The sequence below is a fragment of the Balaenoptera borealis genome (assembly GCF_965194805.1).
Source record: "Balaenoptera borealis genome assembly, chromosome: X".
NCBI lineage: Eukaryota > Metazoa > Chordata > Mammalia > Artiodactyla > Balaenopteridae > Balaenoptera > Balaenoptera borealis.
The window spans coordinates 47,115,894-47,258,867 of NC_138881.1; the positions used below are offsets into that span (position 1 = coordinate 47,115,894).

General features: G+C 44.0%; 3 protein-coding genes and 1 long non-coding RNA gene across 20 annotated transcripts; 2 read left to right on the top strand and 2 right to left on the bottom strand.

The window, feature by feature from the left end:
* The first annotated feature begins 2,061 nt into the window (after nucleotides 1-2,061).
* TSR2 (TSR2 ribosome maturation factor) lies at nucleotides 2,062-6,860 on the top strand. 2 transcript variants are annotated; one of them, XM_082376737.1, is made up of 5 exons: nucleotides 2,062-2,195; nucleotides 2,359-2,449; nucleotides 4,992-5,083; nucleotides 5,640-5,813; nucleotides 6,056-6,860. In XM_082376737.1, the coding sequence occupies exons 1-5, from the start codon at nucleotides 2,112-2,114 to the stop codon at nucleotides 6,173-6,175; spliced, it is 561 nt and encodes a 186-aa protein (XP_082232863.1). In that variant the 5' UTR covers nucleotides 2,062-2,111; the 3' UTR covers nucleotides 6,176-6,860. The 2 variants fall into 2 exon arrangements, with proteins under 2 accessions (XP_082232863.1, XP_082232862.1); XM_082376736.1 differs by having other exon boundaries at nucleotides 5,640-6,860.
* A 154-nt stretch (nucleotides 6,861-7,014) lies between these two features.
* FGD1 (FYVE, RhoGEF and PH domain containing 1) lies at nucleotides 7,015-43,867 on the bottom strand. Of its 2 annotated transcripts, XM_082376574.1 has the most exons (19): nucleotides 42,746-43,867; nucleotides 26,720-26,824; nucleotides 26,467-26,640; nucleotides 25,985-26,162; nucleotides 25,421-25,859; nucleotides 24,046-24,135; nucleotides 23,211-23,359; nucleotides 21,676-21,832; nucleotides 21,432-21,570; nucleotides 16,137-16,195; nucleotides 15,845-15,991; nucleotides 15,354-15,446; nucleotides 15,112-15,191; nucleotides 11,130-11,160; nucleotides 10,513-10,614; nucleotides 10,013-10,138; nucleotides 9,676-9,837; nucleotides 8,480-8,623; nucleotides 7,015-7,943 (listed from the first exon to the last, which is right to left on the bottom strand). In XM_082376574.1, the coding sequence occupies exons 1-19, from the start codon at nucleotides 43,050-43,052 to the stop codon at nucleotides 7,638-7,640; spliced, it is 2,988 nt and encodes a 995-aa protein (XP_082232700.1). In that variant the 5' UTR covers nucleotides 43,053-43,867; the 3' UTR covers nucleotides 7,015-7,637. The 2 variants fall into 2 exon arrangements, with proteins under 2 accessions (XP_082232700.1, XP_082232701.1); XM_082376575.1 differs by lacking the exon at nucleotides 26,720-26,824 and having other exon boundaries at nucleotides 42,746-43,866.
* A 3,988-nt stretch (nucleotides 43,868-47,855) lies between these two features.
* Nucleotides 47,856-69,109, bottom strand: LOC309620415. Of its 9 annotated transcripts, XR_014239538.1 has the most exons (8): nucleotides 68,889-69,109; nucleotides 68,064-68,167; nucleotides 66,879-66,957; nucleotides 64,900-64,940; nucleotides 60,591-60,658; nucleotides 54,021-54,066; nucleotides 50,151-50,265; nucleotides 47,856-49,654 (listed from the first exon to the last, which is right to left on the bottom strand). It is a non-coding gene; the product is annotated as an uncharacterized lncRNA (long non-coding RNA). The 9 variants fall into 9 exon arrangements; XR_014239536.1 differs by lacking the exon at nucleotides 64,900-64,940; XR_014239537.1 differs by lacking the exon at nucleotides 54,021-54,066.
* Nucleotides 69,110-69,356: 247 nt separating this feature from the next.
* GNL3L (G protein nucleolar 3 like) lies at nucleotides 69,357-96,991 on the top strand. 7 transcript variants are annotated; one of them, XM_082376623.1, is made up of 17 exons: nucleotides 69,380-69,480; nucleotides 71,723-71,791; nucleotides 73,774-73,830; nucleotides 78,746-78,807; nucleotides 79,621-79,728; nucleotides 80,470-80,586; nucleotides 81,329-81,412; nucleotides 81,968-82,103; nucleotides 83,029-83,132; nucleotides 85,174-85,318; nucleotides 87,319-87,406; nucleotides 87,893-88,067; nucleotides 88,154-88,296; nucleotides 88,605-88,741; nucleotides 90,866-90,993; nucleotides 94,841-95,060; nucleotides 96,675-96,991. In XM_082376623.1, the coding sequence occupies exons 3-17, from the start codon at nucleotides 73,821-73,823 to the stop codon at nucleotides 96,755-96,757; spliced, it is 1,740 nt and encodes a 579-aa protein (XP_082232749.1). In that variant the 5' UTR covers nucleotides 69,380-69,480; nucleotides 71,723-71,791; nucleotides 73,774-73,820; the 3' UTR covers nucleotides 96,758-96,991. The 7 variants fall into 7 exon arrangements, with proteins under 7 accessions (XP_082232745.1, XP_082232748.1, XP_082232749.1 ...); XM_082376621.1 differs by having other exon boundaries at nucleotides 69,423-69,480; nucleotides 78,746-78,879; XM_082376619.1 differs by lacking the exon at nucleotides 73,774-73,830 and having other exon boundaries at nucleotides 69,357-69,480; nucleotides 78,746-78,879.
* The last annotated feature ends 45,983 nt before the right edge of the window (nucleotides 96,992-142,974 follow it).

Sequence of the window (142,974 nt, forward strand, 5' to 3'; positions counted from 1 at the left end):
CATTCCTATTTGTACTGTTTTTCTTAAAAACAGCTTGCAAAATTCTAGCTGCCTCAGGGCTTTCAAAAATCTGCACTCACCCTGAGCACTGATCATATTCTATGGTCCTTGGAAAATCTTGCATGCCAGACTGTAAGCTCCTTGAGCATCTGACCAAACCCCATGACCCAGCAGCACTAAGCACAGGGCCAGACACAGAAGTATCAGTACTGTTTGTTAACATGGACTTGTCCAAAGTTTGCAACCTTTGCTGTGAGAGGGAATCACCTATAATACTTTTCTAAAAACAGCTTTATTGAGATATTATTTATATACCATAAACTTCACCCATTTAAAATGAACAATTAAATGGTTTTTAGTATATTTTCAGAGTTGTGCAACTATATTAGTTTGCTAGGGCTGTCATAACAAAATACTACAGACTGGTGCCTTTAACAACAGAACTTTATTTTCTCAAAGCTCTAGAAGCTAGAAGTTTGAGATCAAGGTGTTGGCAGGTTTGGTTTCTTCTGAGGCCTTTTTCCTCGTCTTGCAGATGTGTGTTCACATGGTCATCTCTCTGTGGATGCGTCTGGTTTCTCTGTCCTACTCTCCTCTTTTTTTTTGGCCATGCCATGCATCTTGTGGGATCTTAGTTCCCTGACCAGGGATTGAACCCCCTGTGTCCTCTGCAGTGGAAGCACGGAGTCCTAACCACTGGGCCGTAATCTCCTCTTCTTATAGGGACACCAATCATATTGGACTAGGGTGCACCCACATGGCCTCATTTTACCTTAATTACCTCTTTAAAGGCTCTGCCTCCAAATACAACCACATTCTGGGGGTTAGGGTTTCAACGTATGAATGGGGGTTGGGGGCAGGACACAACTCAGGCCCTAACAGCAGATGTCACCACATCTAATTTTAGAACATTTTCATTGCCCCTAAAAGAAACCCTATACTCATTAGGAGTCAGGCCACATTTTCCCCCTTCCTCTATCCTTAGGCAACCATTAACCTATTTTCTGTCTCCATAGATTTACTTGTTCTGTACATTTCATATAAATGATACCATGCAATATATGGGCTTTTTTGACTAGTTGGTAGTGATGTCACCTCTTTCATTCCTGATTTCAGTAATTTGAATCTTCTCTATTTTTTACTTAGTTAATCTAGCAAAAAGTTTGTCAATTTTGTTGATCTTTCTTAAAAAGACTGATTTTTGGTTTTACTGATTTTCTCTGTTGTTTTTCTATTTTCTGTTACATTTATTTCCTCTCCAATTTTTATTATTTCCTTCCTTCTGCTTGCTTTGGGATTACTCTGTTCTTCTTTTTCTAGTTTCCTAAGGTGGAAGGTCAGGTTATTCATTTGAGATCTTTCTTCTTTTTTAATAGGGACGTTTACAGCTATAAAATTCCATTTAAGCATTGCTTTGGCTGCAACTCATAAATTTTGGTGTTCTGTGCTTTAGCTTTCAAGTCATTTCAAGATGTTTTCTTATTTCTCTTGTGATTTTTTTCTTTGACCCATTTGTTATTTAGAAGTGTGTTAATATCCACATATTTGTGAATTTCACAAATGTCTTTCCGTTATTGACTTCTAATTTCATTCCATTGTGGTCAGAGAACGTACTTTGTATGATTTCAATCCTTTTAAATCTATTGAGGCCTGCTTTAGACTTAACATATGGTCTGTCCTGGAAAATGCTCCACGTGCACTTCAGAAAAATGTGTATTCTGCTGTTATTGGGTGGAGTGTTCTATAGATGTTAGGATGCATTATTAAATGCAGATTTTTAGGCAATGCTACGTGAGGTTGCTTCTTCTGTCCTAGGGCCTGAAATGTGCATCTTTAATAAGTTCCTCACATCTTTTCCGCGCAGTACCCATGGGTCCGGAACTCATGGCCTCAGCCGCCCTCCCCTCCTGGCTTCCTTAGATTTAATTATTACATGTGAGTGACGGCGGTGGTGTCATCGATTGCTCGACAGACTTTTCTATTGCTCTAGTCTTGCTGCCAGGTCTGCGGAAAGGCGAATCTGCGTTCTCAGGCTCGGCTTCCGACTCCTTCTGCCTGGGCGGTGCTGCACAGGTATTGGCCCGCCTTGATGTCACGTGCTCCGCGGCCGGATGATGGCGGGCGCTGCTGAAGATTCGCGAGCGCTCTTCGGGGTTGCTGTCCGCGCCGCGCTGGAGGCCTGGCCCGCCTTGCAGGTGAGCGGGGCCGCGGCTGGGACAAAGGTTAAAGACCGGGGCAGAACAGGAGTTGGCCCGGCGAGCCGCCCGAGGCTTGGTTGGGCGGTGTAAGCAGCGGCCTCCTGCGCCCCTGTAGGCCGGTTCCCGGGCTGACGTGGTGGGCTTGGGCCTGTGTTCGCAGATCGCTGTGGAGAACGGCTTCGGGGGTGTGCACAGCCAGGAGAAGGCTGAGTGGCTGGGGGGTGCAGTGGAGGAGTACTTCTTCCGCAATGGTGAGTGAATGTGAGGCGCTAGGATGTGTCTCTGTGGGGGCATGGGAAGGAAGAGGCCGATCCTAGTGAGTCCGCACTTCCTCTTGCGCAATTGTCGGTTGGTACCTGAGGGCGAGGTGGAATGAATGCAGGCTTTGGAGTCAGAATCCTGAGTTCGAATGCCTTACGGGCCGTGCCATTGACTCAGGATATCAGGCTGGACAAGTCGGTTTACTCCCCTGAGACTCAGTTTCATAATTTGTAAAATGGATATAAAAGTATCCACCAGCGCAGTCCAATAGAAATACAATGCTAGTCGCATCACGTAATTTAAAATTTTTCAGCAGCCACTTTAATAAAGTAAAAAGCAGATGAAATTAATATTATTCAACTCAACATATCCAAAATACTTCAACATGTAGTCAGTATAAAACACTATTAATGAGATGTTTTACATTTTTTTTTAGCATTACGTTTTCAAAATCTGGTGGGTGTTTTTCAGTTTTAGCACATCTCATTTTTTTGGCCTAGCCACACTTTAAGTGCTCAGTAACCACATTTGACTATTTGGACAGCAGAGATCTACATCTTTGGTGTGTCTTGAGGGTCGTATAAGAATAAGGGGCCCTGCAGGGAGTCTTTTGCGAAATATGATTTTTACAAAATTTTTCATATAGTTTTTTAGTCTTGGAGATGACATTAGGCAGTGTCTTTTCTCTCAAGGAAGTTTACCATCTAGTGAGGGATCGAGATAAGTAAATAGGCGTTTACACATAGGGTGATAGGTGTTCTAATAAAGAGGAGCTCGGTGCTTGGGTAATGTGAGACTGGGAAGGAGGCGTCTTTTGGAGATCGTTAGGGGGTGGTGGTGATTGGGCTGAATCTTAAGGGATGAGAAGGAGTTAACTAGCTGGAGGAGGCAGAGAGCAGCACTCAAAAATAAGTCCTGTGGTATGAGGAGATTATGCGTTATATTTGGAAAGTGGCGGGGAGCTCAGTGTTAGAGTAACGGTGTGTGTGTGCTTGTGGGTGTGTGGAAGGGAGGAGTGGTGGAGATTGGGGGTTGGAGGGGACCCTGGAAAGGGGTGAGACATGGAAGGCCTTTGATTTTTGTCCTTTAAGCTAGTGTTTGCCAAAATGCATGCTTTGGAAGACTAGTTCTGTTAGATGTTCAGCGAAGAAAAAGCTGCTCCAGTCAAATTATATAAGAAAAGCTCTTTTTTTCAGTTCTTACTTAAGAGTCACAGTAATCATTAACATATTAAAGGCTTGGATAAGGTTAATCACCAAAAAGAAACCTGTTTACCTTTGGTTCCCATTAGTTTTCTATGAACAGCTTCCCTTAAAACCCAGCAGGACAGTTATTTCTCAGAAGCAGAACATGAAACACTGCAGTAGGTGATTAAAAATTCATGAGCAGGATCTAAAACGATGGGGTTTTCTGGCTAGAAAGTAGTCAGTGTGGAGCATGGACTGGAGAGGGAAAGACTGATGAGAAAGCTGTTTCTGTCTAGAAAATGATGAGGCCTGAACTAGGGCAGTGGCAATAGTCATGGGAAAGAAGGGGTGGTCCTAAGGAAATTGTTTGGCTGTAGAGGGGGAGGGGAAGGGAGACAGGTTTCAGGTTTGAGTCGCTGGGTGGCTTAGGTGCCTTTCATGGAATAGAAGAACGCTGGGGAATGAGAAGTAGGTTTGCACGGTAAGGTGATGAATCTGGCTTTGGATATGGAGGGTCTGAGGCACCTGTGAAACAGGTGGAGAGTAGTCTGGGTTGGAGACAGATTTGGGGGATATTAGAGTGTTAGGGAAAGCCAAGGGGGTGAATGAGCTCTCCCAGAGGGAAGAGAGCAAGGAGCTTTGTGGAAGACTTTCTTGAGTTATTCTCTAACTCAGAAAAAGTAGAGCATGGGCCTATAAGGTAAGTGGAGCCAAGAGTCTTAGCCAAAGTAACACAATAGGATGTTAGGTCAAGGCTGTGATGATTTCATCGTGGCAAGTACTTATATCCATTTCTTCTTCCCTATGCCATTGGTCTGTGGCCTCCTGTGTCGGTGGAACCACAGTTGGAAAGAGTCTACATTTCAAAAACTTCAGCCCTTGAGTGATGGAAGTGAACATGGATTATGGGTCTCCCCTGTGCTAGGCATTGTTTGGGTGACTTCTCATAACAGACCTTCAAGGAGGTTACTATTAACATCACTTTGCAGATGAGAAAACTGAGGCTTGGAGATGAGTAAGTCACATGCTCAAGGTCACACAGAGAGGAGGCCGGTTAAAATAGGCCAGATGAAAGAGGTCGAGTGTGGATGGAATGCTGCAGGAATAGAGGGCTTAGTAGAATGCAGGAGATTGGAAATTAGGTATTTTATTTAGTGTTTGGTTTTTTTCTTTTTAAAAATCATGTTAAAACCTGGAAAGTAGAGCACTTTAGCAAATAAAAGGCTCACTGAACCTTTACCCACCAACCAGATGTGGATCCACTAAGTAGGTATTGAAGAGTAGTGGGCAGGGGTGATGAAGTTGGCTGGTCTTTGATGAGAGGACCCTATCCTTTCCTACTCAGCTGACTTGGAGCTAGATGAGGTGGAGGACTTCCTCGGGGAGCTAATGACAAACGAGTTTGATACGGTTGTGGAGGATGGGAGTCTGCCCCAGGTGAGCATATCGTGGATACAACTGCTGTCTCCCTGCCTGCAGCCTTTCTTCTCCCTAGCTGTCTGTTTTAGACCAATACTTTTGGCTGTAACCATTCTTTTCTTGAGTCCTGTGCAAGAACTTTCTATGACTCCCTATTGCCTGAGTCTAGTCTTCCCAGGCTTTTCAAATCTTGCCTCTTTTATTTCTTTCTATACGTCATTCTCAGCTAGGTCTGTTCGTCACCCCCATCTCAAGGGCACATCAGGCCAGGTACATTTCCACCCCTGCTCTGGTTAACATTACTGCCCCCGCTGGGATTGCCTTCCCTTTTTACATCTTCCATCTTTCAAACCCAGTTCTAGTGCCTTCCCTGCTAGGAGGCCCTCCTTCAATGCTTCAGACCCTTACTGAGCCCTTCATATGTGATTGCTTCATTAGTGAACTCCTTGGGGAGGAAAGAGCCCCATTCTCTTCTGGAAAATTCCAGACCCCTTCCCACTCTTGCTGCAAACACGGGCTGGTTGTATTGTAGGTTCTCTAGAAAATCCAAGCTGGTTGAATGTTTTCTTGGTAGGTGAGCCAGCAGCTACAGACCATGTTCCACCACTTCGAGAGGGGTGATAGGGCTGCTCTGAAGGAGATGGCCTCTCTCATCACCCAAAGAAAGTGCAAGGTCAGAGCCACCGCACTGACGACAGCCAGAGAGACTGATGAGGATGATGATGCAAACAGCGTGGAGGAGATGGAGGTGAAGGGGGTGCCTCTTGGGTGTGGAGATGCAGATATTTTCAATCTTCTGGAAGATCACCTAGTTTCACAGGGAAGTGATGGGGGTGGTGGTGATGGTGGTGGTGGTTGTATTATCCAGAGAGGGCAGGAAACTTTCCTAAGGTCACACAGCCAGTCCTGGCAAAGCTGGGAGAGCCTGGGTCTCCACTGGCCACAGTTGGGAGGTGTTGTATTTAGCTCTCTCTTGTATTTCTCCTCCAGGTCGCAGCTGATGGGGCAGCTACAGATGGGGTCTGCCCCCAGCCTGGTCCAGACTCCCAGACTATTAAGGAAGAGGATATAGTGGAGGATGGCTGGACCGTTGTCCGGAGAAAGAAATGAGTGGGGCTGGAAATAGTCTGGGTCCTTGTTTGCTAGTTGTTTGGGGCTTATTTGTAGGGGTTTTTTGGAGGGTCATGGACCTCTGGACTGGTTACCCCATCTCCACCCTCTCCCATTCCCCTGTCCAGCTCCTTCCAGGGGAAGAAGAGCCCAAGGGTCTTTGGTCTTGGGGTGGTCTGAGTGATGAGGCCTGGTTTCCCAGCAAAGTGCCACTTGGGTGCAGTCAGCGTGAAGAGGGAGGGATGAGTGGGTATGGGAGTGACTAGAGGAAAAGCTAAACGCTGGCTGGTAGTAGGCAGGTGGATGTGTGAAGGGAGAGGACCAACAGGAGAACCAGTATTCCCGCTGGGTAAGGAATGTTGAGATGAGCTTGCTCATGGAAGAGAGGTTAGTTGATGATGTGAATGGAAGTAGCTGTGGTACCTCTCCCTCGCTTCCCCCCGCCCCCACACAGAGCAGCTCTATGCCCCTGCCCAGAAATTGGAACCTCCCAGGAACGCTTCCTTCCTGCAGCCCAGTTTCTAGCCCTGGGTTCCTTCAGGATGTCTAAGACCTTGTCTAGGCAGTGAGCTCGGGGGACCTGGGCTTTGTTTTCTGTCTCCTTCAACCTCTTTTCAAACTCCTCATCCCATTGAAGTCCAGGGATGAGGCTTAAGACCTCAATAAATAATACCTTATTGTTTAATTTGTGGCTTGACCTGTGAGTAGTCTTGGAATCAGCCTTCTGGGAGCTGAGCTTCAGAGCTCAGCAAGGGAGCAGTTTCTGGGCCCACCCCAGCAGCCTGGTACTTTGGACAAACAAACAGATGGACGAATGGAGCACAGCAGCGCTCTGAATGTTTCCGTAAGCCTGAAATAAACTGTATTTTTCTTTAAAAAACAAAACAAAGAGTATTCATTGTCCTCCCCCCCTGTTCCCCTGTCCTGCCCGGTGGCCCTGCCATGGGTCTGGACGATAAAATACTGGGTAGCCTGGGGCCAGGTAGAAGCTGTAAGCCGTGGGAGAGGCAGGAGGTCACCACCCCATGTAGCATCATACATGTGAAGACACTGGTTGAGGGGGCAGGGGTGGGCCAGGACCATGGGGTCAGTGGCAGAGCTGGCACTTGAATCCAGATCTCCTGCCTCTGGTGCTTTGTGGGGAATTGGGTGGAGGCAGGATCTGTAGGGTATTGAGGGGTTGGGGGAAATGGCCTAATTCAGGCAGGTCTAGCAACAGCTCCCACCCTCCCTGGAGGACAGGGTTTAAAAAAAATTAACATCACTGTAGGAATATTTTTTTTAAAAGCCCAGGTTTTGTGAAAAGATGAATTAAAAAACCCAAGACCCAGCATTCAGGATTGAAAGTGCCCATGATGGGAGTTCAAGTATTGACTGAGCTGGGAGAGAGCGGGCTGGGGCCCTCAATTGGACATGGGCAGCTAGAGTGTGGGGCAGGGGGCCCCAGTTACCCACAAACCCTCTAGGTCTTGTCTCGGGTCTGGGGGGCTTCGGAGGGTTCCGCCGTGGCTCCTGAAGCTGCCACTGGTGCCTCCTCCATCTCTCTGTCCTCAGACAGTGTGGGCCCTGGGCAGAACGTGTCCCCACGGCCTGCCCGGCCGAGCACAGCCATCCAGCGCCGCTGCAGCTCCTCTGTCTCAGGGCTGAAGTACCAGCTCAGGTGGCTCTGGGTGATCTTGAAGACATGCCGTCTGTCAGGCCGTTCCCCAGCCTCAGGAGGCCCCACCTCAAAGCCAATGAGGGGCAGGCTGCGCTGGGCTTTCACATCCTGGGGAACAGGGACAAAGCCAGGGGTCACCTAGGGGTTGGGCTTCTCACTGGTTTTGTATCTGCTAAACCCCTCTTTTTCTTCCCCTGCTCAAGAACCTTACGTGACTTCACTGAGCAACAGGAAAATGTCTGAACTGGGGCTAGAATGCAGGCTGGTTCAAATACCTCTTTCCTTCCACACCCCAAACCAGGTGGGCTAGTCTCTTTAGCATATAATGTTTTCCGGCCTTTGGGCTGTTGCCCCCCATCTGCATCTTCCCCACTCCAAATTGGATTAAGCAGTGCCTTGTCTCCACTACAGCTTCCTCCAAGAAGCTAGCCCCCCCACAAGTCACCGACTTTTCTCTACATAAGTTGACCCACAGTCACTCCTTGTCTCTAGCAAGTCTTTGTCTCACAAGGGTGGGGGCTTCTGATTTCTCCTTAGGTTCACCCTATCCTCCAAGGTCAAGGAGAGGTGAAGGACTCAGGTGAAAGGAGGGCAGCCTGGTTTTGCCAGGTGGCTGAAAGGACCCAAAGGAGTAGGATGCACACCTGAGGGGCTCCGTAGATGTACAGCACCAAGGGTTCGTTCTCAGGGACCACAAACCATGCCTTGTGCCAGCCTTTCCCGCCCTTCTCCATGTAGTGCAGGAAGCTGCAGATGACGCTGTTCTCCGCGGCCACTGAGGCCTGTTTCTGTGGCCAGAGACATGGGGGGCATCAATGTTGATAGGAGGTCTAGCCTGGCTCCTCTTGGCTTCAACACCCCCTCAGTATAGGGATTGCTATTTCCATGTCTCAGAGGAGGATGCTGAAGCTCAGGTGGCGGGAGTGATTTGCCCGTTGTCACTCAGTGAGTCAGAGTTGAGATTCAAAGCCAGGCTTGTCTGCCGGATTTGGGCCATGGCTGCTGCCTCTAAGAGTTGGTGGGAGGGGTGTGTAGCTCTCAGTGGGGGCACCTAAATGCCAGTCAGGCATTCTTCCATCAGTCCATTTATTCCTCAAGTCATTTATGCATTTACACTTCATCTTTTTTTTCATCTTTCATCACATGCATTCCCTGCACTCAGCGAGAAGCAACCTAGCGTTGTGGTTAAGGGGTTGGGTGGGTGGGTAAGGCAGTCAGTCCCAGAATCCCAGCCCTAGATGGAAATATATTGACTTGGAAGGAGAGCATATAGGGCTGTTGTAAGGATTAAATGAATTAATACATGCAAAGCGCTTAGAAGAGTGCCTGGCACAGATTAGCTTTCTTTAAGCGTTAAATAAAATAAATACCTCAATTTAAAAAACAAAAGCAAAAGTGTGTGTATGTGCATGCATCTAGAAAGATAGGAAGCATAAGCGTTAATGGTGGTAATCTCTGGGTCAAAGGAGTACGTTGTTTTTGTTTTTGTTTATATTGTCTAACTTTCTTCAGTGCATATATCCTACTTTGTAATAAGAAAGCTGTCACTCACTGTGTAACATGGGCAAATAACCTCCCAGGGCCTCAGTTTCCTCATTTGTAAAACAGGAATAGGAATAGCATTGATAGGTAAGTTACTGTGAAGAATAAAGCACTTAAATAAAAATTACTCTTTCATTCACTCATACTCATTTGACTCACTCCAAGCCTGGGTCACTTGTTCAGTGGATACACACGGTACTACGATTTCAGAGGTGCCCAGGCCTCAGCCACCACTGCGTGGGTGGCTGGGGTCCATGTGGTCAGTGTGGGTGGGTTAGTTGGGGGGCTTGGCTCTTACCTCCAGGATGGACCTCCGGCGCTGGGGTGTATGCTGGCTGCAGGCTGGGCTGCTCCCGGGCACCCCATGCAAGGCCACATAGCAGTCAGTGCACACACGGTTGGAGCGGTTGTTGTCATAGACAAGGCGGGCCCGGAACTCGGAGCACTTCCCACAAACCACCTGGGTGGCAAGTGGGTAAGAACAGCCTGATTCCAGCAGGCCTTCCCCTTCAATGTACCAACTCCCACAGCAGACTCACAGCCTCCCCCCACTTAGAGAGTGCCCATTTAGAAGTGGGCCTTTGGGCTGCCAGCCTGTCCCCTCCCTAGCTCTGCCCCTGCCTCCCAACACTCACATGCCCGCAGGCCTTGCAGTGGTGCCTGCGTTTGGTGATGGAATTGAAGGGCTCCTGGCAGCGCATGCACATGGTGACTTCCTTTTCCCGGATGGGCGTAGGTGCCCGCTTCCCAAGATCCACATTCTGGAGAGAGGGCCAGGTCTCAGGTCAGCGACAGCTACTCCCCAGTCCAGTCCATCCAGCCCTTGCCCCTGCCCCTGCCCCAAGGCTTGGATCATCACTGGGAGGCAGCAGATACATTCAGAAGACCTGCCTTTGAGTCCTGGCTCTGCTCTACCTCACTGTGCAACTGACGACCAGTCACATCTACTTTCTGAGCATTGTTTGCCCAATGATTTCTCTGTGGCCCTACCAAAAGAAGACTGTGCTTCTGAGGTCATGCACTGCCTCTCTGGTCTTTACCCTCTGGGAAGGGGAGAGGAGCATCACAAGGTAAGGTGGGCACCTGGAGGCCCGGAGGGGGTCCCGGTGCAGGAGGAGGGGGTGGGGACTCTTACTGGAGAGTTGGGGGGTGTGTCTTCATCTTCCCTGTTTGTGGAGTTCAACAGTTTGAAGGTCTCCAGCGTCTGTTCATGCTTCAGGAGGGTAGAGTTGATGGCCTGGGAGGAGGTGTAAGAAATAAGAGGTCAGAACACCTCAAAACCCACCCATTTCCACCCTTACCTCACCTTCCTATAACCTAGCTTGGAGTCAGAAAAGTTGGGTTCTAGGCCCAGCTCTACCCCTTGCTAGGTGTATGACCTTGGGCAAGCCCCTTCCCGAATCCAGGTCTCAGTTCTTATACTTGTGAAGTGGGGGAGGGGGATCAGGGGCTGAAAAACCACAGAAGGCCTTCCTGGCTATTACTATCTGGGATTAAGGTTTTACAGGGCTTAACTCACTGGGGTTACACCCTCAGAGGAGCCAGCTTTCTAAAGGAAGAATTGGTTAGTTTCTGCTTAACCTCTGGGCCTCAGTTTGCTTATCTGTAAAATGGGGATGGTAAAGTTTATTGGAAGGCAGGTGTCCAGGCCCATTCTGGTCAGATGTGAATTTTAGGGGAGAGCCCACCACCCCCTTGAAGACCTGTTAATACTCTTCCAGCCCCCTACCACAAAGCCTTCTTGGATGTTACCTGGACCCAGTCTTTCTTCTCCTCCTCAGTCCTTGGGTAGGGAAGGTGGTGGGGGCAGGGGGAAAGAAAGATGTTGGGTTAGGCAGGCCAACCAAAAGCAATTGTAGTGGTAAAGAGCAGGTGTTTTGGAGTTGGAAAGACCTGAGTTTGACCCTCTGCTCCTTCACTTATCACTTATGTGACCTTAGGCAAGTCATATAACCTATCTGAGTTTATTTATTCAACAGTTATTAATACTCTCCAGACCCTGTGCTAGGAACTTGGGCCTCAGAGAGGACCCTACCATCAAGGAAGGAGCTCACGGTCTAGAGGGGGAGACAGGGACAAAACAGGGGGATCAGTGCTGTGACAGAAGGAAAATGGGGCTGAGGAGCCCAGGAGACCTGTCCCATCCTAGAGTTTGGGTGGGGGCTGCTAAAGAAGGTTTCCTCAAAGAGGTGCTAGCCCTCAAGTACAGGGGTAAGAGTGAAGTGTGTGAGTGAGAGTATGGAACATACGGGAAACCATAAATAATTCCCTATTTTTGCTGGAATGTCAAGTTTGAGAAAGGAGGGCAGTTTGTTTTTCTTCACCTGTAAAATGGATATGATAATTATCAGTCTGGGTTGTTCTAGGCAGTAACTGAGGTGATCTGTAAAGTGCCCAGCACAATCCTTGATACACTAGGTGCTCAATCAGTGTGAGTTGCTTTTTGTTTAAGCTTTAAATAGTATGTTATTATCCATCAAAGTTTATATGGCTGCTTCATATTGTTCCATAGAGATATCTAATTTCTCTACATAATTTCCCTCATGAACTGTATTTACTGCTTTTGTCTTAAAGTGCCCATATATGTATGCATCTATTTTTGGACTCTATTCTGTTCAGTCTGTCTAGTTTATATCCTTCTGCCATAAAACACTTTTTAGTAGTTTTTTGCTAAGTCTTGAAATCTGGTAATGTAAATCTTCAGACTTTGTCATCAAGATTGGTCTGGCTGTGCTAGGTTCGTTGCATTTCCATATATATTTAGAATCAGTATGTCAACTTTTACACAAAAAAAATCTACTGAGATTTTGATTGGAACTGAATCTGTAGACCAATTTGAGATCATCGTAGTCCTATCAATATTGAATATTTCAGTACATGAAATGATAAATCTCTCATTTATTTAGTTCCTCTTAAATATCTCTCAGCAAAATTTTATGGCTTTCAGGGTAGAGGTCTTGAAACTATTTCATTAAATTTGTTTCTAGGTATTTGATCCTTTTGATATGATTGTAAAGAACATTATTTTTCTAATTTTATTTTCTAATTGGTCCTAGTATGTAGAAATACAATTAATTTTTATATCAACCATATATCTGGTGATCTTGGTAAAGTCATTAGATATGGTACTTATTAAATTTGTTTGGATTTAAAAAAAGAAGGCAGGCTCCCACATGCCACGGAGCAACTAAAAATTAGAAGAGGCCAGGCAGGAGTCAGCCAAGAAGCTGGTCCTACTCCTAGTGAGCAGTTGATGGGCCTGCACCAGGGTGGAGGCCTTGGAGACTGCAGGGCAGACCAGAGAGTTGGGGACGGAAGGCAAAAATATATACTGATTCCTAAGTCAGTGGTTCTAAACCTTGGTGCACACATTAAAATCATCTGGGGAGCTTTTAAAACTCCCCATGTTCAGGCTATACCCCAGACAAATTAAACCAAAGTCTCCAGGGGGTGGGTCCCAGACATCAGTATTTTTTAAAAGCTCCTCAGCTGATTCCTATGTCACCAAAGTTGAGAATCAGTTGTCTAAATGGTGGGCATATGGGTATTTGTTGTATTTCTACTTTTCTGGATATTTGAAATTTTTCATTAAAAACAACTTTTGAAAGGGCAGTAAAAGCAACTGCAAAGCAAATGCTCCATGCCTTCCCTCTGCCACTAGGAGGAAACCCTACACTGTTCGGTGCACCCTTCTGGGCCCAGCATCCCTCTGCAGCCCCCTCCTTCCCAGCCTCCCAGCAGACGACTCATCCCAGTCACGTGGCTTATCACTTAGGCTCTGCTGAGGCCTGACTGGGCCCCACACCTGCTCTCCCCTGGAAGTGCCTGTTGTCGCCTTTGTTCTCACTTTCCTGGCCACAGGCCTCTGAGATGCTCTCTCAGTCTCTCAGCATCAAACCTAACTCCCTTCTCTCATCTTCCAGGAGGACACCCTCTAGCCCACATTCATCTCTCTCTCCTACCTCCACACAGTTCCAGCAATGAGGGTTCTGACTCATTTCTTAATTCCTTGCAGCCTGTCAGAAGCAGATCATCTACCCATGTGCATCCACTCACTGGCCCTGACCATGGCCTCGATACCCTATCACCTGGGCCCTCAGAAGGCAGCATGAGCTCCAATTCCTGCTCTGCTGCTTTTTAGCTGTGGGATCTTGGGCAAGGTGCGTAACTCTTCTGTGCCTCAGTTTCCTCATCTGTAAAGTGAGGTTGATGGTAACAGTGGCTACTTCAAGGGTTGTTTTAAGAATTTGACTAGTCAATTTAAACTTAAATTGTTTAAGTTAAAATTAACTTAAAACTGTGCCTGGCAGGGACTTCCCTGGTGGCGCAGTGGTTAAGAATCCGCCAGCCAATGCAGAGGACACGGGTTCGAGCCCTGGTCCGGGAAGATCCCATATGCCGTGGAGCAACTAAGCCCGTGCGCCACAACTACTGAGCCTGCTCTCTAGAGCCTGTGTGCCACAACTACTGAAGCCCGTGCACCTAGAGCCCATGCTCTGCAACAAGAGAAGCCACAGCAATGAGAAGCCCGTGCACTGCAACGAAGACCCAACACAGACATAAATAAATAAATAAAAAAAATTAAAACAAAACAAAAACTGTGCCTGGCATAAGAGCAAGTCTTCATTAAATGTGAACTATTATTATAATCATTCAAGTAGAGAATGGATATGAAGGCCCCTTTGTTAAATAGCTAGGCATTATTTTAAAATTTGTTATTATGTAAAATTTTTTTATTATGAAAAGTTTCAAGCATACAGAAAAGTAGATAGGATAACACAAGTACATTAAATATATACCCACTATCTAGATACAAATTTTAAAAATATTTTGCTATATTTATTTCATATATGTATATATTAATATATATTTATATATGTAGATATAATATGTGTGTATATGTATATATTTTTTGGTTGATAAATCATTTAAAAATAAGTTACAGGTATCATGATACTAAATCATCAGCACGCATCACCAAAAAACAAGGCCATGGGCTTCCCTGGTGGCGCAGTGGTTGAGAATCTGCCTGCCAATGCAGGGGACATGGGTTCGAGCCCTGGTCTGGGAAGATCCCACGTGTCGCGGAGCAACTGGGCCCGTGAGCCACAGTTACTGAGCCTGCGCGTCTGGAGCCTGTGCTCCGCAACAAGAGAGGCCGCGATAGTGAGAGGCCCGCGCACCGCAATGAGGAGTGGCCCCCGTTTGCCACAACTAGAGGAAGCCCTAGCACAGAAGCGAAGACCCAACACAGCCAATAAATAAATAAATAATTTAAAAAAAAACAAAAAAAAACAAGGCCATTCTCCTATATCCTCCTATACCATTATCACACCTGAGAAAGTTAGCAATAATGCCCTGATAGCTGATGCCCAGTTCACAGTTAGGATTTTCCCTATTGCCTTGCAAATGTCTTTTAGGGCTGTTTTTCTCAAACCAGACTCCTATCATGGACCAAGCATTGCATTTGGTTGTTATTTCTCTTAAATCTCTGAATCTACAATAAACTATTTGTGCTGTTGTTATTTATGTTTGGTTTACTATCTCATTCTTCCCTCTCCTCTAATAAAACCCATCAGAAGAGCAAGCATCTTTGGGGAAAGGTACCCACCCTTTCTCTGGAACAATCTCTCCTCTAGGGAGGTAGCCTCTGCCCTGGCACTAGGCCTAGAGTGCCTCAGCATATCTGAAGGGAAGAGGGGGCTGGAGGGAAGATACAGGCAAGGGCAAGTACCTGGCCTGGAGCTCCAGGGAGCGCTGCTTTCCTGACACCAGGAAGGTCCGAGGCAGATTGAGGTTGGAGCTTTCCTTTAGCTGAATGGAGAGAGAAAGGGGCTTGGTGAGGCCTACTGAGCCCTACAGGGCCCTCGCCCTCTGCACATATGCACACACTTGGGGTCAAAGTCAGAACGTCTTTGTTCCTCCCAGCACCAAGGCCCCACTCCAGGTCCCCATTTCCCACCTCCTGGTGCTCACCTCCATGCCATCTACATCGATGCGTGCCCGCACGCTAAACTTCTGGCCAAGGAGCCGCAGCCTGGGCACACAGTAAAGGAGGCGGTCGTTGAACTAGGAAGGAAAAGGTTTCAGATGTATGTGTGGAGGACCCACAAGGGGTGTGGCCCAGCTCCCTTCCGTTATTACTCCCGAAGCTTTACTGCTAGGGACTCAAGGTGGAGTCCTTGAGGTGGAGAAAACACAGTCCGGACTGGGCACAAAGGTTGCAAGGAAAGAGCCTAGGCATGGGAGTCCCTTCCTAGTTGGGAGGGCTTGGGCAAGTCACTTCTCTCTAAGTCTTAGTTACATTATCTGTAAAGTAGAGAGAAAAAAACTCCCAGTAAAGGTACTGAAAATACAATGAGTTAGTAGAGGAAAGAATGGAGAGCAGGAAGTATAGCCTTGAGTGGGTACCAGGTCAATGTGGCGGGCGGGGGTGGGGGGCATGCATCCCTACCCGTGGCACTTACTAGTATGAGGTATCGGTCTTGAGTGGTCCCGTTCTTTGCTGACAGCTTAAGGATGTGGCCTTCTTTTATGAGCTCTTTAGTGGGGCTGACAATGTCTTCCTCACCCCCTAGCAGCTCATATACCTTCAGCAGCTTGTGCATTCGCTCCTGGCAGGAGATAGTGAATAAAAGGCAGGGTTTGGGGTGCTGGCCTCCCCTCATATGTCCACAAGTCGCAAGCCCCCCACCCCAGAACGGACATCGAGATAGGTGGCTTGGCCAAGGAAGGGCAGGGGTTAGAAGGACCACTCACCATTTTGCGGATGGCAGCATTAGAGTGCTCTGCTGCTGTGGCTATCAGCTCCAGAGACTCTGTGGGCAGAGTGGGAGGTCAGATGGGGGGACTAGCAGAGAAAAGGCTCTTGGGAGCGTCTCTGCTCCCTGAATACCTCCTCCTGGCCTGACCACACCCTTCCCATTCCAGAAAGTGCCAGCCTCAAAGATGTCCATAGCAACATCACTTAAAATCAGAAACTGACTCAATTAATGCCACAATAGCAGAATCATAGGACATGAAATAGCTGGCAGCCAATAAAACGCAAGCTTAAGATTATTATTACCATTTAAAAAACAACAATAATAGTTACACATGTAACTGGAAGGAAATATACCCATGTTTAACAAGTTGTCTCTGGATGATGGGACTATGGGTGATTTTTATTGTCTTCTTATTCCATATTTTTGACAGAGAACACATATTACTTTTATAATCAGAAAAAAGTCAGATAAAGAAGCAAAGAGATGCTCCTATTCTTTGTCTCAATAATTCTGATTATAGGAATCTATACTAAGAAAATACACGTTTGTACAAATATACTTTCATTGCAGTGGTGTTTACAACAGTGTCAAACCAGAAACAACCCAGTTAAATAAATGTGCATTCATATAATGCAATACTAAACAACCTTTGCAAATGATGCTTTTGTAGGGTTTTTCATAATCTGTGAAATGCTCAGGATATTTTAAGAAAAGGAAAGGATACAAACTTCTATATACCGAATGATCTCAATTTCACAAATATACGTGTATAAAAAACACCAGGAAGAAAATATGTCAAAATGTTCCTCACGCTTATTCTCTGGAGTCTCGTATCATAGGTGATTTTCTTCCCTGCCTCTTTCAGCTTTCCTGTATTTCCATATTTCCTATTGTGACCAGGTATCAGAAAAAAAACGAAATAAGTCCCTATGCATCTCCACACACTAACAAATCTTGCCCATGCTTGAGGCCCAGCTGCACTGCACCCCTCTCTTGTCTGCACGGTGCTGTATTTTCCCACTCAGAAAATATGCCTGTAATGGAGGAGCACAGGTGCTTCTGAAGAGGGTCCACATGGTTGGCAAACCAAGTGTTATTTTCCTAGGGGAAAATGACCAAGGAAAATGACCATGGAAAATGACCTCCATGACCAAGTCTTGGTGCTCAAGATCTGTGGCCCCTAACCCAGTTCAGGCCTTTCAGGTGCCAGTCTCCAAGCTCCCAGCCCTTTTCCATCCTAGCTGCCAGAGGGAGCATTCTCACACACAGCTTGCTGTCACTCCTCTGTTCAAATCTGTCAGTGGTTTCCCTCTGCCTGCAGGGTAAAGACCCAGTCCTTTAGCCTGGCATTCAAGGCCCTTGGTGATCTGGCTTCTGTTGACCTCTCCAGCTTTCTCCACTTGTACCTCTCTAAACATGTCCTGTCTTCCTTCACCTGGCCAACTCAGTCTTCTGAATTCAGCTCACTTCCTCCGATAAGCCTGCCCTGAGTTCCCAGGCTGGATTAGGATACTGTCTGGGTTTCCACCTTCCCCTTTGCTCCCCTCTGTCCCACCAGTCATACTACGTATTCATTGTGTATTTATATATCTGCATCCCTCAGCAGACTAGGAGCTCCCTAGGATGGGGCCAAGGTCCCACCATCCTCTCCTGGGCTCCTGAACAGATGCTTTGCATGCCATCATTCAATTGTCACAACAACCCTATGTGCCCTGTTTGTCCAATGAGGAAATTGAGACTCAGAGAGAAGAGGTGCCGGCCCTAGGCTATCTGCCTGGGAGGCAGCAGAGCTGACATCAGAGCTGCCCTTTCTCCCACACATTCTGCATCTCCCCCACCCCAGGGCAAGGGGCATGCTGGGTCGTGGAGGCAGGCAGTGCCCAGGGAAGGGGACAGGAAGAAGACTCTGGCAAGCTGTGGGCATATAAGTTCAGGCCTGTGGAGGCCGCTGGGCTCAGACCGCTTTGCTATCAAAGTGTATTGTGTGAGGTACAGACTGGCATTTCCAGGGGTCCAGTGTGTGTAGGCTCTGTCTGGGGATTCAGTGTGGGGATTTCAGTCCAGGATTTCATTTGGGGGTTCAGGCTAGGGAGTGCGCTTTGGGGAGCTTTGTGTAGGAGCTTGGTCTGGAAGCTCTGGTGGGCCTGGTCTGGGCTTGGCAGTCTGGGATCTTGGTTTGAGTTCAGTCTTGGGCTCAGGGTAGGCTGCTCAGGCCAGGAGTTCCAGCTGGCCTGGTTTGGGGAGTCTAGGGTCCAGGCTCCAGAGTTCAGTCTGGGAAGTAGAAAGTGGGGGAGTCAGTCTGGGGAACCAGGATTCAGTGGGGGCTCAGACCTGGAGGTACTTTCTGGGGCTCTACCTGGGGATTTTAGTCTTGAGCGGTAAAAAAAAATAGGGAGGTCAGCTTAAGATCTTGGGCTGGGGAGCTTAGTGAGCACATCTCAGGCTGGCTCTCATTCAGAGATTTTCATTCTGAGCAGCTCAGAAAACTGTACTGGGAGGTTCTTTCTGGGGGGTTCAGCTTTGGGCTCAGTGTGGGGAGCTCAGCTGGCCAAGCTCAAGCTCTGAAGTTCATTCTAGGGACTCAGATAGGGCTGAGATTGGTATAAAAGAGGAACCTAAGTTAGGTGAACTCAATCTGGGGGCTGATTTTAGGGGCATTCAGTATGGAGGGCATCAGTCAGGGTATTCAGTAATAAAAACAACTAACATTTATTGAGTCTTTACCATGTGCCAGGTACTGTGCTAATAGCTTCACCTGGATCATCTCATTTATCCTCAAAACAATTCTATGAGGTAGGTATCATCATCATCTGGAGAGTCATTCTTTTGGGGTCAAGCTAGAAGTCTCAGTCTGAGCGACAGTAAATGGGGGGGCGGGTAATCTAGGGTGCTCAGTTTGGCAATACCTGTCTATAAAATGGTGGCTAAGGAGATGAGACTGGGAAGCTCTTTTGGGGGAATCTCCCTCTGGGACCTCAGGCCGAGGGCTGTGACTGGGAACCCACTCTCAGCGCCCCGGGTGGGGAGAGCATTTTGGAAACTCAGTCTGGGGATGTTAGTTTGGGAAAACCAGTGTGGGGGATCTATAACTGGGACCTCAAACTGGGTTCAGCCTAAGGGCTCAGGTTGGAGATGTCAGTCTATGGGGCTCATCCCAGGTAGTCAGTCTGGAAGGCTTTTTCTAGAGGTTTAGGTTTTATAGTTCATCCTGATACCTCAGTGGGGATTCTCATTCGGGGAAAGGACTAAGGCACTTAGTCTGCGGAGGTCTGTTTGTAGAGTTCAGCTATCAAATTTTCTAGTGTTCTAGCTCTTTCTAGAAGTCCAGGCTTGGTAGCAAAGTGCCCCATCTGGTGGGGTGGAAGGGGCTCAGTTTAGGAAGCGGACACAGCAGTGGACACAACTGTCTGCTCCCGACCCTTGTGGCTTCCAGGACCCCACATTTTCTTGGTTTTCCTCCTACCTTTAGGGCTATTCCTTCTAAGTCTCCTTTGCTGATTCCACCTCCCTCAACTTTGTCCTTGGCCCCCTTTTCTTCTCCATTTACACTCAGTCCCTTGGTGACTATGGCCAGCCTCATGGCTTTGCATACTATCCCTGTGCTAGTGACATCCAAATCTCTCTCTCTGGGATTCCAGGCTCATCTAACTCCAAATCAAAGTCCTAAACTCATCTCAGGAACCATCACCACCAGCCAAAAATATGCATGCAAGTCATTCTTGACTCTTTCTCCCAAGCCCCACACCCATTCACCCTAGTTCTTTCAGTGCTACTTTCAAATATAATATATTCTGAATCCAACCATTTCTCACTACTTCCACTGCTACCATTCTCATCAAGCCAACCTTTCCCACTTAGATTATTGCAAAAGGCTTCTAACTGGTCTCTCGGCTCCCTTTCTAGCTCCTCAAGTGATCCTAATCAAAACCTTGCCATGGCTACCCACTGCACTCAGAATAAAATCCATCTCCTCATCTTGGCCTTCAAAGTCTTGCTCCTGTCTCCAGCCCTGTTTCTTCCACCATTCTACCATCACTGGTCATGCTCAGGTCACACTGGTCCTCTTGTTGGTCCAGAGATATGCAAGCTGCCACCCCCTCCCCACCCCCCCCCCTTAGGAACTCTGCACCTGCTGTTGCCTCTGCCTGGAACGTGCTCCTCCCTACTCAGCATGTGGCTCCCTTCTTATTCAGATTTGACTCAAATATCCTCTATTCTGAGAGGCCACCCAATCTAAAGTTGACCCCCCAGTCACTGTCACATTACCCTCTTATTCTCTGAATCACACATAGCACCTATCTAATGTTCTCCAGTGTATTTATGACTTTTGTCTACTGTCTATCTCCCTGAGTAGAATACACACTCCCTGAGATCAAGGACCTTGTCTGTCTTGTTCACCTCCATGTCCCCTGTGCCTAGGACAATGCACAGAACACCAAGGTGCTCAGTAAATAGCTGTTATATTAATGAAGGAATGAATGGAAGTAACAGTCTGGGGAGAGAAAGTTGGGGAGACTCTGGGCAGCACTCTTTGGGGTGTGACCCTGAGGAGTGGGTCTCATACTGAAGGAATCAGAATGAAACACTTTTCTAGTGGTTCAATGTGTGAGTACTTGTCTAAGGAGGTGGTATCTCAGCCTAGAGATCCAAATTTGGGAGGCAGAAAATATGGAGTCCAGTCTGAGGTGCTCAGTTCTGGAGAGGTGATTCTGTGGGGTTCTGATCAGACATGGGGGTTCTTTTGGGAGGGTCATTCTGGGTAGTGGCTGGTGGATACGGAGTGAAGCTCTAATGTGGAGGATGAAAAGTCAGGGGCTTGATGAGACAAGCCTCTTTCTGGGGAGCTCAGCTGTGGAGATTCAGTAAAGAGGACTTGGCCTGAGAGGGTCAGTCTGGGCTCTTAGCCTGGTGGCTCAGTCCCTGGGGGTTTAGACTCAGTTTCATTTTGGACTTGGGACAACTTCGTTTGAGGACAAGTCAAGGGGTCAGCCTTGGGGTCTCAACCTAGGAAACAGATGGCTCCCTTTAGGGGATCTTTCTGGGTATGCCCCTCAAACTCTGGAGTTCCAGTTGGGAACTTCAGACTGGGGGGACTCCTAAATGTTCTGTCTGGGTGCTCAGGTAGAGATCTCAACCTGGAGGGTCATCCTGGGGTCTCATTCAAGACCCTCAAGGTGGGCCTTTCAGTTTGGAGGTCCTATTCTGAGATCTCAATTACGTGGCAATGGAAGGCTGACCCTGTGAGTTAAGTCTTGGGGTGGGGGGGCAGGGTCCGGTTGTGTGCACTCACTTTGGGCATCCTTGCTGTCCGGGGAGCCATGGGGCAGCTTTAACAGATAGTCCTTGAGAAGCAGCTCATAACGGGGGATGCGCTGCACGGGCTCCAGCATGTGGTGCTGCAAGGTCAGGTTGCCACAGGCTTCCTCCTTCTGTGACAGGCAGAAGCAGGAGGGTTCAGGTCTGGCCAAAGACCCCTGACTGGGTCCCTGCAGACCTGTCCACCCCAGTCGGCCCCATCCAGCTTCACTGCTTACCTGCACCTCATGGATGATCACTTTAAACTGGGTAGAGCGCTCTGTCCAGGTGTTGACCAGCTCCACGGCCCGGTCAAAGTTCTTCACATACTCGCCGTACATCTTGAGGAAGGGTGCCAGCTTCTGCAGGATGTCTCCAATGCGTGGGTAGCGGTCCCTAGGGGGAACCAGGGGCTGATGTGGTCCTGCTGATTCTTGTCCCCCACAATGCCCCCACCCTGTAGGCCGGTCTTATCTCAGTCCTGGAAATCTACCTCTCAGCCAGTCTGCTCCTTTGGAAATGCTGCTTATATACTATACACAAAGTAGGCCAAAAGGCTCAGTTTGACCTGAGACCACGGCCTGGGCTGCCACCCACCCCAACTCTGCCCTGCCTTGAGCACAAGGGATGACACATCCTGGAATACCCGCTCTGACCTTACTGCAAGGGCCACTTCATACACTGCTTTTTGATTCTGTGCCCAGCCTTGTGCTGGGTGATTCTGGGGACACAAATGAGTCACACTTAGCTGAGCCCTGAGAGGGTCACTGTCAGGTAGGGGAGGGCAAAGTAACCAGGCCTGGTTGCACTTCTCAGGAGTCACAGTCTACTGGAGGACACAGAGGACCAAACCTGGTCCCAGCCTTCATTGGTCACAGTCTGCTGGGGGAGACACAAGAACCAGCCCTGGTTCAGCCCTCAGGGGTCATAGTAGTTGGGGAGATGTAGGAAGTGACTTCATGCCAGCCGTCTGTGGTCACACAGACACGCTTTATCCTGTGGGTGTGGGGAGCATGGAGATGATTTAATCAGGAAGTGACATGGTCTGACTGTTGTTCAGAAAAACCATTATGGCAGGTGGTATAGACGCTAAAGGATGAATTGGAAGAGGAGAGCTTGGAAGCCAGGAGACTGCCTATGAACCTTGCCCTTCTACCTCAGGACTCAGCTCAGATCTCACCTCCTCCCTGAATCCTTCTTTAACCCCCAGGCTAGTTTTGGTCCCTTTATCTGGATTCCCACAGCCTCCCATTCTCAGCTCTATCATAGCACTGATAAAAACAAACAAAAACAAACAAACAAAACAACAAAAAAAACAATAGCTCACATTCATTTAGCACTTATTACATACCAGGTACTGTTTTAAGCTCTCTACATGTATCAACTCATTTAATCCTTAAAATAACCCTACAAGGTAGGCTATTACTATTACCCTCATTTCACAGCTGAGGAAACTGAAGCAGAGTAATTTAAGAAACTCACTTAACATCATAAAGCTAGCAAGAGGCAGAACTGGAATTTGACCCCAGCCAATTTGGCTCTTAACCTCATACTCTTTAGAGCTTTGCTATAATTCTGTTGTAATTTTCTGAGTCCTGATCTGTCTTTCATTATAGATTGGGAGGGCCTAGAAAGCAGAGCTTAGGCCTGATTCTTTCTGTGAAAGGTGGTGAGGGGAGAGGGCAGGCAGGAACGAACTCTCGTGCACACATCTGGCCTGGGCTCGGCAGGCAAGTGGACAGGAAGGCGGCAGCTTAGGTCTGGGGCCCCTCACCATTCCTCCATGCGCTTCTCTAGCTCAGGCAGCAGGAACTGCTGGTGGAAGCAATAGATGGAGCAGATGTTAGAGAAGATGCCATGGACGACGTCAGCCGGGAAGGAACTGCGGTTCCGAGCTTCTTCCAGCAGCCGGGCGCAGAACACCTATGGGGCAGGGCAGGAGAGATCAGCCCAGTGGGGCCTGGGGCTTGGCTGGGGAAGGGGCAACTGGCAGGTGAGGGCAGTGTTTGTGGGCAGCTCTGTGGAGTTTTGGGATCAGCACTGATCTTGAGACTGAGGAGTGAAGGAATGGAGTTAAGCTTATAATGTGGGGTTGGATTTCAGGTTGTCAAGGTTAGGATCTGAAGGTAGGCAATGGAACAATGAGAACTCAGGATCAGGGTCAGGGTCAGAGAGAAGTTTGGAATTAGATCCATTCATTTAACAAATATTTTTGAGTGTCTACTGTGTGCCAGGCAGTGAACAAAGCAGACAAAAATTCCTACCCTTAGGGATTCTAGTGGGTTTGGGGGTCAGGAATAGGTCCAGGGTTAGAATGAGGTTCAGAGTGTGGTTCACAGCCAGGGGTTAATTCAGGATCTGGGTCAGAGTTGCAGTCAGGGCTGGTATACCTACCCAGGTTTAGGAATGAGGGTTGATACAAAGATCAAGCTTGGGGTCATGAATCAGAGTTGGCTTCAGGGATAGGATGGGGGTCAAGGTCAGAGGGGAGCCTTACCAAACTCTAGATTCTGGCCTCAATGGTAGGGTTGGGCTCAGGTCCTATCACTTCCTCCTTGGCACCCACCTACCAGGTCCTGGTGCCCGGGCACCCCTGAGGGACCATTCACCTGATCCAGGAGGTGGAGCCTGGAAACATAGGCTTTCTCGGTTTGCAGGAGCTCATTGGCAATGTGGAACACCTTCTGCTGCACAGTCAACTGGAGAGAGAAGAGGCAACTGGTGGTCCATCATCCTGTACCCTAATCTTCACCAAACCCCCAGAATTCTCAGATAGTGTAAATGCTACTCTAAGCCTAATGCCACCCCGAGATAACCCTACCTCCCACCCCTGAACCCATAAGCCCCACAGCTTCACCCCTAACTCCCCCGTGTTTCGTAAAGGTCACCCCTCAATTCTGAGGCCGTGCACTCCTCATTCGGTCACTCATTCACCCAGCCATCTGCTCCCTCTATTCACTCAGCATAGTGTAGTGGTTAAGGTGTGGGCTGGAAAGTCAGACTTCCTGGGTTCAAATCCTAGCTCTGACATTTACTAGCCTGCGTAAGTTGTATAAATGCTCTGTATTTAAGTCTCTTCATCTACATATACAGATAATAATAGGACCTAAGTCCATTTGTAATTGAGACAACAAAATGATTTAATATATATAAGACATATTAGACTACAGATTAAGTAGACTATAAATGTTATTTATTCACCCACTCAGTTCACTGTCAGCAAAGGCTTGCTGAGTACCTGGGGTGTAAGGAAAACCCAAAAGTATAAAAATGTATAAAACTCATTGCCTGTTGGCCCACTTGCCTGTTCACTGGACAGATATTTGCTGAGTCCCAGACCTCGGCCCCCACATTTGAGCCGGGTTCTGGCGGAGCAGGTATTCTGGCTGCGACCTAATTAAGTGCAAGGATGCCTTTGGAAGCAGTGTTAGGCTGCTGGGGCACAGAAAGGGATTCCTGCTGCCGAGAGCCTTTGTCCCACAGCCTCAGGTTCCTAGGGGGCTCTAAGCTCTTGTGGCCCTCCGGAGGCCAGCTGTCTGGAATTCTCTCTGGATGTGAGACTTTCCATTTTACAAATAAGGAAACTGAGGCTGTGGTGGGGCAGCAGAGACTTGCCCAATGTCACATAGCTACTGAATCTGGGGATTTTCCAGTTGGAACAGGACTTTAAAGATCCCCAACCATGATGCCCATCTTCAAGATGGAAAAACTGAGGTCCAGCTAGTGGTTCTTGGATGAGGGTAGAACAATTTTCCTAGTGGGCATTTGGAATTGTGCATGGTCATTTTGTATTTACAGTGATGGGGGGACAGCGTACAGGTCTGCTACTGATATTTAGTACCAGGAGACCAGGGAAGCCAAACATTCCAAGTGGAAACAATGCCCTGTTTCAAGAAATACTGAGCTGGGGGAAGAATCAAGTGGAAAAGCCAGGCTCCTGATTTCTCCACACAGTCCTGCCTCTCGGTGAACCTGGGTCAGTACCTCCACAGACTCTTGTCTCTCCATCGGGGGCACTGGGATTTCTCTGTCCTTCTCATCCTCCTCCTCGTCATCCTCCTCCTCCAGGTCACTATCAACCTCCTGGGAGCTGGGTCGGTGGGGGTCAGCCAAAGCAACAGGGACACTGGCCAGGGCAGGGAGCCCGGGGCAGAGGCTGTGGCTGGGGGGCCCATCATCACTGATGAAGCAGGTCTCCTCGCTGTTGGATGGTGAGCTGATGCTGTCAATACCGCTGTCCCGATTGGGCACCTTCTCGCCGTCCCGGGGCCCGGGAGCCAGCAGGAACAGGCAGCGGGAGGCCTCGCCCTCGGGGAGCTGGGGCACTGGTGGCTGCAGGGGTGGCTGTGGCAACATGGCTGGCTCTGCGGGACCTGGGCTGGGGCCAGGGGCTGGCCTATCCGAGGCGACAATCACAGGCTCTCTGAGGTGGGTGGTGGACACACATGAAGGCAGGGTATGAGCTTGACTGAGAGGCCTGTCTTACAACTGTCCTTTCTATCCCAGGCCCACCCTACCCCCACAGGGTCCCCCGGGGACCAGACTCACCTTTCAAATTTCTCAATCAGTGAGGATACTGCTGCAGAACTGAGGCTGGCCTCTGCCCTGGAGGCCAGGCCCTTGGCTACTCGGGGGTCTGCAGGCAGTGGGCGTGATGGTGGGGGTGGGATGGGCTCAGGTGGTGGGGGCATCCGGGGCATCTGCAGGTAGCTGGGCTTTGGGGGGACTAGAGAGATGGATGGGAAAAAGAGGGGAGATCCCAATGGGCTGAGTTTGGAGTTGGCTGTCATAGCCAGACCACAGGCCCCTCCACAAACCCCCAGTCTGTACCTTTGCCTGAGGTAGGCACAGAGCAGGCCTGAGGTGAGATGCCAGTATGCACATGTTAGCCCCAGGTCACAGCCCTTTGCCCCTAGACCACAGTGCTTCCTGTCCTTCTAACAAGCCCTCTCCTCTCCCACTGGCCAACCTTTCCCCTCCTCTGTCCCCTCTCATGGGCCATTCCTCTGCCCCGCTCTGGACCCACTTACCCTGAGGCTTTGGGCCCGGTGCCCGCTTCAGTGGTGAAGGACGCTGGCTGGGGGTTTCAGTGGGGGGACCTGGGTCTGAGCGAAGTCGCTGGGGACCTTCTGGATGAGGCTCAAGGCTCTGGCCAGGGTCAAGGGACAAACTTTTAACCAGGATACGGTTTCCCTGGTGCAGCCCTGCAGAAAGGGAGAAACTGGGTGTGAAGCAACTGATTACCCCAAAGGAGACTGGGAAGTTGTATGTCTTAGCAGGTACCTGTGGTATCGGGTTTTCCTGAGCCCCTTTCCTGGCCACACTGCCTTTCTGGGAAGCCTTCACCCCAGCCGTCAGACGGGGAGCCAGGCCCAGGGTTGTGGCTGGCTGTTTTCAGTAACAGACAAGAGTTCTTTGTGATTAGTACATTGATTTCTTGTATGTCAGCAGGCATTATTATTAGGCAGTTTAACCAGGCTGGGGGTGAGCACGAGCAGCCTATGGTTTGTGTACATGCTTGCACTCTTGTTTATTTAGCCACAGTGAGATGCTGAGCCTAAACCATTCTTCACCTTTTTTCTTAAGGTCCTGAGGATATCTGGACTTCCTTTTCTACGGTTCTATATAGCTGAAAATGATGAAATTATATTTCATGAACAAAAGTTTTGCTTCTTAAAATGCCAGCTTCTCACTAATCTGTACTATCCTCTATTTCCACACCTACACACACAAACACACAGCCAGCAGCCAGAGTTCAGGTCACAGGAACAGCTTTAAACAGGCAAAAAAATTCAGAAAAGGGAGGCCTTTTTGCACTGTCCCTCTTCTTTCACTGTGGACTCCTTACCTACCTTTGTCTTTGGGCCTGGGGGAGATGATGGTCACACTGGGGAGAGAAGATTCAGTCTGGGAGGTATGAGGGACACCCCCCCACCAAGGGATGGCATGTCCTAAGGGAAGGAGTGTGGCCTCGATGGGCAGGGAGCTGTGGTGGGTCTCAGATGATAGAGAAGAAGGGGAGGGGGAAGAGTAGAGTAGAGAGGGCAAGCCCTGGATGGCAGTCTGAGGAGCTGGGTGACCATCCTGTGGGCAGAAGGGAGCCATGAAAAGCTGTTGTAGGGAAGGATGCAGGCAAACAGGTGTGAGGACGAGAGGGTGAGTGGCAGCCAAGAGCCCCCAGAGCTCCCACCCACATATGGTGCCAGTTTTGCTGTGCCACAGACTCTCACGTGGCCTCTCACAGCCACAGAGAGTCTGTTAATCTGTGTCACACAGTCTCATACATGACCAGTCACAAGTGGGCCCACTCAGTCACAGAGACACATGGGGTTATTTACACTGTTTCACTTAACTTTGGGGCCGCACAAATTCAAACATCCAATCACGTGCCACCACGCTTCTGAAAGCCTGGTCACACATGGTCACAAAGACCCACAGTCACAACTTCACATGTTATCACACAGCCTCACGGTATCACATGCACCGGCAAACGTGGCCATGCACAGTCACAAAGATGCAAGTCACACGGTGGCAAATATACAATTTCACACACAGCCCCATACAACAATCACCCAACCACTTACCATCATATACCCACTTATATACTCTTCAAATATGGTTCCACTGAGTCACAAAGATATACAGTGCCATTTATGCTGTACCTCACAACTGCAGGGCCACAGGGTGTCATACACACCAGGATATGGTGTTGCAGGTTCACACACCTGCGAACGGTTCACACAGTGACAAGACTATAGCCACACAGGGTCATTATACCATGTCAGACACAACCTTGCACAGTGGCAAAACAGCACAAAGTCACATGCCACCGTGTACCCAGAAACACAGACACACAATCACAGACACATGGCATAATTTACTATGTCATACTCATGAAACAAACATGTCCATGGAGTCCCTGGGTCTTAGGGGCTCAGGTATACACACCCACATGACACTTGCCTCCTGGTCTAAATAGTCATGGTTTCACATGCGGCCTCTGTTGCAAAAACATACAGCTACAACACAAAGATACCCTACCGGGTCACAGGCAGAAAGAGCAGCAGGGAATTTTAGCTCTCCCAGTCCAGGAGGGAAGGGAGCAGCCCAACCCACAGGGTTCCAGCAGCTTCCCAGGGTCTCTGACTCCATCCAGGCCACAATCCAGTCGCAAAGGCCCCAGGGGCCTCAGGCCATGGTCCCCTCCCAGCCCTGAAGGAACAAGGTGCCCCAGGCCACAGGCTGAGGCCCCCACCCCCACTCTGTACCTGGCTTTGGGTGCAGTTTCCTTACTTCCTTTCCCACTTGAGCAGGCAGGGCCCTGGCTGGGAGGGAGAAGGTGCTCCTCTCAGCTCAGCTGGGCTGCTTACCCTGCCCTGCTCAGCACATCCTGGCCTGCTCCTGCCCTGCCCTCCCCCTGGGCGTGGGGTTGAGGGGGATGAATCACCTGGAGGGCGGCACATGCAGAGACATAGTTCGAGAGACAATATGGCTAGAGAAAGTGAGAGACACAGAGAGCAGCTGAAAGGACCAGAGATCCAGAGAGCAAAGCGAGGCACCCCACCATGCAGAGACCCCTCTCAGGGTTACACACATAGGTGCCAGGGTCCCAGGTGCCCCTTGTCTGCCTCCTTGGGTCTGGAGGCGCCCACCTGGCCCTGTCTCCACACCTCAAAGCAGGCAGGCCTCCCTGGGCAAGCCCTCCCACCCAGTCGGTACAGGGCAGTGGGGCCCCTAGTTGGGGCCTCTCCCTCTCTCCACTGCTTGTCCCAGGGATAGGGTGACCATGCCACCCTCTGTGGCCTTGCTCTGGCCCACTCTCTGCTCCCTCCTCACCCACCTCACCTGGGAGTGCACAGATGGGCCTGCCCCTCCTTTCTCTCTGCCTCCTTGCAGGCAGCCATGCAGAACGGGATTCAAATATTCGGGGACACCCTGGATTCCCAGTTGAGAGGGGCAGGGACTGTCAGCCCAGTTTCTAATGAAGAGATGAAGGCAGCGAGAGGGGCAGTGACTTGCCCGAGGTCACACAGCAAGTCAGTGACAGACTTGTAGCAGACTGATCTGAGACTGGACTTCTTAACCCTGCTCTCCAAGAGGAAGCTCAGAAAGAGGGGAATCTAGAGGGGCAGAGGTGCGTGTCAGTGCTTCCGAAAGTCATGAGCTAGTGCGGCTAGTAAGAGCAACACCCCCAAGCCTGCCCACAGATTATGACAACAGGGCTTCAGTTCAGGAGCCTAGGCCTGGCCAAGAACCAGGCAGGGCTCCACTGAGGGAAGAAGATTCAAGATCCATCTCTCTCCTATTGCAGTGCTCCCCCTCCCTGTCCCTCTGCCTACACTTCCCTGTTTCCTCCTACGTTTCCCCTTAGTGGCCCCCTTGGCCCCAGGTCTTGCTCCCTTCGGGTGGCTAGATGGACCTCCAGCTCAGGTCATGCCACTTATCTGCGCAAGAACGTTCCATGACTCCCCACTGCCCATCGGGAAAATAGAAGCTTCCCAGCTAGTTCTCTATGGCCCCTCAAGACCCTGCTGAACTCCCTGGCTTCCCTCAGCTTAGTTTAGTCACCCCAATACTTCTGAGCTCTGCTCTGAGCCTGGTAGATTCTGTGCTGGGGTAGTTGAAAATCCTATCTCTGCCCTCAGGGAGCTCCGAAGGGAGGTCCTTCCCCTCCCCTAGATATCACAGCCCTTCCCACTTCCCCATTCCATCCCCACCCCCCTTAAGTCCTGCATTGATTTTCTCCAGTCCATTTTTTTTACATTTAATTTAATTTTTTTGGCCAAGCTGCTCCGCATGTGGGATCTTAGTTCCCCGACCAGGGATGGAACCTGCGCCCCCGGCAGTGGAAGTGTGGAGTCTTAACCACTGGACCACCAGGGAAGTCCTCCAGCCCATTTTTTATGGTTGATAATCCACAACATTCTCTCTTACACATGCACGCACATCCACACTCACACCCACACACCTGACAAGGTCTTCCACCAGCACTGCCCCCTTGACCACTGGCATTAGAACAGAGGCCACAAAGGGCATCCCCCTCCCCCACCACGAAAGTCACACCACCAAATGCTTCCAATGCAGGGGGCACGGGTTTGATCCCTGGTCGGGTGGGGGGGGTAGAGAAAACCGCAAAGACCTGGTGAGAACCACAAAGCTGCTCACACGTCCACATGCAACACGCTTGGCACAGGGTGTGCACACACAGCCATACTCAGGCGTCTCTTGTCACTGATGGGAAACACGCCCTGGGCACCCCAGGATGCCTGGGTGTGGCCCTGGCTCTGCTGTGGGTGTGGGGTGCGCCCTCTGACAGGCCCCTCAGCAGGCCGAAGGGCAATCTTGATCCTGACCCTGAGGGAGCTCCCAATCTCAAAGACAAGAAGCTCTCATTCAGGAAAAGCTAAGTGTGGCTCAGGAAGTGCAAGGGGGTCAGCCTGTCGGGACTGGGGAAGCTCAGGGGAGGGAGAGGCCAGGGACAGGATGGCCAGATAAAATACAGGATGCTCAGTTATGTCTGACTTTCAGATAAGCAATGAATAATTTCTTAGTATAAGCATGCCTCATGCATACTAAAAATGTATTATGCTATACTAAAATTTTTTTGTTGTACATCTGAAATTCAAATCTAACTGTACTTTTTTGGGGGTGAACTCCAGAAGCCCTAGTCAAGAAGGGATTCTAGTGAATGAGGTGGAGCCAGGCCTCCGAGGTGGCACCAGGCAAGCTGTGGGCTCTACCCAATTTCCCTGCAATGGGCACCTGAATGCTTATGACAGTGACATTATCTCAGGGATCACCTTGAATCTGGTCTTATTTATTAAAAAAACAAAGTCAATAATTAAAAACCTGTGGTACTTGACCATTCCAAAGAAGGGTGGCATGATCACACTCGATGACCAGACTGCATGGGTTAAGGTGTTGTGAAGCCTTCACTAGGAACATCTGGCTCAGGAGTAACACAGACCTCAGTTAAATCCCAACACCCTCACTTACTAGCTGTGTGGCCCTGGGCAAGCCTCTCCATCTATCCGAGCCTCAGTTTCCTTGTGTGGAAAATAGGATAATAATCACAGCTCCCTGGTTTTGAGGAGTCCATGACACAAAGAAGGGAAAGAGCATAGTGCTCCCCCACCCGCAGAGCAATGTGGCTTGAACTTGAAAGCCAACAGAACCGCACATCCACAAAGATACAAAACTACGCACACAGATACATAAACCCACAGGCCACAGGCTGCAACCCAACACAAAGCTATCAACACACTGAGAAACGTGTGCAAACCCAGCCAGAGATGGACACAGAATCCAGCGCCACTCTCCTTGGCAGCTTCTCAGATCAGGGCGGGATTCCTACTAGAGGCGGAATGGCAGAGAAAAGACAATGGTACCCCATCCCCCATTCAAATTCAGTTCAAATATAGAAAGCAAACAAAACCATAAAATAAGTGTCAAGAAGTATAACAGAGTTTGGAATTTTCCCATGACAACTTACTGTTAGTGAAATAGCAAACTCATTCCAAAAATTGTTTCTGGTAGCTTCATGCCCCTGCTTGGCAGGTGCCCTGAGCATGTGCTTCTGGGCTTACTGGCAGAGTAGGTCTACCGTCTAGCTGCATTTGAGGACAATGACTTTACCACTGGAACTGGACCCTTACCTCTTTCCGAGAATTTCAGCTCCCAGCTCTCCCCCTCCCTGGCCAGCAGCAACCCCTCTCCCTTCTCCCAGCTTTAGCCTTGGCTTAATCTCAAGACAGCTAATAGGACCCCAGACTGGACCTCAGCCATTAACTCCCTGGTGACGTGGGGAATCGCTTCACAACTCTGGACCCCGATTTCCCCATCTGCAAAATGGGGAGCATATGTGTGTGCTTCTCATTGTGAGGAACTGGTGACATGCTATTGGCAGTATAGGGCAGAAGCCAGCCCTAGCACTCAGGCCTGCTGACCCCCAGTGCATGGTTCTCCCAGCAGCCCTCAGCCTCCAGGCTGAGAGGTAGGCCCCTGGGACAGTTGAATTCCTGGGGGTGGGGTGGGGTGGGGAAAGGGAGCAGAGGGAGTGGAGAAGAAAGAACAGCAAATAAGAAAGTGTCCTTTGGGCAGCCAGCTCTGTGGGGGGGCGGGGGGGGGGAGGGGAGTCCCTTAGCTTGAGAAAAAAGCAGAGGATAAAGGTGGAGTAGCTGCCCCACCTCTTCCCACCTGCCCCTTGAATGTGAGGTCCAGCCCAGCTGCCCTGCTCCACCTTTGCAGCCAAACTTGCTTGGCCTGGCAGATGTTCTTTCTGAAAATTTAAACACAAAACTTTGTCAAGTATGAGAAGTGCAGGGGGAGCTGTCTATAGGAACCCTGTGGCTAGCCCGAAGATCCCTTCCTTGAAGTGGACTGGTCTTGTGAACATAAGGACTCTGCAGAAAAATGGAGGCACCTTTTGCAGAGTGAAGGCATTTTTGGAAAGTGGGAGCCATTCTGGCAAGTAAGGAGCTTCCTAGAGTGTTCCCTCTTGAAAACTGGAGAAACTTTCTGTAAAATGAAGGTCTTTTTGTTAAAAAGAAGGCTCCTTCTGCAAAGGGAAGAAGTTTCTGCAATATGGAGGCGCTTTCTTCAAAGTGGAGGGACATTCTGTAAAGTGAGGAGAGTTCTATAAAGACCCTTTTGTAAAATGGATGATGTCTGTAAATGAAGGACTCTTTGACAAAATGCAAGACTGTTCTGTAAAACGGAGGAACTCTTTTGTAAAATGAGGCTCCTCTGTAAAGTGAAGAACGTTTTTGTGAAGTGTGGACCCTTGTGTAAAGTGAGGACCTTTTTGTAAAATGGGACAATATAATGCAATAGGGGATGGTGAAGACGGGGGTAAACGGGAGAGCACATGCCTCACTTAAAGTAGGGATGGCAGCTTCTCCCCTCTATCTAATTGTCACCTTGCAGTAATGGGGGCCCTGCATTTTCAGGTCTTCCAATATTTCAAGAGAATCAGAAATCCAGGCTTTTATGTGAAATCCCCTAATTTTAAAAACAGTGAGTAGGCCAAATGAAACTTGTGAGTCAAATTAAACTTGTGGGCCACCAGTTTGCAATATCTGAGTTAGATGGTCCTTAAGGTCCCTTCCACCTCTGCCATTTACCTCCTGCTCTATCTGATGTGCTCTGGCCCTAGGGCAGCAGCTTTGGAGTCCCTCCTCTACCCCCTGGAAGGGCCCAGTCTCTTCTGGGCCTGAGCACCCTCAGGGAGCTGGCTCATGCAATACTTGTCAGCAGTTCCCTGAACTGGAATCTGCCTTTTGTTCTGTCTGGTCTTCTGCCTTGTGCAGGATGCCTGGTGAAAAAAGCAGGAGACTGCAAGAACTTTTAGAACTCTCTGGAACTCAAGGTGTTCAGTTTTTTGTGGAGGATATAAGGTATGAGGATTCAACTGTTTGTTGAGCTCCTACTCTGCACCAGGCATTTTGTTGATGCTTTCCTGTAGGGCATCCTCCTAACAACCCTGTATGCTATTAGCTCCATTTTACAGATGAGGAAACTGAGGCACAGAGAAACAAAATAACTTGCCTGAGGATACACAGCTAGAAGTGGTTGAACTGAGACTGGATCCCAAGTGTGTCTGTGTCCAGAGTCACAGAGCACATCCTCGGTCAATGTTTGCTGAATTGCGAAAGAAATCACATTGGGGGCGGTCGGGGGGGAGGTCAGAGAACTTTCTAAAGGAAATGGTTTTTGAGTTCGCCCATCCAGGTTGTGTTTTTTCAGGTGTAGATAGACTGGACACAGTCCTGCAGGCAAGGGAAGAAAAGTGAGCAAAGGTGTGGATACTAGGGGTGGGGAGGTGAAGAGTGTGTTTGAAGGGCACAGTGACCAGAGTCTTGGGTTTGTAAGAACAGGAGGAAGGGGCAGAAAAAGCCAAAAGACAGGCAGGCACCCTCCTTCTCCACCAACCACTACCACCAAGATACAGACCCATAGGGGCCATGCAGAGGCAGGCACTGGCACAGAAACACACACACACACACAGAGTCTACATACAGAGACCCACATGCAGAAACATCTGGAAATGCCCCAGGGGCTTAGACAGAGCCAAGGTGTCATAACACAGGAACACATAACATATACAGACCCAAAGACACACATAGACACACATGGATATATAATGACATGCACTCAAACATACACATGGATATACAGAAACAAGAACATTAAGATATACACAAAACAGACCCATGGGGACAAAGACAGCTAGGCAGCCAGGCACATGTGCACACATGCGCACGTACACACACACACACACACACACACACACACACACACACACACACACACACACACACACACACACACCACAGCCACATGGGAGCACAGACAGCCCATCTCTCTTCCAGTTGCTTGATTGCTGTGAGGGCCTGGCCACCTCCTCCCAGCATCTCTGGACCTGAGGCCAGAGAAGGCTGGGGGTGGTAGCTCCACCCCCAGGGAGGGGCTGGGGACTTCAGAGGACAGGAAGGGAAGGGAGTGGAGCTGCAGCTGGGAGCACTGGGGGCAGTAATTACCCAGTGCTGGGGCTGCCACGCTGGCTGTGATTTCCCTCCCCTTGAGGACAAAGCCGCTAGGGGATGGCCCCTCTGACCCCTGCTGTGTGTGACCCCAGAGCCCCCAACACCCAGCCATCCCCCCTCCCCACTCCCCTCCCCCCACCGAGGCCTGGTCAAAACTGAGAGTTGGCAACACAGAAAGATCATGACGGAAAAGGACCCAGAGAGACTGGGACAAAAACAAGGAGGAAGAAGACAGGGAAACTACAGAGACCCAGAAAATCGGACAGCTAGAGAAGGAGACAGGAAAAAATGGGCGGGGGCGAGTCAGAAGGGAGACAGAGACAGTGAGGGATGCAGGCCCAAAGAGGCAAAGGGGACAAAAAGAGCAGACCAGGGCCACTTGTTGAACATGGCTACAATGTGCCACGCCGAGTGCTCTGCTCTACCTGTGGCATTTAATCCTAACAACCCTAGGAGGTGGGGATGCTAACCCCATTTTGTAGATGAGAAAACCGAGGCTCAGAGGGGTGAGGTGATTCGCTCAGGATCACATGAAACTAGAAAGTGGCAGAGCTGGGTCTGGGGGGCTCTCACCACTGCCTGCCCCTGACAGGGACATGGGGCCCAAACTGAGATCCCTGAAGGAATTCTCCAGAGACAGAAGCTGTCGGGGAGATCTGGAGACTTGGAGCCCCTAAGAGATGCAGAGTGAAAGAGCCCAGCACCTTCCCTGCCCCCTCCCCTGTGCCCCGGGGTGGGGGAGGGGGCCGCAGCTACACCTGGAACGCATTAGGCTGGGAGGCCCCGCCTGGGGAGCAGGGAAGAAGCTGGAGGGGGGGGGGCAGAGAAGGTGAAGGTGAAGTTGAAGGCAGCGGCGTGGGCGGTGGCGAGGGCCTAGCAGGCCCAGGCAGAAGGGCTTCTATGCCAGCTTCAGCTCCTTGGGGCCAACGCTGCCAGTCCTGCCTTTCCCGCTTTCTACAGGCGCCTTCCCTCCCTGACTTAACCCCTTCTCTGCACGGGCCACGGGGAGGTGCTGCAGAGGGCTGAAAGCCTCCAGCAACGGGAAGAGGCCTTCAGTTCCCTCTCTGGGCCTCAGCCACACACCTGTGCCCCTCACCCTCCTGTCCTTAGTCTGGGGCCCAGATGGACACAGTTGATGCCTACTGGGCACTGCCCCTTTTTCAGGCTCCTCAGACTCAGTGCATCTTAAAACCCAGCTCTATCCCAGCCCCTAGTGGCTCTTCCTCCTGTTTCCCCACCCCAGGAATGGCACCTCCAGCCACCCAGTTCCCTAAGCCAGAGGCTGGGCTTTCTCCACGACTCCCCCTGCTCCCTTAACTCACACGTCCAGCCAGACCCCAAGTCCTACAGACTCAACTTCTTAGGAGGGCAGGAATCCATAGACTATTTTCCCCACTCCAGCCTCCTAACTGGTTTCCCTCCCATCCTCAGGGCCCTCTACAAGGTATTCTCCACACCACAACCAGGTTATGAAAACACAATCCCCTTCAATCTCTGTAGCCCGGTGAAGGGCTCCCCTTGCCTCCGGGGTGAACTCCAAACTCCTGAGCACAGGGACAAGTAAGGCCCAGCTTGAAAACACTTCCCCACCCCCACCCTGCAGCCACAAAGGCCTCTTGTCTGTTCCTCGAAAGTGCTCTCCTCTGCCTGGGGCTTTGGCACATGTCATTCTCGTGGGCCTGAACAGCTTTTCTGCTTCTCCTTACCTCTGGACTATTTATCCTTCAGATCTCAGCTCAAGTGTCCTCTTTTCCCTGCCTGCCCCCTCCTCATCTGTTCCTTCAGCATCTGTGCTTGGAATTACCTGTCATGTATGTCTTCCCTGCTAGAAAGGAGCTCCACGAGGACAGGGACTGAGCCTGCCTTTTGTTGCCCACCCAGCAATTCACACAGGGCCAAGCACAAAGTAGGTACTCAATAAACATTTGTTAAATGAAGAAATGTCCTCCTTCCTCCCCTCTTTCACTCTCCCTTATCTGCTCACCAAGTACTTATGGATGCCCTACTATACGCCAGACAAATGCGATGAACAGGTCCTTGATGTTACACATGGGGAAACGAAGGCCTTGAGGTGGGAAGGGAAGCCTGAGGGCACAGTGAACCAAGGGAAGAGTCAGGAGTGCAGAGGTGCCTTCTGCTATTGCCCTCATCCTTGTCTCCAGCCCTCTGTGTTTTGAGGTACCTTTTGGAGGTGTGATGCCTTCCAGGTCCAAGGAACTGGGTACTGGAGCCTGGAGAGGCTGGACTCACTGCTCCAAGGATGTCTGCTTTCTCCAGATGAGGGCACTTAACACTTCCGGGCTGGGCAACGGCAGAGTGCACTTCCTGTCCTCATTCCAGACAGGTCCTAGCCCCACCCAGCCAGCGTCTGGCCAGCTCCACATCTGCCTAAGGCATTTAGCTAACTGGTCCCCAGAATGCCATGGTTGGCATCTGTCTGGGGCACTGGTAGCTGCCGCTCACCCTTGAAGGAGCAAGTAGCCCCAGCCAGGCTGTCCCCTAGGGGCAGAGGCACGTGAAAGGGCCGAGGAATGGGGGTGCCAACCATCTGCAACTGGAAACTTCAATTCTTTTAGTCCTGTCTGGAGAAGTCCTTTTTGCAGCTACCCAGTCTTTACACTTTGTTGTGTTTGTTTGGGAGGCCCCAGCTGACTAGAAACCAAATCTGGGTCTTTTCCCAGACACTCCCCTGGAATTTCAAACTGCTGCTCTCCAAAAATCACCAGCAGAGCCCACCACCCCCTCCTGTCATGAGTCCCCTCTTCTCCTTTCCGTGAGCAACCTCCCTTTATGGCCTCTCAGGATGCCCTCAACAGGGAAAACACGGAGGGAGCCACAGGAATTTACTTCACCAATGTTTGATTTGCTTTTCAGGAGTACTCCCTCCGTTCTTCGCAGCAGCCACTACCCTGGGTATATGTGAAATGGGTCTCAGCTTTATGCAAATATACTTTAAAAACTGCTCCTCCCCCCACCCCACCCCCAAATGACATTTCTAAGGCAAAGTTTGGGTGACTCTGCTGACCTCACTATCTATGTCTTCAAGGATGGGACTGGGGCTTCCCTGGTGGTGCAGTGGTTAAGAATCCACCTGCCAATGCAGGGGACACGGGTTCGAGCCCTGGTCCAGGAAGATCCCACATGCCGCAGAGCAACTGAGCCCGTGAACCACAACTACTGAGCCTGCGCTCTAGAGCCTGCGAGCCACAACTACTGAGCTGGCGAGCCACAACTACTGAAGCCCACGCACCCTAGAGCCTGTGCTCTGCAACAAGAGAAGCCAGAGCAACGAGAAGCCCGCGCACCACAATGAAGAGTAGCCCCCGCTCGCCACCCGGATGTCCCCCCAGGCCTCTCAAATGCAACAGGTTTCAAATGTACATCAGTATCTCCCCCCAAACCTGCTCCTTCTCTTGCAAGTAGGTGGCCCCACCAGCATCCACCAGGTCACCGTAGTTGGTTTCAGAAAACAACCCAGACTCATCCTGGACTTTTCCTTCTTCCTCGGCCTCTACGTCCAAGCCACCACCAAGATCTGTCCATGTTAGCACCAAAATATCTCTCAGATCTTACCTTCCTCACCTGCCATCACTCTAACCCAAGCTACTATCACCTCTTGCTGGGATGACTGCGACCCCTACCTGCCGGTCTCTGACCCCACTCTTGTGCCCCTACCATCCACTCTCCACATACAGCCGTGGGGATTTCTCAAACACCCACATCTGAGCACATCATTCCCCTTCAAAGGTTCCCCTTTGCCCTCAGGATAAAGTCCCTTCGCCAGCCTTATCTCTCTACTTCTCCCAATACCAGCCCCTGTCCGAGGATGCCTCATATCTCAGTGCCTTTGCTCCCACTGAACTTCCTACCTGAACTGCTCTCTGTGTTCCTCCTAGCTCTGCAAACCTTGCTGGCACCCCTCTAGAGCCCTTCCTTTGGGCCAGGCCCTGTGCTGGGTGCTGCTGATGCCAGCGTTTCCTCTGCCTAGAGTCCCAAAACTGTAACTGCCTTCCAGCTTAAACTGCCAAATGGCAGCCATACATAAGAGCTAGGCATAAAGGGTAAACTGAGGCTGCCAGTGTTTGTGCGTATGTGGGTGAGAGGTTGACTCACTCCCTTTAGCTTAGATCCCATGCCTCCCTTCAGGGTTGGGCGTTATGGTGGGAGGCCCACACAAGGCCCTGGGGAGAGGGCCTCAGAGTGGAGGCTGATGTGGTATCCTAATGATGCTGACTCACTGTAGGACCGCAGCTAAACTCCCTCTCAGAGTCTCCACTGTCCCAGCTCAAGGATGGTTCCCACTCTAGGCTATACATCAGAATCACCTGAGGAGCTTTCAAAATAGATTCCCGGGTTGCAACCCTAAGATCCTGGAGCTTTGAGGTAGAGTCTGGGAATCACATTTATTTTTTCAAAGTCAACAAGGGGGATTCTGATGTTCATCCAGTTTAGGAAGCCCAGGACCAGACGGTGACTAGGGGCCTTTCCAGCTCCAATTCTTACTCTTAGAGTGTCAGATGATGGCCCAGGCTCCAAATCAGGAGCCAGCCCCTCATGCTGCCCCCCTCAACAGGCTGAGTCCTTCCACTACCCACGAAAAGGCTTTAACACCAGGTGCAACTCCTTTGACTGAGCTAGGGTCAAGTCCCAAGCTATCCCCCAATCAGCATCTGGAAAGATATTCCCAAAGCTGAGGAAGAGGGCAGGGCTCCCCCCAGATCTCTATGAGCAAACCTACACCTGGGAACTCCTTTCTGACTCTCTCAAAGCCCTCTCTGGTATCTCAGAGAAGTTTAGTTATCTCAGTAACCCAATAAGGCCTTAGGTTTTATCAAACTGGGAAATGGGCATAAAAACAATCAACCAACCCCCCACTAGGAATCAGGGTAACTAAAAGAGAAAGCACTTTGAAGCAATTCAAAGCTTTCACATGGATAAGATATATTATTTTAAAAACCATCCCCCCCACCAGGATGGGCCACTGCCCCTAAGGATGGTGATTCTATAAAGGCCTCAGCAGTCTGAGGGAGGAAGCGGGGAGGCACACGGAAATCTTAACATGTGGACGAAAATGTTTCAACCCTTTAATTGACGCTCTCCCTCTCTCTCTCTCTCACTCACACACACACACACACACACACACACACACACACACACACACACATCCCCTACAACTACCAACCCTGCCCTCTTTGGGCCAATTATAGGCAAGTCCTGTGGAGAGAGAAGCAAGTCACTTGTGCCTACCCCTGGGCTGGAAGGGCAGTGGGGGAGGCGGGATCTCACGCCCCATGCTGCTGTGAATCACATGGCCCAGCGCTTGTCTTGCCAGGGCCTGAGTAATTCCTCCGCCTCTTCTTCAGAAGGTTTTTCTCTTATTTTTTTTTTAAATTTTATTTCATTCTGCAGGCTTTGCAACCAGTATCTCATAGACTTCTCATGGCATTCTCTAGATGAGGAAATTGAGGCTCAGAGAAGGGAAGTCACTCACCCGGGGTTCCACAGTGAGTCAGTTAAGAATGGTTGGATGGGAGGCCAGGTCCTTCCCTGACACCCTTCTTATTCCCACTCCTCAACTTGAAGTGAAAGAAAGAAAAAGACACCCATCAATTAGAGAGGCAGGGACTTCATTGGGAAAAAGGATCGTAGGAACTTTGTGCTGCTTTTTGGGGGGAGGAGGGGAGTGGTTCAGGATGGGTATTTTGATTGTAATTTGGAAGGACTGATGGAGTGGGAAGAATCACTGCTGTGTATTGATCAGAGGCCAGAGATCAGAAGCCTAGATGCTGCCCAGCTACTGACTCCCATACCAAGAGTATCTGGAGGGCAGGAGCTCAGTTGTCCTTCTCTTAGACAATGGTTACTGAGGGCCTACTATGTGGTCCCTTTGTATCTGTTCAGGCATTTGTTCAAGGATTTATTGAGCACCTACTGTGTGCTAGGCACTATGCTAGTTGCTGGGGATACAACGGTGAACAAAACAGATATAATCCCCTTGCCCTCAAGGAGCTCACATTCTAGTTGAGGGAGACAGGCAATAAATAAGTAGACACATAGAATAAGATAACTGCATATGTACTAAGTGCAAAGATGGAAGTGCAGTGGCAATTTCGATGGAGACCCACAAGGGCCCCTACCTAAAGTGATCAGGGAAGGTCTCTCAGAGGAGGTGACATCTGAGCTGAGACCTGAAAGATAAGAAACAAGCCAGGTAGAGAGCAGGGGGAAGAGCTGCCAGGCAGAGGGAAAAGCAGATGCAAAAGCCCTGAGGTGGGAGTGCTTGTGGCATGTTTTGGGATCTGAAAGAAGGTGCTGCAGTAAAGTGGGTGAGTAACCTTCTCCACACAGTGTCTGTCAAGGGGAGTTTGGAAAGTCAGCAGGAGCAACATGCAGGGCAGGGTGTTAAAGGCCTGTTGTCAGCTGGTTATCTCCAGCCCACACCGAGGGAGCCCCTGAGAACTCCCAGAGGTTCCACAACTAGCCCAAGGTCACAAGAGCAGCAAGGGGCACATGTTGCCCATACTTTTATGCTTTACTAATGCTACCTGGTGCTGGGCCACAGTCCCCCCAAACCTGAGAAGCCTGGGATGTGGACCCTGGGAGGTCCCAGAGGCTCAACAGCTACTTCAAGTGTTGCCCAGTGGAAGATACTGCTCTTCCTCCATGGCTCCTGGGCTCAGGTCCACATGGGATGTCCCCAGACGGGGGAGGCCCTGCTGGACTCCTCAGGCACTCAGTTCTGTGCAGTGCAAAGGTCTCTCCAGGCAGTGGTGTGTGGCCCCAGCCTGACCTAGAGCTGCTCCACCTCTGCAAATCCAAGTTCAAGCATCCTGACTTCGCCTCTCACAAACAACCTTATAGCCCTGCACCTCTGCAGCTCTGCTACAACTGGCTTCTGCCTCCCCCCATCACCACCTTTCTGCTGTCTCCCTGCCTACCAGCCCCTCCAGCCCTTCCCTCCAACTTGACCCCCAAGGCCCACCTCTTCCACCTTTCTCTCTCATCAGCACCTTCTACTCCCTCCTTCCCTTGTCCTCCTGCCACATACACCTGGCAAAACCCCAACCTTGGATCAATCCACCATCCCTCTTTTTTTTTTTTCCACTCATACTCTAGAGCTGCTGAACAGTACAGGAGAAAATCACATAAGCAGAAGGCTTGGCTTTACTTTCATGGTCTCCAGCCTCAGTTTGGGAAGCAGAAAGACCATAGACTTTGGACTCAAATAGATCTGGTTTGGAATCCTGTCTCTATACTAGCTGTGTGACCTTGGGCAACTTACTTAATTTCTTTGAGCCTCAGTTTCCTCCCCTACAAAGTGGGGCTAATGATACTTACTTCACAGGAGGCTCCTGAAGATGAAATGAAAACCCATGTAAAGCACCCAGTGCCTGGCACAATGTAGGCGCTTGGCAAATGGGAGACTCCTTTTCTCCCATTCCCCCAAACAAACCCCCCTTACTGCCTTGCAATCCAGCCCCTTTTTCTTAGAGTGCTCCCTCTCCCATTAGCCTCAGCAGATGGAAGAGAAGAGGGTCGGAAGGGTTGAGGGGGCACAGGGGACAGAGAGGAGGCGGGAGAGGGGGGGGACAGGGGTTGAAAGAATTAGACGAAGGCCGAGGAGCGAGGGAAGGGGTTGCGGGTTGAGAAGAGACGAAGGGCTGGGGTGAGCGGGCCGGCCCAGAGGTGGGGCTTAAAGGGCCCGAGAACAAGAACCCGCTCCCAGGCCCATGGCTCGGGCTCCCATGCTTTCTCGATCACTCACCAGGCCGGGGTTGCGAGCCCTCCAGGTGGTAGGAGAAGCGCAGGGCCCGGTGGTGCTGTGGACTGGGGCCGCAGGGCAAGACCCGGGGGCCTGGAGCGACGCCCAGACTGGCGTCCGAGGGTCCGGCAAACTGGGGATCCAAGAGGCTTCCGAGAGCCGAGCCTGATCCCCTGGGCACCGGCAGTCCAGGCTCCGAGGCTCCAGGGTCCGAGTCGGCATAGGCCGGTGGCGCGGCGCTGGGGGAGTTCGCGGTTGGGTGTTCGGGCTCGGAAGGCCCGGCGCCCCCCGGGGCTCGGTGGCCGTGCATGGTCCGGGCCTGGGCGCGGGGCCCAGGCTCCCCGCTTGGCTCCAGCTCCTGGGGCGTAGGCGCGGGCGGAGGAGGCCCGGCGCCCGGCGGAGCAGCGGCCTCAGGCTCGGGGGGCGGGGCTGCGGGCTCAGCCCCACTGCGGAGACTCGAGCCCCCGGCCCGGGCCCGGGCCAGCAGCCGTGGCAGCGGTGGCAGTACCAGCAGCAGCCGCGGCCACCGCCGCTGCGGTGCCAGGCATCGCCGGCCCGGGCCCCGCGCGGGGAGTGGGCTCGGCGGGGCCGGGGGCCCGCTGGGGAGCGCTGTCTATGCGGCAGCGGCTGGGTGAGGGTCGGGGGGTAGCGCTCGGCGCGGGCTCTCTCGTGAGCGGCGAACCACTTCCGTGGCCCCGGGGCGAGCGGCCGGTCTGTTCCGAGTGCGTGTTCTCTTCTTTCTCCCCAGATGGGAATCGATCTGGGCTCTCCTGGCTGGTCGGAAAAGGTTCTTCCTCCCGCCGCAGCGGAGGCTGGGGGGCGGAGGGGAGGAGAGGAGAGGGAAGGGGAGGGAGGGAGGGAGGAGAGGATGGCGGTGGCGGGGGGCGCGCGTGTACGCCGCGCGCTCGGGCTGGGGGTTTCCCCCTCAGCCAATGCCTCCTGACGATGCTCCAGCGGCGGGGGCAGGGGAACAGCCTGGGCCCGGCTTCGCCGTCCTCCCCAGCCTCGGCCTGGGTCTCCGCGGCGGCGGGCGGGAAGGAGCCCGGGGAAGGGGGGTGGGGAGGCGGGAGCAGTCGCTGAGGCAGCCGCAGCCACAGCGGCGCTGGGACCCAGTTGCCCGGGCCCCGCCCCCTCGCCCGGGATTTGCGCCTGGCCACGCCTCCTCACTTCGGCCGGCCTCAATTCTCGCTGCGACCGCCTTCAAGGCCCTCCTTCTTCTTAAAAATTCCCCCTCGGCCTGTCCTCCCCATCTCCCCCTGGTCCCGCACAGTCAAGTCTACGGGCTCAAACCCCCAAATCTGCCTTTCTGTTCCATCTCAGTTCTGCCTCCCTCTGCTCATCGTTCAATCTCTTTTCCAGCAACCTTTCCACATGTTCCAAAGTTTCCCTAGAGCTTGGCTCATAGGGAACTTGCCTTTGATACTCTTCACGCAGCTCAGACCAGACCTCATGGTTCTTTACTTCGCCACTCTTTGGCCAATAGCCTCAGTTCCCAGGATTGTCGCATCTGCCTGGCAACATTCCAACCTTGAATCAGTCCAACTGTCCGCCTTTTCCATGCCTGTGCCCAGGCAGCTAAACACTGCTGGAGCAAACTATTCAACCTCACAGATTTGTGCCACTATAAACTCATGGTCCCCAGCTCCTACCAGGCCCTTGGTGCTGACCCACAACCCTACTATGCGTTCCCGGGCAGCCTTCTCTCTCATGCTCTGCAACAGCCATTTCTAACCTCCCTTTTCCTCAAACCCCCAACTTCTCCATCTGTCCCCTGACCCTCAGCAGATGACCCCACCTCCTACTTCGCAGAGTAAACAGAAGTCATCAAAAAGGAAGTTCTTTCCTTCTTGCCACCAAACCTACAGAATCTGTCCCTTGTTCCTTCCCAACAGCATTTAAACATACTCAGGTCTCTTCCATCTAAAAATTACCAAAAAATCTCCCTCTCCAACCACCTCCCTCTCTTCCCTCTATAAACGTCTCAAGAGTCGCCTACACTTAACTGTCTTAATTTTCCCACTTCCCACTTATCTTTCAACCCACTCCAATCTGCCTCTACTATTTGCCTGATACTGCTCTCTTATCAAGGTCTGCCATGGCCCATGTCACTAAATCCAATAGAATCTATTCAGAGGTTATCTTACCTGACTTCTTGGTAGCATTTGGCACTAGTGACCACTCCCTCCTCCTTAAACCACTTCCATGACACCACACTCTCAGTTTTCTCCTGCTTCCTTGGTAACTCCTTTTTACTTTCCAGACTCCTTGTCCAACTCTTAAATGCTGGTGCTCTTTAGGTTTTGGCCTGAGCTCTCTTCTCTCTCTCTGCTCTTTCCTATGATTATTACATTCATTCTCATGGTTTCAACTATCATTTCTTTGCTGATGACTCCCAAATTGATACAAGTCCAGGTACTTCTCCTGACCTATGCGTTCAATGGGTTAATAGACAGATAGCTCTGCCTGAATACCCTGGAGACACCTAAAGCCTCAGCTTCTCTCCAACTCAAGGTATCCTCCTCCCAGCCTTTTTGTCCTTCTTTGTGCCTTACCTTAGCGAATGACCCCAGTCAAGGCAGAAACCTGAGCTATACCCCTCTTCTTTCTCCTCCACTCCCATGCAATCACCAAGTCCCGTCATTTTTTATCTCCTGAATATCTCCCAAATTTATTTACGTAGTCTCTTTTATTTCTGCTGCTACTACCCTAATCTAGGCCAGCACCATTTCTAACCTGAATACTGTCACAACCTCCCTGTTTCAGTCGTATTCCCTGGAATCTAGTCTCTTCACTGTAGGCAGTATGATCTTTTGAAAAGGTAAACCAAAATCATATCACTCTCACGTTTAGAACCCTTCAATGAGTCCCCCACTTGCTCAAAAGGAAAACTACCTTCCTCAACAGGCAAAGTTAAGCTGGGCTCTTCATGATTTGACCGCCACCAGCCTTTCCAGACTCCATGCTTGAGTCAAAGCTGAAATTATTAGACTGTTCCTTAGTCTGTCTAGCTTTGGAGTCTTTGCATATGCTGTTGCATCTGCAAGAAATTCTGTCCACATCTCCCCAGTTCCATTTCATTTGTTCTTCAGATCTCTGCTCATTTGATGAATGCCTTTTGAGCACACACTTTGGGCCAGGCACCGTATGAGGCACTACTTATGCAGTGGTGAATAAGACAGACATGAACAAGATCATGGAAAACAAACTCGGCCCTCAGAATTTCAGTCTGGTGCTGGAGAGGACTTGAGGTAAACAAATACATAATTACAACATATAAACACACAAAATTACAAATTGTGATAAGGCTATAAAGAGTTGGAACAGGGTGATAGGAAAGAGAATAACAGGTGGGGGCAATTTAGCCTGAGATTCAGGCAAGGCCAATATTTAAGGTGAGTAAAGGAATGGGAGTTAGCCGATGAAGAGTGGAGGCAAAAGTGTCCCAGGCAGAGGCCACGGCAAGTGAGAAGGCCCTGGGAAGAAAGGGAAAGGGTATACTTAGGAACTGCAGGAAGGCCAGTGTGGCTGGAGCACAGTAAGCTGAGGGCAAGAGGTATGGGATGTGAGGTTGAGGAGGTAGGCAGGCAGAAGCCAGCTTATGTTGGGCTTTATAGGCCATGGTAAGGAGAATAGATCTTATTCTATGAGCAATAAAAAGGTACTGAAGCAGTGTTTTTTTAAAAAAATTATCTATTTATTTATTTTTGGCTGCGTTGGGTCCCCCCTGCTGCGCGTGGCCCCTCTGTAGTTGCGGCGAGCGGGGGCCACCCTCCACCGCGGTGCACGGGCTCCTCATTGCAGTGGCTTCTCCTGTTGAGGAGCACGGGCTCCTCACTGCAGTGGCTTCTCTTGTTGAGGAGCACGGGCTCCAGGCGTGCGAGCCCCAGCAGTTATGGCACACAGGCTCAGTAGTTGTGGCATGCAGGCCCAGCCACTCCACGGCATGTGGGATCCTCCCGGACCAGGGCTCGAACCCGTGTCCCCTGCACTGGCAGGCAGATTCCCAACCACTGCGCCACCAGGGAAGCCCTGAAGCAGTGCTTTTAAATGTGGGTCAAACTGCAGAAGGTAGGAGGGGTAAGCATGTCTCAGTTTGCATCATGTATGATCATGATGAAATAGTATCTCTTTTGTAGATACTTCCTATCCCCCAAATGCTGAAATACACTACATTGAAAGGTTTTAAGCTTGGAATTGACATGGTATAGTTAATGTTTAAAGAGATTACTTTGGCTGTTGTGGATTGGATTGGAGGTGGACAAGATTAGGAGTCTACTGCAATCAGAGATGACGGTGAGTGGACTAAGGTGGCAGAGGTGGAGATGAAGAGAGGTGGATTTGAAAGATATTTAGAATTGAAAGGGCTTGGTGTGGTGGCTTGCGGGTGGGAGAGGGAGGAATCAAGGATACCTCCCAGGGACCTGGTGATGTGAGGCCAGGTCATTCATCGAGATGAGGAAGACAGAAAAGAGGAACAGGTTTTCAGGGGAAGATCAAGAGTTCAGTTTTACATGCCCTTGAAATAGCCAAATGAAGAAGTCAAGCAGATAGTGGTATATATTGTACATCTCAGAGAGGTCTGGTTTCAGATATAAATGAGAGTTGGCAGTATAGAAATAGCATTAAAAAACCACGAGAGAAGAAGTCAGTCTGAGACAGAAGAGAAAGGAAGAGGATCCATGACTGAGCTCTGAGAAATTTCAAGTTTAGAGGTTGGATGAAGGAGTAGGAGGTGGCAAAGAGACTGAAAAGAGGTAAAGAGATAGGGACATAACTAGCGATGTGTCAGGGATGTTTTAAGAGTGCTGAGGGCTTCCCTGGTGGCGCAGTGGTTGAGAGTCTGCCTGCCGATGCAGGGCACACGGGTTCGAGCCCTGGTCTGGGAGGATCCCACATGCCGCAGAGCGGCTGGGCCCGTGAGCCACGGCTGCTGAGCCTGCGCGTCTGGAGCCTGTGCTCCGCAGCAAGACAGCCCGCAATAGTGAGGGGCCCGCGCACCGCGATGAGGAGTGGCCCCCGCTTGCCGCAACTGGACAAAGCCCTCGCGCGGAGACGGGGACCCAGCACAGCCAGAAATAAATAAATAAATAAATAATTATTTAAAAAAAAAAAAAAGAGTGCTGAGAAGTCAACTAAAATGAGGATTGAAAAGGGTCCATTGGATACGGCAATATGGGTGTTGGTAGTGACCTTGATATAAGTAGTTTTGGAGGAGTGGTGGGGTGAAAACCAGAATGGATGAAGAGTGAATGGATACACCATTGGTAGGAGTGTAAACTGATACAACCACTCTAGAAAATGTTGGCCATTTTCTAGTAAAGCTGAACTATGCACATACTCTAGGTCCAGCAATTTTACGTGTCTATCCCAAAGCGGTAGTTCCCACAATGTGGTCTGGGGATCCTGAGGGCAGGGATGGGGGTTGGGGGAGCCAAAACCATAATACTAGAAAGATGTTATTTGCTTCTTTTACTCTCATTCTCTCAAGTACGTAGAGTGGAGTTTTCCAGAGGCTACATGACATGTAATATCACAACAGATTGAATGCAGAAGCAGATATGAGAATCCAGCTGTCTTCTATTAAGCCATACAGTAAAGAGATTTGCAAAAATGTAAAACAATGCCACTCTTCTCACTATATTTTGTTTTGGAAAATATAGTTATTTTTCATAAAAATGTTACTTTTGTTAAATGTAACTGGCTTATTATTTTAAAATTAATATATTTAAGCTTTCTCAGTTTTAATTTCTAATACAGCAAGTATCAGTTGGTATAACCCACATACGCCAAAGCTTTTTAGGGTCTGCAGTGATTTTTAAGAATGTAAAGGAAGTCCTGAGACCAGAAAGTTTGAGAATCGCTCCCCTAGAGAAATCCTCACATGTGTGTACTGGGAGACACTACAAGAGTGTTCACCAAAGCCTGTTTGAAACAGCAAGAAACAGAAACAAGAAAATAAGATGAATAAATTGAGACATATTTATACAATGGAATATTATAATTAAATAAATGAATGAACTCCAGCTACATGTATCAACATGGATAAAACTCAGGAAACCTAATACTGATTCAAAAAAGTCATGAAAGAATATGTTTATATAAAGTTGAACATTCAAAATTATACAATATATGGATGCAGTAATATGTTGTAAAACCATACAAAAAAGCAAGGCATGAAAAATGACACTGGTTACCTCAGGGAGGGGAAGGAGATGTGACTGGGGAGGGCTACATGGCGGGTTTTGTCATTCAGAAATGATTTGTTTTTGAAGCTGGGTGATGGGTACAGGTACATAGGTATTTGTTTTATAATTTATTCAAACTGTACAGATATGTATATTATAAAATTTATAATGTATTATCATGAAAAATAAATAAAATTTGAAAAGCAGGAATAATTGGATAGAGTGCTGGTGGGAGGGTAGATTGTTACAGGACCCTCCCTCTGAGGTCAGAGGGAGTAAAACACTGCCCCCTATCCTGCTAAAGTGGAGCTAGGTGTGTAGGCAATTTCCTTGTGAAACATGGCTGTGAATGGGAACAGAGCCCAGAGGGCTAAGGTGATGGTAGGAGGAGGGGCAAAGAATAATTTTTCTAAGATGGGAGATACTAGACTATGCTTGTTTGCTGCTGGGAAAGACCCAGAGACCATAGAGAGGGACCGGACGGGAACACAGAAGAGAAAGGGAATAATGGAAGGGAAAGGAGGGGCTGGGGTCTGGGGCACTGGGCCTCAGAGAGAAGGAGAGGTCCTCAGGCCCTTCATTGTAACAGGAAGGAATGAAACAAAAGATGAACACAGATACTGGGAGGTTTAGGGATTCAGTGGTGGGAAGATGAAGGTCCTGGAACAATTCTCCCATGTCTGATGGCTTTTATTTTGTCACTGAAGCATGAGATAAGATCATTTTTCTGTAGAGAGAATAGAAATATTAGTCAGTCTTTCTTAATAGCATGGTTGATAGAAATTTTTTACTATTGATAGTTTAGAAAAGTTTCAGCTTTACAATAATGTACATTTTTAGGACTATTGTCAAATTTGGGAAAACCTGTTTAGTTTCTTTCATATATGAGCTGTAAGATGTCAGGGCATTTCAATTTTCTTATAGAGTGAAGAATACACATCTTCAGTACTCTTTGATTTTTCGCTGATTGTTAAGCAGGGCCTTGCAAGAGACAAATGAGGGACCCTGAAGCTTCACTGACCTCTCTGTAAATCTGTCTTTGGCCTCTTTGAACTACTTTCTCCTCCAGGAAGCATTCTCTGATTTTCCCTGGCCGAGGTTCTCCCACAGGGCTTTATTCCTGTCACTCACAGGACTTTTCTCACTCTCTCTGAGGTAGCCAGGTCATTCTCCTTCGCTAGATAGAGGGAGCTCCAGAGTGTAAGGAGTCAGGACACACTTACCTTGGTTCAGCAGTCTTCCATCAGTCTGTGAGTGAGTCTTCACTGGAGCAGTGTGGCATGGTGGTCAGACATGTAGGCCTTGGAGGCAGGCAGACTGGAATTTGATTTTTTGCACCTTGGGTGTACAGAAAGAACAGGGTTCATCCTAATCCTTGGTTCATGACATACTCTCACCATTGGTCCAGGCTGGGGCTTCACTCCTAGCTCCTCTGTGTGACCCTGGGTAAGTTACTCATTGCTCTAAGTCTGTTTCCCCATCTGTAAACAGGGGATGATAATAATACCTACTACATCAGAGTTGTGAGGATTCAATAACATAATCCATGAAACGCATGCACAGTCCCCAGTACCTAACGTTTAATAAATGGTAGCCCTCCACATGATTGGGAGTATACTGTAGGTGGAGGATACAGTATTGCATAACAAAGGCCCAGTCCCTGCCTTCCTGAGCTCACAGCCGATTGGGTACCACACAGCCCAGTGCCAGCCCTGATATATCCGAGACTTGTGAGTGGTTGTTGAATCAAAATTACTTCATACTGTGCCTCTATTTCTTTTATTTTTTATTGTCACCCCAGTTCACCATCACTGTCACCACCTTTCAGATGTCTCCCATTTCTCTTATTTTGCTCTCTCGTCTTTCTGTTTACATTTCTCTGGTGGTTTCTCTTTCCTATCTCTCCTATTCTCTCTCAATCTCTCCCCTTCTTGCTCTTGCTCTCACTCTCTCTCCATTGCCTCTGTTGGGGGTTGCCTTGTCTCCATCCTGTCCCCGTCTAACTTATGGTTCTCCTCTTGGTCTGTGTCTCCATCCTCACATATATAATACCATATTACCCTACCTCATCTGTTTCTGAATTTGTGTTCCAAAATTTCTGTCTTTTCTGTTTCTCTTTCAATTTCCTTTGGCTCCTTGGCCTCTTTTCTGTCCACCCCTCTGTCTCCATCACTCTGTACCTATTTATCTTATCTCTGGCTGTCTCCCAGTTCTCATCTTTCTATTTATGTTGCTGCATTCATCTGTCTCTGTTCCCCACCTATCTTTCTCTATTTCTATCCTCACCTTTCTGTTCCAGTCTCTGTCTTCACCCCAGCCTCACACCCCCTCACAACTAACATTTACATTCTCTTTGTTTCTCTCTCACACACATACCCCTATGTTGGTCTTCTTGCCCTTGTTTCCCTCTTTGAGTCTCTCCTCATCTATCACCCCTTTTCTACCTCTGTTACCATCTCTCTTGCTGGGTGGCTCTCCTCATGTGCCTGCCTCTTGTTTCCATCTTTCTGTCCCTATGTGTGTTTCATCTGTTTGCTGTCTTGTCCCCAGATCCCTGTCTGTCTCTATCTCTCTGTCACTGACATAGTCGTCAAGAGTATGGCCTCTGGTGTTAGACTGTTTGGATTCCAATCCTAGTTGTGCTGCTGACTTGCTGTGCCTCAGTGTCCTCATCTGTAAAACAGGGCTGATAACAGTACCTGCTGCAGTGTTACCAAGAGCATTAAATGAACTAACACATGTACAGCTTGTAGAACCATGCCTCAAATATAACAAATGCTCAAAAATATTAGCTCCTAAAAATAAATAACAAGGACCTACTATAGCACAGGGAGTTGTATTCAATATCTTGTAATAACCTATAATGGAAAAGAATATGAAAAAGACTATATATACCTATATATTTACATATATATATATATAATTGAATCACTTTGCTGTACACCTGAAACATTGTAAATCAACTATACTTCAATTAAAAAAATATTAGCTTCTATATCATCAACCTCTTCCTCCTCCTCCTCAACACCAACTCCATTTCTATCTTTGTCTATCTAATCCCAGTCACTCTCTTTATCTACCTGGCTGTTATCATCTCTGTGTCTCTCTCTATCCACCTGGCTGTTATCATCTCTGTGTCTCTATCCTCATGTTTTATGTAACTGCCTTTCTGACCCCAATCTCTGTGTCTCTGTCCCCATCTCTCTCTCTCCCTACATTCCAGCCTCATTTCTGTCAGTTCCTCTTTTTCTACCCTGCCCATTCCATCTGTCTGTACATCTCTCTGTCCCCAACCTTCTTTGCTTCTTTATCACCATTTATGACTATCTGTTCCTACCATTCAGGACCTATTTCTTGGTCTCTGTCTCTTTATCTCCTTGTTCTCATTTCTCTATCCCCCTGTTCCCATATCTATCTTTGTTTATCTATTTCTTTATAAAAATCTTATTCTGTTTCTTTCTCCTCATCTCCCTGTGTCTTCTTCTGGCCTCTCTGGACAATTTAGATTGGAATTGGTCTGGTAGATAATGTGGAGCTATAAAAGGGTTTAGGAGGAAGCAGTAGGCCTGGCAAGAGGCAAGTGGCAGGGTGTGGAATTTCATGGCTCTGCCAAATCCTCCTGAAAGACGTGGCCTCTGAGGTCAAGGTTAGCATAAACCCCCTCAACTCAGCCTCTTCAAGAAAGACAAAGAATGCTGCAGTTATTGGGAGGACCAGGAAGGGGTATTTTTCTGAGTGAAATTCCATCCGGAAGCTGGAATCCAGAGCATTTCCTGTTGTAATGTTTCTTCCAGACTTGGAGAGTCTGAACTTGCCACGTAGCATGTGCACTGCATGCATATATTTCTACAGTAAAACACAGAGATGCATACATAATCCCCCACCCTCAGAGATGAAGACATGTGCAGAGACATAAAGATACACATAGAATCAAGAACCCTCACAGTTGCAGACACTCCAAGACATGGAAAAGCACACAGAATGAATTACCAGCTGGCAGAGATGCTGATGTGCACAGGGACATTGAGAGAACCATGGAAATACCCCCATCATAGCTCACGGACCCATGCAAACAGATACAGAAAAATAACTACACAGAAAAATTGTTCTTTTTCAGCCTGACATTTTCATATAAACAGAAACACACCAGAGCATCATGTATAAAAACACACCTTTATAGAAGTGTGCACATTCATACATAATCACAAATATCCAAAGCAACAGAGAATCACATATAGCCATTGATTTGCTGAAAGTGTAGAGGTAGCCAAACTTCCTCTGGCCCCCAAATGACAGACATGCTGCTCCTCTTGTGGCCCCCCTCTCTGTGAAGGCACCACCAAGTACTCAAGCCAGAAACCTGACTGCTAGGAACTATACAGAAATAATTGGAAAGATCTAGGTAAAGTTCTTTTCCTAGAAAAATATAAAATGATAAAAATGGCATAGGAAGTAGAGAACTTGAATAGACCACTAGGCATTAATGAAACTGAAATGGTAGGTAAGGACATCCCTTCCCCCCAAATCCAGGCCCAGATGGATTTACAGGTATAGTGTGCGGGACTCTCAGGAGTTACTTCTCTTCTTATATAAGTTATTCCAGAAAATAGAAAAGGAGAGAAAGCTGCCTAGCTCATTTTATTTGTCTAGTAAAATCCTGAAGTCTTGATTTTAAAAACAGATAAGGACAATTAAAGAAAATTATAGGCTCATTTCACTTATGAATATAGATGCATAAACCTTAAATAAAATATTAGCTAATGGAATCCAACAGTATTTTAAAAATACATCACAATCAAATGGAGTTAATTCCAAGAATGCAAGGAGAATGCATTCAAACTCAGAAAAATCTATCAATGTCATTTACCACATGAATAGACTAAGGGAGAATAATCGTATGAGTATCTCAATTAATGTAGAAAAAGTATGTTACATGCCTACTTACGATGAAAACTCTTTAAAAAATACGAATAGAAGGCAAATTTCTTAACTTGGTGAAGGTTACATACCAAAATTATACAGCATATTTTGCAGTAAATGGAGAAACTTAAGATGCATCTCCTTGAAGATTAAGAACAAGACTAGATACTTACTCTCACCAACTACTGTTTAACATAGAACTGGAAGTCTTGTTTAATACTATAAAGGGAGAAAAAGAAATGAGACGTGTAAGGACTCGAAGAGAAGAGATAAAACCAACAGATTCAACTGACATACTATTAGAATTAAGAAGAGTTCAGCAAGGTTGCCAGGTACAAAATCAACTTATAAAAATCAATAACATTTCTATACATTAGCAATAAACAACTAGAAAAAATAAGATACCTAAAATTAATCACTAGACCAAAGTATAAACTTTTCTAAATGTCAGGACAACTAAAAAGAAAGGAGAAAAAAAACCACATTCACAGAAAGATAGACAAGATGAAAAGGCAGAGGGCTATGCACCAGATGAAGGAACAAGATAAAACCTCAGAAAAACAACTAAATGAAGTGGAGGTAGGAAACCTTCCAGAAAAAGAATTCAGAATAATGATAGTGAAGATGATCGAGGAACTCGGAAAAAGAACCGAGGCAAAGATCGAGAAGATGCAAGAAATGTTTAACAAAGACCTAGAAGAATTAAAGAACAAACACCTAGAAGAATTAAAGAACAAACAGAGATGAACAATACAATAACTGAAATGAAAAATACACTAGAAGGAATCAATAGCAGAATAACTGAGGCAGAAGAATGCATAAGTGACCTGGAAGACAGAATGGTGGAATTCACTGCTGTGGAACAGAATAAAGAAAAAAGAATGAAAAGAAATGAAGACAGCCTAAGAGACCTCTGGGACAACATTAAATGCAACAACATTCGCATTATAGGGGTCCTCAGAAGGAGAAGAGAGAGAGACAGGACCCAAGAAAATATTTGAAGGGATTATAGTCGAAAACTTCCCTAACACGGGAAAGGAAAGAGCCACCCAAGTCCAGGAAGCACAGAGAGTCCCATACAGGATAAACCCAAGGAGAAACACGCCAAGACACAGGGTAATCAAATTGGCAAAAATCAAAGACAAAGAAAAATTATTGAAAGCAGCAAGGGAAAAGTGACAAATAACATACAAGGGAACTCCCATAAGGTTAACAGCTGATTTCTCAGCAGAAACTCTACAAGCCAGAAGGGAGTGGCATGATATACTTAAAGTGATGAAAGGGAAGAACCTACAACCAAGATTACTCTACCCGGCAAGGATCTCATTTAGATTTGATGGAGAAATCAAAAGCTTTACAGACAAGCAAAAGCTAAGAGAATTCAGCACCACCAAACCAGCTCTACAACAAATGCTAAAGGAACTTCTCTAAGTGGGAAACACAAGAGAAGAAAAGGACCTACAAAAACAAACCCAAAACAATTAAGAAAATGGTCATAGGAACATACATATCGATAATTACCTTAAACGAGAATGGATTAAATGCTCCAACCAAAAGACACAGGCTTGCTGAATGGATACAAAAACAAGACCCATATATATGCTGTCTACAAGAGACCCACTTTAGACCTAGGGACACATACAGACTGAAAGTGAGGGGATGGAAAAAGATATTCCATGCAAATGGAAATCAAAAGAAAGCTGGAGTAGCTATACTCATATCAGATAAAATAGACTTTAAAATAAAGAATGTTACAAGAGACAAGGAAGGACACTACATAATGATCAAGGGATCAATCCAAGAAGAAGATAGAACAATTATAAATATATATGCACCCAACATAGGAGCACCTCAATACATAAGGCAACTGCTAACAGCTCTAAAAGAGGAAATCGACAGTAACACAATAATAGTGGGGGACTTTAACACCTCACTTACACCAATGGACAGATCATCCAAAGTGAAAATAAATAAGGAAACAGAAGCTTTAAATGACACAATAGACCAGATAGATTTAATTGATATTTATAGGACATTCCATCCAAAAACAGCAGATTACACTTTCTTTTCAAGTGCACACGGAACATTCTCCAGGATAGATCACATCTTGGGTCACAAGTCAAGCCACAGTAAATATAAGAAAACTGAAATCATATCAAGCATCTTTTCTGACCACAACGCTATGAGATTAGAAATCAATTAGAGGGAAAAAAAACCGTAAAAAACACAAACACATGGAGGCTAAACACTACATTACTAAATAACCAAGAGATCACTGAAGAAATCAAAGAGGAAATCAAAAAATAGCTAGAGACAAATTACAATGAAAACATGACGATCCAACACCTATGGGATGCAGCAAAAGCAGTTCTAAGAGGGAAGTTTATAACAATACAAGCCTACCTCAGGAAACAAGAAAAATCTCAAATAAAAAACCTAACCTTACAGCTAAAGGAACTAGAGAAAGAAGAACAAACACAACCCAAAGTTAGTAGAAGGAAAGAAATCATAAAGAACAGAGCAGAAATAAATGAAATAGAAACAAAGAAAACAATAGCAAAGATCAATAAAACTAAAAGCTGGTTCTTTGAGAAGATAAACAAAACTGATACACCATTAGCCAGACTCATCAAGAAAAAAAGGGAGAGGACTCAAATCAATAAAATTAGAAATGAAAAAGAAGTTACAACAGACACCGCAGAAATACAAAGCATCCTAAGAGACTACTACAAGCAACTCTATGCCAATAAAATGGACAACCTGGAAGAAATGGAGAAATTCTTAGAAAGGTATAACCTTCCAAGACTGAACCAGGAAGAAATAGAAAATATGAACACACCAATCACAAGTAATGAAATTGAAACTGTGATTAACAATCTTCCAACAAACAAAAGTCTAGGACCAGATGGCTTCACAGGTGAAGTCTATCAAACATTTAGAGAAGAGCTAACACCCCTCCTTCTCAAACTCTTCCAAAAAAACTGCAGAGGATGGAACACTCCCAAACTCATTCTACGAGGCCACCATCACCCTGATACCAAAACCAGACAAAGACACTACAAAAAAAGAAAATTACAGACCAATATCACTGATGAATATAGATGCAAAAATCCTCCACAAAATACTAGCAAACAGAATCCAACAACACATTAAAAGGATCATACACCATGATCAAGTGGGATTTATCCCAGGGATGCAAGGAGTCTTCAATATATGCAAATCAATCTATGTGATACACCATATTAAGAAATCGAAGAATAAGAACCATATGATCATCTCAATAGATGCAGAAAAAGCTTTTGACAAAATTCAACACTCATTTATGGTAAAAACTCTCCAGAAAGTGAGCATAGAGGGAACCTACCTCAACATAATAAAGGCCGTATATGACAAACCCACAGCAAACATCATTCTCAATGGTGAAAAACTGAAAGCATTTCCTCTAAGATCAGGAATGAGACAAGGATGTCCACTCTCACCACTATTATTCAACATAGTTTTGGAAGTCCTAGTCATGGCAATCAGAGAAGAAAAAGAAATAAAAGGAATACAAATTGGAAAAGAAGAAGTAAAACTGTCACTGTTTGCAGATGACATGATAGTATACATAGAGGATCATAAAGATGCCACCAGAAAACTACTAGAGTTAATCAATGAATTTGGTAAAGTTGTAGGATACAAAATTAATGCACAGAAATCTTTTGCATTCCTATACACTAATGATGAAAAATCTGAAAGAGAAATTAAGGAAACACTCCCATTTACCATTGCAACAAAAAGAATAAAATACCTAGGAATAAACCTACCTAGGGAGACAAAAGACCTGCATGCAGAAAACTATAAGACACTGATGAAAGAAATTAAAGATGATACCAACAGATGGAGAGATATACCATGTTCTTGGATTGGAAGAATTAATACTGTGAAAATGACTATACTACCCAAAGCAATCTACAGATTCAATGCAATCCCTATCAAATTACCAATGGCAGTTTTTACAGAACTAGAACAAAAAATCTTAAAATTTGTATGGAGACACAAAAGATCCCGAATAGCCAAAGCAGTCTGTTTCTTTTTTTTTAATTTATGTATTTTATTTATTTTATTTTTGGCTGCATTGGGTCTTTGTTGCTGCGCGCGGGCTTTTCTGTAGTTGCAGCAAGTGGGGGTTACTCTTCCTTGCGGTGCACAGGGTTCTCATTGTGGTGGTGTATCTTGTTGTGGAGCACGGGCTCTAGGTGCGTGGGCTTCAGTAGTTGCAGCACGCGGGCTCAGTAGTTGTGGCTCGTGGCTCTAGGGCACAGGCTCGGTAGTTGTGGTGCACGGGCTTAGTTGCTCTGCGGCATGTGGGATCTTCCCGGACCAGGGCTTGAACCTGTGTCCCCTGCATTGGCAGGTGGATTCTTAACCACTGCGCCACCAGGGAAGCCCTAGCCAAAGCAGTCTTGAGGGAAAAAAATGGAGCTGGAGGAATCAGACTCCCTGACTTCAGACTATACTACAAAGCTACAGTAATCAAGACAATATGGTACTGGCACAAAAACAGAAATATAGATCAATGGAACAGGATAGAAAGCCCAAAGATAAACCCACGCACCTATGGTCAACTAATCTATGACAAAGGAGGCAAGGATATACAATGTTGAAAAGACAGTCTCTTCAATAAGTGGTGCTGGGAAAACTGGACAGCTACATGTAAAAGAATGAAATTAGAACACTCCCTAACATCAAAAATACACAAAAATAAACTCAAAATGGATTAGAGACCTAAATGTAAGACTGGACACTATAAAACTGTTAGAGGAAAACATAAGAAGAACACTCTTTGACATAAATCACAGCACGATCTTTTTTGATCCACCTCCTAGAGTAATGGAAATAAAAACAAAAACAAACAAATGGGACCTATGAAACTTAAAAGCTTTTGCAAAGCAAAGGACACTACAAACAAGACGAAAAGACAACCCTCAGAATGGGAGAAAATATTTGCAAACGAATCAACTGACAAAGGATTAATCTCCAAAATATATAAACAGCTCATGCAGCTCAATATTAAAAAAACAAACAACCTAATCCAAAACTGGGCAGAAGAACTAAATAGACATTTCTCCAAAGAACACATACAGATGGCCAAGAATCACATGAAAAGCTGCTCAACATCACTAATGATTAGAGAAATGCAAATCAAAACTACCATGAGGTATCACCTCACACCAGTTAGAATGGGCATCATCAGAAAACCTACAAACAACAAATGCTGGAGAGGGTGTGGAGAAAAGGGAACCCTCTTGCACTGCTGTGGGAATGTAAATTGATATAGCCAGTATGGAGAACAGTATGGAGGTTCCTTAAAAAACTAAAAATAGAATTACCATATGACCCAGAAATCCCACTACTAGGCATATACCCAGAGAAAACCATAATTCAAAAAGACACATGCACCCCAATGTTCATTGCAGCACTATTTACAATAGCCAGGTCATGGAAGCAACCTAAATGCCCACTGACATACGAATGGATAAAGAAGATGTGGTACATATATACAAGGGAATATTACTCAGCCATAAAAAGGAACGAAATTGGGTCATTTGTAGAGACGTGGATGGATCTAGAGACTGTCATACAGAGTGAAGTAAGTCAGAAAGAGAAAAACAAATATCATATATTAACACATATGTGTGGAACGTAGAAAAATGGTACAGATGAACCGGTTTGCAGGGCAGAAATAGAGACACAGATGTAGAGAACAAACATATGGACACCAAGGGGGGAACGTGCCGGGGGTGTGGTGTTGTTGTGATGAATAGGGAGATGGGGATTGACATATATACAGTAGTATGTATAAAATGGATAACTAATAAGAACCTGCTGTATAAAAAAAATAAATAAAATTTATAAATTCAAAAAATAAAACAAAAAAAAATTGAGTGTTAACTGATAAAAAAATCAAACAAAATAGACTACATAGTAACATGATTTTAATATATAAAAATATAGCTAAAAAAGAAAATGAAACTTAAAATAATGTGACAATATTAACACCAAACATCTTTTGTATCAATAAATATAAATGGTCTTAGCTCATCTATTTAAAGAAAAACATTTTTTATTGGATCCCTGAGCAAAACCCAACTACTGTATTCAAGAGTCAACTAAAACAAATAGATTCAGAGAGGTTAAAAATACAAGAAGGGCAAAGGTGTACCAGTCAAATGCAAATAAAGAAAGCAGAGGTTGTAATCTTAATTATCAGCCAAGTTAGAAAGTCAGAATGAAAGGCATTAATTGACTGTCAATGTCATGAAAAGGAAAGACTAAGGAACTGTCCACAGGTTGGAGGAGATATGATGACTAAATGCAATGTGGGATTCTGGTTTGGAGCCTGGAACAGAAAAAGGATATTAGTGGAAAAACTGGTGAAATCTGAATAAAGTCAGGAGTTTAGTTAATAGCAATGTACTAATGCTAATCTCTTAGTTTTCACAGATGTAGCCATATAAGTTATTAACATGAGGGGCAACTAGATGAAGGGTTCTATAAAACTAAAATTATTCTGAAATAAAAAGCTTATTACAAAAAAGCATTGAGACAAAAAAGGCCACAATTCACAATGAAAATATAAAGTTATGAGTATTTTTGTATCAAATAACATAGCAACTTTCACAAAGCTGAAATATTAAGAGATACAAGGAGAAATCGATAATAGATTGAAACACACTAAAAACAGGAGAAATTTAACTCACCTTTCTCATTCCAGGACAGATCAAATGAACAACAACAGCAACAAAAACCCAGTAAGAATACAGAAAACCTAAACAACAAAATCAATATTAGGCCAAGAAGAAAATCTCAATAAATTCCAAAATGTAGAACTAATACTGACAATGTTTTCTGATCACAACTGGATAAAAGTAGAAATCAATGTAAAAAAGATCTTCCATCTGAATATATAAAAACTCTCTGTCAAACAATTCTTGGGTCAAAGGGCAAACTCAAACCAAAATTGCTGAATTTCTAGACAATAATAATAATGAAAACATTACATATCAGAATCTATGGGTACAGATAAAGCAGCAGTCAGAGAAAAGTTCATTGCCTCAAAATACTTATACTAAAAACAAGGGAAAAAATTAAATGAACCCAACTCAGAAAGTTAGTGAAAGAGAAACAGAATAAACTTAAGGGGAACAGAAGGAAAGAATTAACAAAGAGAAAAGTTCAAATAAAGGAGTTAGAAAACAGGTAACAGAACTAATAAATAAATAGATTAACCAATTCTGTGAAAAAGAAATATATAAGCCATTAAATAATAATCAAGAAAAGGAGAAAGCACAAAGACACAAACCAGGAAATGAAAAGTTGGACATAACCATAGTAAGAGGACATTTTAAACATTATAAAGGACTTCCTCATGCAACTCTATGCAAATCGTTTTAAAGACCTTGAAGAAATGGAAAATATCCTAGGAAAATCTAATTTACCAAAACTCTAAAAGAGAAAAGTCCATATAGACCAATTTCCATGGAAGAAATAGAAAAAGTTATAAAGAGCTACTTTCCACCAAAAGCACTGGGCCATGATGATTTCACAGGGGAAGTCTGCTAACACTGAAAAGCAGATCATTTGAACGCTATTTTTATTTTCCTGATCCTAGATAAAGAAGGAACACCTTCATATTCTTTTTATGAAGTGAGTATAACATTGATATCAAGATCTAACAAAGATTTCACAAGAAAAAGAAAATGATATAAACCAATCTTCACTTATGAATATCGATGCAAAATCCTAAATAAAATATTAGCAAACAGAATCCATGACTATGTGGAGTTTATTTCCAAGAATGCAAAAATCATTCAATATTAGGAAATCCATTAATACAATCTAACATATTGTTGAATCTAAGGAGAAAAATCATATCATCATTTTCAGAGATGCCAAAGAACCATTTGACAAAATTCAATACCCATCCTTTACAAAAAATTCTTTATAAGAACTTCTTCCTTAATATAATTATGTCTGCCTATCTATCTATCTATCCATCCATCCATCCCCAAATCCAGCAATCCAGCACTTCACTTAACCAGGAAACACTAGCAGCATTTATATGCTAAACTCACAAGGGTATCTACTCTCTCCACTACAATTTAACATTATATTGGAGGTAGTAAAAGCATTGTGATTAGAAAAGAAAAAGAAATTAGAAATTACAATTGGAATGGAAGAGGTAAAGCTATCATTACTTATAGATAAGACTGTAGAGCCAGAAAACCCAAGCAAACCAATAGAAAACTATTACAAACAAGAGAACTCAGCAAGGTAGCAGTATATAAAATTAATATATAGAAATCATTCAGTTAGAAGATATATGGAAGAGAAGGCTCCATTTATCACAGCAACAAAAAAGATAAAATACTGTCTTAGTCTGTTGGGTCTGCTATAACAGAATACCACAGACTGGTTGGCTTATAAACAACCGAAATTTATTATTCACAGTTCTAGAGGCTGGGAAGTCCAAGATCAAGACACTCAAAGATTTTATGTCTGGGGAGGGCCCACGTCCTGGTTCATAGCCAGCCATCTTCTCACTGTGTTCTCACATGGCAGGAGTGGCAAGGGAGCTCTCTTGGGTCTCTTTTATAAGGGCACTAATCCCAGTCATGAGGGCTCCAATCTCATGATCTAATCACCTGCCAAAGGTTCTACCTCCAAACACTATCACATTGGGGGTTAGGTTTCAACGTAAAATTCGGGGGGTGCGGGCAGACACAAACATTCAGTCTACAGCAAACACCTAGAAACAAACTTAACAAGAAATGTCTAAATCCTTCAAGAGAAAACATCTGTAACACTATGAAGAAACAAATAGAAAGGCACCCCATTTTCTTAAATAGGAAGACTCAAAATCATAAAGATGTAAAATTAATTTATAAATTTAGTATAAGCTAATTAAAAATACCATATTTTTTCTTTTTCTGAAACTAGACAAGCTGAATTAAAGATCAAATGGAAAAATAACAAACAAGCACAGCCAGAATATCTCTGAAAAGGAAGAACAATGATGGGGGACTACTGCTACAATAATTCTCTATAAAAAACCAAAATGAATATTTAGATACCCAAACTTAGACAGAGTCTATGGTCAGCTGAGAGGCTCTACACGCTGGATCAGGCTCCGTTGATCTCAGCTCTGCCAGCTCATGTGTCTGCACTAAGTTGGTGGCTTGGCTGGAGGTTGGCTGCTACAGGATGCCTTGGCTGGGAGGACCAGGCTCATTTCTATATGTCTCTCACATCCCTCCAGCAGACTAGCCTGGGTATGTTCTCATAGCAGTGGCAGGGGTCCAAGAGAGGAAGCAGAATATGCAAGAGCTTTCTCAGGTCTCTGCTTAAATCAAATTTGCTACTATCCTGTTGGTTGAAGTAAATTATATGGCCAAACTCAGTCAGTATGGGAGGGCACTACCAAAGGGTGTGGAGACACATAAAAAATTGGGGTCATTAATGCAATCTATCACAAAAGTGCAAATCAAAATCTAGAATCCATAAAAGAAAACATAGATAAATTTGTTTACATAAAAATAAAGTAAAATTTGCTTGGAAAAAAAATCCATTAGCAAAGTCAAAAGAACAACAAACTGGGAAAAAAATATTGACAACTGATATCATTTACAAAGGTCTAATTTCTCTTAATTATATAACAAGCTTGTAGAAATCGAGAAAATAAACAGAGCATATAAATAGACAACTCACAGGAAAAGACAAAAATGACCCTTAAACATATGAAAAGATGCTCAACCTCACTCATCATAAGAGAAATGTCAATTAAAACTACAGTGAGATACTGTTTCTCACCTATCACATTGTCAAAAATCCGAAAGTCTTTAATGATACACTTTCTGAGTGAGGTGGTGGTGAAACACATGAACTCATACATGGGTGGTAAGTGCAAAATGGTACACCTACAGAGGGAAATTTTGGCAATATCTACCAAAGTTACAAATGTGATTCTTAGAATTTATCCTATAGAAATATCTGCATACATATGAAATGTCTATTCATTATGGCACCATTTGTAATACCAAAGGGCTGAAAATACCCTGAACATCCATCAGAAGGGTATTGCAGTCATTAAATAAACTATTACACATCCACATAATGTAACACTTTCTCAGCTTTCAACAGTTTCAAGTCATACTACATGACTTTCTATGTAGTGGAAACTTTCTAATGCTCTGATATGTAAGGACCTGCAGGATGTATCACGTGAAAAAAGCAACATGTATAACTGTATGTATAGTATGTTACCTTTTGTGTAAGAAAGAGGGAGATGGAATAGGATATACATTTATACTTGTTTGTATCTGCATGAAGAATAAAAAAATAAATGAATAAAACTGGTAACTGTGGGCGGTGTGTATGGTGGCAACTGGGTAGAATGGACAAAGATGAGTGACTATTCTCAAAGCATAATTTTTATATAGTTTTGCTATTCAAAATGCGTGTATATTATCTATTCAAAAAATAAAAATATTCAGAATAGTAACAAAAACTGTAAAGCCACTAGGAATTAAATTAGTAAAAACACACAAAAATTCTAAAGAGAAAACTTTAAACTCTTAATAAAGAGCACAGATAGAAGGTGAACTGAACAAATGAGGAGATATTCCACGATCTTGGATGGGACAAGTTAATATTTTGATGGTGTCAACTCCCCCAAATTAATCTATAAATTCAGTGCAATCCTAATCAAAATTACAGTTGGTTTTTTGAAGAGCTTGATAAAATCTTTTTAAAATTTATGCAGAGATATAGTTAAGACAACCCAAAAGAAGACTAAAGAGGAGGGGACTTGCCCTATCAGATTTAAGATACGTTACAAAATATTAAAAACAAGGTGGTATTAGTACAAGAACAGAAACAGACCTATGTGTGTATGTTTCATAATATATGACAAAGGTGGCATGGTAAATCAATGAAAAAGGAAGGATTGTTTAGTATTTGGTGGTGGGAAATGTGGCTCACTATATGGAAAAAATAAAATTGCATACTTACCTATCACCACATATGAGCATGGATTCTAAATGGATTAAAACCTAAAGGTGAAAGGTAAAACTATAAAGTTAATAGAAAAAAAATAGAAGAATATCTTTTTTTTTTTTTTACTACTTTTTAAGTAAAACCCCCCAAACCAAAAACCATAAAGCAAAAATGTGATGCATTTGACTACATTAAAATTAACAGTTTCTGTTCAAAGATGGCTATCATGGGCAAAGTTAAAACAGGGGGAGAATCCTGTTGGTTTCAGGGGACTGAAACCAACAGGGGACTAATAGCTAGACTATATAAGGAACTCTAGCAAATCAACAGGAAAGACAGGAACCCTAATAGAAAAAATGGCCCAACTATACAAGCAGGCAATTTACAGAAGAGGCGTTTGACACACATCTAAAGAGATGCTCAAAAATTAATTAGTGGGAATTCCCTGGTGGTCCGGTGGTTAGGACTCTGTGCTTTCACTGCTGAGGGCACAGGTTCAATCCCTGGTTGGGGGACTAAGATCCCACAAGCCGCGAGACATGGCCAAAAATAAAAATTAATAATCAGAGAAATGTAAACTAAAGCAAGGTAAGATATAGTAATACCTATGAAACCTATTAGACCAGTAAAAACTAGAAAGCTGGAAAATGTCAAGTGTCAGTGAGGATGTAGGGATCCAGGAATCTTTGTACACTGGTGGTAAAACTGGACTGGTGTAGCCATCCCAGAGAACCATTTAGCAGTATTAATATTCTTAGTCAAACTAAGTATATGCACACTTTATGATACAATCATTCTGTTTCTGGGTATATGTTTCAAAAGAAATTCTCATACAGGCCAATAAGGAGACACGCACAAGGATGTTCATCACAGTATTACTTGTGGTGTCATGGAGCTGGAGGCAATCTTGCTGTCCATTATCGGGGGAATATTCAGGGAAAATGTGGTGAAGGCACACTGGTTAGCATGAGCAATTAGAAGCAATGGATTAGATGTATACACAGCAATATGGATAGACTTTAAAAACAAAAGGCTGAATGAAAAAAGTAAGAAACAGATTGAGATACCATTTATATAAAACAAAAATGCACAGACACAAAACATTCTCCACAGTGGGACAACCTGGTGTTATGTGCCTCCTGAGGAGATACAATATGAAGTAAGCGGTATCCTCTATGTACCGTTATTGCTGAAATTATTTAACCTGAATCTAATCATGTGGAAAGAGCAGATGAATACAGATATTCTGTGGGACATTCTACAAGAAACTGGCCTGGACTCTTGAAAAGTATCAGTGTAATATCAAACACACACAAAATCTAGGGGTACTATTTTAGACTAAAAGAGGTTAAAGTGCTACAACAACCAAACGTAATACACAAACCTTAATTAGATACTGGGATCAAAAAATCAGAGCAGGTCTAAGAACATTTTGGGCTCAACTGGAAAATTTGAATATAGGGTATCTTTGATGGTATTATTGAATTAGTAAGTTTTCTTAGGTGTGATAATGGTATTGTGGTTATGCAGGAGAATGTCCTTATTCTAGTAGATGTGTGCTGAAGTTTTTAGGGGTGAGCTGTTATACTGCCTGCAAGATGTATACATATACATATAAAGAGAAGTAGAACAAATTTGGCAAACTATTAAGAGTATATGGGCTTTCATTGTACTATTTTTTCAACTGTTCTGAATTTTGAAAAATGGAAAAATGAAAATTTTGGGGAAATACATGCACGTAAAACAACAATACATGTTTTGCAAGAACACATATAAACAAAAAGATATGCATAAAACACTTTAAAATGCTTGCCTACATGAAGGAAATGAGAGTGGGAAGTAGAGATGAAAGAGAATTTAAAAAACAACAAAAACCTCTCCCTAAGGTAACACTCACTCATTGAATACATGGAAAACAAAGAAAAGCACGATGAAGAAAACTAAATTCATTGATAATTTCATTTTCTCTGTCAGCAGTTCTCAAAATGTGGTACCTGGACTAGCAGCAGCAGCAGCTTCATCATCATCTTCTTCTTCATCATTATCATCATCATCACCACCACCACCTGGGAACTTGTTAGAAATGCAAATTCCTGGGCTCTACTACAGACTTAACTAAAACACAATTCTGGGTGTGGGGCCCAGCATCTGGTATTTTAACAAGCTCTCTCAAGTGATTCTGCTGCAGCCCAAGTTTGAGAACCACTGATCTAGATTTAGACACCATTAATTTTGTTATAGATCCTCATAGTCTTTCTAAAAAAATATGAAATACTTCAGGCGTACAAATAAGTATGAAGACTAATATAGCACACACCCATGTACCTACTACCCAGATAAAATATCAGACAAACAGTCAAAGTCCCCTGTGTATTTCTCTCTCATTTTGTTCCCCAGCGGTAATCACCATTCTGCATTTGGTGTTTAATTCCTTGTTTAAAAAATATTGTTTACATATCTATGTAATTGATAAACAACATAGTGCATTGTTTTCTAGTTTAAAAAAAACTATATAAATGGTCTCACACATCATGTATCCTTCCACAACTTGCATTTTATCACAGCATTATGTTTCTGAAATTTATCTGGATTGATATACCCAATTCTGTCTGGTTCATTTTTTTCACTGTTGTATATAGTATTCTGTTGTGTGGCTATACCACTATTTATTTATTCTCCTTTTGGTGAACTTTTAGATTGTTCAGATTTTTTTCTCTATTACTAACAGTTCTGCAATGAATATTCTTTTCTTGATTGTTTTCTTTTTATCTTTATTTTGCAATGAATATTCTTGCACATGCCTCCTTGTGCATATATTTAAGAATTTCTCTAGGACTTAACATATATATATATATGCACATCTCTAACAGAATTGCTGGGTCCCAGGGCCATCTTTAACTATTCTGATTACTTCTTAATTGTTTTCCAAAGTAGTAATACCAATTTTCATTCCTATCAAAGACTTCATCACAAATTTTTTCCTCATGGTTTGTGCATTTGTGACTTTGTTTAAAAAGTCCTTCCACAGTCCTAGGTCACAAAGATATTCTCCACCCTCTCATGTGGAAAAAAATAGGGATCCAGTTTTATTTTTCTCATTATGGTGAGCCAAATTTCCCAGCGCTATCTACTAAAATGTCCATTTCCCATTGATTTGTGGTGTAGGTCTGTAAACTTACCCATTTAACAAACATTTGCTGAAGCGTGCCTTGTACCAGTCTTGTGCTGGGTCCTGCTGAGGGCACGAAGATATATGGCCCCTAGTCTCAGGGAGTTCACTCTCCTGTGGAGATACAGCCACATAAATGATTACAGTACTAAGTGATAAATGCAACAAGGTGCTCTGAGTTTCTCACTCAGCTGGGAAAGTTCATAGAAGCGACAAGAGTTAGGTCTTAAAGAAAAAGGAAGAATTTGCTAATGCAGGGGGGAAGGTGAAGGTGGCCAGGGCTGGTTTGGGGTCCAGAGGAGTTGTGTTTCTCTAGGGTAAGAGTTTAGAAGCCTTCCATGGATGTAGGGGCAGTGAGTCCTTCGTATGTAAGACGTAGGAGTAGGCAGAGGGAGTCATTTTCTGCCTGGATATACTAGAGGTTGATATCCTTGGGGTAGCGGGGCTCGGCCTCACCCCAAAGTTTAGGCTAGAGAAAGAGGAGTGGCTGGAACTAAATTATCAGGAAGAAGACATTTTCAGACTAATAATTACTCTTTTAATGGGGAGACCTCATTCTCCAGCTAGGTCAGGAGCTCCCTGAGATGGCTTCTGAAGAAACCCTTACTTGCCCCCACTCCAGAGGTAAATCCATTCCCTCCAGCAGAGGCTGCTCTGGGGCCTGAGGGAGGGAGGGAGGAGGAGGGGAAGAAGGCAAATGGGTGGGAGAGGCTTCCAGTTGTTCGGTTGGTAGGCCTGGCCGTGGATCTGCGCTGCTGCAGAAAGAGCTCTGAGCGGCTCCCTCAGGGTTTCTCTGGGACCCCGCAAGCCGGGACGGTTGCTGGGAGCAGCTAACCTAGTCATTTCAGGTGGGTATACTCAGCAAAACATGTGATCCTGGCGGCCATTTTCTCACACCCTGCCCGTCGCCATCTTCCGTTGTAGACAAAGGCACCGACACCCCACGCTTGTCTGATGCGGCCTTGGCGATCACTTGGTCACTAAGATTCGAGAACACATATTTAGGGCCAGGCAGAGGCCCGCAGACAAGAACTTGGCTTACAAGTAGGTTATATGGCCACACCAGCCAACGAACCGCTGCTGCCTCCCCGCCTCCCCGCCTCCCCGCCTCCCCGCCTCCCCGCCTCCCCGCCTCCCCGCCTCCCCGCCTCCCCGCCTCCCCGCCTCCCCGCCTCCCCGCCTCCCCGCCTCCCCGCCTCCCCGCCTTACTCTGCTATTTCCTTACCTTACGGAGCGGCCGGGAGGCGGGGCCAGCGCGGCCCCGGGGAAGGGACGGGAGGGCGCGAGCCGTCAATCCTAAGCCCCGCCCCCGGGTACGCTCCCAGCGAGGCTGGGATCCGGAAGTCAAACCCTAACTCCGCGAGCGCAGCCTGTGGGCCGATAGTGTTCTGCCATCTTCTCTTCTCAGATCTCCGCCGGAAGTGGAGGTAAGACACGACTCTCTTTTTTCGTGGTGAGCGCTCACCCAGCCGGCCGCGCGGAAAGGATCAACTATTTCAGGTGAAACCCGAGGCGCCCTCTGCCCTGGAATAGAGAGGTGAAGAGTCGGGTTCCTTCCAGGGTAGAAGGGCCCGGATGAGAGGCAGGGATTGCTCGGCCTGTGGACATGCGCCCAAACACATTCTTGCGGGGTAGAGGGGCACGGACGCACCTCATCTGGACAGGTGTAGACCCCTGGACACACTGTATGGAGAGTTACAGACCCCACTTGTGTGGAGAAGCGTCGAGTGCCCTCCTCCTTTTAGGGTAGTGAGGTTCCATTCCGTATTTTCCCGGTGTAGACAGGCGTGGACACTCCGAAGGTGTGGCGACATCGACCCCACCCGTAAAGAGACACATCTCCCTCACGAGGCTGAACGGCGCAGATTTCTACCGGCGCTAAGGCACACAGATCCGCCTCGGCGCGCACCTTTTCCCTTAGGACAGAGGCTTTGATGTATTTACCCCCACCCCCGCCCGACCACCAGAATAGAGGAGCTCCGAAATTTTAATATACAGAGGAGTGAGCCTCCTTCCCTTAGCGCCAAGACCTAGAGACCTCCCTACCTCGCCCCCGTGTAACTAATTGACCGATGCCCCGCCCCCGCTCCTGCAGAGGTGGTAGACCACCCCTCTCTAAGTGTTTGGAGGCACAAGTCTCATCCCACAGAGAAGCATGCAGATTTACCCCTTCTAGGCTAGAGTGAGTCCCCATTATGGAAAATCAGATCTCACCACCTCCTCCCCAGGCGCTGGCTTACTGAATTTGTAAGGGCTTGACCCGCCAAAAATGCCCCACAGCAAACAACAGCAGACCTTAACCCACGAAGAGACAGTCAGAACTGCTTCTCCTGGGGCCCCGGGGGAAGAAGGGCTCAGATTTATTCTCTTTTTTAGGTAGACACAGATCATCCTTCTTCTCCCCCCTTCTCCAAGGATTTAGAATCACCAACTGTAGGAAAGGAGAGACCCCAAGGGAGCAGAGAGGTGCCCTCCAACGTTGAGAAGCAGTGACATCACTGATCACCCCATAGTGCGTGCATATGGGCTCCCCCCTTATCCGAGGTAGAGGAGCTCAGATCTTTTTCTCCCTATCCAGGAAAAAAAAACACAGGAACCCCCCCACCACCACCTACTGTAAGGGCCGTTCCATTGAATGTATAGCTGCATTCCCCCCTCCCCCGTGCAGAGAACCAGAGGTCCTTTTCCTTCAATATTAACACACTGCTGACTTCAACCCGTACACAAGATAAACAGATCGTGCCCCATCCCATCTCCCATGGAAGGGGCTAGAGTAACCCACTGCAGGCAAGGTGCAGACCCCATTCACGCAAAGCTGCATAATTCCCCCCTTTGTTAGCATGGCACTAATGTCACCTTGTAGTGGAGATCGGTATATCAGTCCCATCTCATGGCCCTCCCTAGGGTAAAGCGACTCAGAGTACCCCCCCACCCCCGGTCCCTGCACAACTTACAGATGTACAGACTTGTGCTCCTCTCCCATGCAGCGGAGATGCACACAGCCACTGTGCCGGTTTATCTAGTTCCTCTGTATCCTGGAGTAGAGTGACAAAAGGCATCCTGCCCTCCTCCCCCCTGTCACCAAGGAACAGACCCCAGCCACACAAACAGGTGCACATTTTTCCCCCGTCCCCCAAGATTTTGCACTGACCTTAGTCCACATAGACATACAGATAAAAAGCCCTATTCTGAGGTCCCTTTTCCCCAGGGTAGACTCCTGGGATATGTCTTTCCCTCCCACTTCCAGGGTAAATGAGACATAGAACCCTCTATTTGGGGAAAAGAGGTGCAGTTAATACCCTATGTAGAAACAGATTGTCCTTGCATACCCCTCTCCACTTAGAGAGGTTTAGTGCTAGTCCCTTACCTAGGGTATCCTATCTGATGCATTGAGGCACTGACTCCACCCAGGAAGAGAGGTTTAGACCTAATTTTCCTTTGGGTAGTGTGACACTACCTTCCCTGTAATATTATTATTATAATTAACTATACTCAGCCATACCAGGCGCCAGCTCCAGTATAACGCCTTCTCTCAGATTCCTCTAATTGTTAGGGCTTCCTTATCATGTTCTTTAACATTTTATTTTGCCCTCAGGGGGTTCAGAAGGGGCTTATAGCATTGTAGTTCCTCTCTCTGTCTTCAAATTGGTTCTTCTCCCATTCCAACAGGAAAAAAAAAGCCTGCAGATTTGAATCTACCTGCTTTCAAGCTAGTCATCATGATGAAACTTAGACACAGTGAGTTTCTTTTACCACTCCTTCCCAATCCTAAGCTTTAATGAATATTCATAGTATTTTTAAAAATTGCCCAGTGTGAACCAGATCATTCAGTCTGTCTTTTACGTATGGTATTATTGTTGTCTTCCCAACTTCCTTCTGAGGTACAGCTCCCCTTATCCCCCATACCCATTTTACAGATAAGGAAACTGAAGCTCAGCAAGGTTAAGTGACTTGACAAAGAGACTGCAGGTGAATAGCAGTAAATACCATATTATACTGCCTATAACCCCAACACAGCCTAGCATTTTTCTGTATAAGTTGTACCTTTAAGTTGGTATCATAGATAGTACTAGTGGTTAAGAGCATGGACTCTGGAGCCAGACTGAGTTTGAATCTCAGCTCTTCCACTTATTACTTGTGTGGTCTTGGGCAAGTTACTTACCTTCAGTCTAGTGGGGGAAGAGGAGGGTAAAAATAGTTCCTACTTAATAACGTAATAGTATTTGCCTAACAGAGTTGTTGTGAGGATTTAATGAATTAAAATAGGTAGAACACTTAGAACAGTGCCTGGCACATAATAAGCACTCTGTAAGTATTAGCTTTAAAGATTCAGCCTTCATTTCTCTTTGGAGTTTAGCCCCTCAGAGGATGCATGCACTGTCTGCCACTGAATTATTGTCTGACCTGTCTTGAGCTTTGGATTTTTCTTACCTATAAAACAGACAGTGTGGATAAATTGCTGTTCTTTCTGCCTTCAGGACTCTTTCCCTTTCCTTCTCATCCTTTAACGGGATAACTCTTGCTTGTTTTTCAGATTTCAACTTATACATCATTTCCTCTGGGAATCCCTCCTGTTAACCTCCTCCCTTGGTTTCCACTTGTCTGTGTACCCACAGGAACCAGGGCTGTTGACTCTATGATTGGGTCTGTCTCTTTCACAGCACTGTTAACTTCTCAGTGACATCTGGTTCATCTTTGTGTCCCAAGGGCCCAGCATGACCAGGCATAGCTATTTGGCACTTACTGTATGCCAGGCAATAGAATGTCTCAATTAGTAGTGCTAACTCAATCCCCCCACCTCCCACCAGGATGCTTACAGCCTAGAGGGAGAAGACAAATGTGATACATGGACTCTTCCTTGTAAGAGGGAAGGCAAAGGCAGTAGGACAGGTCTGGTTCTGTGCTTCCCTGCCTTTATCCTGCTATAGCCCAAGCAGAAAATGATAACATTTGGATAGCACACTGGATAGACTGGATGAGAATTGTGCAACCCAGTGGCCTTGTATTCTGTGTGAATTGTGGCCCTGCCTATGTAGGGCTTGGTGAAAAAAAAATCACTTACTTTATATAATCATAAAAATTTCATCAAGAATCAGACTTTGGTTATGTTAATACCAAAAGCAAATAATCATTTTATCATGCAACACGAGAAAAGTGAACAAAATTAGTTATACTCTATTTAAGAATATCAAATACAAGATAATAATAGAATTATTTTTTTAATTAATTTTTATTGGTAATAGACTTATTAATAGTGATGAAAAACACAATAATTACCTGGTGAAATAGAGTATATGCATACAAAGGAACCCTGGTAGTTTAAAAAAATGAGGAAGTAGTATATGGAAAGACTATTATATGGAAAAACTGTTAGATGGAAGGATCTCCAGGATTTGTTAAGTGAAAAAAGCAAGTTGCTGACAGGAGTACATAGTATGTTACCTTCCCTGGGAGAAAATGGAGGGAAATAAGAATATATGTTTGTATTTGCATAAAGAAACTGAATGATGCATGACAAACTAATGAAGTGGTTTCTTGTGGTGAGGGGACTGCAGTGGCTAGGGACAAGTGTGGGAGGGAGACCTCTCAGAATACATGGTTTTATTTTTATTTATTTATTTTTCATAATTCTTATTGGAGTATAGTTGATTTACAATGTTGTGTTAGTTTCAGGTGTACAGCAAAGTAAATAAGTTATACATATATCCACTCTTTTTTAGATGCTTTTCCGACATAGGCCATTACAGAGTATTGCGTAGAGTTCTCTATGCTATATGGTAGGTTGTTATTAGTTATCTATTTTATATATAGTAGTGTGTATATGTCAGTCCCAATCTCCCAGTTTATCTCCCCCCCTTCCCACACTGGTGACCATAAGTTTGTTTTCTACATCTGACATGGTTTTACTTTGGAACCATATGACTGTATTACCTGTTAAAGAACAATCATACATATCTGCATTAGTGGGAAAATGGTGAACATTAAATTAAATAGAAAAACTTTACATGTGCACACAAAACAAAGACTTTCACTGTTAAATTGCAACTGAAGTCTTGATCAGACTAACTAGGATGATTGCAGTGGAAGATGGGGGAGGTGCTTCATGGTGCAGCTCCCTACACCCTGGGCTAGAGATACCTTGGACCCAAATGGTAATGAAAATGATTAAATCTGGGAAGGTTATTGAGAAGCCCTAGAAAGAGTGTTCAGATACAGTTTCAACTGTTGTACATTTTTGAATGGCTATTAAAAAGGAGGGTATGTTTTATCATTTAAAAGATTTACAACCATCAATGACTGGTGGCACAGGTATGTAATCCATCGTAATGACAGACTGGAATGTAAGCTGCACAGGGAGGGAAATGGGGTGGCCGTTGAATAAAGAATCGAGTGGCGCCAGTGTTTTGGAAGTCTCTAGGAGGTTGAACAAATGTGCTTGAAGATAGTTGAGAGAGGTGTCTGAGATTGCTTTCTGAAGTACAAGCAGTTATAGATGATGATCATAGATGTCACCATAGCAATGGGTGGGCAGGTGGCTACATGGAATGGGGATGTCAAGGAAGTGGGAAACCTGAGCGTTGGAAGGGACCCAGTGATCACCAAAGTTGCCCAGGTTGATGATGGCAGGAGTTCAGTTGAAAGTAAAGCTATGGACTTCCCTGGTGGCGCAGTGGTTAAGAATCCGCCTGCCAGTGCAGGGGACATGGGTTCAATCCCTGGTCCGGGGAGATCCCACATGCCACGGAGCAACTAAGCCCGTGCACCACAACTACTGAGCCTGCACTCTAGAGCCCCCGTGCCACAACTACCGAAGCCTGTGCACTCTAAGGCCCGTGTGCCCCAACTGCTGAGCCCACATGCTGCAACTACTGAAGCCCGTGCACCTAGAGCCCATGCTCTGCAACAAGAGGAGCCACTGCAATGAGAAGCCTGTACACCACAGCGAAGAGTAGCCTCTGCTAGAGAAAGCCCACGTACAGCAACGAAGACCCAATGCAGCCAAAAATTAAAAAAAATAATTAAGAAAAAAAAAAGTAAAGCTATGAGCTAGGTGCTTCAATAAAAGAGGAAAAGTGACTCATAGGTGACAGGCATAGCAGCAGTCTCAAAAAAAGCAGGATTCCCCCCCTCCCCCCTCTTTTTTTTTTTTTAAATGTTTCTTCTGATTCTTTTTTTTTTAATTTTATTTTTAATTAATTAATTTATTTATTTTTTATTTTATGGCTGTGTTGGGTCTTCGTTTCTGTGCGAGGGCTTTCTCTAGTTGTGGCAAGCGGGGGCCACTCTTCATCACGGTGTGCGGGCTTCTCACTGTCACGGCCTCTCTTGTTGTGGAGCACAGGCTCCAGACGCGCAGGCTCAGTAGTTGTGGCTCACGGGCCTAGTTGCTCCGCGGCATGTGGGATCTTCCCAGACCAGGGCTCGAACCGGTGTCCCCTGCATTGGCAGGCGGATTCTCAACCATTGCGCCACCAGGGAAGCCCTCCCCCCTCTTTTTTAACAAGAGGGAGAAATTGGTTTGGCAGTGGTGAGTCTGCAAGATGCCTCCTGTACCTACTGGCTCCAAGGTATTCATGTTCATGTAAACTAATAGCCACCTTTCAGGCCTGCAGGTGAAGCAGTGTCCTCAGGGGAGAGCTGAGTCTCTATTAAGGCAGGAGGTTGAGGAATTGTTCCCAAGAAAAGATGGAAGAATTAGGGGAGTGCTGATCTCCCAAGTGGGAGTTTCAGAGGGCATAGTGGCAAGTCGGATGCAGGGGTAGATGGAGGATGGGGGCAGAGTCACTGCCAGGCTGGGGATACAGGGATGTAGTGGGGTGAGAGTATGGGAGATGATGGATGAATGGAGAGATCCACCTTTGAGTATTGATATGAGAGTTGGTGGATGGAGATATTGGTGGTCAGAGAGATTTAAGGAAATTCTTCAAGGTCATATAGCTAGGTAGTTATTGAGCCAGAACAGGAACCTAGGTATGGCTGGCTAAAAAATGGTAGCTGTTTTCTCTCTGAAGCTATTAAAAAACAGTAACAGCGGCTCCTGGGTGTTGCAGTGTTGTGAGTGGTGACTGCACCCCTACCCTCTTCCTCGCTTCTCCTCCCCCCTCCTTCTCCTCTCTGAAGCAGGTGTTTTTCCCCACTTTAAGTGATGTATTTTCTTTCATCGTGTGCCTGTATCCAGTGCAGGCCCTCATTTTCCAGGGAAGTTAGGCCGATGCAAATTGTTGAGTAAAATGGCCAGACCTGGTTCCTTCCAAACCTCACATTCTTTTCATTGCAACATGAGTACTTTGGAAGAAAAGGAGACTTGGGATCTGATTTTTTTTTTGTTACGGGGAAATTCGGTCCATTCACATTCATTATGATAACTAATATGTTTGGTCTGATTTTTACCATCTTATTTTATATTTTTTGTTTGTTTCTTCTTATTCCCTTATTTTAAAAAGTTTAACAAGTTAAAAAAATCCTCCACCAGGACTTAAAATTATGTTGGTAATTGCATTCATATTTATATCAAGCATAACTAAATTTTTCTATCACTTTACCAAAGTTAAATAACTATTTTTGCTCTACTCTTCCAAAGTGAGACCTTTAGCATGATTTTATGCTTATTTTTGCTGGTATACTTCCTCAAGTAGTTTTACCAGAAAGGGAACACAGGTGGTAATCTTTGCACGTCTGTCTTTTACCTTCACGTAAGAGTGATATATTGATCAGTTATAAGAATTTAGCTTGGAACACGGTCCCTTGTCTCAGTACTTTGTAATGGTTATTCTTCTGTCTTAAGTGTTCAGAATTGTGGATTTGAGAAGGCTGTCTGCTTCTCTCACCTTTGTTGGGAATGCCTTCTATTTGGAAGTTTACAAGATTTTCTCTTTATCCTTGGAGTTCAGAAATTTCATCAGTGTATGCCCAGGGCGTATGTCTTTTTTGTTAATGTTGATGCTCTATGCGCCTTTCTAGTCTGAAGCCTCAATCCTGTTTTCAACTTGGGAAACTTTCATCTATTATTTTAAAAAATAATTGCTTCTCCATTTGTATCTTTTCTCTTTCCAGAACTCCTTTTAATTTAGATACTAGCTCTCCTGAGTCCATTCTCCTTTTTCTGTTTTTACTTTTTTTTTTTTTAAGTTGTGGCGCACGGGCCCAGCAGTTGTGGCTCGCGGGCTCAGCCGCTCCGGGCCATGTGGGATCCTCCCGGACCAGGGCCTGAACCCGAGTGCCCCGCACCGGCAGGAGGACTCCCAACCACTGCGCCACCAGGGAAGCCCCTGTTTTTACTTTTCTTTGGATTTTTGTCCTGTTTTAAGCAAGCCCTTGACCTTCTAGCTCATTAATTTGGTTATTAGTGATGTCTCTTCAGTTTTTCACTACATCAGTTGAATTTTTATTCAATATCAAATTTTGGGAATCTTTTTCTCACATAGTTCATTTGAAGTATCTTCTTGAATCTCTTTAAGAACTTGCAGTAGTATTTATTTATTTATTTAATTTATTTAAAAAAAATTGTTTTTGGCTGTGTTGGGTCTTTGTTGCCTCGCACGGGCTTTTCTCTGGTTGCAGCAAGTGGGGACTACTCTTTGTTGTGGTGCGCGGGCTTCTCATTGCGGTGGCTTCTCTTGTTGCAGAGCATGGGCTCTAGGCATGCGGGCTTCAGTAGTTGTGGCGCATGGGCTCAGTAGTTGTGGCTCACGGGCTCTAGGGCACAGGCTTAGTAGTTGTGGCACACGGCCTCAGTTGCTCCGCAGCATGTAGGATCTTCCCAGACCAGGGCTCGAACCCGTGTCCCCTGCGTTGGCAGGCAGATTCTTAACCACTGTGCCACCAGGGAAGTCCTGCAGTAGTATTTAAATCCTCTGTTTCCTACATTAACTCTGCTTTGGTGTGAACCACCTAGTGTGATTGGGGAGCCTGTTCTCTGATAATCTCAAGCTGCTCCTATATTTGTTTGTAGCATATATCCTGACCTTCCAGAACCTCCCCCTGTAAGAATTCCTTTAGCCCCCTTGCAAATGGTGAGAATTAAGGGAAGCCTTTCTTTCTGAGAGGCCAGCTGTGAAGGAGATGACAGACGGCACTCCTCATTGAAGTGGGAAGAGGCCCCTTAAGTTCCTGGGCTTTGTTAAGGCATGATTGTAGAAGGTGAACTCTCTCCTCCTTAAATCAAAGGGAGGTTTCAGTTTAGCTGTGTAGTGCAATTCCCTTTGGAGGCAATGACATGAGCAGGGTTAGCAGGAAGGGACAGTTCTCTCCCCATGTGCTGAGGGCATCTACTCTGGCTTAGCTGGCTGGGACTCCTCAGAGTCCCTAACCAGGGACTAACCAGGGTCCCTAACCCTAACCCTAACCCTCAGACCACTTTCCCATGCTACCAGCCCCCCACCTCAGCCTGGTGCCAAAATTGTTGAGCTGCCCCAGCTAGAAGTTGGGAGAGAGAAAGAGGAGTCAGAAGCGCACATTCAAGTTGCTCTCTTCACAGGATTCCCTTAAGAATTGTTTCAGTTTGCACTGAATACCCCAAACATTTATATCCAGTACCTCCTCTGACACTGTTGCTGCCAGCTCCGTGTCTGTCTTGTGCGCCTAGACAGACATGGTATCTGAGGCTTCCTTAGGTTCCCAGTGTGGCCTGACCTCCATTAAGGTTCAACAAATGTTGGGTAGGTGGATGATGGCTTTTTTTTTTTTCTTTAGAAAATAAAAAGCCAGGTAAAAGTTCCAAAGGCCGCAAGAAGATAAGTTGGTTCCACACTCAGGTAAGGTATACCCGTTGTTGGCGACAAGGTCAGGAACAGGTTGCCCACCCTAGAAGAGGCCCACAAAACCAGGTAGATATTGGGTGACTCCAAACAGAGCACTGCATTGGAATCAGTAGATCTGGCTTTCCCTCCCTCTCTGGGTGGCTTCAGCAGAAAAGTAGCAGTATTTATTAAGTTCCCACCACAAGCCATACACTGCTTTGTGCTTGGTTTACCTTGGTTAGGGATTGTCATCATCCTATTTTTTAGATGAAGAAACTGAGCCTCAGTGAGAAAGTTCTTAGGTTCAAGGTAGCACAGCTAGGACTTGAGTCTGTCTAATTCCCAAGTCCCTATTGCTCATGGAGAGGAGGGAGGTTCAAACAGTCTTTGGGCCCAGCTCCTGGATCTCCTGGTCCTGCTGGGAAAGTTGTGGACAAGTAGGACTTGGGTCATAGCAGCAGTTCTCAAACTTTAACTAGCCCTCCAGAATCACCTGGAGGGCTGGTTAAAACACAGATTGCTGGGCTCTACCCTTGCGTTTCTGATTTGGTAGGTCTGTCTTGGCATCTGATAATTGGTATTTCTAACAAGTGCCTAGGTGATGCTGGTACTGTTGTTCCAAGGGCTGCTCGTCCCTGCCTGGCTAGGGGAAGAAGGGTCTCTCTCTAGTCAGATGCGCAGACCTCTGGGGACAGAGCCCTTTTTGTTTGCTTCTCTCCTCTTTCCCCCAACAACTACACTTCTGAGCAGCTTTAACACCCCCTGGGAAGGGTAATTTCCATGGGTTCATTAGGTCTGTTCATTTTTTCCCTGTTGTGTGGTGACCAGCCTGCAAAGCAGAATGGGAAGAAAGCAGCCACCAAAGTAGCCTCCGCTCCCCAGTTTGTTCACTCCAATGATCATGCCAGTCGGGAGGCTGAATTAAAGAAGAAGAGGGTAAGCCCTTTCCCTTGGAGAGAGAGGGCCTGGCTTGACTGCCAGGTCCACAGAAATGTTGAAGGGCAAAGGCCAGAACTGTTAGGGTTGTCGAGGCTGTTTGTGGAAAGGGGAAGAGAGGGCGGTTGCCTTGATACTTGATTTAGTGTCTCCATTTGCTCACCTCCCAGTCCATGGCTGTCTGGTTTATGTTCTCATTGCTCCACTGGAATGACCCCTGCCAGCCTCACCAGCATGTTCTCTGATATCAGACTCATGGATAGCTTTCTTCCCTCATCTTATTCAAATTCTCAGCATTTGAGACCATGATTTTTTTTTTGAAACACTCTCACTTTGGCTTTCCTGTCATCTCACTCTCCTGGATGTCCTTCTTTCTTTTCTACAGTCTCTTTTGCTGCTCTGTAAATGATGGAGCATCCCAGGACCTTGTTTTCTTTTCCTCTCTGGTCTTAAGTGCTTCCCGCTGCCTAGAACACATTCTCTCTCAGCTTCACATACCTTCCTTGTATTAGTGTCTGCCATGCTTTCCCTTTCTTCATCTCTTTGTCTTTTTCTTTCTCTCAAACCCCTTATCTCTTGCTGTCATATCTTCTCCCTTCCTGTATCCCTGCTCCTCCCACCTGTGCCATGTCACACTGTTTTCTCCCTCTGTCACCTGCTCCCTGTTACTCTTGGTCTTCCATCCCTCCCTTAGACTGCAGACCTAGTCAGCTACAGCCCTGGTGTGCATTCACTTGTTAGGTTGAGGACATGCGGGAGAAGCAGCAGGCTGCCCGGGAGCAAGAGAGACACCGACGCAGGACCATTGAAAGCTATTGTCAGGATGTCCTGCGACGCCAGAAGGAGTTTGAGCTCAAGGTAAGAGAGCAGTCTTTGCCCCTGGGTAGGACTGGTGTGGGTTCGCTCAAAAGCATCTTTTGCCATTGATCTGTGAAAAGGAAAGAGGAAGGGTGTGAGATTGTTGGAGGGGGAGTAGGGAATCAGTTCAGAGAGGATGGGAGACATTAGGGACATGGAGGGAGGGTGAGAGGGAGGTGAAGAGCCTTATCTGTGACTGGACAACCCTGGTTAGGTCCTTTCTCCCAAGCTGGAACCCAAAGACTGGGGTTTGGGAGTGGGGAGGCGCTGGACTAGGGGACAGGGGGAGAGAAGGAGTGAGAACGTGAGGGGAAAGTTAAGAGAAGAGTCATCTTCTTTCTAGGACTTCTTACTGCCTTTCTAGAATATATTCTCATCTCACAGAATATATACTTTCCAACTCAAAGTTCCTTTTCTAATATAAAGTACACATTTTGCTTCCTCCATCCCACATTCCCCATAGATTGTTTTTCTCACTTATACCTCCCTCTTACATTCCTCCCTTATACACTCAGGTGCAATCCCAGGCCTCTAGCTGGTGCTCGAACACACACTTACAAATAGGCACACACATGGACCATGTGGGTCTATCCTTTCTTCTTCTAGTTCCTGGCTTTGTTGGCTGATACAAGCTGCTCTTTGGTGGTCTGGGACTCACATGGCTCTCCCAGCCTCCCATGGTTGCCAAAGACAGCTCTCACTCTCTTTCCTGCCCTGGACCATTGTCTTTTTTTCCCTTTAGGAGGAAGTTTTGGAGGAATTAAATATGTTTCCTCAGTTGGATGATGAAGCCACAAGGAAGGCTTATTACAAGGAGTTCCGTAAGGTATGGAGGCCCATTTCTTTTTTTTAAAAAATTTTTATTCATTTATTTATTTTTTGGCTGCATTGGGTCTTTGTTGCTGTGCACGGGCTTTCTCTAGTTGTAGCGAGCGGGGGCTGCTCTTCGTGCGTGGGCTTCTCACTTCTCTGCAGTGCGTGGGCTTCTCATTGTGGTGGCTTCTCTTATTGCGGACCACAGGCTCTAGGCATGCGGGCTTCAGTAGTTGTGGCACACGGGCTCAGTAGTTGTGGCTTGTGGGCTCTAGAGCGCAGGCTCAGTAGTTGTGGCATTCGGGCTTAGTTGCTCTGCGGCATGTGGGATCTTCCCGGACCAGGGCTTGAACCCGTGTCCCCTGCACTGGCAGGCGGATTCTTAACCACTGCGCCACCAGGGAAGTCCCGGGGGCGCATTTCTTAAGGTCCTTTAGGGAGGGCATCAATCCACTCCTGTCTCCTCTCTGCTTCTGTTTTTCCTAAGATGGAGACCTCTTCTTTCATGGGCCTGTTGATTGCTACCCAGTTCTTTCCCTGCCTTCATCCCTCATTCCCTGCCCTACAGGTGGTGGAATACTCTGATGTGATTCTAGAAGTCCTGGATGCCAGGGACCCATTGGGCTGCCGCTGCTTCCAAATGGAGGAGACTGTCCTGCAGGCAGAAGGCAACAAGAAGCTGGTCCTGATCTTGAACAAGATTGGTGGGTGTTGGGCAGTATTGGGTAGGGCAAGGCAGGGGCCAGGCCTTGTTGAAAAACTAGCTTGGACCAGACCCTGACACCCAGCAACTCAGTGGTATCCATAACAGTTGTGTGAGGTAGGAATTCTTGTTCGAGTTTTTAAAGCCAGGGATTTGAGAGGTGAAGTCACTTGTCTAAACACACACACACCACACACACAGTACAGCAGAAGTTGGGAGTGGAGTTAAAGCCTGTCTGCCTTTCAGTCCCCTGTTTTTGCCATTTTGAGCTTTATCTGTGACTGGCCAACCATGGAGAGTTCCTCTTCTCTCCCAAGCTGGAACCCAGACACTGGGGCAGAAGAGCACATCGGCTCACGAGTCACTCAGGTCTGGATCTTATCCCAGTTTTGCTGTCTGTTTTCTCTGGGATCTTGGACAAGTCATGTCACCTGAGAGCTTCTGTTTCTCTAGGTGTAAAATGGGCTGTGATTTTCCCAATCTCACAGGATTGTTGGAGAATTAATGATAAAGTGCTTGGTACATACATGTTCAGTTCTTCATAAATGGTAGCCATTTTTGTCAAGGTTATTCTTGACATTTGGCCCAACCTAGAATGATCCAGGGAGGGGATGGGAAGCATAGTCTTTGGGAGGCCTCTGGTACCCTGGGCCCCCTGGTCTGGAAGGAAGGCATCTAGGACCATACAGCTGGTTACCCATTCTCCTTGAGGAAACAGAGGTCTCCTCAGGGAGGGCCTACTGGTCCCCTAGACTAGACTGTCCTTTCTAACTCTAACCTGGGGACTGGACAGGGACTGTCAGTGCTAGGGAGATATCTGTTGGCAGGAGGTGGGCCAAGTCTTGGATGTGGGTGGCTGCATCTTTGGAGTGAGCCATCGAGGTGATGTTCTCCTTTCCAGTCCTCTCTGTTCCTATTTTCCCCAGACCTGGTCCCCAAGGAGGTTGTGGAGAAGTGGCTGGAATACCTTCGGAATGAGCTGCCAGTCGTAGCTTTCAAGGCCAGCACCCAGCATCAGGTCAAAAACCTGGTAAGCTGGGGCCAGGGACATCTAGCCTCTTTCAGGGTAGCCTGGGGCTACACTGTTTTCTAATTATATCATTAACATGGAAATGCGTTTTCAATGTAAGATATTAAAGTATACAGAAACATTTGTTGCTGCGATGGAGAGAAACTGGGTCCTGGGGGACTTTTTTTAAAAAAAATAATTAATTTATTTATTTTTTTTGGCTGTGTTGGGTCTTCGTTTCTGTGCGAGGGCTTTCTCTAGTTGTGGCAAGTGGGGGCGACTCTTCATCGCAGTGTGCGGGCCTCTCACTATCGTGGCCTCTCTTGTTGCGGAGCACAAGCTCCAGACGCGCAGGCTCAGTAGTTGTGGCTCACGGGCCCAGCTGCTCCGCGGCATGTGGGATTTTCCCAGACCAGGGCTCGAACCCGTGTCCCCTGCATTGGCAGGCGGATTCTCAACCATTGCGCCACCAGGGAAGCCCCCTGGGGGACATATTTTTTTCAGTTTTGCACCAGGTATAAAACTTATTTATTTAAAAAAATAAAGTAGAAAAAATAAAAACAATTACAGTTGACCCTTGAACTAAACAGGGGTTAGGGACATCCACCTTCTGCACAATGGAAAATCCGTGTATAACTTATAGTTGGCCCTTCATATCTGCAGTTCTGTATCTGCAGATGCAACCAACTGCGAATCATGTAGTACTGTAGTATTTACTAGTGAAAAAAATTTTGCGTATAAATGGACCTGTGCTGTTCAAACCCGTGTTGCTCAAGGGCCAACTGTATAGATGAAGCTTGAATATCCTTACGCTGGTACCTCTAATTCCAGTCTCTTTTATATCCATACCCAGAAGTAACCACCATTGTTAGTTTGGTGTGTATCCTTCCAGATGTTTTTCTGTGCTTTATATTATATGTGGATGTGTTTATAAAGAGAAAATAGTGTTTGCGGGTATCATATATGTCATCCTGCGTTTTTTTTTTTTCCTTGAAGATCTTTCTATAGAGTTCTACCTTTTTGATGCTAAATAAAATTAGTTTCCAATTTTTTTTATCATTATAACCGGTACTACAACATGTACCCTTACAAGTCTTGGTTAGTGGGCAAGTGTTTGTGTAGGTTGGGCACTGAGAGGTAGAGTGGCTGGGTCATAGGCTTTTTGCATTTTACATTTTCCTAGTCACTGACAAATTGCTCCCCAGCACCCCACCTCCTCCACCCCCACCCCTCAGTGGCTGTACCAATTTATCTTCCCACTAATGGGATAGATGACTGTGTGAGAGGGCTTTTTTCCCTACACCCTTGCCAACATTTGATATCATTAAACATTTAAATCTTTGTTCATCTGGGAGAAACACGATATCTCCTTTATAATTTTTTGGCCTTTTTCATGGCAAAAATGTGATAAGCATCCTTTTTTAACAGCTTTCTTTCATTTGTGTTCCACTTCAAGGATATAGCTCCTTAATCTGTTTCTTATTAATAGATATTTAAGTCAGTTCCTATTTTGAAGTATTGTGGTGGGTAAATAAGGACAGAAGAAGAGCTGAAAGGGCATTCTAGGCAGAGGAGGTAGCACCAGGAGTAAGGAGACGGAGGCCGAAATGGCCTTGTCCTGTGTGAGGAATCAAGGGAAGGTAGACTTTATGTGGGCCAGGCACTATCTCTTCTCTCCACAGACAGGGAGGCAAACGTCCCCATTGTGTAGGCAAGGTTAACTGAGGCCCAGAGAATGGAATCAGAATTTGCCAGGCACACGCCTGTGAGAGGCAGAGCTGAACTTAAACCTGGCCTGCCTAGAGGCAAGGATGCTATCCTGCCCCTGCTGAGGGAGGCAAGAGACAGGCAGGGACAGAGAAGACTGGAGATGCAAAGACAGTGGAAAAATAGGCCTTGTGGAAGCAGGGAAATGGCAGGTATTCAGGGCCTGTGTGAGAAGCCCTCTGCTTCAGGCTGGGGGTCTCAGTGATCACAGGGAGGCGGCCCTGAAAGTTGGAAATCTGAGCTGAGACTACATCTCCCACCTGATGCCTCTTCTATAATACCCCTCATTTTCCAGAATCGCTGCAGTGTGCCAGTGGATCAAGCCTCTGAGTCACTGCTGAAAAGCAAAGCCTGCTTTGGAGCTGAAAATCTCATGAGGGTTCTGGGGAACTATTGCCGCCTGGGTGAAGTACGCACCCATATCCGTGTGGGTGTTGTGGGTAAGGCCTTGGGGGAGGTCATGGGACCCAGGCTTCTTCCTTGTGCAGGGGCTTCATTGGGACAAAGGATTCTGGGAACTTCATGTTACTTTTGTGGGGGGAGGAGAGGAGCTGTTCAGGAAGGGTCTTGTGATGTGTAATTTGGATAGGTGGACGTGGGAAGGCATACTCAGGATCACCACCGTGGTTTGAGTGTTAGAACCATGGACCAAATGTGCGGGGCCAGGCTTGGAGTTGGCCCCATCTCATTCTACCAGAGCTGTGGGAGGGAGGGGTGAACATCTCCCTTTCATAGATAAGAACACTGGGGCTCAGAGGCGGGAAAGGGACTTGTAGGGCTCAGCCCTGGGTGAGACAAGGCAGAGCTGAGGCTCAAACCTGGAACCCAGGGTACTGAGGGAAGGCTGGTGGGAAGGGAACAGCGAAATTGAGAGAGGCAGAGATAGACCCGCAGGGAGAGGAAGTGAGGCTGGACACTGAGAAAAAGGTGTAGATTTGCATACCTGAATAGACACAGAAGATTTGGGAAGCCAAATGGTGGGATTGGTGGGGAGTGGAAAGGGAAGACATGTGAATGACAGAGGCATGCAGAGAGAGGGAGATACGATCACAAAGACGTGTGCACAGAGACTTGCAGAGAAACATAAGAGGGCTAGCGACCCTCCCATGTAAGTAGAGAGGCAGACATGCATACCCAAGGAAAGAATGAGTGAGTCAAACACAGGGATAGAGAGAGATTCAGAGGGAGATACACATAGAAAGAGGCAGGAACAAAGATGCAGACACAGAGGAATGCACCCCAGACCTATGCACACATACAGTTCCACATGTATGGAGACATGCACAGACCCAGAGGCAAAATACATGCAGACCAAGCTCTTCCCATACACTCACCCAACTCCGCTTCCCCTCCCCAATCAAATAGAGCCACGGAGAGACACGTGCCTGGATACACTCGACCCTCAGACATAGTCACGCCCCAGAGTCACAGAGACAGATACACGTCTATGATGAGACGGATATATATATATAGAGAGAGAGAAATAGAGACAGAGCATTAGGGAGGCACAGAGAAAAAGAGACACAGTGGAACACGTACGGAAGGACATACATGTAGAGAGACAAGCCCATGGAGAGAAGGAACATGTACAGAAAGAGCTGAGAGGAGTTGGCATAGAGGGAATTACAAAGAGGCAGAATTGGTGGGGTGGGGAGAATTAGAAAGGACAATGGCCAGAATGAGATACAGTGAGACAAACCAGCAGAGAAAGAGGTGCTTAGATACACAGACAAAGAAAGATATGATAGAGAAAAAGATGGAGTGGGAAAGACAGAAATGGGAAAAGCAGCGGTATTTAGAATGAGAACAACCAAGAGACAGAAGATATACAGAGACTTCTATACACGAGGGATATATATACACAGGCACATCTGTGAGGGAGCAGTACATGTGTAAGTTCTAGCACACAGAGAAAGAGAATGGTGGGAATGAGAGACCCAGTGAGGAAGAAATGGACAAGGACATCCATAGGCTGAGAGGTGCTCACAGATGCCCAAACAAAAAAACACGCACCACAGGCAGAAAGCTGCTCAGAGACTGACATCTGGAGATGAGCTCCCCCCACCCCCTGCCAGGTGAATTATACACCAGGATGGATGGTTCTGTCTTACAACATTTCCCAGTGTCCACCCTCCACTGGATTTTGTCACAGAGGCCTTGCATTGAGCGTCTTTCCCAGGCTGTTTGTAGGTAGGAGGTGGGTGTCACATCTAGAGAGAGGGACACGTCTAGCCAGGGTGCTCACATATGGAGGAGAGGGTTAGAAAGGCCATGGAGGGGGTTGGTCAGGGCCTTGGATGGGAAGGCAGGGGGCCAGGCTCTGTTTTTGGCTTCCCCATGGCCTGGTCACACTGCCCCTGCCTGAGCCTCCCACACACAGGCTGTCCCAGATGTTCCTGAGGACCCTTCCTGCCCTGAGCCATCTGCTGCTCCTTTGTAGGCCTTCCCAATGTTGGGAAGAGCAGCCTGATCAATAGCCTGAAGCGCAGCCGTGCGTGCAGTGTGGGAGCCGTTCCTGGGGTCACCAAGTAAGCACCTGCCTGCTCCCCCACTTCACAGATCCTTCACCCTACCATTCCCCCAACTCCCACGCCTTCAGCCCCTGTCCCTTATCTTGGACTAGCCTTTGATTCTTCCCTGGGCATGGGAGTCTCACTAATAGCCCTCATTTACCTGGCACACCCTGGCTGTGGGCCAGGCACCCAGCTGGGTGTCTCCCCCACTTAGCTCCTTGAAGCCTCCCCGACACCATGCAAGATTGGGCTCTGAATAAGCAGCTCCACTTCCTCGGTGAAGCAACAGGCTCAGAGAGTCAGAAGCTTGCCTGTGGTCCTGCAGCTCAGTCCCTGGTGGTGGAGGTTAGACTAGAATCAGACCCCACATCTCTCCATCTTCATCTGTGTGCCATCTGTCCCACCCCTTCTCTCAACTGGGTGCTTGGAGCCTAGAGGATGCCAGGCACATCTGGGCTTATCACCATCCTGTGTCCTCCTATCTCCCCTCTCCCGCCCCAGGTTCATGCAGGAGGTCTACCTGGACAAATTCATCAGGCTGCTGGATGCCCCGGGCATTGTCCCAGGACCCAACTCGGAGGTGGGCACCATCCTGTGCAACTGCATTCGTGTGCAGAAGCTGGCGGATCCTGTGACCCCAGTGGAGACCATTCTGCAGCGCTGCAACCTGGAGGAGGTACGCGGGCCTCTTGCTTATGTCCTACCCTGCTCCAAGGGCCCTTCGTTCTTCCTCATGATTTCTCTTCTTCCTCTCTTCACCAGATTTCCAGCTATTACGGTGTCTCTGGGTTCCAGACCACTGAGCACTTTCTGACTGCAGTGGCCCACCGCTTGGGGAAGAAGAAGAAGGGGGGCATATACAGTCAGGAGCAGGCAGCCAAAGCTGTCCTGGCTGACTGGGTGAGGTGAGGAGGGGGCTAGGCGTAAGGGTGAAGCCTGCTGGGAGTCAGACTCCACAAAAGGGATCATCTGTGTTCACTGCAGCGGCGGGGCAGCCTAACTTCTTGGGTAAGGAAGTCCAAGGCACCAGGTCACATCCTGCTTGGCAACTTATGCCCAGTGATTATCCAGCAGCTCAACCTCTTGTTCAGAAGCAACTGTCTGGGTTTTCTAGTTGTCCCTCACTGTTTCTGACCTGAGAACTCATTCTCTCTTTGATTGGTCATTTGTTGTCTTAATGAGATCACCAATTTCTTCCCACCTCCCAATTCAGCGGGAAGATCAGCTTCTATACACTCCCACCCTCCACCCACACTCTGCCTGCCCATCTCAGTGCTGAGATTGTTAAGGAGATGACTGAGGTCTTCGACATTGAGGATACCGAGCAGGCCAATGAGGACACCATGGAATGTAAGTAAGGGCGAGTAGGTTGGCCTGCCTGGCACGTGGTCCTGCCCTAGTGGAGCCACACAGACCTGACTACAGGTCCCACATTTGACCACCCCCTGCTCTGGCTCTACTCTGGCTTGGGGAAATCTGTTTAACTAGCTTTAACCTTAATGTCTTTTCCCACAAGGTGGAGAATTGTAATCTGGGTCACGGGAATATGGGGGTGGGGTGGGGTAGGGAGGCAGCTGATTGTGGGCTCTTGGTAGATAGGAAAAAAATCAGCAAAGTACCTGGAACATGGTGAGGTATTTACAAAGCGTGAGGTTCCTTTCCCCATCTCTTGAGGCCTGGAGTGGACTGAGATACTCCTCTCAAAAACCCCTTCTCTCATTTTGCTCCAGGTTTTGTCACAGCCATTGCATGTCCATTTCTAGATTTTTACTTTTATCCGCATTGGCAGGTGAGGCATCTGAGACACAGAAAGGTGATATTTGCTAAATGGTGCATGGTCATTGACAGGCAGACGTGGCATTCAAACTGGCTCTCTTGCCTTGTTTTGAAGATTCTCCCAACTCAGTATCTAAGTGGTTAAAAGAATGGACTGCCTGGATTAAAATCTGAGTTTTGTTAGTTGTGTGGTGCTGTACAAGTTCTTAAGCTCTCCATGTCCAATGATGTCATCTGTAAAATGGGGACAATAGCACCCACCTGATAAGATAGTTGTGAAGACTTATTTGTTATGTAAAAACACAGTGCCTGGCATATAGTACATGCTTGGTAAATATTAGCTGTTATTAAGATGGTTATTTGTTGAGGTACAGAGGTATGACTTTCAGAAACGCCTGTAGGAAGTTTGTTCTCTTCAGATACTCTACCATCTGCAGCTCTGGTTGATGGCTCCTTTCTTCTCTACCCCACCCAAGAAAGGTGCCTGGTGCTCTCTGGGCCTGTCTGTGGACACTCTGGGGTAGTGGAGAAAGCCTTGGCTGGCCTGGCTTCTAGTTACCCTGTTTCTCTTGAGGGCCAATAGCTTTCCTTCTCTGGGCCTTTTAGTGTGCTTGGATTACAAATGAGGACAAGAGGCTTACCTACCCCCATGTGGCTTTAGGCAAGTCAGCCCTCTTTCTGAACTTTGCTTTTCTATCAAGTGGGTAGTTGGGAGGAATTAGTGCTCACATTTTTATGATGATGCTTGACTGTGCCTGTGTGTGAGGGCAAGCGGGGCTCTGGCAGTGAGAATGTACTTTGGCAAAAGATTGAGATCCCGGAAATTGAGAAGAGGGAGTGGTTAATAGTGAGAATTTCCTAGTTGCCCTAGTGTTGAATCTTGAAGAGTGATTAGGGATTAGAGGCCCAGGGAAGGGGATGGGGCAAAGTTTAGAAGAGGTGGGAAGGTAGTGTGGGCCCAGGACAATGGACACATTTGTGGTTTGCAGTGGAGGCCAGCTCTAGGCAAGGCACCAGAGAGAGAGGGAGAGAGGCCCGGTCCTGGGGAGGGAATCCCAGTAGCTGCCATTTTTTAAATAATCAATTAATTAATTAATTAATTTATGGCTGTGTTGGGTCTTTGTTTCTGTGCGAGGGCTTTCTCTAGTTGTGGAAAGTGGGGGTCACTCTTCATCGCGGTGCGCGGGCCTCTCACTATCGCGGCCTCTCTTGTTGCGGAGCACAGGCTCCAGACGCGCAGGCTCAGTAGTTGTGGCTCACGGGCCTAGTTGCTCCGTGGCATGTGGGATCTTCCCAGACCAGGGCTCGAACCCGTGTCCCCTGTATTAGCAGGCGGATTCTCAACCACTGCACCACCAGGGAAGCCCCCAGTAGCTGCCATTTACAGAGCAGTGTCTCAGGACAGTGCATTTCAGGCACCCTCTGCTGTGATTCAGCCCTTTGTTATAGGGCTTTGTGGCATTCTCATTTTCCAGATGAGGAAGCTGAGGCTCCAAGACCAGCTCCCAGCAGGCGAGTACCCTACTGCAAAACCCACATCTTGAATCCTTTGTCATGTGGCCTCCCAGCAGGAATAAAAGAGCCTTCCCTCCTGACTCTGCTGGGCAGCGTCCACATATCCTTTCCACTGAGGCCTGACCAGGAGGCTAGTAGCAGGGAGGAGCCAGGGCCCTGACTGTGGTATTTATTGTGTTAAAGGCTTGGCCACTGGAGAATCTGATGAGCTGTTGGGTGACATGGACCCGCTCGAAATGGAGATCAAGTGGCTCCATTCTCCGATGGTGAAAATAGCAGATGCCATGGAAAATAAAACCACGGTGTATAAGGTACCTGTTCTCTTTCTTCATGGCAACACTCTCCTCTACCCCGGGCTCTGGGAAATGGTCAGTCCCTTCCACCTGGCTCCCACAAGGTCCGCCTATAATACTGGGGAGATGCGGGTTGTTCATTCACACCCTGTGGGCTCCCTGGGTGCTAGGCAGGGTGCATCCTTTGCCAACCAATGGCAGGTCCAAGGAGGAGGCATGCTCTCTCAAGCAGCTTTCCCAGCCCAGCTCTAGCCTAGAGAACAGGATCCCCATCTATCCACCCGCTTGTTCAAGTTACAAACCTGGGCAACCCTGATTTTTCCTTCCTTCTAACTAGTATCCTGGATCCTATATACAGTCAGTCACCAGGTCTGGCTTCTCCCTCCTAAATCTTAAGAGATGCTCTTGGCCTCTTTCTATTCCTACCATTCCTGTAACCCTAGCCTAAGCTTCCAGTTGTCTCCCACCTGGACATTTGTTCCATATGGCAGGTCCCAAAGGTCACCTGCCCTTTCATGTCTCCCCAGCACCTACAGGATCAAGTTGATATGCTGTGCTATGATCTCTGGAGGCTTTTTCAGCCTCTACATCTGCCAGTCCCCCATTGCTGCCCTTCGAGAGGTCACAGTTTAGTGGTTTCAACCACAGATACCTACACTGTGATGGAAGACACACAGGCTGGGGTTGGGGGCAGAGGTTGGGAAAGCACGGATCTAAGGGCCCTAACCTATACTACTTGTGGGTCAGGGAAGTATTCCAGGGGGCCTTGATGCTTGTGCCATGTCTTGAAGGTTGAGGAATTCTCTGGGCAAGGGGGGCAGCAGCCTGTGGTCAGGGGCTCAGCCTGTGTGCGTGCCAAGACCCAAAAGGGTGAGAGCGTGTTATTTTGCAGAAATCACTAGTGGTCTGAGGTGGCTGGAGTGAGGGTAGAGGCGGGGAAAGATGAATCTGGTGTCAGATCATTGAAGGCCTTGAGTTTGACTTTAAACCATGGGTAATAGGTAAACACTGAAAGTTGGTTATGTTTTGTGGGGGAGGGGAGGCAAAGGGTTTAAATTTTTTTTTCCCATTTTGTTTATTTAAGATATTTTTTTGACTAGGTACATGGTATAAAATTGAAAAGGTAGGATATTCCCTGGCGGTCCAGTGGTTAGGACTCCACGCTTTCACTGCTGAGGGCCTGGGTTCAATCTCTGGTCAGGGAACTAAGATCCCACAAGCCGTGTGGCGTGGCCAAAAAAAAAAAAAAATATGAAAAGGTAAAGGTTATACAGTAAAAGTAAATCTCTCTCCTGCTTCTCTCTCCCAGCCACCCTGCCCACTCCTGAGTGTCCTTTCAGAGCTATTCCATCTTTATACACACATATACATAAAAGCAGATAACAGATCTATTTCAATGCTTTTTTAAAAAAATTTTATTTATTTATTAATTTATTTATGTCTGTGTTGGGTCCTCGTTGCTGTGCGCGGGCTTTCTCTAGTTGTGGTGAGTGGGGGCTACTCTTCGTTGCGGTACATGGGCTTCTCATTGTAGTGGCTTCTCTTGTTGTGGAGCTCGGGCTCTTAAGTGTGCAGGCTTCAGTAGTTGTGGCTTGTGGGCTGTAGAGCGCAGGCTCAGTAGTTGTGGCACACAGGCTTAGTTGCTCCGCGGCATGTGGGATCTTCCCAGACCAGGGCTCGAACCCGTGCCCCCTGCATTGGCAGGCGGATTGTTAACCACTGAGCCACGAGGGAAGTCCCAACAGATCTATTTCAATTCAAATAGTCGTATGCTGTTTTTATTGTTCTGCACATTGCTTATTTCACTTACAAATTCATCTTGTAGATTGTTCCACGTGATTACTTAAAGAACAGTCCTTCATTTTTAAAAAAGAAAATTATTTATTTGACTGCATCGGGCCTTAGTTGTGGCACACGGGATCCTCACTGCGGTATGCGGGCTCTTCGTTGCAGCGCAAGGGCTTCTCTCTAGTTGTGGCATGAGGGGGCTCAGTAGTTGTGGCGCGTGGGCTTAGTTGCCCCGCGGCATGTGAGATCTCAGTTCCCTGACCAGGGATCGAACCCACGTCCCCTGCATTGGAAGGCGGATTCTCAAACACTGGACCACCAGGGAAATCCTCTGTCCTTCATTTTTGATGGCTATATAATATCTGGAAGGGTTTCTTAAGCAGGGAAGCAACATGGTTAAGTTTATGTATTAGAACTATCACTCCAGTGGCTGGGGTAAAAATCCAGTTGGAAAGAAAGGAGCCAGAGTGGAGGTAAGAAGTCCAGGAAGGAAACTGTTGCCTGAGCTCTGTAAGAGATGATGAGGCCTGCATTAGGGCAGTGGTAGGAATCACGCCATTCCCATCTTCACATAGTTTCGAAAGTCCCCCCAGTGCTTATAGGAAAAGCAGTTTAAAGTTGTGAGTTTAAGGCCATCCCCTGATATTTCTCACTGAGCCCATAAGCCCCAGAACATACCATTTTTCCTCAAGGACCAGCAGTAGTTCCCTACTCCATACTGCAAATTCCAGGCTCAGGTTCAGGGCCCTGAGTAGGGCCACTCCATTGCACAACTCCATTTAGGTGTGCTATATTGTAAATGGTGCCCCCTCCCACCCCCGCAACCCCATAGTTGTACAGTGTGGTAGCCTTGCCTTTTACCCACTGTAGTGTAGCAGGTAGTCATACATACAGAATCTTGACTGCTTGGGTTCTAATTTATTCTACTGCTTACTAACTGTGTGACCTTACGTGCCTTGTTTGTCAAAGACATTGTTGCAAGGATTAAATGAGTTAACACACAGATGTGTGTGAGTACATGTATACATATACGTATGTATGTATATGTATAACACGCACATATATGTATATGCTTAGAAAGGTACCTGGCATATAGTGAGCTTCCTGTCAATATTACCTTTTGCTGACCACATGTACCTTCTATTACAGCCGAATAGACACCCTTTTGGGTGCCCAGGTATGCTCTCTGCTTTTCCAGTGTTCAGTCAGGAATGACCCTCCCATCAGCAGAAGTATGTTGACCACCACCATCCCCTCAGCCTCTGTCACTTATGCTGCATTTCTTTGGTGGGCACTTACCACATTCTTTTTTTTTTTTTGGCTATTATTTATTTATTTATGGCTGTGTTGGGTCTTCGTTTCTGTGCGAGGGCTTTCTCTAGTTGCGGCGAGCGGGGGCCACTCTTCATCGCAGTGCATGGGCCTCTCACTATCGCGGCCTCTCTTGCTGCGGAGCCCAAGCTCCAGACACGCAGACTCAGTAATTGTGGCTCACGGGCCTAGTTGCTTCGCGGCATGTGGGATCTTCCCAGACCAGGGCTCGAACCCGTGTGCCCTGCATTAGCAGGCAGACTCTCAACCACTGCACCACCAGGGAAGCCCCCTCTTACCACATTCTAACTTGTGGTGTGGTTGGGTTTTTTCCTCTTTAGCCTGGTTGCTTCCCGAAGGTGGGACTGTATCTGAGTCATTTCTCCAACATTTCCCCATACAGAGCTAGGCATAAAATAGGTGTCAGAACATATTTGTTAAATTTAGTAAGACCTTGAAGGGTCACTTGAACAAAGAATCATTGTAATACCAATTGTCATTGACAAGTAATTCTGCTTTTTCATTTTATTCTTGTAAAAGCCATGCAAGCTACCCACTGTCCACCCTTATTTGACAGATGAGCAAATTGTGGCTGAAGGGATAACTAAGCACCTGCTAGTCTGTGGTGGGGCCAGACTTGAAGCTTATTAGTTCTGTGTGGCTCCAAGGTTCCTGTTCTTAATGCAAGCCTGTCCCTGCCTCCTCTGCAGAAGTCTTTGTAGGTACTCTGGGGCCCAGACCTCACTGTTGTCCTCTCTTTCCCCAGATTGGAGATCTCACTGGGTATTGCACCAATCCAAACCGTCATCAGATGGGGTGGGCTAAGCGCAACGTGGACCTTCACCCCAGGAACAATAGCTCAGTGGATGTCTGCCCAGTGGACCGCCGCCCGATGCTACAGAGGATCATGGAGACAGACCCCCTGCAGCAGGGCCAGGCTCTGGCATCTGCCCTGAAGAATAAGAAGAAGCTCCAGAAGCGTACAGGTGGGGGCACCTGACCACCCCCCTGTACTCCAAAAAGAACCCACCTGAGGCCTTAATTAGGGGCTCCTGAATGAGCATCTCCATGTGTCTAGCCCCAGGCCAGGGTTAGGGGGCAGGGATGGGTTAGGAGGCTTACCTGCTAGCACAGTGGTTCTCAAACTTTAGCTTGTATTAGAATTGCCTGGAGGGCTTATTAAAACACAGGTTTCTGGGACCCACCCCCAGAGTTTCTAATTGAGTAGTTGGACCTTGGGTGGGTGGGTGGCGGGGCGCTGAGAATTTGTGTTTCTAACTGGTTGCCAGTTAGTGGTGATGTTGCTCCTCTGGGGACCACACTTGGAGAACCACTGGCCTAGTTTCATGTATCAAATACCCACCATTTATTTATCACCTGCTTTCTATGTGTTAAGAAGCTTTCAGGCTATATATGTTTACTTTATCAATAGGTGATATACTCAAAATCCAAAGGTTACAAAAGAATATACAATAAAATGTCTCCTTCCAATCCCCCAGTCTTCCAGGCGTCCCTCCAGAGGCAACCAATTAATTTCTTGTATCTCATTCCTGAGATAGGTACACAGGCAAATATCTATATATTCTTTGTTCTCTTTTTGTAGACAGAGGCTAGTCTCCTGAACATATAGTTTTGCCACATCATTTTTCCACTCAATATATATTATAGATATTTCCCCATCAATTCACAAAAGAACTCCCTTCATTTTAATGGTGGTCTGTTGTATGGCTGGTCCATTTAGGTCTTCATGCTATGCTAATTCTCACTAACTCATTGCAAAAGTCTTATTCTCAGTTGGTAAGTGAGGAAACTGGGGCCCAGAGACATTAAGTGACACACTCAAAGTATTTGATGGGGCCAAAATCCAAACCTAGATTTGACTGATCCCATGAGCCCTGTTCTTTGAACTAGACTGTGTTCATAACCATTCGCTCTTGGCCTGGTTCCACGCTGAGTCCTGGGAATACAGAGATGAATTGCCCTTGAACTGCTGGTCTTTTTGGGGAGTGGGGAGGAGACAAGAAAACAGACATTGGAAACACAAAGTGATCACTGTGAAGACATAGAAAGCACAGTGAGGGAACCTAACCCAGCCTGGAGGTCGTGGTGGGGTAGGGGTGATCAGAGAAGGCTTCCAGAAGGAGGTGATGTCTGAGGGGAATCCTGAGGAACAATAGGGTGTGGCTGGAGGATGGAGGTGAGCATGCAGGCCCAAAGCCCCTACTGCCATCCTGCCCCTTTGCTGTGAGAGCTTTGAGGGTCCATGGCAGAGTGCTAATAAGTTCAACACACAAAAAGAAAACAGCTGTTTTGATACTAGGAAGAGATAAAAATACTTGACGCTCAGTAGTCTGACACTCTGAGATAAAAGCTATTTTGGGGTGATCATTTCATAGGTAGACAAATGGGTCTTCCTGTGAGGCTGAGCAGTGGCTGCCAGTAGCTCACCAGTTGTTTTGTTTAGTGTTGGATGGGGAGGGGGCGGTTAGGGAGCCAGTTTGGAAGTTTGGTGCAGACCAAGGTAAATGTAGGCTAGCTCCTGCAGGCCTCCTGTTGGCAAGCCAGCCACCAAGTGACTGCCTGTTTTTCTCCATCTGCAGATAAACTCGCCAGCAAGCTGTCTGATTCCATGATGTCCGCCCTTGACCTCTCTGGCAACGCTGATGACAGTGCTGGTGACTGATCCACTGATCTCATCTCCTTCCCCCACTCCAAGCATCAGTTCCAGTGGAAATAACAGATAAAATGGTTTGCTTCTCCCTGAAGCACCTACATATTAAAAGAGCCCCTTCCCCCAACCCCCCTTCCCTCCATTCTCCAGGAAAAAAAAAGTCCCAAGTGTCTGAAACTGACAAACCCAATACCCTTATTTAATCCGTACTCTGTTTTCAAGAGAAATAAAAAAAAATTATCAGCAGATCCCTTATGCTAACAATTTATCCCCACCTTATAGGTTGGGCTGGTTGGAGGGCTGACCCCTCACAAAACCCTCTTGGAGAGCTAAACATGCAACTGGAGGCTAGGCTGCTCGTGGATCTGGGGCTTCCTCGGTGGTGGTGGGGATGATGATTTCTTTACCAGTCCACAACAGAGCTCAGCAGCAAGACATCCCTGCAATGGGCTGCAGGTCACACATCTTCCTCCCACCCAAGCCCACAGATCCTCGCTTGGGTGGCAGCAGGAGTAGGGGGAACAGTGATGAGCCTTCTGAGTCTCTGGAAGGGTCTAGGGATAGAATAGAGGAAAGAAGACAACACACAAGCCTGGCTGGTGCTGAGGTGTGGTAAGCACTGCCTGTTCACACAAAGGGAAAGTAAGGTACCTCTTGGTAGGTTGCTGCTGTGGGGCATTTCTGGGCAGACTGTGAGTTGGAATCCCTTGAACTGAAGCGCTCTGGCTGGGACCCGTCATTGTGTGACCATGTCTCACCCAGCACCAGCATTTGAATTCCATGATTCAAAAGAGTTCTGGTATCATTTATTCATAGCCTGCATCCTCAAGAGCTGCTATATCAGGGGTATACCAGCAAACTCCTTTTCTGCTGTCTAGAAGACATTATACCCCATAAAAATATTAGCCACCTCTTCTCGGGGAGCATACTCCATCAGACAAAGGCCCAGGCAGTGTCAGGGCCCCTCAGAAAGGGACTAGGGTAAATGATGGCAACAGAAACACAGTACCTTACTTTACCAGGGGTTGTTTGGGTTATGCATAGGACCTCAGTTCCAAGCAGTCTACCTGAGACTGGACATGTTTGAAGGGAATGGGTGTTAGATTGCAGGCTTTGCCCCCCACCCCAAACTTCCACATCGTCTATGGATCCACAGCCACATCTTAGCCTTGCCTCTCTTGCTGTCACCCTATTCAAATCCTGAGACTGGAACCGTGTGATGGCCTGATAGGCCCTTGGTTGCAGGATGGTTGGCAGGGAAGTGCAGACCACTTCTGCATTCTGTGGCAGCCAGAGGAGAGAATTACTGCTTGAGCACAAACTGTACCAGACCCTGGAAACCTGTTACCTCCTTTAGCCTTCAATACAGCTTTGCCAGTAAGAGGTTAGTCTCCCCATATGAAAGATAAGTAGGCTCAAAGTTGTCAGGAAGTACCCAAGACAACATATTAAGTGGTGGTGCCAGGATTGGAACCCAGGTGTGATAAAAACATTATGCAGGCCCTTTCCTCTGCATTGTACTGCCTCCTTAACATTAAGCACCTACGGTGTGCCAGCCTCTGTTATCAAGTCTTTTAAATACATTCTCTTTTTTTGGCTTTAAAAAATAGGGCCTTGATAAAATTCCACTCCAAATACTCTAATGGGGTCCAACTTACTTCACACTATCCTATCAAAGTCTCCTGATAGATAATAGTGCTACAATGAAAAATTGCATACCAGGACAGCTACTGCCATTTTATAACCATATGGCAATTCATAATTTAACTTTAAAAATATTTTCTAGTACTCCTAAGAGGTATTGGTAACTACTAGGAATAAGAGGTATCTCGTTGAGTAAGAAACATCATGGGAACAAAATTTGGCCCAAGTCAAACATAAGAACTAAAGTAGTCATGTCAGGATAAGAATTTGGGATTCCAGATTTCTACAGCATATAAAGTTTTTTTTTAAAAAAAATTTATTTATTTATTTGTTTATGGCTGAGTTGGGTCTGTTGCTGCATGTGGGCTTTCTCTAGTTGCTGTGAGCAGGGGCTACTCTTCGTTGTGGTGTGTGGGCTTCTCATTTCAGTGGCTTCTCTTGTTGCAGAGCACGGGCTGCAGGTGCGCGGGCTTCAGTAGTTGTGGCATGTGAGCTCAGTAGTTGTGGCCCGCGGGCTCTAGAGCGCAGGCTCAGTAGTTGCAGCGCACAGGCTTAGTTGCTCCGCGGCACGTGGGATCTTCCTGGACCAGGGCTCGAACCTGTGTCCCCTGCATTGGCAGTCGGATTCTTAACCACTGCGCCACCAGGGAAGCCCTATCACAAGTTTTTTACAATGCTATTTTTCGAGTCTTTTCCCTCTTGCCTTTTTTTTTTTTTAAGTATAATTTATATACAATAAAGTTCACCCTTTATAGTGTAAGTTCTGTGAGTTTGGACAAATGTATACAGTAGTGAACTGCCATCACTATCAAGGTATAGTTTACATCACCCCCAAAACTCTTGGAACTCTTTGTAGTCAACCCCTACCCCCACCCTCAGATTCCGGGAGCCCCCGATCTTTTTTCTGTCCCTATAGTTTTGCCTTCATGTGAATGTCATGTAAAAAGAATCATACAGCATGTAGGCTTATTTTATGCCTATAGGCATAGAATAAAATAACCTCTGGTGTACTTAGAATAAGATAACCTCTGGTGTACAGTTCTATAAGCTTTGACAAATGCATAGAGTTGTGTAACCAACACAAGGTAAAGAACAGTTCCATTACCCTCTGCCCTCCTCCATCAAATTCATCCCTGCTACTTTATAGTAAAAACCTCCCTACCTCTTAACTCCTGGCAACCCTGATTTGTTCTTTGTCCCTATAGTTTTATCTTTTGGAGAATGTCATATAGATGGAATTATACAATATGTAGCCTTTGGAGACTGGCTTCTTTCTCTAAGCACATTTGAGATTCATCTACATTATTGGGTTTATCAATAGTTCCTTATCTGAGTTACACTCCATTGTATGGATGTACCACCATTAGTTTATCCATTCCCCAGTTGAAGGGACATTGGGTTGTTTCCAGGTTTGGGTGATTACAAATAAACCTGCTGTAAACATTTGCATGGATATTTTTGTGTTTTCATTTCTTTAAATACTTAGAGTTGGTTTGCTAGGATATATGGTAAGTATATGTTTAACAGTCTCAGAAACTGCTAAACTTTCTCAAAGTAGCTCTACCATTTGGCATTCCCATCAGTGTGTGAAAATTCTCCACACCTTTTCCAGCAGCTGGCATTGTCAGTTTTTTGACATTAGCTAATCTAGTAGGATATAGTGGTATCTCATTGTAGTTTTGATTTGCATTTTTCTACTGACTAATGATTTGAGAGTATTTTCATGTGCCATCCAAATATCTTCTTTGGTAAAATGTTCAACTCTCTTGCACATTTTGTATTGGGTTGCTCATTTTATTGTTGAGTTTTGAGAATTCTACATATAATTGGATAAAAATTCTTTATCAGATATATGTATGTTTTGTAACATTTTTTCCTCAGTCTGTGGCTTGTCTTTTCATTCTTTAAAAAGTGTCTTTTTTTCATTCTGAAAAAGCTTTTCATTTATGGCCACACAGCATGCGGGATCCTAGCTCCCCAACCAGGGATTGAACCCGTGACCCCTGCAGTGGAAGCCCAGAGTCTTAACCACTGGACTACTAGGGAAGTCCCCTGAAAAAGCTTTTAAAACATTTAAAATTTTAAAAAATATTGTGGTAAAATACATATAAAATTTACCATCTAAACCATTTTTAAGTATAGAGTGGCATTAAATACATTCACATTTGTGCAACCATCACCACGATCCATCTTCAGAACTCTTTTCATCTTGCATAACTGAAAGTCTACCATCTAAACACTAATTCATCCTCCCCCCAGCCCCTGACAACCACCATTCTACTTTCTGCCTCTGAATTTGATTACTCTTGGTACCTCATATAAGTGGAATCATACAGTATTTGTCCTTTTGTGACTAGCTTATTTCACTTAGCATAATGTCTTCAAGGTTCATACATGTTGTAGCATGTGGCAGAATTTCCTTTTTAAGGCTAAATAATATTCCATTGTAGTGTACACCATATTTTGTTTATCCATTTACCCATTGATGGACACTTAAGTTGCTTTTACCTTTTGGCTATTGTGAATAATGCTGCTTTAAGTATGGGTAAACAAATATCTATTTGAGCCCCTGCTTTTAATTCTTTAGGGTATATACCCAAGAATGGGATTGCTGGATCATATGGTAACTCATTTTTAATTTTTTGAGGAACTGCCATACTATTTTCTGTAGAGACTGCACCATCTTATGTTCCCAACAACAGTGCTCTAGGATTCCAGTTTCCCCTCATCCTAACACTTTTTCTTTTCTTCCTTTCTCTTTCTTTCCCTTCCTTTCCTCCCTCCTTCCCTCCCTTCCTTCTTTTTCTTTCATCATCCTAAAGGGTGTGAAGTGATATGTGATTTTGATTTGCATTTCCCTAATGATTAGTGATGTTGAGCATCTTGTGCTTATTGGTCATCTGTATATCTTCTTCACCCATTAAAAAATTTCTTTTTATTGTTGAGTTGTAGAAGTTCTTTATATATTCTGCATATTAACTCCTTATCAGATATGATTTGCAAATATTTACTCCCACCTCCTGGATTGCCTTTTCATTCTGTTGATTGTGTCCTTCAATGCATAGTTTTAAATTTGGATATAGTTCAGTTTTTTCTTTTGTTGGCTGTACTTTTGGTGTCATACACAAAAAATCATTGCCAAATCCAATGTCGTGAAGCTTTCTGCCTATGTTTATTTCTAAGAGTTTTGTAGTTTTAGCTCTTACATTTAGATCTTTGATCTATTTTGAGTTTTTATATATGGTATAAGGAAAGGGTCCAACTTCATTCTTTTGCATGTGGATATCCAGTTTTCTCAACTCTATTCTTTATCTAAACAGTGTCTTTTGAAGAGAAGACATTTTAAATTTTGTTGGAGCTTAAAAAATTTTTTTATTGGCGTATAGTTGCTTTAAAATGTTGTGTTAGTTTCTGAGGTACAGCAAAGTGAATCAGTTATATGTATACATATATCCACTCTTTTTTAGATTTCCTTCCCATTTAGGTCACCACAGAGCATTGAATAGAGTTCCCTGTGCTATACAGTAGGTTCTCATTAGTTATCTATTTTATACATAGTGGTGTATATATGTGAATCCCAAGCCCCCAATTCATCCCATCCCCCCTTCCCTTTGATGAAGTTTAATTTATTATTTTATTCTTCTATGGAAGATGCTTTTGGTGTCATAGCTAAGGAATCTTCGTCTAACATAAGATTACAAAGGTTCTCTCCTATGTTTCCTTTTATGAGTTTTATAGTTTTAGGCTTTACATTTAGGTCCGTGAGCCATTTGGGGTTAATTTTTGTATATGGCACAAGGTATGGCACCACGTTCATTTTTTTTTTTTTTAGCATGTAGTTACCCAATTGTTCTAGCAGTGTGTGTTGAGAAGGCTATCCTTTCTCCATTGCATTGCTTTTGTACTTTTGTCAAAAATCAATTGTCTATATATGCGTGGGTTTTTTTCTGGACCCTCTGTTATGTTCCATTGATGTATTTGTCTACCTTTATGCCAGTATTACACTGTTTTGATTACTGTAGCTGTATAATAATTTGGGAGATCAGATAGTCTTAGGCCTTCAATTTTGTTCTTTTTCAGGATTGTTTTGGCTCTTTGGGGGTCTTTTGCATTTCCACATGAATTTTAGAATCGGCTTGTCTATTTCTACAAAAGAGCCTGCTGGGATTTGGTTGGGATTGCATTGAATCTATAGATTAATGTGGGGGAAGAATTGACCTCTTAACAATATTGAGTCTTTGGCTCATGAACAAGACGTAGTCCTCCATTTATTTAGGCCTTTAATTTTTCTCAGCAATATTTTTTATAGTTTTCAGTGTACAGGTCTATCACATTTTTTCAGATTTATCCCCACTTATTTCATATTTTTGGATGCTATTATAAATGGTATTTTAAAATTTTCAATTCCCAGTCATTCACGGCTAGTATATAAAAATACAATTGTAGCAGTGAATTTCCAGTCATTCACTGTTAGTATATAAAGATACAATTGTGGGACTTCCCTGGCAGTCCAGTGGTTAAGACTGTGCGCTCCCAATGCAGAGAGGGCACGGGTTCAATCCCTGGTTGGGGAACTAAGATACTACATGCCTCACGGCACGGCCAAAAATGTATATACATATACAATTGGTTTCTGTATATAGATATTATATCCTGAAACTTTGCTAAACCTACTTAGTTCTAGTAGCTTTTTTCTAGATTTCATTATACTTTCTATATAGATAATCATGTTCTCTGTGAATAAAGATTGTTTTACTTTTTTGTTGTTGTTCTCTTTTTAAATTTGTTCCTATCTTCAAGATTTTTTTTAAGGTTTTCTTTTTTAAAAATTTAAATACAGTTAATTTACAATATTGTGTTAGTTTCAGGTGTACAGCAAAGTGATTCAGTTATACATACATATATATATATATATATATATATATATATATATATATATATATATATATATATTCTTTTTCAGACTCTTTTCTATCATAGGTTATTACAAGGTATTGAATATAGTTCCCTATGCTATACAGTAGGTCCTTGTTGTTTACCTATTTTATATAGTACTGTGTATATGTTAATCCCAAACTCCTAATTTATCTCCCCTGCCCCACTATCCCCTCTGGTAACCATAAGTTTGTTTTCTACATCTATTTCTGTTTTGTAAATAAGTTTGTTTGTATGATTTCTTTAGATTCCACAGATAAGTGATATCACATGATATTTGTCTTACTCTGACTGACTTACTTCACTTAATATAGTAATCTCTAGGTCCATCCATGTTGCTGCAAATGGCATTATTTTATTCTTTTTTAAAAATTTATTTATTTATTTATTTTTTTGGCTGCGTTGGGTCTTCGTTGCTGCGCACGGGCTTTCTCTAGTTCTGGTGAGCGGGGGCTACTCTTTGTTGCAGTGTGCGGGCTTCTCATTGCAGTGGCTTCTCTTGTTGCGGAGCATAGGCTCTAGGCCCACGGGCTTCAGTAGTTGTGGCACGCGGGCTCTAGAGCACAGGCTCAGTAGCTGTGGCGCACAGGCTTAGTTGCTCCGCGGTATGTGAGATCTGCCCGGACCAGGTATTGAACCCGTGTCCCCTGCATTGGCAGGTGGATTCTTAACCACTGCGCCACCAGGGAAGTCCCTATTTTACTCTTTTAATGGTGGAGTAATATTCCATTGTATATATATATACAACATCTTCTTTATCCATTCATCTGTTGATGCACATTTACATTACTTCCACGTCTTGGTTATTGTAAATAGTGCTACAATGAACATAGGGGTGCATGTATCTTTTTGAGTTAGATTTTTCGCCAGATATATGCCCAGGACTGGGATTGCAGGATCATATGGTAACTCTATTTTTAATCTTTTAAGGAACTTCCATACTATTCTCCATAGTAGCTGTACCAATTTACGTTCCCGCCAAGAGTGTAGGAGGGTTCCTTTTTCTCCACCCTCTCCAGCATTTATTGTTTGTAGACTTTTTGATGATGGCCATTCTGACTGGTGTGAGGTGATACCTCATTGTAGTTTTGATTTGCATTTCTCTAATAATTAGTGATGTTGAGCATCTTTTTATGTGCTTTTTGCTCATCTGTATGTCTTCTTTGGAGAACTGTCTACTTAGATCTTCTGCCCATTTTTTGACTGGATAGTTTGTTTTCTTGATATTAAGCTGTATGAGCTGTTTGTATATTTTGGAAATTAATCACTTGTCAGTAGCATAGTTTGCAAATATTTTCTCCTGTGGGTTGTCTTTTCATTTTGTTTATGGTTTCCTTTGCTGTGCTACTTCTTCATTTCTAATATGCATACCTCTATTTTCTTTTCTTGCCTTATTGTGGTGGCTGGAACTCCCAGTACTACATTGAATAAGAATGGTGTGTTTGGGGATCCCCAGCTTTTTCCTGATCATAGGGGTAAGCATTCTGTCTTTAACCATTAAGTATGTTAGCTGTAGATTTTTTTGTATTTCCCTTTACCAGTATGAGATACAAAGTTTTTTTGTTTTTTTCAGGAAAGGATTTTGGATTTTCTCAATTGTTTTTGTACATTGATTGATATAATCACACTGTTTTTCTTTTTCAGTTTGTTTTTATGGTGAATTACATTGATTGGCTTTCTAATGTCAAATCAAACCTTCAATCATGTGAATAAATCCCAGTTGGCCATGACTTTCACTGGGCCAAAATAAAAGTGTTGGCAGGGTCACACTCCCTCCAGAGATTCTAGGGGGAAATCCATTTCCTTGCTATTTCCAGCTTCTAAAGGCTGCTTAGATTACTAAGGTCATGTCCCCTTCCCCCATCTTCAAAGCAGCAATGTAGTATCTTCTCTATCTCATTCAAATCCTCCTGCCTTCCACTTATAAGGACTCTAGTTTTTAAATTTTTTTTTATTTTTTTAACATCTTTATTGGAGTATAATTGCTTTACCATGGAGTGTTAGTTTCTGCTTTATAACAAAGTGAATCAGTTATACATATACATATGTTCCCATATCTCTTCCCTCTTGCATCTCCCTCCCTCCCAACCTCCCTATCCCACCCCTCTAGGAGGTCACAAAGCACCAAGCTGATCTCCCTGTGCTATGCGGCTGCTTCCCACTAGCTATCTATTTTACATTTGGTAGTGTATATATGTCCTTGACACTCTCTCACCCTGTCACATCTTACCCCTCCCCCTCCCCATATCCTCAAGTCCATCCTCTAGTAGGTCTGTGTCTTTATTCCCGTCTTGCCACTAGGTTCTTCATGACCTTTTTTTCCCCCCCCTTAGATTCCATATATATGTGTTAGCATACTATATTTGTTTTTCTCTTTCTGACTTACTTCACTCTGTATGACAGACTCTAACTCCATCCACCTCACTACAAATACCTCCATTTCATTTCTCCTTATGGCTGAGTAATATTCCATTGTATATATGTGCCACATCTTCTTTATCCATTCATCTGTTGATGGACACTTAGGTTGCTTCCATGTCCTGGCTATTGTAAATAGAGCTGCAATGAACATTTTGGTACATGACTCTTTTTGAATTATGGTTTTCTCAGGGTATATGCCCAGTAGTGGGATTGCCGGGTCATATGGTAGTTCTATTTTTAGTTTTGTAAGGAACCTCCATACTGTTCTCCATAGTGGCTATATCAATTTACATTCCCACCAACAGTGCAAGAGGGTTCCCTTTACTTCACACCCTCTCCAGCATTTATTGTTTCTAGATTTTTTGATGATGGCCATTCTGACCGGTGTGAGATGATATCTCACTGTAGTTTTGATTTGCATTTCTCTAATGATTAATGATGTTGAGCATTCTTTCATGTGTTTGTCGGCAATCTGTATATCTTCTTTGGAGAAATCTCTATTTAGGTCTTTTGCCCATTTTTGGATTGGGTTGTATGTTTTTTTGATATTGAGCTGCTTGAGCTGCATGAGCTGCTTGTAAATTTTGGAGATTAATCCTTTGTCAGTTGCTTCATTTGCAAATATTTTCTCCCATTCTGAGGGTTGTCTTTTTGTCTTGTTTATGGTTTCCTTTGCTGTGCAAAAGCTTTTAAGTTTCATTAGGTCCCATTTGTTTATTTTTGTTTTTATTTCCATTTCTCTAGGAGCTGGGTCAAAAAGGATCTTGCTGTGATTTATGTCATAGAGTGTTCTGCCTAACAATATTAATTCTTCCAATCCATGAACATGGTATATCTTTCCATCTGTTTGTGTCATCTTCAATTTCTTTCATCAATACCTATTCGTTTTCCAAGTATGAGTCTTTTACTTTCTTAGTTAGTTTTATTCCTAGGTATTTAATTCTTTTTGATTCAGTTGTAAATAGGCTTGTTTTATTAATTTCTCTTTCTGATAATTCATTATTATTGTATAGAAAGGCAACTGACTTCTGTGTATTAATTGTGTATCCTGCAACGTTACTGAATTCATTTATTAGTTCTAATAACTTTAGGTGTTTTTTTTTAAAATTGGGGTATAGTCGCTTTACAATGTTGTGTTAGTTTCTGCTGTACAGTGAAGTGAATCAGCTATAGGTATACATATATCTCCTTTTTTTTGGATTTCTTTCTCCTTTAGGTCACCACAGAGCACTGAGTAGAGTTCCCTGTGCTATACAGCAGGTTCTTATTAGTTATCTATTTTATACATATTAGAGTATATATGTCAATCCCGATCTCCCAGTTCATCCCACCCCTTTTAGGTGGTGTCTTTAGGATTTTCCATATGTAGTATCATTTCATCTGCAAACAGTGACAATTCTACTTACTCATTTTCAATATTGATTCCATTTATTTCTTTTCCTTGTCTGACTGCTGTGCTTAGGACTTCCAATATTATGTTGAATAAAAGTGAAGAGAGTGGGCATCTTTGTCTTGTTTCTGACCTTAGAGGAAATGCTTTCAGTTTTTCCCCACTGAGCATGAAGTTAGCCATGGGCTTGTCTTCTATGGCCTTTATTATGTTGTGATATGTTCCCTCTATACTCACCTTGTTGAGAGAGAGTTTTTATCATAAATGTATGTTGAAATTTGTCAAATGTCTTTTCTGTCTTTTGAGATGATCATATGATTTTTGTCACTCATTTTGTTTACTGTGGTATGGCATACTGTTTGATTTGTGGATGTTGAACCATTATTGAATCTCTGGAAAAATTCCACTTGATTATGGTTACAATTCTTTTATTGTGTTGCTGAATTTTGTTTGCAAATATTTTGTTGAGGATTTTTGATTCTATGTCCCTCAGGAATGTTGGACTGTAATTTTCTTTTCTTGGTGTCCTTGTCTAATTTTGAGATTAAGGTAATGTTGGTCTCAAAAAATGCATTTAGATGTGTTGCTTCCCTCCATTTTCTATATTTTAGAAGAGTTTGAGAAGTACTGGTATTTATTCTTTAAATGTTTGGTAGAATTCACCATTGAAGCCACCTTATCCAGGGCTTTTAATTTTTTGGGAGTGGTTGGTCTATTTAATTTTCTGTTTCTTCCTAAATCAGTCTTGGTAGGTTGTATGTTTCTAGGAATTTATCAGTTTCCTATAGGTTGCCCAATTTGTTGGTATATAATTCTTCATAGTAGTCTCTTATTATCCTTTGTATTTCTGTGGTATCAATTGTTAACATCTTCTCTATAATTTCTGATTTTATTTATTTGAGACTTGCTCTTTTTATCTTGGTGAGTGCAGCTAAAGTTTTGTCAATTTTATTTATCTTTTCAAGGAACGAGCTCTTAATTTTATTGATTTTTTTCGATTGTCCTTTTAGTCTCTATTTCATTTATTTCCACTCTGGTCTTTATTATTTCCTTCCTTCTACTGACTTTGGGCTTCATTTGTTCTTCTTTTTTCTAGTTCCTTGAGGTATAAAGTTAGGTTGTTTATTTGAGCTTTTTATTGTTTTATGATGTAGGCATTTATCTCTATGAATTTCCCTCTTGCAACTCCTTTTGCTGTAGCCCATATGTTTTGGTATGTTGTATTTCCATTTTCATTGACTCAAGGCATTTTTTATTTCTCTATTGATTTTTCTTTGACTTATTGGTTTTTCAGTAACATATTTAATCTCCACTTATTTGTGAATTTTCCACTTTTCTTCTTCTAATTGATTTCTAGTTTCTATAGTCCAAAAAGATGCTTGATATGATTTCAATTTTCTTAAATTTATTTTTTTATTTTTTAAGTTATTTTATTTTATTTTATTTTTTATTTATCTATTTTTTTGGGCTACGTTGGGTCTTCATTGCTGCGTATGGGCTTTCTCTAGTTGTGGCGAGAGGGGGCTACTCTTTGTTGCGGTGCGCAGGCTTCTCATTGCAGTGGCTTCTCTTGTTGCACAGCATGGGCTCTAGGTGCATGGGCTTCAGTAGTTGTGGTGTGTGGGCTCAGTAGTTGCAGCATGCGGGCTTAGGTTCTCCGCAGCATGTGCGATCTTCCTGGACCAGGGATCAAACCCGTGCCCCTGCATTGGCAGGTGGATTCTTAACCACTGTGCCACCAGGGAAGTCCCTTAAATTTATTAAGACCTGTTTTGTGCCCTAACATATGATGTATCCTGGAGAATGTTCCATGTGCTCTTGAGAAGAATGTGTATTCTGTTTCTTTCGGATGGAACGTTGTGTATATTTTGTTAAATTCATCTTGTCATTTAAGGTCAATGTTTCCTTGTTGATTTTCTGTCTGGATGATATATCCATTGATAAAAGTGGGGTATTAAAGCCCTCTACAATTATGTATTGCTTTTTATTCTCCCTTTAGGTCTATTAATATTTCTTTGTATATAGGTGCTCCTATGTTAGGTGCATAAATATCTAAAATTATTATAGGCATACCTTGGAAATACTGTGAGCTTGGTTCAAGATCACTTCAATAAAGTGAATATTGCAATAAAGTGAGTCACATGAATTTTTTGGTTTTCCAGTGCATATAAATGGCATGTTTACACTACACTGTAGTCTACTGTGTGCAACAGCATTATATCTTTTAAAAAGTGCTAAAAAATTTGCTAAAAAATGCTGACCATCATCAGACAAGGCAGGGTTGTCACAAATCTTTGATTTGTAAAAAATGCAATATCTGTAAAGCACGATAAACAAAGGGCAATAAAATGAGGTATGCCTGTGTATCCTCCTGTTGGATTGACTCCTTTATCATTATCTAATGACCTAATTTGTATCTTATTGCAGTCTTTGTTTTAAAGTCTATTTTCTCTGATATAAGTATAGCTACTCCAGCTTTCTTTTGGTTTCCATTTACATGGAAGATCTTTTTACATCCTTTAACTTTCAATCTGTGTGTGTCCTTACATCTGAAGTAAGTCTCTTGTAGGCAGCATATATATGGGTCTTGTTTTTTAATCCATCTAGTCACTTCATGTCTTTTGGTTGGATAAGTTAGTCCATTTACATTTAAGTTAATTTTTGAGAGGTATGTACTTTTTGCCGTTTTGTTCATTGTTTTCTGGTTGTTTTTTTTTGCAGTTCTTCTCTGTTCTTTTCTATTTCTCTTGTTCTCTTCCCTTGTGGTTTGATGATTTTCTTTTGTGTTATATTTGGATTCCTTTCTCTTTATTTTTTGTGTATCTATTATAAGTTTTTTGTTTTTGATTACCATGAGGTTCATATATAACAATCTGTATATAAAGCAGATTATTTCAAGTTGATAGTTGCTTAAATTCAAATGCATTCTAAAAGCACTATATTTTAACTTACTCCCCCTTTTAATATTTTTGACAGCCTATTTTACATCTTTTTATTTTGTGTACCCCTCAACTACTTATTGTACTTTTAGTTGATATTACTACTTTTGTTTTTTACCTTTCATGCTAGCTTCATAAGTGGTTTTGTTATATATTTGTTTTTACCAAGAAGATTTTTCTTTTGCATATTTTCTTATTTCTATTTATGGACTCTTCTATTCTGCTTAAAGAAGTCCCTTTATCATTTCTTGTAAGGCTGGTTTAGTGGTGATGAACTCTTTTAGTTTTTGCTTGTCTGGCACACTATTTCTCCTTCAATTCTGAATGATAACCTTGCTTGATAGAGTAGTCTTGGTGTAAGTTTTGTCCTTTCAGCACTTTGAATGTATCATGCCACTTCTTCCTGGCCTGCAAAGTTTCTGCTGGAAAATTCACTGATAATCTTAAGGGGGTTCACTTATATGTAACTAGTTGTTTTACACTTGTTGCTTTAAAAATTCTCTTTATTTTTAACTTTTGACATTTTAATTATAATGTGTCTTGGTGTGGATCTCTTTGGGTTCATTTTGTTTAGGACTCTACATACTTGGATGTCTGTTTCTTTCCCCAGGTTAGGGAAGTTTTCAGCCATCATTTCTTCAAAGAAGTTTTCTGCCCCTTTCTTTCTTTTCCTTCTGGAGGTCCCTGTAATGCAAATGTTAGTATGCCTGAGGTCGCCCAGAGTTCCCTTAAACTATCCTCATTCCACAGAATTCTGTTTTCTTTTTGCTGTTCTGATTGGGTGATTTCCACTACCCTGTCTTCCAGATCATTGGTCTGTTCTTCTGTATTATCTAACCTTCCATTGATTCCCTCTAGTGTATTTTTCATTTCAGTTATGTGTTTTTCACCTCTTATTGGTTCTTTTTTATATTTTATAAATTTTTTTGAAGTTCTCACTGTGTTCATCCATTCTTCTCTAAGTTCAATGAGAATCTTTATGACCATCACTTTGAATTCTTTTTTTTTAAGGGGCCACCACTTCTTTTTTTATTATTATTATTTTTATTTATTTATTTTTGGCTGTGTTGGGTCTTCGTTGCTGTGCACGGGCTTTCCCTAGTTGCCACGAGGAGGGGTTACTCTTCGTTGTGGTGCGTGGGTTTCTCATTGTGGTGGCTTCTCTTGTTGTGGAGCATAGGTTCTAGGTGCGCAGGCTTCAGTAGTTGTGGCTCATGGGCTTAGTTGCTCCACAGCATGTGGGATCTTCCTAGACCAGGGCTCAAACCCATGTCCTCTGCATTGGCAGGCGGCTTCTCAACACTGTGCCACCAGGGAAGCCCATTCTTATTCTTTATAAATTATATTACTTATTCCTATATCATTAAGGTCTATTTCTGAGGGTTTTGTCTTGTTCTTTCATTTTGAACATATTTTTCTGTTTCCTCACTTTGCTTTGGTCTCTATGTTTATTTCCATGTATTAGGCAATATTGCTACCTCTCTCATTCTTGAAGGAGTGACCTTGTGTAGGTGATGATCCTTCTCATTCAACCTCATCCTAGCTCTTGGTTGTCTCACAAATCTTTGCAGTTGTCTATACCACCTGATTTATTCTTGATATGCCCCTGATGTTGAAGAAGTGCTGAGACCTCTCAGTGTTCCAAGGGGAGGAATCTCATTTAACACAAGTGTCAGTCTGATTGGAAGCCAGACCCTCATGCAGTACTTTTAAAGTACGCAGATATATACAGTCCAGTGGAGCCATAATTGTATTCTCTGCTGGCTTCCAGACCAGGAGACCTGGAGGTGTCCTCTGGGTAACAGCTGCAGAAACTGGGGCTCCTGACTAGTGTATAAGCTGCACTCTGGGGAGCCTTGTTGAGCATTAGTGAGGCCAAGAGGGTGGGCAAGGATGGTGTCTCACTGCTTATGTACCCTGGGAGCACCTCCTTAACCTCTAAATGTGTGGGAAACCTGAAGTCTCTACTTCAGGGTGAAGTTCCAGGCTAAGTAAATAGGCCTTTTTCACAGGAAGACTGAGATTGTGTTTCAGTCTGCTGTCTGTGCAGTGCCCTGGTGTTGGCGGCCTGCTGAGAACTGTCTTTCTGATTGTTACAGTCCCATGGAGCTCTGGAATGCCAGCCCTCTTGGTCAACAGGGCCAGGCAATCAAGTGCTGTCCCTTTTGTGAACTGTACATGCCCAACAACTTTAGCTAGGAAGCTGGAGAGTGTATGGTGCAGGGCTTGTTCCCTTTTTTCAGAAAGGCAGTGGGAAAACGACTGCATACAGTTGCAGGTTTCAGCAACACAGCAGTAGAGTGCCTTGTCTGAGTGCATGTCAGCTTTAGGCCAAGTGTAGGAGAATGCTGCAACTGCTCATATTTGCAAGACCCAGCCTGGTGGCAGGGAAGTGTTGAGTTGGCTTTAGGCTGGGAGAGGAATAATACTGCAACTTGTCATACTCGCCTGCCCCAGCCAGGGAATGGTGTGTGTGTGTGTGTGTGTGTGTGTGTGTGTGTGTGAGTGTGTGTGTGCTGCAACCACAGACATTCCCTAGCTTCAGCAAGGTGGTGGGATAGTGCTGTGACTGCTCACCCCCACATCCCAAGTCAATTCTCACATTCTTTTCAGGTGGAGTGATCCTTATATAGCTGTGTATTTATTGTATCCTTGGGAGGAGGTAAGTTCAGGCTCTTTTTATGCTGCCATTTTGAACCCTATTATCTTAACTTTTATTTTCAAGATTGGCTTATCAGATGCAAAAATTCTCAATAAAATATTAGCAAATCAAATCCAGCAATGTATAAAAAGAATTATACACTGCAACCAAGTGTAAATTATCCCAGGTATGCAAGGCTGGTTCAACATTTGAAAATCGATAAATGAAATCCATCACATCAACAAACTAAAAAAGAAAATCACATGTTCATATCAATAGATGCAGAAAACACATTTGACAAAATCCAACACTCATTCCTGATAAACTCTCAGTAAATTAGGAACAGAGGGGAACTTTATCAACTTGATAAGGACTATCTATGAAAAAATCCATTGCTAACATCCTACTTAATGGTGAGAAACTTGAAGCTTTCCCACTATGATCAGGTACAGGGCAAAGATTTCCTCTCTCACCATTCCATTTCTGAAAGTCCTTGCTAATGCAATAAGACAAGAAAAGGAAACAAAAGGTATACAGATTGGGAAGCAAGAAATAAAATTGTGTTTTTCAGATAACATGATTGTCTTTGTAGATAATTGAATCAACAAAAAACTCTTGGAATGAATAATTGATTATAGTAAGGTTGCAGAATAAGATTTTAATGTACAAAAATCAATCTCTTTTCTACATAACAGCAACAAATAAGTTGAATTTGAAATTAGAAACGTAATATCATTTACATTAGCTTCCCCAAAATTAAATATTTAGATATAAATCTAACAAAACATGTACAAGATCTATATGAGAAAAATTATAAAATGCTGATTAATGAAATCAAAATAGAACTAAATAAATGATGAGAGAGTCCATGTTCATGGGTAGGAATATTTAATATTGTCAAGATGTCAGTGCTTCTGAAATTGATCTATAGATTCAATGCAATCCCAATCAAAATCCCAGCAAGTTTTTTTATGGATATTGACAAACTGATTCAAAAGTTTATAGGGAATTCCCTGGTGGCCCAGTGGTTAGGACTTGGTGTTCAAATACTGGTCGGGGAACTAAGATCCTGCAAGCCGCTGGCCAAAGAAAAAAAAAGTTTATATGGAGAGGCAAAAGACCCAGGATAGCCAACACATATTGAAGGAGAGAACAAAATTATAGGATTGACATCATCTGACTTCAAGAACTACAATAAAGCTACAGTCATCAAGAGTGAGATATTAGGGAAAGAACTGACAAACAGATCAGTGGAACAGAATAGAGAGCCCATAAATAGACCTGCATAAATATAGTCAACTGATCTTTGACAAAGGAGAAAATGCAATAAAATAGAACAAAGAGAGTCTCTTCAATAAATGGTGCTGGAAAAACGGGATATCCACATGCATAAAAATGAATCTAGACACAGACCTTACACAGTTCAAAAAATCAACTCAATATGGATCATAGACCTAATTGTATAATGTAAACCCATAAAACTCTTAGAACATAACCTAGTAGAAAACCTAGATGACCTTGGTATGGTGATGACTTTTTAGATAAAACACTAAAGGAATGATCTATGAAAGAAATAATAAACAAGACTTTATTAAAATTAAAATCTTCTGGTCTGTGAAAGATGCCAAGAGAAACAGGAGGCAAGCCACAAACAGAGAAAATATTTACAAAAACACCACTGATAAAGGACTGTTATCCTAAATATACCAATAATTCTTAAAACTCGCCTATAAGAAAACATACAACCTGATTAAAAATGGGCCCAAAACCTTAACAGATACTTTACCAAAGAAGATATACAGATAGTGAATAAGCATGTGAAATGATGCTTTACATTCTATGTCATCAGGAAAATGCAAATTAAAACAACGGTGAGATACCACTTCACACCTATTAGGATGACCAAAATCTGGAACACTGATAACAGCAAATCCTGGCGAGGATGTGGAACAGGAACTCTCATTCATTGCTAGTGGAAATGCAAAACTATACAGCCACTTTGGAAGACAGATTGGCAGTTTCTTACAAAACTAAACATACTCTTACCATATAATCCAGCAATCACATTCCTTGGTTTTTACCCAAAAGGAGTTGAAAATTTTGTCCACACAAAAACCTGGACATGGATGTTTATAACAGCTTTATTCATAATTACCCAAACTTGGAAGCAACCAAGATGTCCTTTCGTAAGTGAATGGATAAATAAACTGTGGCACATTCAGGCAATGGGAAATTATTCAATGATAAAAAGAAATGAGCTATCAAATCATAAAAGGACATGGAGGAAACAAATGCATATTGCTAAGTGAAAGAAGCCAATCTGAGAAGGCTACATATTGTATGATTCCAATTTTATGACATTCTGGAAAAGACAACATTTGTCTCCATTTTTACTGTGAAGACAGTAAAAAGATCAGTGTATGCCAGGGGTTGGGGTGGAGGGAGGAATGAAGAGGTGGAACAAAGAGAAGTTTTAGGAAAGTAAAAATACTTTGTATGATATTATAATAATAGATACATGGCATTATAATTTTGCCCAAACCCATAGATTGTACGACACCAAGAGTGAACCCAAAGGTAAACTTTGGACTTTGGGTGATTATAATGTGTCAATGTAGATTCATCAATTATAGCAAATGTACAATTCGGGTGAGTGATGTTGAAAGTGGGGGAAGCTATGCATGTGTGGGGACAGGAGGTGAATGTGAAATCTTTGTACCTTCCTCTCAATTTTGCTGTGAACCTAAAACTGCTCTAAAATAATAAAGTACAATATTTAAAGACTTACCTTATCTTAAAATATATTTTTTGCATACTGCCTCATGGATTTCAGATTTGTCTGTCATATGAATTTTAACATGTATTAACGGAAAACTAATAAAACAGAAGTTATTTTCCCAGCAAAATGGGTTTTATTTGGGAAACAGCAATTAATTGCACTTTGAGACATGCAATCTATGTCGAACCACAGACATGTCCAGAGAACAAAGGAAAAGAGGCTGCTTTTATAGGGAAGCAGGTGTAGTTGAGAGGGACAGCTCTAAATAAAAGTTCATTGGAGAAAAGTAGGAGTTCATGGTGGTGATGGTTTCTCATTGGCTGAGCTGCACCCATTCCTTATTTTTTTTTTTAATGTCTGCAACATTTATATTAACATATTTCCATACAAATAACCCAACGAAAGTTTAGTATTAGTTGTTTTGTTTGTTTTTTTATACTGCAGGTTCTTATTAGGCATCAATTTTATACACATCAGTGTCTACATGTCAATCCCAATCGCCCAATTCACCACACCACCATCCCCACCCCACCGCAGTTTTCCCCCCTTGGTGTCCATATGTCCATTCTCTACATCTGTGTCTCAACTTCTGCCCTGCAAACTGGCTCATCTGTACCATTTTTCTAGGTTCCACATACAAGCATTAATATACGATATTTGTTTTTCTCTTTCTGACTTACTTCACTCTGTATGACAGTCTCTAGATCCATCCACGTCTCAACAAATGACTCAATTTCGTTCCTTTTTATGGCTGAGTAATATTCCATTGTATATATGTACCACAACTTCTTTATCCATTCGTCTGTTGATGGGCATTTAGGTTGCTTCCATGACCTGGCTATTGTAAATAGTGCTGCAATGAACATTCGGGTGCATGTGTCTTTTTGAATTACGGTTTTCTCTGGGTATATGCCCAGTAGTGGGATTGCTGGGTCATATGGTAATTCTATATTTAGTTTCTTAAGGAACCTCCATATTGTTCTCCATAGTGGCTGTATCCATTTACATTCCCACCAACAGTGCAAGAGGGTTCCCTTTTCTCCACACCCTCTCCAGCATTTGTTGTTTGTAGATTTTCTGATGATGCCCATTCTAACAGGAGTGAGGTGATACCTCATTGTAGTTTTGATTTGCATTTCTCTAATAATTAGTGATGTTGAGCATCTTTTCATGTGCTTCGTGGCCGTCTGTATGTCTTCTTTGGAGAAATGTCTATTTAGGTCTTCTGCCCATTTTTGGATTGGGGTGTTTGTTTCTTTAATATTGAGCTGAATGAGCTGTTTATATATTTTGGAGATTAATCCTTTGTCCGTTGACTCGTTTGCAAATACTTTCTCCCATTCTGAGGGTTGTCTTTTCGTCTTGTTTATGGTTTCCTTTGCTGTGCAAAAGCTTTGAAGTTTCATTAGGTCCCATTTGTTTATTTTTGTTTTTATTTCCATTACTCTAGGAGGTGGATCAAAAAAGATCTTGCTGTGATTTATGTCAAAGAGTGTTCTTCCTATGTTTTCCTCTAAGAGTTTTATAGTGTCCAGTCTTATATTTAGGTCTCTAATCCATTTTGAGTTTATTTTTGTGTATGGTGTTAGGGAGTATTCTAATTTCATTCTTTTACATGTAGCTGTCCAGTTTTCCCAGCACCACTTATTGAAGAGACTGTCTTTTCTCCATTGTATATCTTTGCCTCCTTTGTCATAGATTAGTTGACCATAGGTGCGTGGGTTTATCTCTGGGCTTTCTATCTTGTTCCATTGATCTATGTTTCTGTTTTTGTGCCAGTACCATATTGTCTTGATGACTGTAGCTTTGTAGTATAGTCTGAAGTCAGGGAGTCTGATTCCTCCAGCTCCGTTTTTTTTCCCTCAAGACTGCTTTGGCTATTCGGAGTCTTTTGTGTCTCCATACAAATTTTAAGATGATTTGTTCTAGTTCTGTAAAAAATGCCATTGGTAATTTGATAGGGATTGCATTGAATCTGTAGATTGCTTTGGGTAGTATAGTCATTTTCACAATGTTGATTCTTCCAATCCAAGAACATGGTATATCTCTCCATCTGTTGGTATCATCTTTAACTTCTTTCATCAGTGTCTTATAGTTTTCTGCATACAGGTCTTTTGTCTCCCTAGGTAGGTTTATTCCTAGGTATTTTATTCTTTTTGTTGCAATGGTAAATGGGAGTGTTTCCATAATTTCTCTTTCAGATTCTTCATCATTAGTGTATAGGAATGCAAGAGATTTCTGTGCATTAATTTTGTATCCTGCAACTTTACCATATTCATTAATTAGTTCTAGCAGTTTTCTGGTGGCAGTTTTAGGATTCTCTATGTATAATATCATGTCATCCGCAAACAGAGACAGTTTTACTTCTTCTTTTCCAATTTGTATTCTTTTTATTTCTTTTTCTTCTCTGATTGCCGTGGCTAGGACTTCCAGAACTATGTTGAATAATAGTGGTGAGAGTGGACATCCTTGTCTCGTTCCTGATCTTAGAGGAAATGCTTTCAGTTTTTCACCATTGAGAATGATGTTGGCTGTGGGTTTGTCATATATGGCCTTTATTATGTTGAGGTAGGTTCCCTCTATGCCCACTTTCTGGAGAGTTTTTATCAGAAATGGGTGTTGAATTTTGTCAAAAGCTTTTTCTGCATCTATTGAGATGATCATATGGTCTTTATTCTTCAATTTGTTAATATGGTGTATCACATTGATTGATTTGCATATATTGAAGAATCCTTGCATCCCTGGGATAAATCCCACTTTATCGTGGTGTATGATCCTTTTAATGTGTTGTTGGATTCTGTTTGCTAGTATTTTGTTGAGGATTTTTGCATCTATATTCATCAGTGATATTGGTCTGTAATTTTCTTTCTTTGTAGTGTCTTTGTCTGGTTTTGGTATCAGGGTGATGGTGGCCTCGTAGAATGAGTTTGGGAGTGTTCCTTCCTCTGCAATTTTTTGGAAGAGTTTGAGATGGATAGGTGTTAGCTCTTCTCTAAATGTTTGATAGAATTCACCTGTGAAGCCATCTGGTCCTGGACTTTTGTTTGTTGGAAGATTTTTAATCACAGTTTCAATTTCATTACTTGTGATTGGTCTGTTCATATTTTCTGTTTCTTCCTGGTTCAGTCTTGGAAGGTTATACCTTTCTGAGAATTTGTCCATTTCTTCCAGGTTGTCCATTTTATTGGCATAGAGTTGCTTGTAGTAGTCTCTTAGGATGCTTTGTATTTCTGCAGTGTCTGTTGTAACTTCTCCTTTTTCATTTCTGATTTTATTGAGTTGAGTCCTCTCCCTCTTTTTCTTGATGAGTCTGGCTAATGGCTTATCAATTTTGTTTATCTTCTCAAAGAACCAGCTTTTAGTTTTATTGATCTTTGCTACTGTTTTCTTTGTTTCTATTTCATTTATTTCTGCTCTGATCTTTATGATTTCTTTCCTTCTGCTAACTTTGGGTTTTGTTTGTTCTTCTTTCTCTAGTTTCTTTAGGTGTAAGGTTAGATTGTTTACTTGAGATTTTTCTTGTTTCTTTAGGTAGGCTTGTATAGCTATAAACTTCCCTCTTAGAACTGCTTTTGCTGCATCCCATATGTTTTGGGTCGTCATGTTTTCATTGTCATATTTCTCTAGGTATTTTTTGATTTCCTCTTTGATTTCTTCAGTGATCTCTTGGTCATTTAGTAACGTATTGTTTAGCCTCCATGTGTTTGTCTTTTTTACGTTTTTTTCCCTGTAATTCATTTCTAATCTCATAGCATTGTGGTCAGAAAAGATGCTTGATATGATTTCAATTTTCTTAAATTTACTGAGGCTTCATTTGTGACCCAAGATGTGATCTATCCTGGAGAATGTTCCATGCACACTTGAGAAGAACGTATAATCTGCTGTTTTTGGATGGAATGTCCTATAAATATCAATTAAATCTATCTGGTCTATTGTGTCATTTAAAGCTTCTGTTTCCTTATTTATTTTCATTTTGGATGATCTGTCCATTGGTGTAAGTGAGGTGTTAAAGTCCCCCACTATTATTGTGTTACTGTCAATTTCCTCTTTTATGGCTGTTAGCAGTTGCCTTATGTATTGAGGTGCTCCTATGTTGGGTGCATATATATTTATAATTGTTATATCTTCTTCTTGGATTGATCCCTTGATCATTATGTAGTGTCTTTCCTTGTCTCTTGTAACATTCTTTATTTTAAAGTCTATTTTATCTGATATGAGTATAGCTACTCCAGCTTTCTTTTGATTTCCGTTTGCATGGAATATCTTTTTCCATCCCCTCACTTTCAGTCTGTATGTGTCCCTAGGTCTAAAGTGGGTCTCTTGTAGACAGCATATATATGGGTCTTGTTTTTGTATCCATTCAGCCAGGCTATGTCTTTTGGTTGGGGCATTTAATCCATTCACGTTTAAGGTAATTATTGATATGTATGTTCCTATGACCATTTTCTTAATTGTTTTGGGTTTGTTTTTGTAGGTCCTTTTCTTCTCTTGTGTTTCCCACTTAGAGAAGTTCCTTTAGCATTTGTTGTAGAGCTGGTTTGGTGGTGCTGAATTCTCTTAGCTTTTGCTTGTCTGTAAAGCTTTTGATTTCTCCATCAAATCTAAATGAGATCCTTGCCAGGTAGAGTAATCTTGGTTGTAGGTTCTTCCCTTTCATCACTTTAAGTATATCATGCCACTCCCTTCTGGCTTGTAGAGTTTCTGCTGAGAAATCAGCTGTTAATCTTATGGGAGTTCCCTTGTATGTTATTTGTCGTTTTCCCCTTGCTGCTTTCAATAATTTTTCTTTGTCTTTAATTTTTGCCATTTTGATTACTGTGTGTCTTGGCGTGTTTCTCCTTGGGTTTATCCTGTATGGGACTCTCTGCGCTTCCTGGACTTGGGTGGCTATTTCCTTTCCCATGTTAGGGAAGTTTTTGACTATAATCTCTTCAAATATTTTCTCTGGCCCTTTCTCTCTCTCTTCTCCTTCTGGGACCCCTATAATGCGAATGTTGTTGCATTTAATGTTGTCCCAGAGGTCTCTTAGGCTGTCTTTATTTCTTCTCATTCTTTTTTCTTTATTCTGTTCCGCAGCAGTGAATTCCACCATTCTGTCTTCCAGGTCACTTATCCGTTCTTCTGCCTCAGTTATTCTGCTATTGATTCCTTCTAGTGTAGTTTTCATTTCAGTTATTGTATTGGTCATCTCTGTTTGTTCTTTAATTCTTCTAGATCTTTGTTAATCATTTCTTGCATCTTCTCAATCTTTGCCTCCATTCTTATTCCGAGGTCCTGGATCATCTTCACTATCATTATTCTGAATTCTTTTTCTTGAAGGTTGCCTATCTCCACTTCATTTAGTTGTTTTTCTGGGGTTTTTTCTTGTTCCTTCATCTGATATATAGCCCTCTGCCTTTTCATCTTGTCTATCTTTCTGTAACTGTGGTTTTTGGTCCACAGGCTGCAGGATTGTAGTTTTTCTTGTTTCTGCTGTCTGTCCTCTGGTGGTTGAGGCTATCTAAGAGGCTTGATGGGAGGCTCTGGTGGTGGGTAGAGCTGACTGTTGCTGTGGTGGACAGAGCTCCGTAACACTTTAATCCACTTAACTGTTGATGGGTGGGGCTGGGTTCCCTCCCTGTTGGTTGTTTTGCCTGAGGCAACCCAACACTGGAGCCTACCTGGGCTCTTTGATGGGGTTAATGGCAGACTCTGGGAGGACTCACGCCAAGGAGCACTTCCCAGAACCTCCACTGCCAGTGTCCTTGTCCCCACGGTGAAACAGAGCCACCCCCCACCTCTGCAGGAGACCCCCCAACACCAGCAGGTAGGTCTGGTTCAGTCTCCCCCAGGGTCACTGCTCCTTCCTCTGGGTCCCGATGCGCACACTACTTTGTGTGTGCCCTCCAAGAGTGGGGTCTCTCTTTCCCCCAGTCCTGTCAAAGTCCTGCAATCAATTCCCACTAGGCTTCAAGGTTTGATTCTCTAGGAATTCCTCCTCCCGTTGCCGGACCCCCAGGTTGGGAAGCCTGACGTGGGGCTCAGAACCTTCACTCCAGTGGGTGGACTTCTGTGGTATAAGTGTTCGCCAGTCTGTGAGTCACCCACCCAGCAGTTATGGGATTTGATTTTACTGTGATTGCGCCCCTCCTACCGTCTCACTGTGGCTTCTCCTCTGTCCTTGGACGTGGGGTATCCTCCTTGGTGAGTTCCAGTGTCTTCCTGTCGATGATTGTCCAGCAGCCAATTGTGATTCTGGTGCTCTCGCAAGAGGGAGTGAGAGCACGTCCTTCTACTCCGCCATCTTGGTTAATCCTCATAACATAATTTTTTAATGGTTACACAGTGTAAAAAGGTGGAATTTTGACATCAAAAACATATAATTTGGGGGCGGAGGAGTTTGGTACGTGTTAAAAGTTAGTTATCAGCTTAAAATAGAGTGTTAAAAGTCTAATATGTTTTATGTAAGCCTCAAGGTAACTATAAAGCAAATGCCTACAGTATATAGAAAGGAATCTAAGCATACCAGTACAGTACATCAAATCACAAATGAAGAGAACAAGAAAGGAATAAAGGAAGAAAGGAATTAAAAAACAACCTGAAAATAATGAATGAAATGGAAACAGTAAGTCCATAATATGAATAACTACTTTAAATATAAATAGAATAAATTCTCCAGTCAAAAGGCATAAAATGGCTTAATGGCTTAAAAAGAAGTTCCAACTGGGGAATTCCCTGGTGGTCCAGTTTTTAGGACTCTGTGCTTTCACTTCTGAGGGCCCAGGTTCAATCCCTGGTCAGGGAACTAAGATCCCACAAGCCGCACAGTGAGGCCAAAAAAAAAAAAAAAAAAAAAAAAAAGACCGTCTTGAAAAAAATATCAAGAAGAATTTAAGAATTTTAAAAATTTCCAAGTATATGAAGTATATGTTGCCTACAAGAGACTCCCCACAGCTTTAAGGACACACATAAAGTGAAAGTGAAGAGATGGAAAACAATATTCCATCAGATGAAAACTAAAAGAAAGCAGGATAAGCTACATTTATATCAGACAAAATAGACTTTACAAAGATTGTAACAAGAGACAAAGAATGTCATTATATAATAATAAAAGGGTCAATTCATCTAGAAGGTATAACAATTTTAAATATTTATACACCAAACATAGGAGCACCTAAATATATAAAGCAAATATTAGCGGATCTGAGGGGAGAAATATGCATCAATACAATAAAAGCAATACCCTGCTTTCGACAATAGACTATCCAGACAGAAAGTCAATAAGAAAACATTGGACTTAATCTACATGTTAGGACAGATGGAACAAACATATATATATATAGAACATTTCATGCAAGAACAGCAGAGTACACATTCTTCTCAAGCTCACATGGAACATTATCCAGGGTAGATCATATGTTGGGTGACAAATCAAGTCTTAATAAATTTAAGAAGATTGAAATCATATCAAGTATCATTTCTGATCACAATGATCTGAAACTAGAAATCATTTACAAGAAGAAAACGGAAAAAAAATCACAAAGAAGTGGAGATTAAATAACATGCTTTGGAAAATCCAACATGTTAAAGAAGAAATCAAAAGAGAAATAAAAATAATACCTTGAGATAGATGAAAATGAAAACAAAACATACTAAAACTTATGGGATGCAGCAAAAGCAGTTCTAAGAGGGAAGTTTCTAGTGAAAAAAGCCTTCATTAAGAAATGAGAAAAATCTCAAATAAACACCTAACTTTACACCCAATGTATTAGAAGAAGAACAAAATAAGCCCCATGTTAGCAGAAAGAAGAAAATAACAAAGATCAGAGGAGAAATCAATGAAACAGAGACTAAAAAGAAAATAGAAAAGATCAATAAAACTAAGTGCTACTTTTTCTAAAAAAGATAAACAACTGAAAAATCATTAGGTAGACTTACCAAGGAAAAAAGAGAGAGGACTCAAACAAATAAAATCAGAAATGAGAGAGGAGAAATTACAGTTGATACCACAGAAATACAAAGGCTCATGAGAGATTACTATGAACAATTATATGCTAACAAATTAGACAACCTAGAAGAAATGGATACATTACTAGAAACATAAAACCTACCATGACTGAATCAGGAAGAAATAGAAAATCTGAACAGTGCAATTACTAGGAAGAAAATTGAATAAACAGTAAAAAATCTCTTAACAAGAAAAGGCCAACAGTAGATGGTTTCTTGGGTGAATTCTACCAAACATTTAAAGAAGAATTAATACCAAATCTTCTCAAACTCTTCCAAAATATAGAAAATGAGAGAACACTTCCCAGCTCATTTTACAAAGCCAACATTACCTTGATATCAAAGCCAGACAAGGGCACTACAAGAAAAGAAAGCTATAGATCAATATCCCTGATGAACATGGATGCAAAAATCCTCAACAAAATATTAGCCAACCAAATTCAATAATACATTAAAGGGATTATACAACATGATCAAGCACAATTTATTTCAGGGATACTGGGATGGTTCAACATACACAAATCAATAAATGTGATACACCACATTAACACAATAAAGGATAAAAGTCATATGATCTTCTCAATAGATGCAGAAAAAACATTTGACAAAATTCAACATCCTTTTAGTATAGAAACTCTCAACAAACTGGATATAGAGGGACTATACCTCAACATAATAAAGGCCATATAGGACAAGCCCACAACTAATACCAGAAAGAATGGTGAAGAGCTGAACACTTTTTACCTGAGATCAGGCGTAAGACAAGAATTACCATTCTTACCCTTTTTATTCAACAAAGTACTGGAAGCCCCAGCCAGAACATTTAGGTAAGAAAAATAAATAGAAGGCATTGTTTTGGAGTGGGAAGGAGTAAAATTGTCTCTATTTGCAGATTACATATTATATATAGAAAACTTTAAAGACTCCATTAGAAAACTATTGTATTAATAAACAACTTCAATAAAGTTGCAGGATACAAAATCAATTTACAAAAATAAGTTTCATTTCTATACACCAATAATGAACTATCAGAAAGAGAAATTAAGGAAACAATCCCATTCACAGTACCATGAGAAAGAATAAAGTACTTATGAATAAATTTAATCAAGGAAGTGAAAGATCTTTACACTGAAAACTATAAGACATTGATGAAAGAAATTGAAAAGGACACAAATAAATGGAAAGATATCTCATGTTCATGGGTTGGAAGAATTAAAATTGTTAAAATATCCATACTACCCAAAGTGATCTACAGATTCAATGCAATCCCTATTTTTGTTGATTTGTAGTTATTTATTTGTTGTTTATGGGGGTGATGAACATTGGGACCTCCTAGCCCTGTATCTTGCTGATGTTGCTGTATCCCTCACATATCAGTCTTAATAGTTTTTTTGTTTTGTAGATTCTATGTGATTTTTTTTCACATAAGCCATCATATCATCTGTGGATAGGTACAGTTTTATTTCTTTATTTCCAATATACATGCCTTTTGTTTACTTTTCTTGCCTTATTGCACTAGTTAGGACTTCCACTTCCAGTGTAGTGAGATCAAACATCCTTATCTTGTTCCTAATCTTAGGGGAAAACATCTAGTCTTTCACTGTTAAGTATGATGTAGGCTGTAGGTTTTTCATAGTTGCTCTTTATCAAGTTGAGGAGATTCCCCTCTACTCCTATTTGTTGAGTTTTTTTTTAAATCATGAATGGTGTTGAATTTTTTCAGTTGATTTTCTGCATCAATCGATATGATTATGTGGGTTTTCCTCTTAAGCCTGTTAATTTGGAGGATTACATTGATGGATTTTCAAATATTGACCCAGCTCTGCATTCCCAACACAAATCTAACTTGGTTGCAGAGCTTTGCTATTTTTATATATTGCTGGATTTAAGGAGAGATGGGAGAATTGCAGTAATTCTCTCTCTGATGAAGCAAGATGAAGTGGGATCAGGTGCCCAAGTGGAAGAATTGGTCTTAGATAGGAGCAGTGACCCGTTATCCACAGTTACAGGGAGACTGTGTTGGCACAGATGGGAGTAGGTGGGCAAAGGTGGTTAGAGATTTTGGGAGTTTTCTTCTGATGACTTCTATTTTTGATGTGTTAACCACTGTAAACCGAGCATAGGAAAAGTAGAAGAGGATGACAGGAGTGTCAGTTTCAGAAGGGTTTAATGCAATGATTGAAGGCTCCATCTTTCTCTAGTGGGCCTTGGTGAGCTGCTGAATGTTCTGTAGCAGAGGAGTGGGGTATGATCAGACCTAACATTTGGACTTGATTTTGTAGACAGAATGGATAAGAAGTATAAAGGTTGGGGGTGGACAGTAACCTAGGTTGGAAGTGATGGGACCTAAACTAGGCTGCAAAGATGGAGAGGAGTTGTTGGCAGAGCTAGAATGAAATGGAGTTGGCACTTGGGTGGTAGAGGCAGCAAGGAGAATATTGTTTATTCATTAATTCACTTTATTTATTTATTCATTCTTTCAAGAAATATTAGTGAGAGATAAGCAGTGGCCCATTGGAGGTCAGGCCACAAGCACAGAAGGCTGAAGAGTGAGTTTGCAGCTCAGCAGGCATTGGGGCCCCAGCAAAGAAAAAAACATGAATTCGTGGCCCAGTAGGGATTGGGGCTTGATTGAGGAAGGGAGAAGAGCAGGGTGGCAGCCAGTTGTCTGAGGATATTGGTTACATACAAAACATAGGACATATAAAGATATTAAAATTTTCAAACACAGAATATTATAAAACTATAATAGTTTTAAAGAAATGAAACAGGAGATTGAAAATATGTACAGAGAATGGAAGATAATAACAAATGACCAAGTAGATTTGAAAAATAACCAAATAGGACTACTATATATGAAAAAATATAACAATTGAAAACCAAAAGTCAGTGGATAGATCAAACAGCAAATTAAACCTTGATGAACAGTAAATTAGTGAACTAGAAGATAGACCCAAAGAAGTTATCCAGAATGTGGGTCAGAAAGAGAAACCCAGCAACTTAGAAACAGATGCTTGCCTGGGATTCTAACCCAGCTTGTTACAAACAGAGAAACCTAGGACTCTAACTAGCCTCTGCTTGTCTAGGACTCTAACCTGGCTTCTAGAATATACTCAGAATCTTAAGAATCAAAGTCTATCCTCACCGTGTTTCAGTGGACATTTATCTGGAGCACCGGGTTTTGGTTGGAGTCAGACTCACCAGTGGACACCCAAATGAGCAAGCAGACTGGAGACAAAATTTTTAGTGGGAGATGGGAAGCTTGGTTGTCCGAGTTGAGGGTCTGATGGTGGTTCTGATCCAGATCTGAGTTGCAGCACCAAAAACTGTTAAAGAGAACCAAAGTTGGACAGAAGCTACAGTGGTGAAGATAGATTTTATTCAATAAATTATTGCAACAGCAGAAGAGAGACTCCAGTATAGAACTGGACTCAACTCTGAATACAACCAGAAAAACTGGGGATTTATAGCTAAGGAGCAAGTTGAGGGGGAGCATTGGTGGATGGAAAATTAATAACAGGAGCCATGAAGTCTGGGAGAATTCTGGCTGAACTGACCTAACAGGATTCTTGCTGAAGATAGGCTAGGTGATCAGGTATCACCTGGGGGATAGTGTGGATGAGCAGTTTGATCAGATATCAAGGGTGGGGAATTCTCACTAAACTGACCTAGTAGGATTCTAGCTAGAACTGAATTCTACAAGGAAGTAAGTACATGGATGGGCCTTACTGGGGAGAAGGTTCAGGGAAGCCTGACTAAAGTTTGGTCAAGCAAAGAATCTTTGTCAGTGGACATGAGTTTTCAAATCCGTTGGGTAAATACCAAGGAATGTGGTCACTGGATCATATAGTAAGAGTATATTTAGTTTGGCATGAACCACCAAACTGTCTTCCAAAGTGGCTGTACCAATTTGCATTCCTACCAGCAATGAATGAGTTCATGTTGCTCTACATCCACACCAGCATTTGTTGTCACCTCACAATGTTTTGAAATGTTGTTTGGCCTTTGAAGTCCTATGGTTTGGGAATGGGATGTTTTGCCACACACTCATTTTGTCCGAGACAGCCTTTTCCTCCCTTTTGGCAAACACTTACCTACCTTTCAGGTCCTACCTCTTCCTGAAACCCTGCCTGATCCATTCCTCTGGGCTCCTACAGCCTTCCTTTGCTTGTATTTTTGTCTCCTCCACCAGACAGGGGTAAGTCTGACTATATGAGGCCACAAAAATTTACAGACAAGATCCTTGGTGCCAGAACCTGTTCTGGACTGGACATATAGGGTGAGTTAGACATGGTCCATATCATTGAGAGTTGCTGTAAAATTAAATGACTATAAAAGTCCTTAGCATAGTGCCTAGGACAGTGTAAGCACTCAATAAATTTTAACTATAATCATCACCATCACCACCACCACCACCACCATCATCAGTATCTTTCCCTGTCAGTTTATAAAGATATAGACCATTTTTAACTGATAAAATCACCCCCCCTAGTGACGCTTTCAATTTTTCATTATTGCAAACAAATGAGTAAGGCTTATACTTGTTCACACATGGGTCCTTGCAAAGTATTTTTCCCTTTAGAGCAAAGGTTCTTGAAGTGTGGTCACTGAATCAGTTAGCATCAGCATTACTCACAACTTGTTAGAAATGCAAATTCTCAGGCCCCATTCCACACCTACTGAATCAGAAACTCTGATAGTGGGTGAACCTTGACAACCTGCGTTTTAGCAGGCCTACTAGGTGATTCTGTTGCACTGCTCTAGGACTCTTGAGTGTATACATGGAAATGGGATTGCTGAGCCAATAGGATACATGCATTTAAAAGTTTTTTTTTAAAATATTTATTTGGTTGCGTCTGGTCTTAGTTGCGGCAGGGGGCTCCTTAGTTGCCGCTCACCAGCTCCTTAGTTGCGACATGCGAACTCTTAGTTGCAGCATGCATGTGGGATCTAGTTCCCAGACCAGGGATGGAACCCGGGCCTCCTGCAGTCTTAACCACCGCACCACCATGAAAGTCCCACACTTAAAAGTTTTAACAGACACTGTCAAACAGCCCTCCATCACCCCCCCCCCCCGCGCCAGCTTCCACTTGGAAGGCTGGAACAGGCCTCTCCAATCCCGCTCCCATCTCATCTGACGCACCCCGCCCTGACTCTCTTGCATCAGCCTCCCGCTAGCCCCACTGGCTATGAACAGACGCAGGCGCAGTTGGAGTATCTCAGAAGTGTGAGCCGCACACAGGTCTGGGCTTCAATTCCCACGCTTGGAGAAAGGAGGTGGAAGGAGTCAGAAAGGGGCGATATCTATCTCGGGAGTGGGTGCGACAAAGGCAGAGTAAGGAGTAGTGAACTTTAGGGTTCGCAGCTTTTCTTGGATCCCGCTCTTAGAACCAAGAGTTTGCCTGCATTTCTTACGAGTAGGGTGTTGCCACTTTTTAAAGCATTGGAAAAAAGAAAAGAGAGAACTCAGGAACCTGAAGCTCGGCCCCACCTGCGGCAGCGGCGCGCCAATTGGCCAGTGGTGGGAGCGCATGCGAACCAGTGAGAATGACATCATATTGTAGATCCCAGCGGAGAGAGGCTTTGGGGGAGGGAGGAGCTCGGGTGAGAGTAGCAGGGTGGGATCAGTCCGGGTCAACTTCAGGCTGAAGCGCCTACTAAGAGATCGAGAGCCCCAGAAAGGCAGAGAGGGAGGAGCCTTGGAGGCAGCTAGGCTGGGGCTGGACTCCCGAGGGTGGAAGCCACTGCGCAGGAGGAGGTTAGAGCCACCCAAAGACAGGTAGTCGGGTGGCCGCCAGGGGGTGACCGTGCCTGCACACATCCACAAATGGTTCCGCACAGACTGGCCTATATATTTTGAAACGGTTTATTTTTGTATCTCTTTCTTCTTCTGCCCTAATGTCCCTGAGAAAAAGAATCGTGGGTGATTCGTTGAATCTCCAGCACCTAATGGGAGGCCCAGTAACAAAAAAGGCACGTAATTAAGATGGTTGACTGATTGAATGAAAAGGGGGAAAAAGAGAGGAAAAACCTCAGAGATGTTCATGGTTTACTTAAGTAAAGTTTAGGACTTTTTTTCCCCCTGTAGATGAGACATTTTAAATGTTCACCGGCAGACCCTGAGCCTACGCAGCTTTTACGTTGTTGCAGTCGGAGTGTCCTTAGTTACAGCATAATAATTTCCCCCTGTTGCTTAGAATCTCCACAGCCATCATCCGTCGGTAATGGTTATAGAATGTTCCATCAGACAACTGTGCCACGAATCACTTAACCCTTCCCCTCTTGTTGGATATTAAGACTACTTCTCTGTTTGAACATCAGAAAATAGCCTTGTTAGGAATAATTTTGTGCTTAGAGATTTTCTTGTTTCAGAGTAGGGTCAGGTGGATATTGAGGAGCAGAATTAGTGGGAGAATGGCATGAATGTTTTAGGCTCTTATTGACCCACTTTCCTGAAAGGGATTGTACCCATTGATGCCAGAGGCCAAATCCGAAATCAACCCTAGTGAACTCCAGGTATTGTCTGTCTCCAGGCTGGTTTAAAATTCTCCCTCCTGAAGCAATTCTCAAGTTTATTATTAGTTCTGCCCTTTGGGGCAAGACAAACACACGCTAAAGGCTCAGGGACAACTTTAGCAACTACAACAGCTGACATTGTGAGAGGGTGCAGCTCAGCTTTCAAGCTTGGGCAACAGGTGTGGATGAACTTGCCTCACCGAGACAGGGAATCTGAGAAGAGGAACAGGTTTGGGGGTGGGGGCAGATGAGATCAGTTTTAAATATACTTAGTATGAGGTGCCTTTGGGACATCTAAGGGGATGTATCCAGGAGACATGCATACATACGGATAAACAACAATCTTTGCCTTTCTCTGAACTCCCAGAGTTTCCTATCTGTGGATCTCTCATGGCTTAGGCTTCCTTTTCCCTTGCACTACCCTGGGAGCTCTTTGAGGCCAGGATAAGGGCCTGATTCATTTGTGTATCCCTCCTCCCAGTGCATTACACCTACGAGCCTTTAAAAGTCTGCCCTAGATGAAGGAATTTCAATGATTTCTTAATTGGACAATTCCTGCAATAGGATTTTGTTCTGGTGGAAAAATTTGAGAAGCTTGAGAGTTCTGGGAAGGCTTCCTGTAAGAGGTGGCATAATGTTACTGTTAATAATTGTGACCATTTGTTGAACACCTACCGTATGGCAGTCACTGTGCTACACACGTGCATCAGAAAAGCCACTTCTTGCCTGCCATCTTTACACCCCCGTTCTGGGAGAATCTGTTCTACTTACAGCTCCTGCTGAATGGGCAAGCCAGTCCTGACTATGTACTGTATCCTCCCTTCCCTTAAGGTACAGCTGATTGCATCTGATCCAAGGCCAGCCAGACAACCTGAGAGTTTTATGGCCCCGTTTGACAAGATGATGTGGACCAATCAGATTACACTTTTGGGAAAGTGAAATAAGAGATGCAGAGGAGAGTTGCCAGTTAGTTGTTGAGTGGGCAGGTCTAGCAGACCAGGATGCTGGTGGGGGTGGGCATTATGGACCAGGTCAAGTGTCAGCTGCATTTCGTTTTTTTTAAAAAAAATTATTTATTATTTATTTATTTAGGCTGCACCGGGTCTTAGTTGTGGCACGCGGGATCTTCACTGTGGCGTGCGGGCTCGTTAGTTGTGGTGTGCGGGATCTTTTAGTTGCATCAAGTGGGCTCCTAGTTGTGGCATGTGGACTTCTTAGTTGTGGCATGCAAACTCTTAGTTGTGGCATGCATGCAGGATCTAGTTCCCCAACCAGGGATTGAACCCGAGCCCCCTGCATTGGGAGCACGGAGTCTTACCCACTGCACCACCAGGGAAGTCCCTCAGCTGCATTTCTGAGCTGAGCAAGGAGCATGGGGGAAATGTGCAGAAAGAAGCAGACATGTAGTGTAGATGAGTCATGATAATAGCAAAGCTCTAGAGCAGAGGCCCATGGCTCATCCAGAATTTTCCTACAGCTCCAGGCTTAATGAGCTCTAACTGTGCTCAACTTCCTGACCTTGGATTTCTGTTTCTTGATCTGAGTTTCTCTTCCTTGTGTCCAAAAGAGCCCTAACCAAAACAACCCATTACATAGGTTTGCACTTTGGCCCTCTGAGGTGAGTGTATTTTTCCTCATTTTACAAATGAACAAACTGAGGCTTAATGAGATTAACTTGACTAAGGTAACCTAGCCAGTAGGTGATGGAGCTAGTCTATGTGACTCTCTTATTCTCTTTTAAAAGTGTTAAGGTGTTATTGTTATTTTTAAAAATTACCACAAACTTGTTATAAAAAATATAAAAGAAAAATAATCAATACAGAGATTATGTATCTGATTCTCAGTCAGCTTCTCCAACTCTCCCCTACATTTACTAAGCTCCAGCTGTACTGGCCTCTGTTTCTGGAACACATCAAGGTTGTTCTTGCCTTTGGGCCTTTGCACCGAGTCTTCCTTCTCCTTGGAATGCTTTTCTTCTTGATTTTCTGGTGGCTGGCTCCTACTTGTCATTTAGGTCTCAGCTCAATTGTCACTTCCTCAGAGAGGCCCTGCCCAGCCACGCAATGTGAAATAGCCCACCCAACCCTTTCCCCCTACTTCTCTCCATCATATCACCCCGTTTTTTTCTCCACAGACTTTATTGTGTTGATATTGTGTCTGAAATTGTGCTATTCATTTATGTCATTGCTTATCATCTGTCTCTCCTTCAACACAGAGCAGAGGCCTCATCTGTAGTCCCAGAACCTAAAACAGTGCTGCCATATAATAGTTCACTCAGTATTTGTTGAATGAGTGAATGAATGAATGTATAAACTAAAAAAAGAAACCTTTATCCAACCTTCTTTTCCCCAATACCAATTCCCAGAGACAGTAACTCAACAGTTTGTTCTACATCGTCCCAGATATTTTCTGTGCATATACAAACATATACCTCTCTTATATAAAAATAAATGTGCATATATTCTTTTTTAACAGCAATGGAAGTTCTGCAACCTGCCTTTTCACATAACAAATTATCATTAACACCTTTCCATGTCAGTACTTAATTACTTCATTAAAAAAGCCCAAATTCATAGTATTAAATTGTATGGATATACCAGAATTTATTTAACTAAGGCCCCTCTTTCTTTTAACTTTTTATTTTATATTGGAGTATAGTAGATTAACAGTGTTGTGTTAGTTTCAGGTGTACAGCAAAGTGATTCAGTTATACATATACATGCATCTATTCTTTTTCAAATTCTTTTCCCATTTAGGTTGTTACATAATATTGAACAGAGTTCCCTGTGCTATACAGCAGGTCGTTGTTGGTTATCCGTTTTAAATATAGCAGTGTATACATGTCAATCCCAAACTCCCTAACTATCCCTACCCCCACCCTTCCCCCCTGCTAACCATAAGTTTGTTCTCTAAGTCTGTGAGTCTGATTCTGTTTGGTAAATAAGTTCATTTGTATAATTTTTTCTAGATTCTGCAAATAAGAGACTCTCTTTCTCTGTTTGACTTACTTCATTCAGTATGACAATCTCTAGGTCCATCCATGTTGCTGCAAATGACATTATTTCATTCTTTTTAATGGCTGAGTAATATTCCATTATCTATATGTACCACATCTTCTTTATCCATTCCTCTGTCGATGGACATTTAGGTTGCTTTCATGTCATGGCTATCGTAAACAGTGCTGCAATGAACATTTGGGTGCATGTATACTTTCAAATTATTGTTTTCTCTGGATATATGCCCAGGAGGAGGATTGCTGGATCATGCAGTAGCTCTAATTTTAGTTATTTAATGAACCTCCATACTGTTCTCCATAGTGGCTGTATCAATTTACAGTCCCACCAACAGTGTAGGAGGGTTCCTTTTTCTCTACACCCTCTCCAGCATTTATTGTTTGTAGATTTTTTGACGATGGCCATTCTGACTGGTGTGAATGATACCTCATTGTAGTTTTGATTTGCATTTCTCTGGTAATTAGTGATGTTGAGCATCATTTCATGTGCTTATTGGCCATCTGTATGTCTTCTTTGGAGAAATGTCTATTTAGGTCTTCTGCCCATTTTTTGATAGGGTAGTTTGTTTTTTGATATTGATCAACATGTGCTGTTTGTAAATTTTGGAGAGTAATCCCTTGTTGGTTGTATCGCTTGCAAATATTTTCTCCCATTCTGTGGGTTGTCTTTTTGTTTTATTTGTGGTTTCCTTTGCTGTGCAAAAGTTTTTGAGTTTAGTTAGGTCCAATTTGTTTTTTTTTCTTTTTATTTCTATTGCTCTGGGATATGGATCAGAAAAGATATTGCTGTGATTTATGTCAAAGAGTGTTCTGCCTATGTTTTCCTCTAAGAGTTTTAGAGTATCCAGTCTTACATTTAGGTCTTTAATCCATTTTGAATTTATTTTGGTGTATGGTGTTAAAGAATGTTCTAATTTCATTTTTTTACATGTAGCTGTCCAGTTTTCCCAGCGCCATTTACTGAAGAGACTGTCTTTCCTCCATTGTATAGTCTTGTCTTCTTTGTTGTAGAATAATTGACTGTAGGTGCATGGGTTTATTTCTGGGCTTTCTATCCTGTTCCACTGATCTATATTTATGTTTTTGTGCCAGTACCATACTGTTTTGATGACTGTAGCTCTGTAGTAATGTCTGACGTCAGGGAGCCTGATTCCTCCAGCTCTGTTTTTCTTTCTCAAAATTGCTTTGGCTATTTGGGTTCTTTTGTGTCTCCATACAAAAGATTTTTTGTTCTAGTTCTGTGAAAAATGCCATTGGTAATTTGCTGGGGATTGCATTGAATCTGTAGATTGCCTTGGGTAGTATAGTCATTTTAACAATATTGATTCTTCCAATCCAAGAACATGGTATATCTTTCCATCTGTTTGTGTCATCTTTGATTTCTTTCATGAGTGTTTTATAGTTTTTGGAGTACAGGTCTTTTGCCTCCTTAGGTAGTTTATTCCTAGGTATTATATTCTTTTTGATGTAATGGTAAATGGGATTGTTTGATTTCTCTTTCTGACCTTTTGTTGTTAGTGTACAGAAATGCTGCAGATGTCTGTGTATTAATTTTGTAAACTGTAACTTTACTGAATTTATTGACGAGCTCTAGTAGTTTTCTGGTAGCATCTTTAGGATTTTCTATGTCTAGTAGTATCATGTTATCTGCAAACAGTTACAGTTTAACTTCTGCTTTTCCAATTTGGATTCCTCTTATTTTTTCTTCTTCTTCTCTGATTCCCATGACTAGGACTTCCAAAACTATGTTGAATAAAAGTGGTGAGAGTGGACATCTTTGTCTTGTTCCTGATCTTAGAGGGAATGCATTCAGTTTTTCACCCCTGAGTGTGATGTTAGCTGTAGGTTAGTCATATATTGCCTTTATTATGTTGAGAATTGTTCTATGTCCACTTTCTGGAGAGGTTTTATCATAAATGGGTGGTGAATTTTGTCAAAGCTTTTTCTGCATCTATTGAGATGATCATATGGTTTTTATTCTTCAATTTGTTAACACTGACTGATTTGCAGATATTGAAAAATCCTTGTATCCCTGGAATAAATCCCACTTGATCATGTTGTCTGACCCTTTTAGTGTATTGTTGGATTCAGATTGCTAATATTTTGTTGAGGATTTTTGCGTCTATGTTCATCAGTGATATTAGCCTGTAGTTTTCTTTTTTTGTGGTATCTTTGTCTGGTTTTGGTATCTGGGTGATGGTGGCCTCATAGAATGAGTTTGGGAGTTTTCCTTCCTTTGCAATTTTTTGTAATAGTTTCAGAAGGATAGGTGTTAACTCTTCTTTCATGGTTTGGTAGAATTCACCTGGGAAGCCATCTGGTCCTGGACTTGTTTGTTGGGAGTTTTAAAATCATAGTTTCACTTTCAGAACTTGAGATTGGTCTGTTCATATTTTCTATTTCTTCCTGGTTCAATCTTGGGAGATTGTATCTTTCTGAGAATTTGTCCATTTCTTCTAGGTTGTCCATTTTGTTGGCATACAGTTGCTTGTAGTAGTCATTTATGATCCTTTGTATTTCTGTGGTGTCTGTTGTAATGTCTTCTTTTTAATTTCTAATTTTATTGATTTGAGTCCTCTCTTGTTTTTTACTTGATGAAGCTGGCTAAAGGTTTATCAATTTTGTTTATCTTTTCAAAGAACCAGCTTTTAGCTTCATTGATCTTTGCTATTGTTTTCTTTGTCTCTATTTCATTTATTTCTGCTCTGATGTTTAGGATTTCTTTCTTTCTACTAACTTTAGGTTTTGTTTATTCTTCTTTCTCTAGTTGCTTATAGGCATAAGTTTAGATTGTTAATTTGAGATTTTTCTTGTTTCCTGAGGTAAGATTGTATTGCTATAAACTTCCCTGTTAAAACTGCTTTTACTGCATCTGATAGGTTTTGGATCACTGTGCTTTTGTTTTCATTTGTCTCTAGGTATTTTTTGATTTCCTCTTTGATTTCTTCAGTGATGATTTGGTTGTTTAGTGGCATACTGTTTAGCCTACACGTGTTCTTGTTTTTTCATGTATTTTATTTCTTGTCTCATAGCATTGTGGTCAGAAAAGATCCATGATATGATTTCAATTTTCTTAAATCTACCAAGGCTTGCTTTGTGGCCCAGCATGTGGTCAATCCTGGAGAATGTTCCATGTGCACTTGAGAAGAATGTGTATTCTGCTGCTTTTGGATGGAATGCTATATAAATCTCAATTAAGTCCATCTGCTCTAATGTGTCATTTGAGGCCTGTGTTTCCTTATTGATTTTCTGTCTGGATGATCTGTCCATTTATGAAAGTGAGGTGTTAAAGTCCCCCACTATAATGGTGTTACTGTTGATTTCTCCCTTTATGGCCATTAGTATTTGCCTTATATATTGAGGTGCTCCTATGTTGGGTGCATATATATTTACAATAGTTATATCTTCTTCTTGGATTGATCCCTCCTTGATCATTATGTAGTATCCTTCCATGTCTCTTGTAACATTCTTTATTTTAAAGTCTATTTTATCGGATATGAGAATTGCTACTCCAGCTTTCTTTTGATTTCCATTTGCATGGAATATCTTTTTCCATCTCCTCACTTTCAGTCAGTATGTGTCCCTAGGTCTGAAGTGGGTCTCTTTTAGACAGCATATATATGGGTCTTATTTTTGTATCCATTCAGCCAGTCTATGTCTTTTGGTTGGAGCATTTAATCCATTTACATTTAAGGTAATTATCAATATGTATGTTCCTATTACCATTTTCTTAATTGTTTTGGGTTTGTTTTTGTAGGTCTTTTCCTTCTCTTGTGTTTCCTGCCTAGAGAAGTTCCTTTAGCATTTGTTGTTAAGCTGGTTTAGTGGTGCTGAATTCTCTTAACTTTTGCTTGTCTGTAAAGGTTTTAATTTCTCCGTCGAGTCTGAATGAGATCCTTGCTGGGTAATCTTGGCTGTAGGTTTTTCCCTTTTATCACTTTAAATATGTCCTGCCATTCCCTTCTGGCTTACAGAGTTTCTGCTGAAAGATCAGCTGTTAACCTTATATGGATTCCCTTATGTGTCATTTGTTGCTTTTCCCTTGCTGCTTTTAATATTTTTTCTTTGTATTTAATTTTTGATAGTTTGATTAATGTGTGTCTTGACGTGTTTCTCCTTGGATTTATTCTGTATGGGACTCTCTGTGCTTCCTGGACTTGATTGACTATTTCCTTTCCCGTATTAGGGAAGATTTCAACTATAATCTCTTCAAATATTTTCTCAGTCCCTTTCTTTTTCTCTTCTTCTTCTGGGACCCTATAATGTGAATGGTGGTGTGTTTAATGTTGTCCTAGAGGTCTCTGAGACTGTCCTCAATTCTTTTCATTCTTTTTTCTTTATTCTGTTCTGCAGCAGTGATTTCCACCATTCTGTCTTCTAGGTCACTTATCTGTTCTTCTGACTTAGTTATTCTGCTATTGATTCCTTCCAGTGTATTTTTCATTTCAGTTATTCTATTGTTCATCTCTGTTTGTATGTTCTCTAGTTCTTCTAGGTCTTTGTTAAACATTTCTTGAATCTTCTCGATCCTTGCCTCCATTCCTTTTCCAAGATCCTGCATCAACTTCACTATCATTATTCTGAATTCTTTTTCTGGGTGGTTGGCTATCTCCACTTCACTTCATTGTTCTTCTGGGGTTTCATCTTGTTCCTTCATCTGGGACATATTTCCTCTGCTGTCTCATTTTGACTAACTTTCTGTGATTTCGGTTTCCATTCTGCAGGCTGCAGGATTGTAGTTCTTCTTGCTTCTGCTGTCTGCCCTCTGATGGATGAGGATGTCTAAGAGATTTGTGCAGGTCTCCTGATGGGAGGGGCTTATTCCTGCCTAGTGGTAGCTGGAGCTGGGTCTTGTCCCTCTGGTGGGCAGGGCTGTGCTCAGAGAAACTTTTAGCCACTTGTCTGCTGATGTCTGGGGCTGTGTTCCTGCCTGTTGGTTGTTTGGCCTGAGGCGACCCAGCACTGGAGCCTACAAGCTGTTTGGTTGGGCTAATGGCAGCCTGTGGGAGGGCTCATGCCAATGAGTACTTCCCAGAACTGCTGCTGCCAGTGTCTTTGTCCCTGCAGTGAGCCACAGCTGCCCACTGCCTCTGCAGGATACCCTCCAGTACTAGCAGGTAGGTCTGGTCCTGTCTCTTATGGGGTCACTGCTTTTTTCCCCTGGGTCCTCATGTGCATGAGACTTTGTGTGCACCCTCCAAGAGTGGAGTTTCTGTTTCTCCCAGTCCTGTGGAAGTCCTGCGATCAAACCCTGCTGGCCTTGAAAGCCTGATTTTCTGGGGACTCCTCTTCCCATTGCCACACCCCCAGGCTTGGAAGCCTGTTGCAGGGCTCAGAACTTTCATTACTATGGGATAACTTCTGTGGTATGGTTGTTTTCCAGTTTGTGGGTCACCCACCTGGCAGGTATGGAATTTGATTTTATTGTGATTGTGCCCCTCCTACCATCTTGTTGTGGCTTCTTCTTTGTCTTTGGATGTAGAGTATCTTTTATGGTAGGGTCCAGCATTTTTTGTCTATGTTTGTTCAGCAGCTAGTTGTGATATTTGGTGTTTTTGTAAGAAGCAGGTGAGCTTACACCATTCTACTCCACCATCTTGAGCTAAGCCTAACCAGGCCCCTCTTAATGGCTATTATTTTCTCCTAAATTTTGTTATTATAAGAAGTAATATTGAAATAAATATTATGTGTGTATTTGTAGAAATGTTCCCAACACCCATTTGTTGTATTTTGACTTTGCCTGTGGTATATGCACAGATAAATTTTGTTTAAACTTATATGGTCTAGTTTATCAATCATTTTTTAATGGCCTCTGTATTTCATTCTATTCTTTACAGAAACCTTCTCCACTCCAAGATTATACATAAAAATGATTTATATGTGCTTTCTGTTAGTACTTTTGTGGTGTCAGCTTTATAGTTAAATCTTTGATCTGTCTTGAAGTTGTTTTGGGGTAGGGTTTTCCTTTCAAATGGTAAGTCAGCTGTCTTAGTACCTTCTATTGAATAATAATTTTTGACCCATTGATTTGAAATGTCACCTTTATCATATATGAAGTTTTCATATGTGCTTTCTGTTCTGTTCCTTTGATCTGAATGTCTATGCTTGCTCCACTGCCATTCCATTTTCATTAATGTAACTTCATAATATATTTTCATATCTGTGTGGCAAGGCCTCTCTGTTATCTTTTTGAGAAAATTTCTGCCTATTCTCACATATTTATTCTTACAGGTAAACCTTAACATCATTTTGTCAAGAGAAATATTTCAAAGTAACCTATTGATATTTTGACAGGGATTTATTGAACTTATAGGTTAATTTAGAGAAAAAGGTTGTCTTTATAATAGTGAGTCTTCCTATTGCAGAACAAGGTATGGCTTTCTATTTATTCAAGTCTTTTTATTGCTTAGTAGAATTTTAAAGTTTTCTTTATATTCTCTCAGGTTTATTCTTATTTTTGATTCCTATTGTGAAGAGGATTTTTTCTCTTACCTTTTTTTTTTAAAAGAGTGTTCTTGCCTTGACAGCTGGTGTTTCATTTTCTATTTTATTTATAAAATTAATTAATTAATTAATTAATTAATTAATTATCTTGGCTGCATTGGGTCTTTGTTGCTGTGCATGGGCTTTTTCTAGTTGCAGCGAGCAGGGGCTACTCTTCGTTGTGGTGCACGGGCTTCTCATTTTGGTGGCTCCTCTTGTTGCAGATCATGGGCTCTAGGCACTTGGGCTTCAGTAGCTGTGGCATGCAGGCTTCAGTAGTTGTGGCTCACAGGCTCTGGTGCGCAGGCTCAGTAGTTGTGGCACATGGGCTTACTTGCTCCACGGCATGTGGGATCTTCCCAGACCAGGGTTCAAACCCACGTCCCCTGCATTGGCAGGTGGATTCTTAACCACTGCATCACCAGGGAAGTCCCTCTCTTATCTTTTTGAACTGGATCTTGTGGGAAAGCCATTACAAGTACTTCATTAAATCTTATTATTTTTTCTAGTGGGTTTTCCATAGATTCTCTCAGGTTTTCAAGTTATACAGCTATGTCTTTAACAAATAGAGACTGTTTTGCTCCTAGTTATCCAAAGTTTATGCCTCATTTAATTCTCTTGTCTAACTATGTTGTGTAGTGCTCTAGGGAACAATTATAGTGGTGGTACTGGAGCTATGCACACTTTTCCTAACTTTAATGGAAATTTGTACGTTTAATTATTCAGTATAACATTGACTTCTGGTTAGAAACACGTATTATAAAAATTGTCAATGAAGTATCCATTCCTAGATAACTAAATCAGGAATACATGTTTGATTTTGTTAAGTTCATCTTTTGGGAATCTATTTAGTTGACCATATGAGTTTTCTCACTTGGCCTATTTATATAGTGGATTATATATACTTCCTAATATTGAATAATTCTTGCACTCTTAGAATGGATCCCATGTTTTTCAGTCTTTCAGTTTACTACTGGACTTTATTTGTTAATATTTTATTTATTTTTTACCAACATTTATAAGTGAGATTGGTTTGTGGTTTTCTTACACGTGAGCTTTGTTGGGAGTCCATGCATTACCCAAACTGTTTTATGAAGTCCCTGACCATTCAGGACTGAAGATGTACTCATATTAGAGGAGGACTCCAGTTAGAGGCAGCCAACTCCCCCCATCCCTTCCATGTTTCTTTGCTGCATTGGATGGTTTCTGAGAGATTCTATATACTCTCTATATTGTGGGAATAAGCACCATTAATTGTAAATGTGTAGATGTTAGCACAGAGTGTTTAATCCAAGTTGACTATTTAAATAAACTGCAGTGGAATTTAGTAGGAAATGATAAGTGATGGCTATTCTGTGATTTTAAGTTTGTCCTTTAAAATATCAATTATTTATAAAAGTATTACTTTATATTAAGTAATTATTATAGTATTAAAGCCTCATAATAAAAAAGAACCAGCTTCCATCCTACCATTCCACATCGCCCATCTTTCCCTCCAAAGTCAGCAATTCCAGTTCTAAATTCTTCCCCATATATTATGTCCAGATTTTAATATAATGTGCTTATATTGCTACTTATTTATATATTTATTTTAAAATTAATAGATGTTTTAAAAGAGCAGTTCGAGGTTTACAGAAAATTGAGTGGAAAGTGTAGAGAGTTCTCATATACCTTTACTCCTCACTCCTGCCCTCCTCCCCCCAGTTTCCCCTATTATTCACATCTTGTATTGGTGTGGCATATTTCTTAGAATTGAGCCAATTTTTAAAAAAATTTTTAATTTAATTTAATTTATTTTTTTATACAGCAGGTTCTTATTAGTTATCCATTTTACACATATTAGTGTATATATGTCAATCCCAATCTGCCAATTCAACACATCACCACCACCCCCACTGCCACTTTCCCCCCTTGGTGTCCATACGTTTGTTCTCTACATCTGTGTCTCAATTTCTGCCATGCAAACCGGTTCATCTGAACCATTTTTCTAGGTTTCACATATATGCGTTAATATACGATATTTGTTTTCTCCTTCTGACTTACTTCACTCTGTATGACAGCCTCTAGATCCATCCATGTCTCTACAAATGACCCAATTTCATTCCTTTTTATGGCTGAGTAATATTCCATTGTATATATGTACCACTTCTTCTTTATCCATTCATCTGTCGATGGGCATTTAGGTCGCTTCCATGTCTGGGCTATTGTAAATAGTGCTGCAATGAACGTTGAGGTGCATGTGCCTTTTTGAATTATGGTTTTCTCTGGGTATATGCCCAGTAGTGGGATTGCTGGGTCATATGGTAGTTCTATTTTTAGTTTTTTAAGGAACCTCCATACTGTACTCCATACTGGCTGTATCAAATTACATACACACCAACAGTGCAACAGGGTGCCCTTTTCTCCACAACCTCTCCAGCATTTGTTGTTTGTAGATTTTCTGATGAGGCCCATTCTAACTGGTGTGACGTGATACCTCATTGAAGTTTTGATTTACATTTCTCTAATAATTAGTGATGTTGAGCAGCTTTTCATGTGCTTCGTGGCCATCTGTATGTCTTCTTTGGAGAAATGTCTATTTAAGTCTTCTGCCCATTTTTGGATTGGGTTGTTTGTTTTTTTTTAATATTGAGCTGCATGTGCTGTTTATATATTTTGGAGATTAATCCTTTGTCAGTTGATTCGTAGGCAAATATTTTCTCCCATTCTGAGGGTTGTCTTTTCATCTTGTTTGTAGTTTCCTTTGCTGTACAAAAGCATGTAAGTTTCATTAGGTCCCATTTGTTTATTTTTGTTTTTATTTCCATTACTCTAGGAGGTGGATCAAAAAAGATCTTGCTGTGATTTATGTCAAAGAGTGTTCTTCCTATGTTTTCCTCTAAGAGTTTTACAGTGTCCGGACTTACATTTAGGTCTTGAATCCATTTTGAGTTTATTTTAGTGTATGGTGTTAGGGAGTGTTCTAATTTCATTCTTTTACATGTAGCTGTCCAGTTTTCCCAGCACCAGTTATTGAAGAGGCGATCTTTTCTCCATTGTATATCCTTGCCTCCTTTGTCATAGATTAGTTGACCATAGGTGCATGGGTTTATCTTTGGGCTTTCTATCCTTTTCCACTGATTTATATTTCTGTTTTTGTGCCAGTACCATATTGTCTTGATTACTGTAGCTTTGTAGTATAGTCTGAAGTCAGGGAGTTTGATTCCTCCAGCTCCGTTTTTTTCCCTCAAGACCGCTTTGGCTATTCGGTGTCTTTTGTGTTTCCAAACAAAGTTTAAGATTTTTTGTTCTACTTCTGTAAAAACTGCCATTGGTAATTTGATAGGGATTGCATTGCACTGTAGATTGCTTTGGGTACTATAGTCATTTTCACAATATTGATTCTTCCAATCCAAGAACATGGTATATCTCTCCATCTGTTGGTATCATCTTTAACTTCTTTCATCAGTGTCTTATAGTTTTCTGCATACAGGCCTTTTGTC

Excerpts from the sequence above, each read along its gene's own strand:
- TSR2 (XM_082376736.1), top strand. The coding sequence starts at position 2,112 with ATGATGGCGGGCGCTGCTGAAGATTCGCGAGCGCTCTTCGGGGTTGCT. Across the intron at positions 2,196-2,358 it reads AGGCCTGGCCCGCCTTGCAG|ATCGCTGTGGAGAACGGCTT; the intron begins GTGAGCGGGGCC and ends CTGTGTTCGCAG. Across the intron at positions 2,450-4,991 it reads GGAGTACTTCTTCCGCAATG|CTGACTTGGAGCTAGATGAG; the intron begins GTGAGTGAATGT and ends TTTCCTACTCAG.
- FGD1 (XM_082376574.1), bottom strand. The coding sequence starts at position 43,052 with ATGCACGGCCACCGAGCCCCGGGGGGCGCCGGGCCTTCCGAGCCCGAA. Across the intron at positions 23,360-24,045 it reads GGCTCCACCTCCTGGATCAG|GTGTTCTGCGCCCGGCTGCT; the intron begins GTGAATGGTCCC and ends CCTGCCCCATAG. Across the intron at positions 9,838-10,012 it reads ACTGCAAGGCCTGCGGGCAT|GTGGTTTGTGGGAAGTGCTC; the intron begins GTGAGTGTTGGG and ends CTTGCCACCCAG.
- GNL3L (XM_082376619.1), top strand. Across the intron at positions 81,413-81,967 it reads ATTACAAGGAGTTCCGTAAG|GTGGTGGAATACTCTGATGT; the intron begins GTATGGAGGCCC and ends CCTGCCCTACAG. Across the intron at positions 88,068-88,153 it reads AGCGCTGCAACCTGGAGGAG|ATTTCCAGCTATTACGGTGT; the intron begins GTACGCGGGCCT and ends TCTCTTCACCAG.